We start from the raw sequence: 142150 nt of genomic DNA, 5'->3' as shown, positions 1-142150 counted from the left end.
TTCGCTGCCTCATGTTTAACTCTGACTGGGTGAATATGTACTTCAGACTTTTATGATCTGTGTAGATGTCGCACTTCTGCCCATACAGGTAATGTCTCCAGGTCTTTAAGGCATGAACCACTGCTGCCAACTCCAGGTCATGTGTGGGATAATTTTTCTCATGGATCTTCAGCTGTCGAGATGAGTATGCTACCACTCTTCCTTCTTGCATTAGCACACATCCCAATCCGGTGTAAGAAGCGTCGCAATACACTGAGAATGACTTGTGAACGTCAGGCAGGACTAACACAGGAGCTGTAGTCAATCTATTCTTCAGTTCTTCAAATGCTTCTTGACACTTTTGAGTCCATTTAAACTCAACTTTCTTCGCTAGTAACGCTGTCATTGGTCTAGCAATCTTTGAGAAGCCTTCAATGAAACACCTATAATATCCAGCCATTCCAATGAAGCTCTTGATCCCACGAACATCCTTCGGTGCTTTCCAGTTCAGGATATCTGCTACTTTCTTTGGATCCACTGCTAACCCATCTTGATTTATGATGTGACCCAGAAATAAGACTTCATGAATCCAGAACTCGCATTTGCCCAGCTTGGCATACAACTGATGCTCTCGAAGCCTTTGCAATACCATCTTCAAATGCTCTACATGATCTTCCTCACTTTGAGAGTATATGAGAATGTCATCGATGAACACTACCACAAACTTGTCTAGATAGTCCATGATCACGCTGTTCATCAGATACATAAAGAAGGCTGGCGCATTTGTCAAACCAAAGGACATAACTGTGAACTCATATAACCCATACTTGGTGATGAATGCCGTCTTCGGTATGTCCGAGGGTCAGATTCTGAGTTGATGGTAGCCTGACCTCAGATCTATCTTCGAGAATACGCTGGCACCTCTGAGCTGGTCGAACAAATCTTCTATCCTTGGCAGGGGGTACTTGTTCTTGACAGTGACTTCATTCAAGGCTCTATAATCTATGCACATCCTTTTGGTACCATCTTTCTTCTCTACAAACAATACTGGAGCGGCCCAAGGCGAGGTACTTGGTCTGATGTAACCCTTCTCTAACATCTCATCTATCTGCTTCTTGAGTTCCACCAATTCTGGTCCAGACACTCGATAGGCTCTTTTGGAAATGGGGGCGGTACCAGGGATAAGCTCTATGGCAAATTCGACTTTTCTCTCGGGTGGCATGCCCGTTAACTCTTCGGGAAACACATCCGAAAAGTCCGACACAACCTTGATAGCCTCGAGCGTGTTAGGCTCCTTACTATCAACTGAAATCTGGTGACAGACTCCCTCTTCTGACTTAGGCATCCTTAGCTCGGCCACTACCTCTTCTCCTGACGGGGACTTCAATGTTATGGTCCTCTTGTCACAACTAACATTTGCCTCATACTTCATTAACCAATTCATCCCTAGAATAACATCTATCCCAGGGGTGTCTATTACTATTAAGTCACTGGGGAATCCTATCCCCCTTATTTCCACCAAACCTCTCATGAACCTGTACTGCCTCTTAGCATCAGTGTTGACATCCTCAGGTGCATAACGAGACAGCTGCAGAAACTTGTCTCTGTACTCACTAACAGACAGGGGTCCCTGCTTCAGAGCCAGAAACTCCTCCTTCTTCACGATCATTAGTCCCTCGGGCACATGGTACCGACGGAAACTCTCGCTGAATTCCTCCCAGGTGATGGCTTCGGGGTCAGCATGTGTGGCGAGGTAGGATTCCCACCAGGACTGGGCTGCTCCCCTCAGCTGACGGGGACCATACATAACCTTCTCCCTGTCGTCACATTGGGCGGTGCGCAGTTCCCTCTCCACTGCGCGCAACCAGTCTTCTGCGTCCATGGGGTCAGCAGAATGGGCGAAGGTAGGAGGGTGCCCTCTCATGAACTCACCACGCTTATCTCGTGGCATCTGGGGCATCTGCACTTGCAACTGGGGTTGGGGTTGCTGTTGAGCCTGCTGCATGGCTGCCAGAGTCTGCCCAATGGCCTGCACTGCCTGGGTCTGCATCAAGAACATCTGCTCCACTGACATCGGGGGTGGTGGGGGAGGCTGCCTCTGTTGTTCCTCCTGCTGGTCATGCTGCTCTTGCTGAGCACGCCTGTTGCATCGGCGCCTGTTGTCAGACATCTGTGGAGGACATTCATACATCAGCATTGATCTTACAACCCTTCAGCATAAGAAAAGAGAATACAGAATTCTTCATGACACTGAGTGAACAAAGAGCTTCACTGATCCTCATTATGATTCAACACAGCTTCTCAGATAAGAAGGAAAGTAGAAGTAAATGGTTTCCCAACTAAGCAACTGACTTTATTAACATTACTAGCTAAGCCAAACTGCAGGGGAAACCCACATGTTGGCTACAGTCATTACAAAGATTCAAATCAAGCACAAGTTCATCATAACAAGCATGAAAGCAACTGATAAGCAAACTAAACTAAATGGAAGCAACTGATAAGCAAACTAAACTGACTACCTAAGACTGAGACATCTGACTTAAGAATTATTACAAACTCCGACGCTAACGATCTAAGGATCCAGATCTATCCTGGTCTTATAGACAGGGGAACCATAGGTGTGATGACCACGTGGCGGTGAGCGGTAAGGGTGCTGAGTCCCGACAGGAGCGGGGGAACCACCCTCCTGGTGATGGCGCTCTGCCAACTCAGCACGCAACTCCGCAATCTCCGTTCGAGCCCTGCTTAGCTCGTCCAGAGAGTGATCCAGCTCAGTGTTAAGCACTGCGACTAGGTTGACTGTGCTGCTCAACCTGGGGTTAGCCTCACCAACAGGTGAGACAACCACACTCTCCGTGCTGCCAGTAGGTCGGCGGGGGTAGTACCGAAGGTTAAGACCATCGGCCACGCCACCGAACAAAGAACAGTACTGGGAGAGTGCACGCCGTGCTGCATCCTGCATAGCCGCCTCTGCAGTGTCCCTCTCGGAGATGGAATAGTGCTCCGAAACGGCCTCCGCACCCCGGAGGTCATCCTCCGGACGGCGAACTAGGCAGGTAGCCTCCCAGCGGTCCGGGTACCTCCCGTGACTGTGCTGGTAGACTACACAACGGTACTCGATCGACCAGGTGTGCCGGTCGAAAGCCTGGCGCAGCAAGGTGTCGAGTGCGTCGTGGAAGTGACAACCGCGAGCGGCGTCACGGGTGATAGGTCGGGCGACCCATCCTTCCGCCTCCTGCGGCTCAGAAGACTCCGTGCTGTGGTCTGAGTCGTCGTCGTCGGGGTCTCCTCCAGGACCTCCTCCAGTAGCTCCTCCAACAGCCGGGACGTCCCGCGGCGGGGCAGGGGGCGCCTCCAGCTGGGCCACAGAGGAACGGGGCCTCACAGATTCCACCTCTCGCTGGGGTGGGGAGGAAGAGCCCTGCTGCTCTCTGTGCTGGCGCCGGCGTTCCTGCTCCTCACGCAGGCGGTGGTGCAGCCTCTCCAGGTGACTCGACTGACCGGACACGGTGCGGTGCAGAGGACGCTCCGCAAGTCGAGACGGCAGGAAAGGAATCACCGACTTACGTGCAGTGTGTCTAAGACGAGCCATCTACAAAAGACACCGTAAGCACAAGAGTAAGAACAGAACTAATATGACAAGTGAATAAACCATAGACAGAATAAGATAAAATTTTTTTTGACAAGGTATAATATAGTATATATATGTAGTAAAACGTAGGGTTGGTCGAGGTGACCGACTTTTGAAGCAACATCAGAGGTCAAGGTGAGAGGGGAGGTCAATAGTCCTTAGTACGACCAGTGCTACTCTAGGTCAGCGGTCCTACAGTCAGCACGGCTTTGATACCACTTATGTCACACCCGGTTTTGGAAGGCAAACCGAATGCGAACTATGTACGTGCCAGGATCAGAACTCACGTACACAGCGATTACATAAATGAACATCGTTGCACAGTGCTCGAATAATAACATAAAAGAGTATTAACTTATTACATCATAGAGTCATAGACATCCACATAGTCATTAACTTAACAGGTGAATCAAAGTGCTAAGCGAAACGCAGTAAAGATAAGGCTTCCACAGGCAGCTGACTGGGGGTTGCCGCCAACCCACACCTAGAATTAGTCGTAGTCTTGGAACTCCTGGAAGTCTCCTTCCACGGCTTCGCCTTCTCCTGAGCAGTGGTTACAATGCGGACAACCTGGTGTTTTGTGGTAAAGCAAGGATGAGTACACATCAACGTACTCAGCAAATGTCCCGTTTGGCTGAAGTGGACTAGCTTTATGTGGGGTTAGGCTCAAGCAGTTGCTTTTAGTTGGCCAGGTATTTATCATTAGTAGAAGCCAAATTTTAGCATTAACCAACCCGTAAACCATTTCCTCATCGAGGAACAACATCATCATAGTCGAACCAAAACCATAACATAATCCTTGTATCTCGAACCATCTGTATTTCTAATCAAAGAGGATCCCAAGGCTGCTCTTAACCGTGAGCACGGCTGATATACCAGTTTCACTACCCTCTGCAGAGGTCGCACACTTTACCCATGAGCCGTGATTCCCGTTTCTACCCGGGGAGAGCTAATCCCCATTGACCACTACCTAGGTGGTCCGGCAGGGCATCACTACGTAGCTTTTACAAAGATTCCCTAGAGATCATAGCTGCCCGTTAGGTTTCTCCAGTTTGATAAACACAGTACCCCTCCCCGCAGGAGAGTGACTAACAAAGAGCAAAACGAAAGACCCTCGGCACTCAGCCTCGGCAGAGCAAGCACTGTGCCTGGACCCCATTGACGGCACGACGGCTAAGCAACTACACCTCTAGTTCATCTAATTAATCAGCTAAGGGCATCCCATTTCACCCTCATGGTTGTACTGTTATCCCGGGTGGTCTCTCAACGAACAAGTCCTTACGGAGAGGTACTCAGGAAACAGCCTGAGCCCCCTAGAGTATCACAAGATCATCAACATCATCAGGATAACAGTATCATAAATAGTCACATCATGTTCATTGATTAAGTTAAGACAACAGCAGAGTGCTAACCATAACAGCCCATAAGGTCATCAAGGATAAAGTAAAGTGTAAAGCTAGTCAATCCTTAGGTTTCAAGTAAGTAATGCGGGGTAGTAAGTTATAAATGAATAGGACATAATGGGACAGAGGACACTTGCCTTCACCAAACTGCTGATCAGGGACTTCCTCTGCAACTTCCTCGGAAAACACAGACTGCTCGTTGTCTACGTAAAGTAATCATTCACACTATGCACTTGGGAAAATAACAAACAAAAGCAACATACCAAACATATGCAGCAGAGAGATCACAAGTTCATAGTAGAAAAGGGATAGGCACTCTGGTGTTCCCTAGGTCTGGGGTAGAGGACTATACAAAGTGATTCATTATCCACTAATCAGGTTTAAGTCAGTGGTGGGGTTAAATCATTACATGGTTTTAAGTTCCTAAACTTAGGTGTTTAAGTCCATAAACTTAAGTACTCCAACTTTTATTAAAGTCTACCAATTTCTAATTATCTCAAATAGGGTTCCAATTACCTTAATCCTATCCTAATGATTAACCATTAATTGGTACATGGAAACAGCAGGGAAACATGGTTTAAATAGATAGACAAAAACATAATGAGCATTTTACAATTTGAAGCACCTAATTTGGAGTTCATATGACAAAGTTATGGATTTTACAAGTTTGGGGATTAAAAATATACCCTAAATACCTATTTTGAATTAAATAAAAGGTCCAGGGACCTAACTGCGAGAAACCAGGGACGGCGGGTTCAAATTCCAGAAAACCGGGGGTCTCTTTAAGAAAACGCGCGGGCGAAGGGGTATCGGGCTACTACGGCCGTCAGATCTAAAGCGAACGGCCAGGATTAGATCCTGCGGGCGGGCGCGCGAGCGCGCGGCGGCCTGGGCGGCTGATAGGCGGGACCGGGCGGGCAGCGCGGGGCGCGGGCAGGCTGACAGGCGGGGCCGGCGGGCAGCGCGAGCACGCGGGCGGGCTGACAGGCGGGGCCGGCGGGCAGAGCGAGCGCGCGGGCGGGCTGACAGGCGGGGCCCAAACGGCAGGGAGACGGGGTGAGGGGGAATCGGGCCTGGGCCGCTGGATCTCCAGCGGACGGCCAGGATTGGGCTTGGCCTAATTAAAACGGGGCCGCCCGATCTGGGACGGGCGGTGGGGATCGGGTGGCCGGCCTGGGCTTCTCCTACGGCTAGCTGGGGCGGCGGCGCTCGTCCCCGCGGCGGAGGACTCGCCGGAGACGAGGGGCGCGGGCGTTTGGCGGGCCTCTGGGGCGACCTGAGTGGCCGGGAAGGTTGGGGAGGGCACGGGGAGTCCTCTGGTGGGGTCTGGGTCGGGGCAGAGGCACCGGAGGGGGGCGGTTCACGGCGGAGCGGCTCGGCGGCGGCCTAAATCTACTTCGGCGAGGAATTAAACATGGCAGAAGGCAATACACGGGTCGATAGGGGTCGGGGGAGGTTCCTTACCTCAAGGCGGGCTCCGAGGACTACTCGGCGGCGGCAATGGCTCGACGGTGGCCCGGGGCGACGGTGGCGGACCTTCGCGGCTGCACGGGGAACGGCGGGTGAGCGCGGGCAGAGAGAAATAGGGAGGGGGAGAGGGAATTGGGGCGCGTCCCGGGTTGCGGACGCCGGGGCGAAGCTCACCGTGGCAACGGACACGGCGGAGCTCCAACGGCGGCCGGGAAACGAGCTCGGGACGGCGGGGATTTGTGGCGGCGGTGCTCTGGCGTGCGCGCAGCGAGGGAGAGGTGGAAGAGGGGTCCGCTAGAGCGCAAATGGGGGAGGGGGCGAGGGCGAGTGGGGTTCGGGGCTCAAGTGGCCAGGGGCGGGTCAGTTGCGAGCTCCACGCGCGACGTGGGCGCGGAGAAGGCGGGCGCACGTAGCTCGGGCGGCGGTTACGCGAGGACGAGGGAGCTGACAAGCCGGGCCCGCGAGCAGAGAGAGAGGGGAGAGCGGAGGCGGGCGCGCGAGAGGCGGCTGCGCTGACGGGCGGGCCCGCCAGGGCAGAGAGAGCGGGGGGGGGGGGGGGGAGAGGCGCGCGCGCGGAATGGGCCTAGTGGGCCGAAAGGCCGAGGGGGGGTGGGCGAGCGGGCTTCTTTCTTTTTTCTTTTTATTCTGGAAATGTTTTCCCTTTTCTTTTTTATTTTCTCCATTTGATTCAAATCCAAATAAGCCACAAATCCAAATTAGACTTTCCAAGAATTATGCACCAAGCAAAAGTGAAATCTAGGGTTCAACATGATGCAACAACTCATACTCCCTTAGGGTTTAACCTATCAAACTATAATTACAAATAAAATAAGCACTTTTCTCCTATAGAAATGAGAAAGAAAAGAATGAGGAAGGGTGAGAAAAGGGAAGTAACACCTGAATTTGTGAATATGAGCAAAGAAATTTTATACCCCCAAATTCAGGGTGTTACAATATTGCCGCAGGCCATTGTTGCGCGCAACTACTTTGGATGAGGCAAACCCTTAGGGACTATGGTTACAAATTAACCAAAGTTCCTCTTCTATATGATAATGAGAGTGCAATCCGCATGGCGGATAATCCCGTTGAGCATAGCCGCACTAAACACATAGCCATTCGGTATCTGTCGGGGACCATAATTAGGGGTACCCTCAAGACTCCTAATTCTCAGCTGGTAACCCCCATCAGCACAAAGCTGCAAAGGCCTGATGGGTGTGATTAAGTCAGGGATCGGTCCATTCGAGGGACTCGATCACGCCTCGCCCGAGCCTAGCCTCGGACAAGGGCAGCAGACCCCGGAGGATCTTCGTCTCGCCCGAGGCCCCCCTCCAGCGACGAACATATTTCCGGATCGCCCGAGGCCCTGTCTTCGCCAAGAAGCAACCCTGACCAAATCGTCGCGCCGACCGACCAAATCGCAGGAGCATTTAATGCAAAGGTGGCCTGACACCTTTATCCTGACGCGCGCCCTTCAGTCGACAGAGCCGAAGTGACTGCCGTCACTTCGCCGCTCCGCTGACCGGCCTAACAGAAAGACAGCGCCGCCTGCGCCGCTCCGACTGCAGTGCCACTCGACAGAGTGAGGCTAACAGGCTGTCAGGCCCGGCCGCAGGCACCATAGGAAGCTCCGCTTCGCCCGACCCAGGGCTCGGACTCGGGCTCAGCCCCTGAAGACGGCGAACTCCGCTCCGCCCGACCCAGGGCTCGGACTCGGGCTAAGCCCCGGAAGACGGCGAACATCGCTCTGCCCGACCCAGGGCTCGGACTCAGGCAAAGCCCCGGAAGACGGCGAACTCCGCTCCGCCCGACCCAGGGCTCAGACTCGGGCAAAGCCCCGGAAGACGGTGAACTCCGCTTCGCCCGACCCAGGGCTCGGACTCGGGCAAAGCCCCGGAAGACGGCGAACTCCGCTCCGCCCGACCCAGGGCTCGGACTCGGGCTAAGCCCCGGAAGACGACGAACTCCACTCCGCCCGACCCAGGGCTCGGACTTGGGCTCAGCCCCGGAAGACGACGAACACCGCTCCGCCCGACCCCAGGGCTCGGGCTCAGCCCTGGCCTCAGCTGACGGTCTCCGCCTCGCCCGACCCAGGGGCTCGGACTCGACCTCGGCCACGGAAGACAGACTCAACCTCGACCTCGGAGGAGCCTCCACATCGCCCAACCTAGGGCGCTGACCAGCCACGTCAACAGGAGGCGCCATCATCACCCTACCCCAAGCTGACTCAGGCCACAGGGAACAAGACCGGCGTCCCATCTGGCTCGCTCCGCCAGATAGGCAATGATGGCGCCCCACACACTCTGTGACGACGGTGGCTCTCAGCCCCCTTACGGAAGCACGAGGACGTCAGCAAGGACTCGACAGCTTCAACAGCTGTCCTTCCGCTAGGCTCCAGCGCTCCTCCGATGGCCACGACACCACACGAACCGGGTGCTAAAACCTCTCCGGCTGCCACGACGGCATGTACTTAGGGCGCTAGCTCTCCTCCGCTAGACACGTAGCACTTCGCTACACCCCCCATTGTACACCTGGATCCTCTCCTTACGCCTATAAAAGGAAGGACCAGGGCCCTCTTACAGAGGGTTGGCCACGCGGGGACGAGGACGAGACAGGCGCTCGCGTAAGGCCGCTCGCTCCCTCACCCGCGTGGACGCTTGTAACCCCCTACTGCAAGCGCACCTGACCTGGGCGCGGGACGAACACGAAGGCCGTGGGATTTCCACCTCTCTCACGCCCGTCTCCGGCCACCTTTCTCCCCCCTTCGCGCTCGGCCTCGCGCCGACCCATCTGGGCTGGGGCACGCAGCGACATTTCACTCGTCGGCCCAGGGACCCCCCGGTCTCGAAACGCCGACAGTTGGCGCGCCAGGTAGGGGCCTGCTGCGTGTTGACGAACAGCTTCCCGTCAAGCTCCAGATGGGCAGTCTCCAGCAACCTCTCCGGCCCGAGACGGTGCTCCGTTTCGGGAGTCTTGAGTTCATGTCCCTCAACGGCAGCTACGACATGATACTCCTTCCACCGCCGTGCAACAGCGACAATGGCGGCCGACAGCCCGCCCGCCGGCGGCGGAATCGACGACATCTTCCCCGTGTGGTGGAAGAACAACATTCGAGCTCACCCCGTCCTCTCCCCCGCCGACGGAGGAGGAGGCGGGGCAACCAAGGCCAAGCAGGAGGCAGCGCCTCGTCGGCTGTCGAGCAAGTCGATGGCGCCAGCGCCCCAACGGGGGCGCGTCGGGCATCGACCTCGCGTTTGAGACGAAGACGAGCGCCGTCTCCCCGCGACACGCCAGTTCCGAGCAAACGGACGATGCCAGCACGCTCGCGAAAGGCTTGCTGGACGTCACCCTTGTACCTGAGACGACGGTGCAGTCAGTCCCCGACGTGACTTCATCACCGCCCGTCGACCAAGAGGTACCGACCGATTCTCATCTCACGCCCCTTGGATTCGACCTCGACCCGCCAAGCGACTTCGCTTTGGCGGGCGCCCTCGTAGAGGCGAGTCCAAACCCTCTGGGGTTTCGTGTGCTGTCACCCTGGGACCGGCTGACGGACGTCTCGACCTACGGGCCCTCGGGGTCCGAGGAAGATGAAGAGCCCGACTTTTGTTGGGATTTCTCTGGACTTGGCGACCCCAGTGCCATGCGGGACTTCATGACCGCATGCGACTACTGCCTTTCCGACTGTTCCGACGGTAGCCGCAGCCTCGGCGACGAGGACTGCGGCCCAAGCCGCGAATATTTCCACGTCGATCTTGGGGGTCCCTCCGAAGACAACCATCTCGGCATGCCGGAGGACGTTGATCTCCCTAGGCCGGTGCCTCGCGTTGACATCCCACGGGAGCTAGCTGTGGTCCCCGTTCAGGCGGGGGGCCATGACCCACAGCTCGAGCAAATCCGCGGGGTGCAGGTCAGGCTCGACGAGGGAGCAGGAGCGCTTGAGCCAATCCGCCGGGACGTCGGGCAGGCATGGGCGGGCCAACCTCCGACCGGAGAAATACGTCATCTACCCCAGTGCTTCCAACACCGCATCGACGACGATGTCAGGGTCAGGCCGCCACCCGCATCCAGTGGGGTCGACCAGAACCTGGCTGCAGCAGCAATGCTTCTCCGTGCGATGCTAGAGCCATCAACCACCGAGGGGCGGCGAATCCAGGGAGAGCCCAAGAATCTCCTGGAAGGCGCCGCGGTCCGACGGGCCGAGAGCTCCGCCTCCCGAAGGCAGGGGTACCCCTCAGAACATCATGTCGCGACTTCCCGATTCATGCGGGAAGCCTCGGTCTACACCGGGCGCACGCGCAACACAGCGCCTGCGGCCCCGGGACGCCTCGGCAACGAGCACCATCACCGCGACCGTCGGGCCCACCTCGACGAGAGGGTGCGCCGAGGCTACCACCCCAGGCGTGGAGGACGCTACGACAGCGGGGAGGATCGGAGTCCCTCGCCCGAACCACCCGGTCTGCAGGCCTTCAGCCGGGCCATACGACGGGCACCGTTCCTGACCCGGTTCTGACCCCCGACTACTATCACAAAGTACTCGGGGGAGACGAGACCGGAGCTGTGGCTCGCGGACTACCGGCTGGCCTACCAACTGGGTGGAACGGACGATGACAACCTCATCATCCGCAACCTCCCCCTGTTCCTCTCCGACACCGCTCGCGCCTGGTAGGAGCACCTGCTTCCGGGGCAGATCTCCAACTGGGACGACCTGGTCCAAGCCTTCACCGGCAATTTCCAGGGCACGTGCGTGCGCCCTGAGAATTCCTGGGACCTCCGAAGCTACCGACAGCAGCCGGGAGAGTCTCTCTGGGACTACATCCGGCGATTCTCGAAGCAGCGCACCGAGCTGCCCAACATCACCGACTCGGATGTCATCGGCGCGTTCCTCGCCGGCACCACCTGCCGCGACCTGGTGAGCAAGCTGGGTCGCAAGACCCCCACCAGGGCGAGCGAGCTGATGGACATCGCCACCAAGTTCGCCTCTGGCCAGGAGGCGGTCGAGGCTATCTTCCGGAAGGACAAGCAGCCCCGGGGCCGCCCACCGGAAGATGCCCCCGAGGCGTCAACTCAGCGCGGTGCCAAGAAGAAGGGCAAGAAGAAGTCGCAAGCGAAACGCGACGCCGCCGACGCGGACCTTGTCGCCGCCGCCGAGTACAAGAGCCCTCGGAAACCCCCTGGAGGTGCCAACCTCTTCGACAAGATGCTCAAGGAGCCGTGCCCCTATCACCAGGGGCCCGTCAAGCACACCCTTGAGGAGTGCGCTATGCTTCGGCGCCACTTCCACAGGGCCGGGCCACCCGCGGAGGGTGGCAGGGCTCGCGACGATGACAAGAAGGAAGATCACCAGGCAGGAGAGTTCCCCGAGGTCCGCGACTGCTTCATGATATACGGTGGGCAAGCGGCGAACGCCTCAGCTCGGCATCGCAAGCAAGAGCGTCGGGAGGTCTGTTCGGTGAAGGTGGCGGCGCCAGTCTACCTAGACTGGTTCGACAAGCCCATCACCTTCGACCAAGCCGACCACCCCGACCACGTGCCGAGCCCGGGGAAATACCCGCTCATCGTCGACCCTGTCATCGGCGACGTCAGGCTCACCAAGGTCCTCATGGACGGAGGCAGTAGCCTCAACATCATCTATGCCAAGACCCTCGGGCTCCTGCGTGTCGATCTGTCCTCGGTCCGGGCAGGCGCTGCGCCTTTCCACAGGATCATCCCCGGGAAGCGCGTCCAGCCCCTCGGACAACTCGACCTTCCCGTCTGCTTTAGAACACCCTCCAACTTCCGAAGGGAGACCCTGACGTTCGAGGTGGTCGGGTTCCGAGGAACCTACCACGCGGTACTGGGAAGGCCATGCTACGCGAAGTTCATGGCCGTCCCCAACTACACCTACCTCAAGCTCAAGATGTCGGGCCCCAACGGGGTCATCACCGTCGGCCCCACGTACAAACACGCGTTCGAATGCGACGTGGAGTGCATGGAGTACGTCGAGGCCCTCGCCGAGTCCGAGGCCCTCATCGCCGACCTGGAGAGCCTCTCTGAGGAGGTGCCAGACGTGAAGCGTCATGCCGGCAACTTCGAGCCAGCGGAGACGGTTAAATCCGTCCCCCTCGACCCTAGCAGCGATGCCTCCAAGCAAGTCCGGATCGGCTCCGAGCTCGATCCCAAATAGGAAGCAGTGCTCGTCGACTTTCTCCGCGCGATTGCCGACGTCTTCGCGTGGAGTCCCTCGGACATGCCCGGCATACCGAGGGATGTCGCCGAGCACTCGCTGGACATCCGAACCGGAGCCCGACCCGTCAAGTAGCCTCTGCGCCGATTCGACGAAGAGAAGCGCAGAGCCATAGGCGAGGAGATCCACAAGCTAATGGCGGTGGACTCAAGCCTCGGATCTACAATGACCTCAACAAGTTCGGCAAGCGATGGATGAAGGAACTCCCCTCGGTGGTCTGGGGCCTGAGGACAACGTCGAGCCGAGCCATGGGCTTCACGCCGTTCTTTCTAGTCTATGGGGCCGAGGCCATCTTGCCCACAGACTTAGAATACGGTTCCCCGAGGACGAGGGCCTATGCTAACCAAAGCAACCAAGCTAATTGAGAAGACTCGCTGGACCAGCTGGAAGAGGCTCGGGACAAGGCCTTACTACACTCGGCACGGTACCAGCAGTCCCTGCGACGCTACCACGCCCGAGGGGTCCGGTCCCGAGACCTCCAGGTGGGCGACCTGGTGCTTCAGCTGCGACAAGACGCCCGAGGGCAGCACAAGCTCACGCCTCCCTAGGAAGGGCCGTTCGTCATCGCCAAAGTTCTGAAGCCCGGAACGTACAAGCTGGCCAACAGTCAAGGCGAGGTCTACAGCAACGCTTGGAACATCCAACAGCTATGTCGCTTCTACCCTTAAGATGTTTTCAAGTTGTTCATATACCTCGCTCTTATGCGAAGTTTAGTCATCAAGGAAGGGTCAGCCTTGCCTCGGCAAAGCCCGACCCTCCCTCGGGGGCTAAAAGGGGGGAATCCCCTCTGCGCTGAATTTTTTCCTCGAAAAAAGATCCTTTATGCCAGAATGTCTTTCGTGCTTTTCGACTACTTCGAAAGTGGATCCTGAAAACGACGGAGTACACGTAAGCAGCCAAGGCTGACCGAGCCGAGGGACTCCTACGCCTCCGGGATACGGATACCTCACTCATCACCTTCTGCGATAAGTAACTCACGCTCGGATAAGTGATTCCGCGGACCGAACAAGTCTTCACGTTCGAAAGCTCCTCTGTCGAAGCGGTTCTTCGGGCCTTCTCGACTGCGTCGGTGACAGAACCCCATGGACAGGCAAGAGCGCGCGTAAGCGGCAAGGCCGACCGAGCCGAGGGATTCCTACGCCTCTGGGATACAGACACCTCACTCATCACCTTCCGTGAAAAGCAACTCTCGCTCGCACAGACAATTCTGTTACCGACGAAAAAGTCCAGATACTCGAAACAAGAGGAAAAGAAGCGCAGCTTTACAACACGGTGAGGGTGTGTTTGGGCCTCGGCGGCCGCAGAAAACACACGCTACAAGATAATCCGATCTTGCAGGCTCGGATCTGGACAGTTGAAGGGAGCCGCAGCACCCTCGGCGTCAACAACACCTTCGGCGAGGTCCGACCTAGCCTCGGACGGCGACGCGGTCCGAGGATCTCCACTCTGAAGGACGACTTCATCATCACGCCCGGGCCATCGCCGCCCGGGTCTCCTCCAAGAATCCAGCTCGAGCAGGCGGCTCGGCTGGTCACCCCGAGGCCTCGGCCAGCTGTCCTCCGAGGACATCAGCCCGGCCCGAGTCCTCGGCAGATCAATTCCGGCGTCGGTCCCGCTAACGGACGACCCGGCCAGGCTCCGGCCGACCAAGTCTTCTTTTCGAGCCAACTCCGCCTCTGTCCATGCTGACACTGCTACCCCTGGCCTCGGCTCATCGAAGAGCGGCCGAGGGGTTTCCTTTAACTAAGCAAGAGAAGCCTCGGGCAGCAAGGCCGACCGAGCCGAGGGACTCCTACGCCTCCGAGATACGGATACCTCACTCGTCACCTTTGCACGGGGCAACTCACGCTTGGTGAAGCGGTTCAGACAACCAACAGGCGAGTCTTAGTGCTCGAAAATGAGGAAAAAATACATACATGTTCAGGCCCCGACAGCCACAATGAACAAAAACACTGGCATTCAAAGTGCCATTACAAACAGAACTCCGGTTCCACCTCCGCAGGTACGAACAACCCCACTCGATGGGGGGCAGCCTGCGGAGCAACAGAAGACCGACGGGCAGCTCGTCGTCGCCCGCTCCGGCAGCAACAACGACGACCCCCGCTCCGGGTGGCCGAACTGCAGCATCGATGGCCTCAGGGCGGACGCTGCTGCAACCTTGCCCCCGCCTGCGCCGACGCTCGAGGGGCGAGGACAAGTACAAAGAGCCGGAGGCCCGAAGCACGGATGGTGGCGGTGATCTCGTCGGTAACGGGGACTTCTCGAGCCGCCTTCACCTCGGCACCGACGACAGGGGCCGTCAGCCCTCCGGCAGATCCCCACTCAGATCCTCCCGGACGAGTGGGGCACCGACCTCCGCGTGGAGGCACCGTACCGGTGCAAAGGCAGGACCGCCCCAGAACACGAACGCCGCCCTGGCAGCGCGCGACATCTTGGGCGGTCCTCCCGTGCGCACGGCGTGACAACCGCCTTCGCGGCAGAAGGGGGCACCGGGAGCCAAGCCGGCGAGTCCAACGCGCTGAGGCTGACGACGCCCGCCGTCGACCAGCCCCGCGTTGTCGAAGTCCGCCCCTCTCGCAGGGCCAGTGAGCGCCCTCTCCCTCGAACGATGAAGGAGAGGCTGACCCACGAAACCGTGCGGGAGATAGAGCTCCGGCTCAGCCCGGCCTCCACCCCAGCGAGGATGATGAACATCCTTGAAGCTGAGGGTGGGACCAAGATCGCAGCCTGGCTCGCTTCTCCCCACCCAGGGGCTGGTGGTCACCGTCTCGGGTGACCACCGGCGAGGGGATGCAGCCGGGCTGACTGATGAAAATCCTTGAAGCCGAACGATGGCTGAAAGGCACCAACTCCTATGGAGTTGCGTTCCTCCAACGGCAAGGAGGAAGGACCGCGGACATCCCCCATCCGGGGGCTCAGAAGGTGGAAAGACACGATGCATAAGGGAGCACGAGGACATGGTCGCCTTTCAAGGGGGTCGCCCTCCTTTTAAAGGCGACTCTCCCTACTCGCGTCCCCAACCGTCGTGGGCTGAGTCTTCTCCAACATGCTCCAAGGTCCTCCCCCTACGGCGCGGGGGCTGGGTCCCACACGTCATGCAAGCCGGCCCAGAGCAGAAGAAGCCAAACCACCGCGCGCGGTGCATGCAACCGCCCAGCGGTTACAAGCGGCCCTCCACTTTTGCCAAGACCAGCGGGCGAGAGGGCGGGCAGCCATGCAGGCGGCATGCAACCGCGCCAAGTGGGCGCACCTCTCCGACTTCCAGCGTGCCCAGCATGGAGGCCCAGGCCCACGCGTCATGCAACCGGCGTGCCGGATGCTACGTGCGAGCAACTGCACCGCCACTCGCGCCACTGCCACGCCTCCTCGACTACGGAACCAGTACCGCGACTCGAGGCAACCCTACGCACGACCCAGCAGCGCCAGCCTGGCGCGACGGTCAATGCGGCCAAAAATGGGTCGGCAGTAATGGCGGTGGCAGGCGGGCAGGAGCAGCGGTCACGTCGTCAGCCAAGCTTACGTCCCATCCGGGGGCAGCGAGAGAACCCTCTTTCACGGCGTGAAGACGACGCGCCCGTGTTCCGTTCCTCAAACAGCTCGCGCACGCGCAACGGCCGCCCCGCGAACCGCACGCCCCATCGCATTAACTCCATGGCGGGAAAGGCGGCGCCTCCGGCAGGGGAAGCGAGCGACGTTTCGTCTTCGCCATAATGACCGCGTCAAAAAAGGTACGTCGTGTCGTTCAATTTCGTATCCTTTTCCTTTTCCTCTTTCTCTCTCTTACAACAGGGACCGAGAAATGGGGATACCCCGAAAAGGATCCTTCTCTGTGAAGGAACCAGGCTCCGAGCCTCCCTACTGATCAGAGGTTCGAAGGCTGGCCCCTCGAAGGGTTCAACAGCCGCCTCAGAGCGCGTGGGCTCCACACCCACTACTGGTCAGAGGTTCGAAGGTCGGCCCCTCGGAAGGGTTCAACGACAGCCTCAGGCTACTCGGGCTCCGCGCCCACTACTGATCAGGGGTTCGAAGGCTGGCCCTCGAAGGGTTCACAGTCGCCTCAGACACAGAGCGAGGGATGACCATGGGTACGTTCGATACATAACCAAGGCTCGGGCTGCGCTCCCGAGGTACCCTAGGACATTTCCGAGACCAGCGGGAACGATCTTGTAACGGAATCCCATCAGAGGGAGGCATCGAGCCCTCGGACCCCGTCGACAGGGGACCGGGTCCGGCAGATCACCCGCAGGTACTTTTGGGCGCGCCTCTGGGCCTCTAGCCGACCCCTAGCGAATGGGGCACGGACGTCCGCTCGGATTACCCGCCAGCAGCTCACCGGAGACACCATGTTCGGCGCCCACCGAGGGCAACATGGCGCTTCCCCCCCCTCCTCCTTGCGGAAAGGCGACGCAGGGGCGTATGTAAAAAGTCGAGTCTGTCCCTGACCGTCCTCTCGCCCTGTGCAGAGGCTCAGGGGCTGCTCTCGCAAACCCGGCTCCGGCCAAACCGTTGACAGCGTCAACATACCAGCCCGAGAACTTGGGACCCGACCGTGCACCCGGGCTACGGCCAGTTCGCATGAGGGAACGACCAGACCAGCCAAAGCATTGCGCGAGGCATTAAGACCTCGGAGGAGTCAAACCACTCCTCCGAGGCCTCGGGGGCTACACCCGGCGGGTGCGCTCGCGCGCACCCACCGGAACAAAACGCAACCGAGAAAGGCTGGTCCCCTTGCAAAAAAGTGCGACAAAAGCCTCCAAGCGAGTGTTAACACTCCCTTCGAGGCTCGGGGGCTACTGTCGGGGACCATAATTAGGGGTACCCTCAAGACTCCTAATTCTCAGCTGGTAACCCCCATCAGCACAAAGCTGCAAAGGCCTGATGGGTGCGATTAAGTCAGAGATCGGTCCATTCGAGGGACTCGATCACGCCTCGCCCGAGCCTAGCCTCGGACAAGGGCAGCCGACCCCGGAGGATCTCCGTCTCGCTCGAGGCCCTCCTCCAGCGACGAACATATTTCCGGCTCGCCCGAGGCCCTGTCTTCGCCAAGAAGCAACCCTGACCAAATCGCCGCGCCGACCGACCAAATCGCAGGAGCATTTAATGCAAAGGTGGCCTGACACCTTTATCCTGACGCGCGCCCTTCAGTCGACAGAGCCAGAGTGACTGCCGTCACTTCGCCGCTCCGCTGACCGGCCTGACAGAAAGACAGCGCCGCCTGCGCCGCTCCGACTGCAGTGCCACTCGATAGAGTGAGGCTGACAGGCTGTGAGGCCCGGCCGCAGGCACCATAGGAAGCTCCGCTTCGCCCGACCCAAGGCTCAGACTCGGGCTCAGCCCCTGAAGACGGCGAACTCCGCTCCGCCCGACCCAGGGCTCGGACTCGGGCTAAGCCCCGGAAGACGGCGAACACCGCTCCGCCCGACCCAGGGCTCGGACTCGGGCAAAGCCCCGGAAGACGGCGAACTCCGCTCCGCCCGACCCAGGGCTCGGACTCGGGCAAAGCCCCGGAAGACGGCGAACTCCGCTCCGCCCAACCCAGGGCTCGGACTCGGGCAAAGCCCCGGAAGACGACGAACTCCGCTCCGCCCGACCCAGGGCTCGGACTCGGGCTAAGCCCCGAAAGACGGCGAACTCCACTCCGCCCGACCCAGGGCTCGGACTTGGGCTCAGCCCCGGAACACGACGAACACCGCTCCGCCCGACCCCAGGGCACGGGCTCAGCCCTGGCCTCAGCTGACGGTCTCCGCCTCGCCCGACCCAGGGGCTCGGACTCGACCTCGACCACGGAAGACAGACTCAACCTCGACCTCGGAGGAGCCTCCACATCGCCCAACCTAGGGCGCTGACCAGCCACGTCAACAGGAGGCGCCATCATCACCCTACCCCAAGCTGACTCAGGCCACGGGGAACAAGACCGGCGTCCCATCTGGCTCGCTCCGCCAGATAGGCAATGATGGCGCCCCGCACACTCTGTGACGACGGCGGCTCTCAGCCCCCTTACGGAAGCACGAGGACGTCAGCAAGGACTCGACAGCTTCAACAGCTGTCCTTCCGCCAGGCTCCAGCGCTCCTCCGATGGCCACGACACCACACGAACCGGGTGCTAAAACCTCTCCGGCTGCCACGACGGCATGTACTTAGGGCGCTAGCTCTCCTCCGCTAGACACGTAGCACTTCGCTACACCCCCCATTGTACACCTGGATCCTCTCCTTACGCCTATAAAAGGAAGGACCAGGGCCCTCTTACAGAGGGTTGGTCGCGCGGGGATGAGGACGAGACAGGCGCTCGCGTAAGGCCGCTCGCTCCCTCACCCGCGTGGACTAGGGCTGGGCATTCGGTCTATTAGGGTAATTCGGTTCGGTCTATTCGGGTTTGTGAAATTTCGGGTTCTGAAAAATGAGAACCGAAATTTCCAAAAATATTTTAGGAACCGAACCCGAATAGACTCACAATTTCGGTTCGGTCTATTCGGTCCACCGAATAGACCCGAATTGTAGAGAGACTAGTATATTTTGTTAAAATATAGACAATGAATAATTAATTGAAAGTACTATTACTACAACAAGTGACTATAAAAATTAGCATACAAAGATATATATACTATCGTTTAGATGATATCATTATTTCTAGCTAATAAGTTCATAAATCATATAATAATACCATCACATATTAAGAGCTTTTTTATATTTCGGGTTATTAGGTCTATTCGGGTTTTATAGGTTAGGAACCGAACCCGAACCCATAACCCGAAATATAGCACATATAGGAACCGAACCCGAACCCGAAAACCCGAATAGACCAATAATTCGGTCTATTCGGGTTCGGTTCGGGTTCGGGTTCGGTTTTCGGTTTTAAAATGCCCACCCCTAGCGTGGACGCTTGTAACCCCCTACTTCAAGCGCACCCGACCTGGGTGCGGGACGAACACGAAGGTTGTGGGATTTCCACCTCTCTCACGCCCGTCTCCGGCCACCTTTCTCCCCCCTTCGCGCTCGGCCTCGCGCCGACCCATCTGGGCTGGGGCACGCAGCGACATTTCACTCGTCGGCCCAGGGACCCCCCCGGTCTTGAAACGCCGACAGTATCATTTTCTAAGGGATCACCAACAAAAGGGAGATATCGAGATTACATATATTAACACTAAGGATCAATTAGCCGATATCTTTACCAAGCCACTAGATGAACAAACTTTTAACAAACTTAGGCATGAGCTAAATATTCTTGATTCTAGGAATTTCTTTTGATATCTTGCATACATAGCTCATAAATATACCTTTGATCATGTCTCTTTCATGTGCTATGACTAATGTGTTTTCAAGTGAATTTCAAACCAAGTCATAGGTGTATTGAAAGGGAATTGGAGTCTTCGGTGAAGACAAAGGCTTCCACTCCACTCCATCAACTCATCCTTCGCCGTCGCTCCGAGCAACTCTTCGTCTTTGGTATAATCTTCACTCATGTTTTTATTTGCCAAAGGGGAGAAAGTAGTTTTACCAAAGGGCTTATATTTCACTCAAGTATCCGTTTTTGGCGATTCATGCCAAAGGGGGAGAAAGTATTAACCCAAAGCAAAAGGACCGCACCACCACCCTTATTTTAAAAGAGTTTTTCAAATTGGTATCTTATTGTGTTCAAAAGGGGAAGAAAGCACCACCACCCTTATTTAAAAAGAGTTTTTCAAATTGGTATCTTATTGTGTTCAAAAGGGGAAGAAAGTAGCACACCCTTATTTTAAAAGAGTTTTTCAAATTGGTATCTTATTGTGTTCAAAAGGGGAAGAAAGTAGCACCTTCAAAAATTTAGTATATTAAAACCCTCTTGAACACTAAGAGGAGGAATTTATTGAGGGGGAGTTTTGTTTAGTCAAAGGAAAATCATTTGAAACAGGGGGAGAAAATTTCAAATCTTGAAAATGCTTCTCACACATCTTATTCATTTACCTTTGACTATTTGCAAAAGAACTTTGAAATGAATTTACAAAAGAATTTGCAAAAACAAAACATGTGGTGCAAGCGTGGTCCAAAATATTAAAAATATAAAGAAACAATCCATGCATATCCTATGAGAATTTCTATTGGCTCAATTCTAAGCAACCTTTGCACTTACAATTATGCAAACTAGTTCAATTATTCACTTCTATATTTGCTTTGGTTTGTGTTGGCATCAATCACCAAAAAGGGGGAGATTGAAAGGGAATTAGGCTTACACCTATTTCCTAATTTTTTTGGTGGTTGAATTGCCCAACACAAATAATTGGACTAACTAGTTTGTTGTAGTCTATAAGTTCTACAGGTGCCAAAGGTTCACAATAAGCCAATATAAAGACCAAGAAAAGTGTTCAAACAAGAGAGCAAAAGACAACCCGAAAGGCTCCCTGGTCGGGCGCACCGGACTGTCCGGTGTGCCACCGGACAGTGTCCGGTGCACTAGGGGACTCCAAGCTGAACTCAACTCGCCAGCTTTGGGAATATGCTCCGCTAAAATTCACCGGACTGTCCGGTGAGTCACCGGACAGTGTCCGGTGCACACCAGACTGTCCGGTGTGCCAGCAGAGCAACGGCTACTTCGCGCGCAACGGTCGACTGCAATGCATTAAATGTGCGCCTGCGCGCACAGAGGACAGAGCACGCGTGGGTGGCACACCGGACAGCCTACAGGGCCTGTCTGGTGCACCACCGGACATCCAGGCGGGCCCACAAGTCAGAGCTCCAACGGTCGGAACCCATCGGCCAGGTGACGTGGCTGGCGCACCGGACAGTGTCCGGTGCGCCCGTCGACAGTAGCCTCCACCAACGGTCAAGTTTGGTGGTTGGGGCTATAAATACCCCAACCACCCCCACATTCAAGTAATCCAAGTTTTCCACCTTCCAACTACTTACAAGAGCTCTAGCATTCAATTCTAGACACAACCAAATAGATCAAATCCTCTCCCAACTCCACACAAAGCTCTAGTGATTAGAGAGAGAGATTTATTGTGTTCTTTTGAGCTCTTGCACTTGGATTGCTTCTTTTTCTCATTCTTTCTTGCGATCATCTCAATTGTAATCAAGACAAGAGACACCAATTGTGTGGTGGTCCTTGCGGGAAGTTTGGTTCCCATTTGATTGAGAAAAGAAGCTCACTCGGTCTGAGGGACCGTTTGAGAGAGGGAAAGGGTTGAAAGAGACCCGGTCTTTGTGACCACCTCAACGGGGAGTAGGTTTGCAACCGAACCTCGGTAAAACAAATTCTTGTGTCTCACTCTTTATTTGCTTGCGATTTGTTTTACGCCCTCTCTCGGACTCGTTCTTATTTCTAACGCTAACCCGGCTTGTAGTTGTGATTAAGTTTATAAATTTCAGATTCGCCCTATTCACCCCCCCCCTCTAGGCGACTTTCAACCTTCATAATGAATTATAGTGAATCTATTCGTGATGCGCATGATATTTGGACTAGAATTAAAACTAAATTTGATGAGTCCAAACATGATATTTCATTTTGTGCTTCTACTTCCTTTGGTCCTTGTGATACTAACCCTTGCAAGAAAGAAGAAGAAAATGAACGATGGAGACCAAACGATGAATCCACCTCTCCAAAAGGTTTGTCTTCCCATTTCGATTCCCACATATGTTGTGTGGCTAATGAAAATGATAGCGGAAGCACAAACGAGGATGAGGAGGAAGAAAGAAGCTTCATGCAACTCTACGCTCACCTAAGCCAAGAAGATAAGGCGGTCATGCTCAAACTTCTAGAAAGAGCGAGAGAGCAAAGCGAAGCTCGTCAAAGGCTAGAAAATGTTCTCTCCATGAAAATGCTACACTTTGACGAGTTGACTAAAGAACATGAGGAGCTAAAGTGCTCTCATGTTGATTTGGTCCAAAGGTATGAAACTATTTCAATTGAGCAAGATAACGCTTTACATTGTATCTCTCAATTAGTAAATAGGAATGCCTTGCTTAAGGACCAAGTAGAAAAGCTAAAAGTTGAAAATCTAGCTTTTCAAGAAAAATATGGTATGCTTCTCTATTCTCATGAAAATCTTATGGATGATCATATCATATTAAATATTGCTCATGAGGTTTTGATAGAAAACTTAAAATCCCAACAACCTCACTCATGCACATGTATTCAAATTGAAACTACATTGCCATGTGCTAATGCTTGTTGTCCATCGACAAGCAAATCTTCCTTTGAGCTAGAATTTGCAGGAACAAACAATGGTACATATCAAAAGCTCAAAGAAGAAAATGAGAGGCTAATAAGGAGCTTGACACAACTTAAAGGGAAATGCATTGCTCAAACTTCTCAAGATAACTGTGATCACATGGTGAAAAAGCTTGAGACGGGAACAACCGTGCATGCACTAAATCCCTTGAAGAAAATGTCAAGGACTTGAGGATTGCCAAGAGGAGGGAGCAAAAGAAGAAAATCAATACCTCCTCCGAAAGCCTCAACCATGCCTCCATAAAAGGTAACATCCAACGTAATAATCAAGTCACACCTCATACAAATAGAAATAAGAAGTGTAGTGAATGCTTTGAAAAGGGGCACTTGATTAGATCATGTCCCTATATTATAAATGGCTTGATTATTAACAAGGATGATAAACCTTGTTTTAAATGTTCAAAGAAGGGACACTTTATTAAATCTTGTCCCCATTTGAAACAAGAAGGCATAATGTTAGAAAAGAAAATATTCACTAACCATGTAGCAAGAAAGAAACAAATAAAGAAGAAATCTTCAAGACTTGAAGATCGCCTTTGCTACATATGCCGAAAGAAGGGACACCAATGCAAGGATTGTCCCATTGGTAACAATCTCACCTCTAGCTTGTCAAATATTTCTCATGTAACTAGGCAACCCAAAATTGCAACTTGTATTAGAAAGGTAATGAGTTTACCAAATGCTAACACAAAGGACTCTTGGGTTCCTAGATCTTTGTTGACTAACCTTGATGGACCCATCAAAAGATGGGTACCAAAATATGCTTGACAAGCTTTGCAGGAGAAGGAGATGGTATGAAGCTTTGGGATGCTTGAGAGAGACAATTCAATTAACTCAAGCTATCAATCTCAAATGATCTATATCCAAGATTGACCCAAGGTTATTTTGAATTACTATATCTTAAACTCATATCATCTCGGGAGAAGATATTGATGTTGTAGGAAATAAAGATTTATCCTATGCCGAAAAATCAAGACCTACAACATAGAGGAAAACCAAAGGATGGTAACATTTATGCTTTTAAGTGCAAGTATCTTAACATATCATTTCTTATGTGTCTTATGTAGTCACATAGAAAAGAAAAGCACTTCAAATGTTTTTAAATTAGGTAACCATACTTTGAAGAAATTCCTCTCATATGGTAGATTGTATATTCATCATTTCTATACTATGGCAATCTACATGTTTTAAATTATTGAGCAACTCATGGCATGTTTTTTCACTTATTATCTTGTTATTGCCATGATTCTAGATATAGATAGATATTCCAAGTTCCTAAAAGAATAGGATGTCATATAAGGAATTCAAATCCCTACGACATCTACAAAAGAAAGATTTTCTATATAACTAGAATAGTGAGACCAATGCTTTTTATCCAAATAACCCATGTAGTCTCACTAGTAGAGAATATGTTTCTCTTTGGAGATGCTTAATCTAACATAAAAAGAAAAGTCAATCCAATGATTTATGTTGTTTTGCTTCTTGCTTAAGTTGGATATGATTCTTCTACATTTATCGCTCTCCATGTTATGAATTAGATTTATTCCCATTATCCTAAAGACTAACTATGCTTGTTTTATAAGTTAAAACTGAGCATACTTCAAGGAATAATCTAGTTCATATTATAAAGTTTCCATGCTTTAGTAATCCACTTGTCATTCCTTATCAAAATGATTACAAAAAGAGAAACTAGTGCTTGTGTTGCTATTAACATTTCACTTGAGCTTACGTATGAAAATCTACAAGAGAGTAAGTGCAAGTTTAAAAGCCACAAGCCTCAAAGGGTCACTCTTCACCCAAAGAAAGAAAGGTAAAAGCAAAGGTATGGGAACTCATCCTTTTAATCAAATATAGTTCCCATCAATGGTTATTTACTCTAAGTTCAACCTATGTGAGGAATAGATTCTTTATTGGACTTAAGTCGACTAGATGTGCATTCATATCATTCTCATAAATACCTTGTCCATTAGAATCTAATTCATGCCTTTGCTATATCTGTTCTCATATTGATATGCTATTAAGTCATGATAATAAATTCAATATGAAGAAGTAAAATTCCTATGTTTGATCAAAACATTTAAAAGATGCCTATTCCTCTTTTCTAATAATATGCACTAATGTTAAGGATTCTACTTCTTGTCTGTGTGACTTATGAATGATGAATTATTTATATTCCTTATCTAAAAGAAATCATTCTTCATATACTCCCTTGTGCTATTAACATCTCTCTTAAGTATTTTCAATAAGTTTGGAAGGAAAAAGAGTCAACTATAAAGGGAGGTCACTCAAATGAAAAGGGAAGCAATCAAGAGCAACAACACCTACTTGGATAATGAGACCTTCAAAACAATCAATGGTGTGGTTGTAAGCATTCTAAATCTTTTTCATTGTGAGAATTCTAGGCTCAAAATGTTTATTGCAAATCTTGTAAGCCTTGATCAAATAAATGGTGTGTCTCCCTATTCGTCTCTAAAGTTGAATGCATCTATTTCTTTCATTTCAATTCTTTGATGCATATCTCTAGGGGGAGCCTATTTCTATATCCTGATCATATCGAGACTATCACTTTATCCTAGTAATCTCTTATAGTCTCTTGTATAAGAATAAGTTTCTCATGAAAGTATGCTACTACATGTCAATTAAACTTGTTAAAATAATGTCGCTCTTATCAAGGATTGTTACTTTCATTGATAAAATAGCATTTTTACTGGATTCTCCTATTTCAAAGCTTATCTATTGCATATGTTGTTCTTTTGATCACATCTGTTATTTGTTTGATCACTGAATGAACACTTATGTTTCTTAGTGTCGCATATTCTATCAATCAATATCTCTTGATATGCACTAAGTTAAAAGGAGAATCCATGTTACATCTATGCAATTTGTGATCCATTTGATATATACTGACAATGACTTAGAAAAGGATCACTAGTTGTAGAACTCTCTCTTGTGCAAAATATTTCCATATATTATCTTAAGTATAGGTCTTAAGCGACTAAGACTAAGGACAAAGCACAATGAAGAGAGCATCTCTATATGAAGGTACAAAAGGGTAAAGCAACTTCCTTTCATTTTAAACTTGTACCTAAATCTTTCTTTTTCTATACATTCTTTACATATCTTGTATAAAAGGAAGAGAAAGCATGTTCATGCATTTGCCCTACTTCATACCTAGTTTAGCTTCTCAAACATTCATTCTTGCATCTTTGATAAAACTGGGTGAAGTAGTTTTATTGTCAAAGAGCTTAAAGCTTAACCTTGTAACGAGGATAAGCTGCCTTTGTTCCAAAGGTGGATGGTCCTTAAGCCTCTTTGAAATCCTTAAGGGTAAATGCTTGAGATCTTTATAACATGCTTTCATAAGTGCATAAACTGTCATGAGCATCACACTTATACTATGACACAATGCACTTCACATTCTCTATGATATAGACATGATCTCATTAACCTAAGTATGTGCACTTGACATTTAAGACCAAGAATTTGTATTCCTCTCAGAGCACATATTTAGGGGGAGCAATCTATATTATATAGAATTGTTTAAGCTTAATTTACATATCCTTTTAATCATATCTCTTTCCTTTGGTACAATTGTGTGTTTCCTATCTCTATTGTGCCAAGGCTAAGACTAATATGTTTTCATGAGCATCTCATGTATTAAGTCTTAGATTGAAAGGGAAATGGAGTATTCGGCAAAGACATCGCTTCCACTCTACATCTTCGGTATTATCCTTCCTTGCCGGTATTCCGCCAACCCTCCAATTTGGTATAATCTTCACTCATATATTGTTTGCCAAAGGGGGAGAGAAAGTAAAAAGGGCTTATATTTCACTCAAGTATCCGTTTTTGGCGATTCATGCCAAAGGGGGAGAAAGTATTAGCCCAAAGCAAAAGGACAAAAGGACCGCACCACCACCAATTTTCAAAGTTAAGAAAAGGTCTTGAAATGATGAATTTTTTTTCAATTGGTATCCTATTTTTGATAGAATTTCAAATTAGAACACCCTCTTCAAAAACTCATATCTAAAACCCTCTTGAACACTAAGAGGAGGATTTTATTGAGGGGGAGTTTTGTTTAGTCAAAGGAAAAGCATTTGAAACAGGGGGAGAAATTTTCAAATCTTGAGAATGCATCTCAAAATCTTATTTATTTACCTTTGACTATTTGCAAAAGGACTTTGAAAAGAATTTACAAAAGGATTTGCAAAAACAAAACATGTGGTGCAAGCGTGGTCCAAAATGTTAAAAATATAAAGAAACAATCCACGCATATCTTATGAAAATTTATTGGTTCAATTCTTAGTAACCTTTGCACTTACATTATGCAAACTAGTTCAATTATGCACTACTATATTTGCTTTGGTCTGTGTTGGCATCAATCACCAAAAAGGGGGAGATTGAAAGGGAAATAGGGTCAAACATTTTCCTAATTGATTTTGGTGGTTGAATTGCCCAACACAAATAATTGGACTAACTAGTTTGTTCAAGATTATACATTCTACAGGTGCCAAAGGTTCAACACAAACCAATCAAAAGAACAAGTTAGGTCTCAAAAGAAAGGAGCAAAAAGGAAACCGAAGGCTGCCCTGGTCTGGCGCACCGGACCGTCCGGTGTGCCACCGGACAGTGTCCGGTGCACCAGGGTGAATCAGCTCGAACCCCTCACCTTCGGGTTTCCCAGGCGCAGCTCCGCTATAATTCACCGGACTGTCCGGTGTAGCACCGGACAGTGTCCGGTGGCGCACCGGACTGTCCGGTGCACCAGCGGAGCAACGGCTATCTGCGCGCAACGGTCGACTCTGCAAAGTGAACAGTGGAATTCAGATGTCAGAGCAGCGAGTCAGAGGGGCACCGGACTGTCCGGTGCGACACCGGACTGTCCGGTGCCACATGAGGACAAAGCCTCCAACGGTCGACCAGCTCCAACCCTAACGGATAGGATGACGTGGCGGCGCACCGGACATTGTCCAGTGGCGCACCGGACTGTCCGGTGCGCCCTTCGCCAGCAGACTTCACCAACGGCTAGTTTTTGGTTAGTGGCTATAAATACCACCCCAACCGGCCACTTCAAGGTGTGGGAGCCCAAGCAACATTCCAAGTCATATAGTTGACATACTCAAGCCCTCCCAACCACATATATTCATTGATCCATCCTATACACAAGATTTAGACCACTACAAACAACACAAGTGCCACAAAAGAGAGAGCAAGAGAGAGCTGCTCATTTGAGTTTAGCACTAGTGCCTTGTGAGATTCCTTGAAAGATATTGTGTGCTACATCTTTGTGTTCATTTGCACGTGGAGTTTTGACTCCCATTCAACTTCCTCCAAAGTTTTGGAGGCTTGTAAAAGCTAGCAAGAGACACCAAAGAGTGTGGTGGTCCTTGCGGGGTCTTAAGTGATCCTTGAGAAGAAGAAGAGCTCGCCGATCCTGAGTGATTGGTGGAGAGAGGGAAAGGGTTGAAAAAGACCCGTCCTTAGTGGACTCCTCAACGGGGACTAGGCCTTCGAGGGCCGAACCTCGGTAGAACAAATCACCCATGTCACATGTGCTTATTGCTTGTGATTTGTTTGTTTTCCCTTACTCTAAGTTTTCTTGCGCTATTCTTTGCTAGTATCCTTTGGTGTTGCTTCAAGTTAAATTCTCATTTAGTGAAGCAACACTTCGCAAGAAAGAACTTGAGTTATTGCTCTTCTCATCTAAGCCATCTTGCTTTATTCTCATAGACTTATTAGTAGTATTGATTTATCAATTCCGCATCATTTGAAAGAAATATTCTTTACAAACAAGGACTTAGTTTTTATACTCCGATAATTGCATATCTTGTTCTAATCACTAATCAAGGGATCTAGTTGGGGGATAAAGTTTTGATTATCAGGTTTCGCCTATCCACCCCCCCCCCCTCTAGGCGACTTTCAATTCTACCCCTATTTACACAGAGCCTATCCCCTCCACTGAGGGTGAAATGGACCAACTCCTAGAGTTTTCATCTGACGACCACACTCTTCATATGAAGTTGCTTTGCCTTGATGCACCCACTGTGATCATGTCATCCTCCAGTTCCCGTCGGAACTGCCACCATCGGGTTTTGAGGCCAAACCCAGTCGAAAACCCATCGCCCGTAGCGTTGGGTGGTTTTGAGGCTCAACTACCAAACCATGGTGAGTATCGCACCGCATGCGCGTCAACCACGTCTTGGACACGTGTCCCGCCAATCCTCGATCGCGTTGGCAAAACGGCCCGCTCTACCACGTCCTCATGCGAGTGCGTGTCCCAGGTGTCATCTACCACGACTAATCACCCCGATGACTCTAGTCCCTCGCTCAAGTCCTAGTGCTCGTCCTTCACCGCTCCTGATCCATCAGCACGATCTCGCATGACCTTCACCTTCGTCGTTGACCACCGTACCCGTGCTCCACACCTGCACACCACAAGCCGACCGACATGGTTGCACAACACATAATCTCACGCCTCATTCAGTCCACGACACGACACGCTACCCATTGACAATCACTCATCATCAATCTGAACCACAAGAGACAATTCAACCTTATGTTCACAGAAAGAGACATGTCCTAAATGGACTCCTCAATGGTGACGTAAGTTTTTTTTGGAGCTGGACCTTGGGAAACAAATCGCTCGTGTCTTTGTGTTGAGTTTGATTTGTGATATGTTTCTTCCTCTTCCTCTCTCTAAGTTCTCTTGCTTGTGCTTGATTCTAAATCAATTGTGTTGCTCCCAAAGTAATTCCACAATCATAAGAGCAACACTAGCAAAAAGAACTACCCTCCCTCACTTCAATTGAATTGCTTCTTGTTCTAACGTCTAACCTGGGTTTGAATTTTGTATGTAGTGACAAATTTCAGTTTCACATATTCACCCCTCTATGTACTTTTAGAGGTGTCATTTCATGTTTTGATGAGGAGTACAATCGTCGTCCTACTATATATTGATGATCTTAGGCATCTTTTAGCTAAGGAGGATAGGAGATTTTTTGGTATGATAGGGAGCATAGATTGTGTGCATTGAAGGTGGATGAACTGTCACATTGAATGAAAAGGGAAGTTTACTAGGGGCGATATTAGATCCTCAACTATCATGATCCAGGCAGTTGTGTCCTTGACTTGTGGATTTAACATGTTTTTTATAGCAGGGTCAAACAATGACGTCATATTCTCAATCAATTGTCATTGTTCACTAACATGCTCAAAAGACAAGCGTCAAATATGAACTTCAGAATCAATAGACATAAGTACAACCAAGGTACCTAGTTGATGACAATTGACAACTACCTGTTTGTGAAGACCATTCACTTACCCTAGACTTTAAAGCAGCGGATGTTTGCTGCATGCCAGGAGGAGGATGCACGAAAGGATGCAGAGAGATCATTTGGGGTTCTCAAGTCACAGTTCCATATTCTCGCCACCAATTATTCGGTGTGATCATACATGCGTATATCATTTTGTATAATATAATCATTGAGGATGAGCATGAAGAAACATACAATGTGAACGATTATGAGGTAGTTAGGTCATCCATCGTTGCACCAACCATCACTTCCAAAGCACCCACGAGCTTTGCAGTCATCCTTCAAGATGAGACCATAATCTATGCTATGCTAGCTAGTATAGTATATGATCAACTCCAAAATGATTTAATGGATCATATGTAGAATCTGCACCATAGCAATTAGATTTTATTTATAAACCACTTTTTTATTTTTTTAACTTATGTAACTTTTATAAACTCTGTAAATTTTATTTGCTTAATAATGTAACCAGATGTTTTTAATTTCAAAAAATATTGTGTTTTGTGTTAACTAAAAGTCAAAAGTTGATATGATGCTGATGTGACTATATGCTGATGGTAAAGACTATGCACTAGAGCGTTGTGGCAGATAAAGTCTAGAATTGATAGATAATACAAACCTGATAGGTTGATATGGCACGACATAGCGATTGAAGCGCTGGCTCTCGATCAAAACGCGTGCTGTTCTTGTTTTACACGTACAATCTATCGGACAGAGGCGGGATTCCAGTCATGTGCGCTGCAATTAAGAAACTATCCCCAAGGACCTTCCGTGCATTCAGCAGGGGGCGTAATTTTGACTCCTCGTCGTGCTAAAGAAATGCCGGCCTCTCTTGTTAGATTAGATCCAGTCAAATGCACAGTTTTATTTCCTCCATGCATGCATCGAATTGCCTCGTCTCTCTGCTTCTCTACTTGTGTTGCTAGTTGCAATAGTTTTATTTCCTCCATGCCATCGATCGAATTGTCATTTCCCACTGGAGAGTTAATTAGCTGAGACGTCAATGTCGTCAGAACTCACATCTTCTCAACTCAAAACAATACAGCACGGGTTTTTCAGTCCGCTACGAACAGCCATATGTGAAATGGAGGAAGCAGCAACAGAAGCATAGCGCGTGTTTGGCCAAGTCGCGTTCAGAGACGACGACGAGCTCATCACATCACGTTGCTTGGCCAAGTCGCTCAGGGATGGCGAATTCGTCACCAGAAATCTACCGATTCAACTCAAATGTGTGTATATATATATAGTATAGAGGCATAGATAGATGTGCGCACATGCACGGAACACAGAAACGTGTACGCCGATCGAGCAAATCTCTGCCAAAAGTCAAGATGCTGCTCTTCTTCCTCAGCCTTGCTCTTCCGCTGCAGCCTATGGTCGTCCGAGCTGCTCCGTCCTCGTCCTCGTCCTCGCCCCGCCATGACTGCCCGAGCAAGTGTGGCGACGTGAGCATCGAGTACCCGTTCGGGATCGGCCCTGGCTGCGCGATGGAGAAGGGGTTTGAGCTTCACTGCAACGAGTCTCAGTCTCAGGACGGCCGCCGAAGCAGCACCGCGTACTTCTCTGACGGCGACCTGCCGGTACTGGCCGACATACTGCTGCTCCATGGCCAGGTCCGGGTGATGAGCTCCGTCGCCTCCATGTGCCCCAACAACCGCTCGACCACGTACCTCCTGAACCTCTCCGGCACGCCGTTCACGTTGGCGGAGAAGGAGAACATGTTCACCGTCATCGGAGTCGACGCGATCGGCCTCATGGCTGGTTCAAGGCAATCTGCCATCGTAAAGTCCTCTACTCCTCTCCCAGATTATTTATTTTTTAATATGATAATGGTGTCGGTGACTCAAGTGTATTCTTCTCTCCTGCCCATACAATGCAGTACGTGATCGGGTGTCTGACGCAGAGCGCTGCTCCTGAAACCCTCACGCCGGCAGCGCAGGACGGGTGCACCGGCGTTGGCTGCTGCCAGGTTGCGCTCAGCAGCAAGCTGTCCTACCACGACATCTCCGTGAAGGAGGGCGACACGTCGGACGACAAGAACAGTACGACAAGCGCCACTATTGACGATGACGACGACACACGACAGCGCTGCAGATACGCCATGGTGGTGGAGGCTGGCAGGTTCAAGTTCCACGCGGCGTACCTGAACTCGACGACCTTCTGGGACGAGCGCGACGGCCATGTCCCGACTATCCTGAACTGGGCCGTGGGCAACACAACCTGCGACGTCGCCAGGCAGGATGCGGCCTCCTACGCCTGCCGTAGCAGCGACAGCGTGTGCGTTGGTTCGGCCACTGGTCTTGGGTACCTTTGCAACTGCTCTCAAGGCTACAGGGGCAATCCTTACCTTGTTGATGGATGCCAAGGTCCGTCAAACGTACACCCAGAGAAGCTGTCATTCTGTGTTTTTGGACTGCCGGTTTCTGAGATCGTGTTCTTACCGTGTGGTCATTTTGCAGACATCGATGAGTGTGGCCGTACTCCATCTCCATGCCCAGCTGGGCCTTGCATCAACACGCGAGGTGGTTTCTACTGCAGGCGTCGCGGCTTGTCACAGTCTGCCACGGCGATGCTATCTATTGGTAAATAATCACAATTACATACAGTGGCCTCTTTTTGTTTTACCTTCTCGTGTAGACTGTTAAACTGTACCAGTAAAGTTAACATGTGGAGAGAAAAAAAATATATATATTCAGGCATAAGCGTCGGTGTGGTCATAGTGGCCATAGCCGTCACCTGCTCGTATTTGATCCGCGAGAGGAAGAAGCTGGCCGACATCAAGCAGAGATACTTCCGTCAGCACGGGGGCCTGCTGCTTCTGGAGCAGATAGGCAGCAGCGCGGGCGCGGGGCAAGCGTTCACAATCTTCACGGAGGCGGAGCTCATGGAGGCGACGGGCCGATTCGGCGACGAGAACGTTCTCGGGCGTGGCGGCCATGGGACCGTGTACCGAGGCGCGCTCAAGGACGGCACTGTGGTGGCGATCAAGCGGTGCGTATCGACGACGACGGACGAGCGGCGCAGGCCGGAAGGAGTTCGGCAGGGAGATGCTCATCCTGTCCCAGGTCAACCACAAGAACATCGTCAAGCTCCTGGGGTGCTGCCTCGAGGTGGAGGTGCCCATGCTGGTCTACGAGTTCGTTCCCAACGGCACGCTGTTCCATTTCATCCACGGTGGCCGCTGCGACGCCCCGCTCTCCACTCGGCTGAAGATCGCCCACCAGTCCGCGCTGGCGTTGGACTACCTGCACTCGTGCGCGTCGCCGCCGATCCTCCACGGCGACGTCAAGTCCTCCAACATACTCCTCGACGACCGGTACGCCGCGAAGGTGTCGGACTTCGGGGCCTCGGTGGTGGCGCCGGCCGACGAAGCCCAGTTCGTGACTCTGGTGCAGGGGACCTGCGGCTACCTGGACCCCGAGTACATGCAGACGTGCCAGCTCACGGACAAGAGCGACGTGTACAGCTTCGGCGTCGTGCTCCTGGAGCTGGTCACCGGCAGGACGGCGCTCAACCTCGACGGGCCCGAGAGCGAGAGGAGCCTCTCCGTGAGCTTCCTGTGCGCGCTCAAGGAGGGGAGGCTCATGGACGTGGTAGACGACCGCGTCAAGGGCGAGGACAACGTCGTTGGGGTGCTGGAGGAAGTCGCGGACCTCGCGAGGCAGTGCCTGGAGATGGCTGGAGAGAACCGGCCGGCGATGAGGGACGCCGCTGAGAGGCTCGGCAGGCTGAGTAAATTAGTGAGCCGGCACCCGTGGGTGCAGCGGGACCCCGACGAGATGGAGATGGAGAGCTTGTTGCTCGCTGCCAGAGAGCCGTCGGTGGCCGGCGTGGAGACGGTGAGCACTGCGTTTTTGACCATGGAGAGGAGCGTTGGCCGCGGCCTGCTGGAGTTTGGTCGTTAGAGAGACGCCAAGTGGCTTTGCTGATCGTACGTCTAGCATATCACACCATTCGTAAGGAACCTCTTTTTTTTAAAAAAAAAAGGAGAGAGAATCCCAAAGATAGAACAGAAAACAAAAGCAATCAGCATTGAAGTTGTGCTCTCATCAGATGGATTGGCTATATCATAAAGAATTAACATTTAGCCGTTGCAGGCGTCAATTATGAGCTTGCGTCAGTATTTTTACTAGTCGTTAGGTCGACCTGAAAAAGATGATGAAACTCAGCAGGTACCACAAAATCCAGAAGCTGGATACATCCGGTATATCTCACGGTTTTTCTTCAAACGTTGATAAGCAATACAACAAAGTTTTTACTGTTAACCACAAATTAAGAAATTACGAAAGCTGGTGACCCACGGGGGTTGCATTCTCCTGCCGAGCAGTTAGAGCAGTACCAATACCCAACATCTTGACAGGACTTCAGTTCTGAATTGGCTGCTGTGGCTGCTGCTGAGCTGGAGGGCCATCAGGCGGCTGCTGCTGCCCTCCACCTGCATGCGGTGGTTGCCGAGATGAACTAGCCTGTACCTGTGCTGGTTGAGCTAGCATCGGCTGGTAAGGCGGATATTGCGGTGGGTAGGGCATGCGCGGTGGAGGCATGTAGCCACCGTATGGTGGTGGGGGTGGATAGTATGGTGGATACTGACCATGGTAGTATGGCGGTGGTGCAGGATAGCCGCCCCCTTGTGCTGGGTTGCTTGATGCCTGAGCTTGCCCGGCTTGCTGCGGCCCTGGTTTGCCTTCACTGTCATGTGGTTTTACTATAGCACCCATCCTCTGTGGATCCATGGATGGATACACAGTCCGCTCCGTTGCTGGTGGTGCTGGAATGTTGAAGTAGTACGATGCTGGTGCAGCCTGTTGCTGTTGGCCCTCCATCCCGGGGGGCTGAGGCTGGTCACCGCTCTGCTGCTGAGATATGACAGCCCTAGGGAGCAGCCCTCCGTGGGAAACCTGCCCCAGCCTCCCAGACTCATCCTCCTCAGGCTTTGGGGCCTGAGGCTTGCCCCACATCAGCTTCAGGCGCACGCCCTTGATGACTAGCTTATTAGCAAGCTCTTCTGCAGCCTTCTCTGCGCCTTCTCTTGTAGTATACGTCACAAATGCGATTGCACGTTGAAGTACCATCCTTATGGACTCGATCTCACCATGGGCATAAAACTGATCCCTCAAATCCTGCTCGGTTATTCTGCTATCGAGTCCGCCAATGTAGAGGGTCCTTATAGTCTCATCATCTGGTGGTGTCAGGGATGGCATCTCACCTGCCTTGCTCAAAAGTTTCAGTGCAACTGGATCATTAACTCTGCACGGAGAAAGAGATAGTCAGAAACCAAGGCAGAGAAAAGAATAGCATGGAAAATTTAGTGAAATGAATAAATACATTCACCTAAAGGTTTTAATAATGAATAATTTAGTTCAACTCACTAACTTGACCTAAAAAGCTTCAATGCATTGTTATTGAAATGTCGCTTAAACGTCGTTTAAGCGTCGTTTAAACGACAAAACGTGATTTAGGGTTGAAACGTCTGGGTGTTTTGACAAAATGGTGTAGAACGTCCGTTAAACGTGTTTAAACGTCGCTTAAGCGTCCTCGGCGCGTTTTAAGGCGTTTTACATGTGCTTAGGACGTTCTACTCGTTCATGGGCCTTTCCTGGGCCAAAAAAATGGAAAACCCTATGTCATCCAGGCGGTCAACGCCAGCATCCAGCTCCTACGTGCAAGCGCCAGCCGCCCTCCTCTCCAGCGCGTGGATGCGCAGCTGGCCGCCGCCCTCATCTACACCAGCGTCGCCGCCCGACCCCCTCCAGCGGACCAGCATCGCCGTCGGTCGGCTTCCCGCGGACCAGCACCGCCACCCTGACTCCCTCTCCTCCAGCGTCGCCACCCACAACTCCCTCCACCATCCTCTAACAGCCAGTGCCCCACCACTCCTCTCCTCTGCCCCCCTCCCTCCACCATCCTCCAGCAGCCAGCGTCCATCCCAGGTTTAGGTTTCCAGCAGCCAGCGCCCAGCGCCCCAGCCCAGGTTCAGGTTTTCAGTGACAGTGAAGCACCCAAGTTCAAATTCAGACAGTGAGCTGCTCTATTTAGGCTCTATTTTGATTTTTCTCACATTCAATGATCATTGATACAAGTTGTAACTTGTGTGGTTGAAATTATGTTGTTGAACTTGATCTGTTTCCTTTTATGCTATTTGGTTTGTGAACTCAAGTACTCAACTTATGTATGAACTTATTATATATTGGAAGTTCTATGCCAAGTTTGAAAAGACGTTTCAACGTCCGTTTCAACGTTCGTTTCAACGTTTAAATGTTAAAAAAGTGGTTCATAACGTTTTAACGTTTTACCGCTTTAGTAACCATGCTTCAATGTTTGGCATATCTAGAGCGCAATTTTGGCTGGGTAAAGGTTTCCAAGATACAGCAATGAGTTCAACATTTCAACCAGGTTAGGATAGTTTCATGACCAAACAGCATCTGGAGGCATCTTTTCTCTGTACAGTTAAGCCTTTTTTATCTAAAAAGCATCCATACATGAAAGCAATATAATTTCTACCCAGGTGTGGGTCAACTGTACAGATGCTAATACCAATTGCCAGTAACTCGATACTTAATTTCGGTCTTACCACCTAAATTTTTTTCACCAACGGCATAGCCTTTTTAGTCCCAAACCAGTCCAAAAAAAACAATGACAAGAAACAAAATAGAAGATAATATGGATTTTCAAATACGTTGTCTAAAATCCAACCCATAAAGGAAAATCACTGCTCAATAGGTTTTTGCTATATGCTCCAGAAACAACTAGATGGACTACATGAACACAGGAACAGCAACATTGTGTTGTACTGATGGGAAGCAAAAGAGTTGAATGGAAAGTATAAAATCCTAAACACCACTATGTTGATAAGCAGAATCAAAAACAGAAAGCTATCTGATTCATTATTTCATATGATGAAATTACGGAAACCGGTTTGGTTTTAAATTGCACATGCTAATAAAAAATAGTGATTGCTCAAACGAAGCCTACACAATACATGCAGAGAACCACAAAAAAACACATAACTAAAAATTATAAGTGCATAAGCACAGGAACATACCCATAGTAGCGATCTTTAATGTTCTGCTGAGATAACTCCCCAGTTTCAGGCATCTCATGACGATAAGGGCACTCAGCTCCTCTTGTACATTCACCTCGCACAAAGAAACTGCAAACATGAGCTCTGTTCCTCTTGTAATATGGTGCTGTCCTTTGAAGCTTCAGAATGGTATCATTTGGGCGAGCCTTCCCATAGGATGAATCATAGTCTATGCCAGCTCTGGCCTACATTTATGAACATAAACTCTCATTAGGAACAACTATTCTTAGGTCAAATCAAATGGAACAAACAAAAATAAGTCCATATAAGCAGAGAATAAGTGCAATTCATTTTAACCATAGCAGATCAAGATAAATTATATCTAAAAAGAAGGCATCTTTTTGTTGCTGTCATACTTCAAATGTATCCAACACTATGATACAGTTTACAGTGACATCATAAAAACAGTATTATAATATACTGCCTCCATATTTATTATTTGATGTTTTGTAGTTCAGTTTTGTATTGTTTGGCGTCAAATATAAAAAGATGGAGGTAGTACGTGATATCTTCATTTCAGATTTCAAATGAACAAACAACCTGAAGAATACAATTTGTCTTAGATTTTGGGTAATAGGAAAGAAATTAACATCAGCATCAAGATTTAATATTGGAAGAGAAACATACCCTCCTATCATGCTCTTCTGCAAAATATTCGCGATTGACATCACTCCTTGGAATTGCATCATTGGAATTGATAGAGAGTGCTGTATCTCGGACCTGAACAGGCAGACCATATTCAAGATCCAGCAGGCAGACCTGGCAGACATTCTTTAGCTTGCAACATGTCTGGCAGATCTCAGTCTTCTTGTACCTTGCATCTCGCCCAGGACGCCACCGGAATACAGTAAAAGGACGTGCACAAATTTTGCATTCTTTGTCATATTCAGCTCTTAACTGCAAAGAAAAACAAGAGTCAGTGAATCATATTTACATGAAATACTGAAGCAAATGCAAAATAAGGAGCAACTAAATGGAAAGTTATTCCCATTCATGTATTACACAACACCTATCTGGTACTACATGATGTGTATTGCATATGGCAAAACCAATTGGTTAGCTAGTTTAATTTGTTAGCATTCTAGAAACTAATTTACCCTGGTTATAACTGGCTTAAATCTATCACTCATCTTGCTAATCACACTATGCGCATGGCGAAACCACCTTACTGCACTACTGCTCTTGCAGAATCATCAACAGTGGCTACTTGGGGTGAAATTAATGGAAACCAGGGCTGTTCAGTTCTGAGGCAGAGATTGCCTTTCCTAGCTAGCAAGGGTCTGCCCTACCTCGTGGTTGGAAACAGCCGAATCAGCTCTCCAATGGTAGCATGATATTTTCTTGGCAGCACAAGCCCCAAGAAAAACAAGCCTCCCAAATCAAACAGCTACCTCTTTCCATTTCCTGGCTAAGCAAGGTATGATGAGGAGAAGCAAGCGAACCAAACGGTTTCCAAACCACTACCAGTAATTTAGCATTTTGCAGAGCACAATCCCGAAGCAAGCATCACTGCATCAGACTTCCTCAAAGATCCAATCCCAAGTTTAATAACACATCTATAAGAGACAATTTCACAAAGAAGGCAATATGCCAAAAAAAAAAAACGTGCACAGAATTCGACGCAGCGAAACCTAGACCTAGTTCCCGTCGAGCATAAGAAATCACAGACGAAACCAAATCAAGCGGACCACCGGCCACAAATCGGATAACGACGCCAAAGAGAAGCACACAAATCATTCAGGTAGGGCTAGGGTTTGATGTGTTACCATCCGGACGTAGGGGTTGTCGCCGAGGCATGACTCGCAGATGATGGGGAAGTCCGACCGCTCCCACCCGTCCGCCTGCGCGTCCCGCAGCAGCCGGTGCGCCATCCCCCTCCTCTCCGCCGCCGCCGAGAAGCCGGATGGAACGAAGCCAAGGGGCTGCGGGCAGGCGAGACGAGACGAGACGAGACGTCGAGACCCGAGTGCCGACTCCCGAGTCCGGAGTCCCGACCGATCGTTGACCGAATACCTCGCCCTCGCCTCTAGCTCAAAGTGGTCTCTTATTGGGCCGCACTTTAAAGCACATCTACTACTGCGTGGGTCAGACTGTGCTCCAGGCTTTACGTAAGCGTTTACGTGGGCCTAGGTTTACGTATTTGTTTACGTGGGCCGAGCCCGCGTGGAAAAGACGTGGTTAGTTAATTTTGGCGGCTGTGGCGAGACCATTTCGGCGGTTGAGGCGACACGGCAGAAGTGAGCAAAGCGTTCAGGTGCGGAGCCGCGGAGGGATGGGCGGCAGGAGGGAGGCCATAGAGCGGGAGCTGAAGAAGCTTCGGGCAGAGCGGGAGGAGCTCGACGGCCGGATACGGCTGCTGGAATCGCAGCTCGAGGCAGGGCCTGCGGGATTCAACGGTGCGGCGGCGGGGAAAGGAGTAGGGGACGATGCGTGCGGCGGGAGTGGAGCGTGCCAGAGCCGCGTGGGTAACGAGTTTGCTCCGGACGGTAGCCTCCCGGCGGATATGATCTACCGGTACAGCCGCCACCTCCTTCTCCCGGACTTCGGGGTCGAAGGTCAGTTGTTTAGTTTCACTCGTCACGGCTTGCTGCCTCCAAAGTCTCATTGTTTACTCCTCACTCCGTCCCTCTTGTTCTAACATTTTTAGAGCTAACTAAATTTATATAATAAAATAATAATAATTAGGAAACTAAATAAATATATTTGATTTTTATTAATTATATTTTCATACTACCCCTATTTTATGACATAAATCTTTATGATTATTTATATAATTTTGGCCAAACCTATCATTAATTTTGGTCAAAGTTAAGGTCATTTGACTCTTCAACAAAGTTTTTTAGTGGAATGTATTATAATTTGGAACGGAGGAAGCACTGTCATATAGTTGCTTGTCTCTTCTGCTTCAGATGTGTCATCACAATCGCAGCATATTGCTGGGGAAAACGGTGCAGTTAGCACGCTCGTTTCGGCTGATCCTCTGACCTTTGTCATCTTTCTGGCAGGCCAGCGGAAGCTGTCACAGTCGTCGATTTTAGTTGTTGGGGCTGGAGGTTTGGGCTCTCCCCTGGCATTGTATCTAGCAGCTTGTGGTGTCGGTAATTTTCTTCTCCGCTGTTGATTTTTTTTTTGTGAATTATGAGTATTAAATAAAAAGTAAAGAGTTGAAACGAAGAAAATTAACCGAATTAAATTAAGTTTTCCAGCCATGTACCAATTAGAGGGAAGTGGCTCTGCTTCACCCTCATGGTGAACAGAGAAAATAGTCATTTTCTTGGAAGCGAAAACAGATGGTTGGATTCCTTGGAAAATTAGATCATCTCTTGCCTTCCAAATGCTCCAGTACATAATGATGATAATTTTCATAAAGAAGGGCGTGTTGAGTTGGTTGCTTGAACTGATGAAGACATTCAAAAGGGTTCATGTTTGAACTTGTCTGCATATTAACTAGGTTCCAACAGGCAGAAGCAAATGGACAGAGAATGAGCAAGTGCTGCAAAGATTCTTCAATCTGATTGGTGCAAAAGACACAGTTATAGCTAGGAAGATACATGTTTTCCTTCTCAACAGCTGCCTCATACTCTGCTGTGAAGTTGTGTTGAATGATAGTTTCTCAAGGAAGAAATTATATTCCTTTAATGATAATACAGATTTCTAGATGTGGTCCTTGCCAAAAAAAATATATGTCATATGTGTAAAGTGAATTTGTTGGTGGGCTCTAGTTCACTAATTTGTTGTATTTACTAATGTACCGTTGCTTACAGCTTGTTATCTTATTAGGTCGCTTGGGCATTGTGGATGGTGATGATGTTGAATTGAATAATCTTCATCGACAGGTGAAATAGCTTGGCATGTCTTCTGTCCCTATTATCTAGTGTTCTCAATATTTTCTTTGGATTGTATCTAAACACCGAATCATCAGCGTGATATATTCTTGTTCTTGGTAACTCAATTAGAAGGGGAACATAAATATGCACCCATAAGCTAGCAAATTTGTCATGAAGTGAGAGAGTTCCGCTTGATAAAGGAATTTTGAACATAGCCGATGATCAAAATTGGTTATTTTAATCTGTGGTGGTCATACATATCAATGCTAACCTTGTTTTTTGTTCTCAAATTGTCTCAGATAATTCATAAAGAAGCATATGTTGGACAATCTAAAGTGAAGTCAGCAGCTGATGCTTGCCGGGAGTAAGAAACTATCCTTTTGGCAGTTTTCTCTGATTGATTGCCAACCAAATATATTTGATTCACTATCCCACTATATCACATATGTTGTCTCAAGTCAGGATTAATTCCTCTATCAAAGTAGTAGAGTATCACCATACTCTGAAGCCATGCAATGCTTTGGAGGTTGCACGGAAGTATCCTTACAATATATGCTATGACAGACACAATATTGTTTCCTCAAAGCCAACACTCTTGTTTTCAGCATTAACTAAAATACCCTCAGATATGATATAGTTGTTGATGCAACTGACAACCTTCCTACTAGGTATATGATCAGCGATTGCTGTGTTTTGCTGAACAAGGTAACTTCATTTTTTGTTGTTGTAAACGATGCATGCTATATTTGATATGGAATTCTTGCTCTGCAATGTTAACCTGTTGCCAAGTAAATTTACCAATACGATAGTGTAATAACTTTTTATTGATTCATGTGATCATGCATTGATGAATCACTTACATTTGCCCTACTTCTTGCAGCCACTTGTATCTGGTGCGGCATTAGGCTTAGAAGGGCAGGTAGGCATCTTTCTTGCCAAAGATATTGCACCCTTTTGCTTCACCATATTCTTACATTCATTCATTGTCTTCTCTAACAGTTGACTGTTTATCATCATAATGGAAGCCCATGCTATCGGTGCCTCTTTCCAACTCCACCACCTGTGGCAGCCTGCCAGAGATGCTCAGACAGTGGTGTCCTTGGGGTTGGTAGGTGACACTGTAGAAGCTCGTCATTAGTACGGTGGACAAAAACTTATATTTTTGTCAACCTGTTTAAAATTCGTCAATCTTTGTTTATATGATGTGTACTTCAACCCAAATGGGATAGTTTAAGTCAACCAAATAGGATAGTTTAAGTCATGAGTTAGTGGCTCTGATGTTGTGTATTTTTAATCTTTTTTCATGTCCATATTAATCCTTAATTATTCAGTGGCTACAGGTTTTTGTTGGTTCACTCAATGATGCAATTACTAAAATGGCTTTTTCTTTAGGATGTTCTTTAATACTGTGGTATTTACTGTGCTTTTATCGTGTAGGCGCCTCAGTTAAGTTAGCTATTGTATAATTAATTTGTATAGTTTGCTGCTATATATGACTGATGCCCTGTTGATTACTTTATTAGACATAGTTCGCACTGGTGTACTAACTATTGTTTCGTTTACTAGTTCCGGGAGTGATTGGTTGCTTACAAGCTCTGGAGGCTATAAAGGTTGCAACTGGTGTTGGTGAGCCCCTATGCGGAAGAATGCTACTATTTGATGCACTCTCTGCTCGTATTAGAGTTGTATGTGACTTCACTCTGTAAATTTATTGTATCTTTGAATGCATGATCACAATTTATCCTAATGCCAGCACCATCGGGGATCGCAATGTTGCATCCTCCTATCTAGTTTTAACTTCCACGTTCTTTCTAGTATATTTATCACAGATTCGAGTCTAATATATGAATTGCAATAGTGGCATAGGATAATGTTGCCAATCTTGTTTTATTATAGAAGAATTGAAATTATCAAATTAGTTCTACCAAGAAAGGTTCTACCAAGAAGGTAGTCCTTTATAGGATCATTCTCAGCATAGTGAGAAAAATGTGTCTGTCTATTTGGCGTATGGTTATAGACATTTTTCTTTTTAATATAATGATATGCAACTCTCATGCATGTTCATGAAGAAAAAAAAGATTAATTTTGACTCTTTTTCTTATGGGAACAAACCTTGACTATTGGAGGAGACCTAAAATTGCATTGATTGAGTGTCAGGGTTACACATATATAGGCATCTTCTTATAGCTCTACCCTAACCCTAATAGGCCACATGGGTTACGCTCTAGGTACATACACAACCACACACTTAGTGATAGCAGACTAACACCCGCCGCAGTCGAAACTCTAGCTACATCAAATGTAGAGACTGCACCGAAACTCCGAGAGCACCAAGGATGGAGGTCCCTTGGTGAAGATGTCAGCGAACTACGAGATCTTCGGGATGTGGAGGACACAAACGTCCTTGATGGCTACATGCTTGGGCAAAGTGGAGATCAATCCCAACATGTTTCGCGCGCTAGTGATGTACCCGGTTGATGGTGAGGTAGACGATGCTTACATTGTTGTAGTAGAAGATTGCTCATGATGAGGGGGTGTGGAGCTCTTGGAGGATCTATCGAAGCTAGCACGCCTCAGCCATGCCATTGGCCACGGCGACTCATCCTCGCGCTGGAGTAGAAGACCATGGGTTAGCGCTTAGGGGACCATGAGATGAAGTTGTCCTCAAGGAACACAACATAGCCTGAAGTAGACCGACATATGTCCAGGCACCCGCCCAGTCAGCATCCGTGTAGATGATCAACTCGCGTGTAGAGGAGCGTTAGAATAGAAGCCCATAGTCGAGAGTATTTTTAAGGTATCGAGGGATCCGCTTGACAATAGTCAAGTGAGGCTCTTGTGGATCATGAATATGGAGACATATCTGCTAGACATATATAGCAGTCTAGCACCCTCCTGCAGTCACGACATCATTGAGGAGAACCTTGAGATAGGACCGAAACTCCATGAACACAGAAACTGGCAGCCCTTCGGTAAATATGTTTGTGAACTGAGACGTTGGAAGATGAAGTATGCGAACAGACCTTAAGGCCACCCGTACTCGAATGAAGTGGAGATCAATCTCAATGTGTTTAGTGTGCTGGTGATGAACATGATTGGAAGACATATAAAATATGCTAATCTTATCTCAATAGACCAAAGTGGCAGAGCGCAATGAAGTTTGCAGCTCAGTCAAGAGCTGGCGTAACTAGGAAGCCTCGACGACTGAACTAGAACGAGAGATAGTGTTCTAACGTTTGAAAGACTAAGAAATGAATTATCATCGAGGAACACATATAGCCCAAATTAAACTTACAGGTATCAGGACTACCAGCCCAATCAGTGTCTGAGTAGACCACAAGGTTAGACTGAATAGAAGAATGTATGTGAAGACCCAAGTCCAAAGTGCCACGAATATAACGCAGGATACACTTGATTGCAACAAGATGAGGCTCTCGCTGGTCATGCATATGGAGACACGCCTGTTGAGTAGCGTATGCAATATCCGGTCGAGTGAAAGTGAGGTATTGTAGAGCACCAGCGAGGATGGAAAAAATTGTAGGACCGAAGATAGGAGCACCATCAGCATACAACATCAGATAATGATCAACATGAGTGGAGCACGGCTTACAGCCAACCATTCGAGCACGATCTAGAATATCCAGCATATATTGTCGCTGAGACAGAAGCCGAACGGAAGAAGCAGTGTGTTGAACATGCATGCCTAGAAATAATGAAGGTTGTCCAGATCCTTCATATCAAACATTGAAGAGCTCTAATGATGCGATGAAGGAGAGGCGACACGATGTCATCCACATAGAGTAGGAGGTAAGATTTATCGTGACCAAACTGACCATGGCCTCTAGCGTAATGGTTAAGACTTCCGAGTAGCACCTCCAGGCTCCAGGTCCCAGGTTTGATCCCCCTCGGGGGCGAATTTCTGGCTTGGTTAAAAAAATGCCCACGTTGTGCCCCGCCCGCTCCCAGGTACGTCATGAGTGCCATCCTTCGGCTGGGTCGTTGTAGAGTGGGCGGTGATGGCCCGCTAGTGATGGGGGGCCAGGGTTCGGGGATTTTCTCGGTCGGGACCATGTTTTGGTCTCTTTTTAATATAATACCGGTCAGGCGGTCTTTCCCTCTTCGGCCAAGTTTTTTTACGATGAAACACAAGCACGGTGGCTTGTTTCAGGTCATAGAGCCAGTTCGGGCGACAGACAAAGTCTTGACAAGAGTAATCCTCGAAACCCAAAAATAGCTAGGTGTAGTAGATTGTCTCTAGAAGGGTGCCATGAAGAAAAGTGTTCTTCACATCAAGCTGATGGACTGGCCAACTGTGAGACACTGCTAGTAAGAGAACTGTCTAGATGGTAGCGAGATTGATGACATGACTGAAAGTCTCGCCATAATCAATGATGGGGTGTTGAGTGAAACTACGAAGGACCCAACATGCTTTATTAGCACTCAAGTGAACCATCGGCCATGAACTTGTGCTCAAACACCCACTTGGTACTCACCACATTGGAGCGAGGTGGTCGCTGAACTAGATCCCAAGAGTGGTTACCAAGAAGTGTAGAGAACTCTTGCATAGCTAGACGTTGGTTGGGTGAGCGAGAGCTACGCGGTAAAACAATAGGATGGGCGATAGAGGAGCCGAGTGCCAAGAGCCAGAAGCTGGAATTCGCACGTGTCGTCATGTCGTGCTGATTTACCACATGAACGACAAGAATGGCCCCAGCAGGGAGACGAGTGGGAGCTGAAGTCGGAACGAAGGCGAAGGCCAAGACAAGTCCTGAAGGTGCAGGGGGCATGTGGGCGACGTATGCGAAACCCCCTCCCCACACGTTGGGCCGCTGTAACACCCCGTCCACTTCTAGACCGGCGGTACTTACTCCCGGCAGCTCTCTAGGATCATATATTGTCCCCACAGACCAACACGAGCCTTTTGTGCGTATTTTATCCTCACTCATGCGCACCCAAGAAAACTTCCTGGTCGGTCACTCATCCCAAATTGCTCCAAGTCAAGCATGCTTAACTTGGAGGTTCTTACAAGATAGGCTTCCGAAAAAGAAGATGCACCTCGTTGATATGGATACTCTATTAATTCTATTAAGCCTTGGGCCAGGATATCACCATCCTAGGGGCCAGGATATCACAATCCACCCCCTTAGAAGACCGACATCCTCATCGGTCAACCCCAATCCAGGAACCTTCCCTCTTGGCCACGTCTGTATGTCTAGTGTCGTCATATGTCGTGCCATGTGACCATTCCGGGCCCACATGCACCATATACCTGAACCCCTAACCCACATACGTCCGTGAAACCGCGAGGGTCGGCTCTGATACCACTTGTAACACCCCGTCCACTCTCGGACCGACGGTACTTACTCCTGGCAGCTCTCTAGGATCATATATTGTCCCCACAGACCAACACGAGCCTTTTGTGCACACTTTGTCCTCACTCATGCGCACCCGAAAAAACTTCCCGGTCTGTCACCCATCCCATTGTTACAAGCCAAGCACGCTTAACTTGTAGGTTCTTACGAGGTAGGCTTCCGAAAAAGAAGATGCACCTCGTTGGTATGGATACTCTATTAATTTTATTAAGTTGGTCGGAAAAGATGCACCATCCTAGAGGCCAGGATATCACAGCCGCGACAACCCATGCTGGCGATAAAGTGGTTGGAGATGGACCACGGTCTGGCGAAGGCTGTCTTGGCTATGGAGTTGGACCACTTTCTGGCGAGATCAATATCTAGCTCATCAAGATTAATAGTAAGTTTGCACTTTATGCTGGTCCCAAGTGCATGGAAAACAACTATCCATGTGTCTGAATCTTTGCTTGTGGATTCTATTGGGTTTCTAACTATAGTCTACCCTACTTTGCTTGGGATAAAAGGCTTTGTTGATGATGATCATGATGGTCCCAAGTAGCACATTATAGAAGTCAAATAACACCCTCTCCTCATGTCTAGTGAACAATTGATCCCCATCTACCCGTTTTCCAACGAAATTCTTCCTCTTCCTATGACAGCCATCCAGACCTTCGCAAAGAGCTGCTAACTAACCTATTCCCTGCATCAGTAGTTAGTGTTACAAACCTTCTAACTTCAAAAATAATCTAATTGTGAAGCAGCCACCAAAGCTTTCGCATGATCTTGTTTGGTTTCTTCACCAAGAACTTACTGTGATCTGCAGTGGCCAATGGCATTTGAAACCATGTTCGAGGATTCATCCTATTTGCAGGTGGTCTGCCATCAAGTGGATTGTGGCCATCAATGTACCTGCAAAACTATTAACATCTTCTGATCCTTCGAAGTTGCTTGCATTTCTTGGACGCATAACTATAGGACTGTCTTGATACATCTCATTACCATGTCTACGTACAACTTGCAGGTTAAACTTCGTGGAAGCTCTCCAGATTGCACCCATTGTGGCGAAAACTCCGTTTTCACAGAAGAAGACTTTCAGAAGTTTGACTATGAGAGCTTCACACAGTCACCAATGTCTGATAAGGTATGTGAATGGATGACGCAATGCAGATCACATTAAAGAATGATATTGAAACCAGTGGCCTTATCTACTGTTACATCTACTGCAGGCAGCACCAAGCGTGAACGTACTCCCAGAGAGCGCGCGGATCACTTGCAGAGAGTACAAGAAACTGGCCGACGATGGTGAACCTCATCTACTGTTGGACGTACGGCCTGCGCATCACTTCCAGATAGCTTCGATCTCTCCGTCCCACAACATCCCGCTCTCCATGCTGGAAGAGAAGCTGCCCGCGCTCGAAGCCTCGCTGAAGGAAGCAGGAGAGGGGTCAGCCTTGGTTGTCCTGTGTAGGAGAGGTAATGACTCTCAGAGAGCCGTCCAGCTTCTCCGCGAGAAGGGATTCGCCTCCGCGAAGGATATCATCGGTGGGCTGCAGGCATGGGGACGAGACGTCGATCCTGATTTCCCTGTGTACTAGCGAGATGGAAATAGATGCACTACACCTTGTAACAGTTTGAATGCCGCCAGAGATTCTGGTGGTGTTGCAAGAACGAGAACTCTGGTACTATGATTTGGGTACTAATTTTGCCATACCGTGTACTTGCAAATATATATATATATATATATATATATATATATATATATATATATATACTGTTTTTATATATTACACCTGGGTGCATTTAATATAGAGAATGCACCCAGGCTGAACCTACGCGCCAGGTCTGAGCCAACCGTCCCACCTAGGTCGTCTTCGTCCGTCTTCGTCCCTCCCGCACGTCTTCGTCGCTCCCGCCCGCTCCCGACAGAACCTTTTCACTTTCCCGCCCACGCCTCTCTTTCTCCACGAACGACTCAACCTCTTCACATAAGTTGCAATCACATCAGACCAGCAGTTACAATTACACCAGACAGTAGTTGCAATCATTGTTTTGTTTAACAGATTTTTGGATATAGTTATATAGAAGTTGGAATCACACCAGACCAACAGTTGCAATTACACTAGAAAGCAGTTGCAATCACACCAGACAACAGTTGCAATCATTGTTTGTTTAACAGATTTTTGGACATAGTTATATAGAAGTTGCAATCACACCAGACCAGCAGTTGCAATTACACCAGACAACAGTTGTAATCATTGTTTGTTTAACAAATTTTTGAACATAGTTATAAAGAAGTTGCAATCACACCAGACCAACAGTTGCAATTACACCAGACAGCAGTTGCAATCATTGTTTGTTTAACAAATTTTTGGACATAGTTATATAGAAGTTGCAATCACACCAGACCAGCAGTTGCAATTACACCAGACCAGCAGTTGCAATCATATTTTTTTAACAAAATTTCCAGAGTTATTCAGTACTTGCAATGACATCAGAGCAACTCAGCAGTTGCATCCACACCACACCAGCAGTTGCAATTACAACACACCAGCAGTCGCAATCATTGTGTTTACATTTTTAACAGATATTTGGGTAGAATTATACAGCAGTTGCAATCACACCTAATGCGAGGGACATGGAGGCGCGCTGACAGAGAGGCGCGCGGCGGCGCGGGGACAGGGAGGCGCTCGGCGGCGGTGGGGAAGAGGGTGGCGCTCGGCGGCGGTGGGGGAGAGGGTGGCACTCGGCGGCGGTGGGGGAGAGGGTGGCGCGGGGACAGGGAGGCGCGCGGCGGCGGGGGGCAGGAAGGCGCGCATACAGGAGGCCGAGGCGTGCTCGAGGTGTTATTGCAGGTGGGTGCATTCAATATAGAGAATGCACCCAGGTGCATTTTAGTGCCGCCGTGTATATATATATATATATATATATATATATATATATATATATATATATATATATATATATATATATATATATATATATATATATATATATATATATATACACAACTGGTATGGACACGGTATTGTCATGGACAATGCCATGGACAAGATTAAATTTGAGATACAGAATTACTTTAAACGCAGCTGATTTCTTTTGATCTTATGATGGCAAGAACTTCATTATCAATCAAACGGCAGAAAATGGTCAGTACCGTGAGGTCATGCTCACATTTTTTATTAATAAAAAAATCAATCACTGTAATTTCTGCCGCGTATTAAATTCTTTAAAAAAAAGAAAATGAAATGACCACATTCTTCCAAAGAACACAAGTTGTGTATTCATGTTACAAGTTACAACTATGTTGGGACTTGAGGCTCAAGCGCACTTGATGGTGTGTGTGAGGTTGCCGCAGACTTCAACGGGGGCAGCACGGCCAGATATTCTGACCGTGCAATTGCGGATTGGCTGGCTCGCGTTCCAGAATTTCAATTCCCAGACAAACCACATGTATTAGGCAGCTTATCCATCTGCATTCATATATTCAAACTTCACTCTGTTTTGCACGATCATATGGGTAAAGGGTAAACTGCTGGGGGCGGTTTTAGTGTTCAAAAACAAAAGCGGTGTGCTATCTCTGTTACTGTGGCTTTTTCAGGTCCAGCACATCACTTCTCCTCTGGCTTTGGCTGATCGTCCATTCCTTCCTCGCATTCCTTGAGAAGCCTTTCTACAGAAGGATCATAAGCAATAGCCATCCGCAGATATTTGGCAGCCTCCGAATTCCGGCCTTCTCTATATAATATACTGCAACAGCAACCAATGTCAGCACGTTCAGCAAACTGTCCAGCAGTTTAGGAAAGCAGAGCCACCTAAATAAAAAATTAACAATGGGGCGTTGAAACACAATATGTGGCTACACCGCTACATGCTGGTCCAAACAACCCTCTACAATGTAGGTTATAGGTAGCCATAGCACATCGTATCGTATCGATGGACCATTTGTACCAGAATTATCTACAGAAGACTTTACCTTGCCAAAGCAAGCATCCCTTGGAAGTAGCGGCTTTTGTTGATGGGCTTTTCTGGTTCCTTGAGCTCTGCTAATCTCTCCAGGAGTTTTATTGCCGTCTCATTATCCCCCTACATTGGAATGGAAACCGAAAGCGATGCTTATGCTGTTCACTGTTATTCCAAATGTGTTTTTAAAACGAAGTCCAGATGTATCATTACTCTACCTGACGCTTGTTCGAAAGACCTGCCCCAAAATACGCAAGCACAAGAAGAGGGTCATCTTCTTGAATCTACACAATCGAGAGCACTGAGTCTTAATTATTGTCTCAGATGATGAAAGTCGCCCGAGGTAAACAACAGACCTTTGGTATAGCATGTTCAAAACAAACCGCGGCTTCGGGAAACAATCTATTTGAGAACAGGGTTTGTCCCATCCCAATCAACGCTGTGTACAGATCTGGGTTTCTCTCTACTGCTGTCCTGTGTGCGATATTGATCACCAACTCCCATTGTTTTGCAGATGGAAATGGTAGCCAACAATTGATCAGACAAAGCAGAACGCCAACTTACCTGATCAGTGGAATGGCTTGATCTCGGCAGCCTGTGCCCAGATACTGTAATGCTTGCTGATGATAAGCATATAGGTATGTGCATCAGAATTCATACCGGAACAGTATTCCAAGACAAAAAAAATGTGTAAGCATTCATACTTCAAGTAGCTCCTCAGGTGAGCTGGACGCAGATATATTTCCATCCATACTTCCCATTGCAAAATTAGGAGTTGTACTCTCACTGGCTGTTCCCTTGTCAGATGGCATCGATTTCGTTTGCAAGTTAGCATCTTCAAGCTGTGACCACTGAATTCATGATAACTTCAGTGTCATGATTCAGTTGCGTATGATGAAAATAACTACAGCACATAAAGTAGATGGGCATGCCTGCATCATCTCAGGTACCTCAAGAGGTGACTTTTGTGCTCTGTAACCAACCTGAGCTCTAGTATCTGGCAATCCCAACAGCTTGCGGACAGCATCATTTCTCAAGGATAATTGCTGCGATTTAATCATTTGAAAAAACAATAGAATGTAACATAAAGTACACAATGCTTACTTTGCCGCATCAAGCTTGTTCAAATTAAATGCATGGAATCTGATCTGCTCAAAGGATAGAAATAGGAAATTACAAACAAAAAGGGGAATTCATAAGCGTTTACACAGTAGCAATAGAGGTTAGGATGCATCTATCTGTTCTAAGCAACCTCTTCAGAGTTCTTGACAGACATTATGTAGGAAGAACCCATAACCCTAATCAGGGTTGGGTGTGGTATAAATAGACTTGAGTAATTGGGCCTGGCCCATTGCAACGAGGGTGAGATGGTAATTACATGGGGAAGGCCCCAAACCCTAGACGGGTAGTCTAACACCCCCCGCAGTCACAACTCTATCATGTACAGATGTTGAGACTGGATCGAAAGTCTAAAAATACACTCGACGGTAACCCCTTGGTGAAGATGTCGGCGAACTGCAGCGTGGTGGGGACGCTGAGAACCCGAACGTCACCGGTAGCGACACGCTCACGGACGAAGTGCAGGTCGATCTCCACGTGCTTCGTGCGCTGATGCTGCACGGGGTTGGTGGAGAGGTAGACCGCGCTGACGTTGTCGCAGTAGACGAGGGTGGCGTGCTGGAGGGGACTGTGGAGCTCGTGGAGGAGCTGGCACAGCCAGGAGGCCTCTGCCACGCCATTGGCCACGGCACGGTACTCGGCCTCAGCGCTGGAGCGAGAGACGACGGGCTGCCGCTTGGCGACCCAAGAGACGAGGTTGGCGCCCAGGAATACGGCGTAACCGGAGGTGGACCGACGCGTGTCGGGACAGCCAGCCCAGTCAGCGTCGGTGTAGACCACGAGCTCCGACGTCGGGGATGGTCGGAGTAGGAGACCGTAGTCGAGGGAGCCGCGGAGGTAGCGCAGAATCCGCTTGAGCGCGGTGAGATGGGGCTCCCGCGGAGTGTGCATATGCAGGCACACCTGCTGGACGGCGTATGCGATGTCGGGCCTGGAGAAAGTGAGATACTGAAGCGCGTCGGTCAGGCTCCGGTAGGACGTCGCGTCAGCGACCGGAGGCCCGTCGTCCTCAGAGAGCTTTGCCTGAGTGTCGACAGGCGTGGAGCAGGGCTTGCAGTCAGACATGCCAGCCCGCTCCAGGATGTCGATGGCGTACTGGCGCTGGTGGAGGAAGAGACCCTGAGGCCAGCGCTCGGCGGTGATGCCAAGGAAGTGGTGGAGGGGCCCCAGGTCCTTCATCGCGAACTCTCGCTGAAGGGCGACGATCGTGCGGTGTAGAAGGTCGGCGGTGGATGCCGTGAGCACGATGTCATCGACGTAGAGCAGGAGGTAGACGGTGTCGTCGCCGCGCCGGTAGATGAACAGGGACGTGTCCAACTTGGCCTCGACGAAGCCGATGGAGGCCAGGTAGGAGGCGAAGCGACTGTACCATGCCCGTGGCGCCTGCTTGAGGCCGTACAGGGACCGGTTCAGCCGGCAGACCAAATCCGGACGGTCAGCGTCGACGAAGCCGGTGGGCTGACTGCAGTACATAGTCTCCGTCAAAGTGCCATGGAGGAAGGCATTCTTGACATCGAACTGATGGATCGCCCAGTCGCGGGAGAGGGCGAGGGAGAGAACGGCGCGAACAGTGGCGAACTTGACACGGGGCTGAAGGTCTCGTCGTAGTCCACTCCGGGGCGTTGGGTGAAGCCCCGAAGGACCCAACGGGCCTTGTAGCGGTCGAGGGAGCCGTCCGAGGTCAGCTTGTGACGAAAAAGCCACTTGTCGGTGACCACGTTGGTGCCTGGAGGACGCGGCACCAGGTCCCAGGTGTGGTTGGCCAAGAGGGTCGCGTACTCCTCCATAGCACGACGCCAATGTGGGTCGGCGAGGGCAGTGCGAACGGAGGAGGGCACCGGGGAAGCATCGGGTGGAGTGCTGGACGTATCAGCTGCCAGGATCAGCTGGTCGACGAGGCGAAGAACGCCAGCGGCGCGCCGAGTCACCATCGGGTGGACGTGCTCGGGGTCGCGGTGGATGGCGACCGGGTGGTATACGGACGACTCGGAGTGAACCGCCGGAACGTCGAGAGCGGCGGGTATGGCCGGCTCGCGGAGGTGATAGACGACGGCGGGGTCGGCGAAGCGGGCCGCGCTCGTCGACGGGCCCGAGTCAGGGGGCGCCGAGGTAGTGGTGTGGCCGCGGCGGTGGTAGACAAGTGCGGGGTTGGTGAAGCGAGCCGGGGTCGACGGGGCCGCGCGTGGCGCAGGCGGGGTCGACGGGGCCGCGCGTGGCGCAGGCAGGATCGACGGGGTCGCCGTGGCGCAGGCATGATCGATGTGGCCGCGCGTGGTGTAGGTAACGACGCAAGGCGGGGGCGCCGGGGTGGGGGGGAACCGGATCGGACTCGAGGAGGGAGTCAAGAACGGTGGGTGGGGTGGAGCCAGCAAGGGGAAACACATCTTCGTCGAAGACGACATGACGAGAGATGATGATGCGGTGGGAGGTGAGGTCCAGACACCGGTACCCCTTGTGGTCAGGAGAGTAGTCAAGGAATAGGCAGAGGGTGGAACGAGGGGAAAGCTTATGAGGAGCGGTAGCGGAAGTGTTAGGGTAGCAGGCACAGCCGAACACACGAAGGTGGTCATAGGAAGGGGCTATGCGGTATAGGGCGAAGTGAGGGGTAGGATGGCTCACCGCCTTCGAGGGAAGACGGTTGAGGAGGTGGGTGGTTGTGTGCAGGGCCTCTGCCCAATAGCTGGCAGGGAGAGACGCCTGGAAGAGAAGGCAGCAGAGCATATTGGTGGTGGTGTGGATCATGCGTTCGGCCCGGCCGTTCTGAGCAGAGGTGTAGGGGCACGAGAGACACAACTGGACGCCATGGGTGAGGAAGAAAGAACGGGAGGCGTTGTTGTCGAACTCGCGGCCATTGTCACACTGTAGAGCACAGACCGGGCGACGAAACTGGGTGGATACCCAGACGAAGAAGTGTGTGAGGGTGGGGAATGTGTCAGACTTCAACCGAAGCGGGAAAGTCCAGAGAAAATGGGAAAAATCATCCAAAATCACCAAATAGTATTTATAACCAGAGAGACTGAGTACAGGGGAGGTCCAAAGATCACAGTGAACCAGGTCAAAAGCCTGCTCAGCCCGAGAAGAAGTAGTAAATGGGAGACGAGTATGTCGACCTAACTGACAAGCATGACAGAGACCCTCAAAATGTCCCCTACTACATGAAAGATCTAGACTACTGGTAATCTTGGTCATGACGTCGGGTCCAGGATGGCCGAGACGACGATGCCAAGTGGTGGAGGAGGTGGTGGAGACCAGGACGGGAGGTGGAGACACGCCGGCGGTAGAGGGCTAGAGCGTGTAGAGCGGTCCCGAGCTGTCACAGCGGGCGAGAGGGGTCCTGGTGGCCAGATCCTTCACAGTAAAACCAGAGGGGTCAAACTCAATGGAACAAGAGTTGTCAGTGGTGAATCGACGGACAGAAAGAAGATTGTGAGTGATCTGGGGAGCTACGAGAACATCGTTGAGGTAAAACAGCCGAGGGAGAACCGAGGCACCTACTGAGGTGACTGGCAGAGTGGAACCATTTCCAACGATGATCGAGGAGGGGGTGAGAGGAAAGGGGGGGATGAGAGCGAGAGAGCGTGCCTGCAGTGGGAGTGGGTGTGGTATGAGGCACCAGAGTCGATCACCCAGTCGGAGGAGGGAGGGGTCATCGCCATGGTGCTGAAAGCAGCAGCGAGGGAGGCGTTGTCCCACCCGCCAGCTGGTGGAGACCAAGTCGTCGAGGTGGGGGTCCCCGGGGGCAGGAGCGCGGGCGGAGCCTAGGGCACGACGGGCACACCGTAGGGAGGCGTCGGGGGCATGTCGTAGTGAGGTGTAGTTAGGAGGGCCGGTGCCGGGGGACGGGAGGCACTCGGTTCCTGGCCCGGCCACATGGCGATGGTCCCGATCCAGGGGTTGTAAAAGGACGGCCACGCGTGACCGCCACCCCGGCCGGAGGGACCGCCACGAGAGGGGCCGCCACCCCCACGGCCGCCCTTGCGGGGGCGACGACCTCCGTCGGTCGTGGAAGCCGGACGGGGAGCCGGCGGAACGGTGGGTGGAGGGCGGGTAGGAGCCCCGGTCGACGGAGGACGGGTGGCCGGGCCCCCCGAAGGCGGCTGACCGTTGGTAGGAGCGCTGTAGAGAGCCGAGGCTGGAGTGGGCGCCTCATTCGCCATGGTGAGCTCCTCGAGAAGCTCGTTCCGCACGACGTGGAAGGTGGGGAAGGGCACGCTCCTCTTGATGAGAGCCTTCAGGTGGCCGTAGCGGGGGCTGAGGCCACGCAGGAGGTTCAGCACCAAGGTACGATCGGCGACTGGATCGCCGAGGTCGCGGAGAGAGTCTGCAAGGCCCTTGATCTGGCGGCAGTACTCTCCCACGGAGAGGTCTCCCTGAGAGAACAGGTGGAACTGGGCGTTGAGGTGGAGCGCCCGCGCATCCCGATTCCCGAGGAACTGGTCCTCGAGAGCGAGCCACGCCTGGCGCGCAGTGTCCGCCTGATCGCGGATGATGTCCTGTAGCTCAACGGTGATGGTGCCATGGAGCCACGAGAGGACAACGCCTGTCCATGAGGCACCAGGAGCGAGGTGGCGGAGCGTCGTGGTCGACGAGGACGTGATCGTCGAGGACGAACCGCCGCAGCGTGAGGAGGACCTGTCCTCGCCGACGGGGGTAGTGGGAAGACGCCGGATCCAACACCACGGAAACAAGGGCCCGGATGTTGTGCAGTCCTGCGGCTTGAGCGTGGAGAGCAGCGATGAGGTCGGCGTCGAGGTCAGAGGCGAGGGGGTCCTCCGGGGGTTCCGCAGGGGCGGCCGGCGGGCGACCGAGGAGGCACTGCGTGGTGGCCATCTGGGTGGTCAGAGCGGCGCCCAGGGCACGCTCTCGCTCCAGGGCGAGGGAGGCGGCGCGCTCGCGCTCCCGCGAGGCCGTCACTGCGGCCTGGATCGTAGCGAGGGTGTCGACGAGCGGGGAGTTGGTGGTGGGGAGTGCGGAGGGCGCGACGGTGTGGCTCCAGGTGGGTGAGGCGAGGGCGGGAAAGCCCGGCGGGGAGCCTCGGCGCAGGGTCAGCGGGGGAGTGGCGTGGAGCGGCCCGAGGCTGGCGATGTAGGGGGCCCCTCCATGGGCGAGCTCGCTACTGATCGCAGTAGGGGCGACGGGGAGTTGCGTGCCAGGGCCGGTGGTGGCAGTGGTGGTGTCGTCCATGGTGGCCATCGGGGCGACGGCTGGAGGGAGTCGCAGCAGGGTCGGGGTGGGGCACGGCCGGGTTGGAGTCGGGGTGGGGCACAACCGGGTTGGAGTCGGGCGCGGGGACTGGCCGGGTGCGCGTCCTGGTGCGTCGGTGTCGCGCGGGGCGCGGACTGGGCGCGCTCGGCGGCTGGCGCGGAAGCTCCTGGGCGGGGTCGCGGCAGCGCGCGGTCTCTGGCGCCTGGCGACGGGGCGGGTCGCGTCCTGCGGAATCGGCGTCGGGAGGGGCGCTGCTAGCGTCGGGCAGAGAGGCAGGGAGATGGTCGGGTGGAGCCGGTGCAAGAGAGAGAAGGGGAGAGAAGCAAGGAGATGTGGCGGCGGCGGCCTGGGAGAGGCGCGCGCGACAGCGCCTAGGCAGGGGGCCGGCGGCTGGGAGGGAGGCCGGAGGCTGGAAAAAGAAAGACTAAACCTAGCTCTGTGATACCATGTAGGAAGAACCCATAACCCTAATCAGGGTTGGGTGTGGTATAAATAGACTTGAGTAATTGGGTCTGGCCCATTACAACGAGGGTGAGATGGTAATTACATGGGGAAGGCCCCAAACCCTAGACGAGTAGTCTAACACATTACACTATCATGCCATCTGCTGTGGGCTATTTAGTATCTCGTTCAAGGTGTCCTTAGGATCATATATTAGCCTTCACTTATTGATTTATTTGAGCGGAAACATAAAAAGGGTGCTACAAACCTACAACACATGCTTACCTTGTTGATATTCGAACTTGTATTTGATCAACGGCAAACTCAAATCGAACATGTATTTGATCAATGGCAAACCCAAAAAAAGGAACGAGATAACTCTACCAGGACATGCGACCCATCTTCCCTATTTTTTATGACATTTACTATTTCTTTATCGCAAAAATCATATTAAGATTTAGGCGTAGAGATACTAAGAAAATAATACAAGATTATCACAATATACCAAATCAAAAAGGAAATGACTTTATAATCCAAGTAAAAAAAATTGTGCTCTAACCTGAGCTACAGAAAATAAACCATTTGTAGTCCAGTAGACCAGGCATCCCTGCAAATCAAAGATTACAAAAAACAGAATTCAGTATCTGAATTGATATTTGGATGAAACAAAAGTTGCATACAAGTGCGACACTTCTGAAACCAGTTTGGCTATAACAAGCATGTTGGCGTAGCAAAATTGCAAAAAGACCATTGCCTAAACAATTTAGTGCAAATTAGTTCACATTACCAAACAATGTATGAGTATCGTACTTTTAGTTTCAAATCCTACAAAAAGAAATCAGGTTTTGCCACAGCCCACAGTTCTGCACAACCCGCTTTCCCCCTCCAGATGTAATGCCTTATTCATCCAACGCTGTCTATTTTGCTTATGAGAGCACACACAGGAATAAGGTGTTGTTTGGTTCACATTATCACATATTTGTAATGTAATGGTAACTGATAAGGGTAAATCATACTCCACCGTTCCAAAATATAGCTCTTTCTAGCCCTCTTTTTTTGCGTCCACATTCATCTGAATGATAATGAATATAGACATACATGCAAACTACATTTGTAGATTAATTAATGAATGTTTATTTAGTCTAAAACGAATTATATTTTGGGATAGAGGGAGTATTTGTTTAAGTCCAACGTAATCAGATACCACACTAGAAAGTGATATCGTCTTTTTCAAACTTATTACCGCTGTTATTCGAGTGGGAATCATTACCATTGCCATTTACGTTACATTTCGTGAACCAAACGGCACCTAAGTGGCATCTGCCTGTCATTATTGTGATATTAAAAGGATTGTAATGTAATAAGAATGGAACAATGTGCCAAATAGAACGTATTTCTGAAAACCATTGCAAATACTAAAGCATCTGCAGTGGTTATGAAATTCCACAGGCCAATTTATTTTAATTAATTTCTGCCCAGCAAACTTGAGAACATAATCTGGAAATGGTAATTGACCACATGGCATTTGTTCGTAACCACATAAAAACGTAATGCAAGCACCTGATCTGAGGAATCACATATGCAATAAAGCAAAGCAAAAACACAACTGACCTGAGGAACCACATGTGCGACAAGAAACAAAGGGATAGTCAGGACATTGAGGTATATTCTATAGTACTGCAAACAAGAAACAAGTATTTTCAGAAAAAAGACAGATTTTTACATAAAAGTAATGAAAATAGAACACATACAAAGTAAACAGTTTTTTTAACACGCAGGAGAACTGCGTATCATTTCATTAAGAAAGGAGAAAGTACACAAGGAAAGGAATCTGTATACACCAAGACAAACTAAAAATGTTCTAACGCACCGACCAGCCACCCTGAGAACAGGAGGTGACAACGCAACAACACTAGCCTCTGTTCGAGACCCTTACAACCAGCTGCTGGGGCCCCTTGGCCCCAGCCGAACACCAGAGCACTCCATCGCTAGCAATGTCCTGTAAAGCCACCACCAAATCTGGCATCATCCCATCGAAGACACATCTGTTACGGTGTTTCCAAAGTTCCCAAGCCACCAGAATGGTGAGAGAGTTCATCCCCTTCTTCAACTCCTTTGGAACCAACTTTTCACCAAATATTTTCATCCGCATACAGAGAATCCGGTGTTGAAGAACCCTTGGATTTTGTGATTCTAGCAGTGATGATCCTATGATTTGCGATCCTACTATTGGAGTTCCGATCCGATTCAAGATTACGATTTTAACAACCTTGGTTGTAATGCTAGCATTATTTACCACTTAAACCCCCACAAGTATTTCACTGAACTCCACTGATTGCCACCAAACAGTAAAAGGAGCAGTTCATCATCATTAGTCCGATAATTTACTCCACAGTCCACATGACAACCTGCTGCTGTCAGGGGCTCAGTGCCATGTACAAAACACTTCATTGCATCAATTGTAAGTACCCACATCATCCAAGTAAGCTAACAACATCATACGGGCCACAACTCCTAAGGCCAACTGCCCAAGTACACTATACACATCATATATACTCAGATTAAAAGACTGATTGGTGACCGTCATCCTTTTTCTTTACAAAATCTGAGTAATGGGTTACTTATACTGATAACTTAGAAAATTTATGACAGCTCGGCAACTAGCTATATGTATTCCTGTGTCTGGTTTTCTGAATCATACCTTAGCCAGCAAGCCAAAAATTCCTGGGTGATCCTTGATCTGGGACCCCTGAAAAGAAATCTGAGACAACAGATGAAGTCAGTCTCAGATCAGTTTAGAACAAATAAACTCCTAGTAATAGCTTCATACAATTACAAACTACTATTGTTGATCTACTTAGCAAAAAAAACGGGTTCTATTTAAACAAAAAGGTTTCATAAGAACATGACAAAACTTAATACATATCAGTATATCACTGCGCTGACCCCTGATCCAACCCCTCCCCCACAAGGTTCTACGTTTAGAAAGATCTTTTGAACGTCAACACACTTCCATCTATATAAGATCAAAAATGATTATCAGGAACCAAAATTACCAGTTCACACCAATCTATAAATCTATAATCTATCCAACACAAGTTAGCCTTACTGCACTAGTTTAATCTAAGATTTAATAGGCCCTCAATGTTGTCATCGCTTGTACACCAACTTGCTTGCATGATTCTTAACCAAACACTGTATGTGAAATTCAAATTAATGATCGCATAGTGAGAACCTACCAGAAGGAAAGTCGCCCAGCCATGAATTTTTAACTTGTTACACTTTGTGTTCGCCTGATACTAGAGACTAGACTTACAAAGCAAAAGGAAATGTATTGGAAAGGAAGAAAGGAGAATAGTGGACAAAGCCATTGAAAACAGAAATTGGCAAGAGAATACCTGAACATTTAGGTAATGCAGACCAGCAACTAAGATAGGAAAGATGGGAGCTAAAGTACCATGTGGAAACTCAGTCAAGTTATGGAACCACAGAATCCCACCCTGTTTGGTAGTACAGAAAAAAAAGTAGGAAGTTAAATATATTGAATGAAAATGAGTTAACCCTGCAGCATAGTAGGATGAATATAATCCTTGAAAAAAAAGTATATGTTCTTCACAAACAGGATACACTTGCCATTAGACAATGTATATCTGGGAAATAAACGGTAACTATAGTACTATACTACTATCAACATTAGCATATAGATTGATGTGCCTTTGGCTTTTTGGCACATCAAGTCTGAATGTTGTCCATATGTCCTTCCTTCTCTTGTATATATACCAGTTTTCAACTCAATACAACTTATTTGTTGAGTACCTAGCATGGCATCCAAGCTCTATAGTATCAAAACCCAGCCAGTCCATATTTATTACCCGGATGTTGGCAACTATGGCTGACTACCTTCAGCTGAATCCAGCCCGCAATCCCTTCAACCACCTAACGATGCCCCTGAATATACATTCTCTTTCACCTAACAACCGCAATTATCAACAGCACAAAATCTCCAAAAGAACCAATGCAACCTCCAGATGTGCAACTTAACAGTATGCTAAGCAAGATATCTCTAGTACCTCAATTGACACAGTAGTTCCTTAAAACACCTGGGACCACATGGTATCAGTAATCTAATTCAGTACTTCACACCGTGGCATCTTTTTCTTTCTTCTCATAGCTAGGTAAAGTACAAGTACATTAAACTCTGCAATTGGCCAATAGCGACAAAGTAATTCTAGGATTGAATATGGAGTATAAACATTTTGTTATAGTTTCAATTAGTTGCATTCTAACTGTGATAACAAACTAACCTTTTCATCTAAAACACCAAAACTTAATTGAAACAACACAACAAAGAAAATAGAACATGAATACATATAAAATAGAAATAGTATCAACAACAACTATGGCTGCTAACATTGTGGCCTTAACTCCTTAAGACATCATATCATACCCCCTTCACGAAATATGAAACTAGTACAAGGAATAGAGGAAAAGGTACAGAGATACCTTAAACATACATTATCAAATCCAGGGTGATTATTCAAGCACATGCTCCTTATACTCGTCATCCAAAGAATAAAGCAAGGGAACTACGACAAAATACAGGGGGCAGAAGAAATGGCAACATAATTAGGAACAATAAAATATACACTGCAAAATTAACTGACGGCGTCATAAGATCTGTAACTAATATTAAACTATGTGAAGGGCAGAAGCCAAAAAGATCTTGTCACAATATTTATATTATTACCTGTACCAAAAAATAGGCAAAATTCCAGATAAATGAGGGGCAACCAAGCTCCTTCTTTTTCTTCTGGAACAGAGTGTACTGTTCACGGAAATTGCTTCCAGGCTGAGGAGGGGGTAATGAAGTGGACACTTCAAAAACGATATATGAGAATGCAATCAGAAACATGAGGAAAATGCACAATCTATTAAAGCCAATACCACAGATGTATCTCTGAAATCAGGCTCCTGTTACGTAAGTATTTTGAGTTAAACAATACTAGGCAATAGGTGTTATCGTAGTATCGTACAATTACTTCAGGAGGGGATATTGACCTCTTTTTTGTTTGAATTGAGGCACAGGGGTATTGATCCTTAATTGTCAATGGAACGTATTAAATTGCATAAGGAAATCCGTTGGAATTTAGAATATACTTCTGCTCAATTTCTCTAAGATGGATAAAGAAAATGATTAGCCCACACGTTGCTGCATCACCAGACAATAGGAAGCTTGCAGATCAGGCAGCACAACTTACCTTTTCGGAACACTTCACCAATTTCAGCAGTCTTCTGTAACTGCACTATGAGGACGGGAAGTATCCACAATCTCATGGCCACAGTAGAAAAGGAGATTGTCATCCACCTGTCGTGAACATCAAAAATTAAACTTAAACTACATTCATTGGCTCAATTACAGGGGATATTCATAGCATAAGCAAAAGTACGAGCAAAAGCGTAGCCTCAAATTGGCACGAGACAGCATGTTGCCAAAAATAAACGGGAAATGGAATGTTTTTTTCAGCAGTGATGAGAGACCAACCACGGCAGTCCGGTGAGGCTATGGATCCCGTCCATGAGGTCCAAAACTGTGCTAACAGCCAATTCCGGCACTCCCCCGACGCCGTCGGCCGTGGCGCCGGCGGCATCTCCCACGGCATCCGCCGCAGCACCCGCCTCACTGACGACCCCTCCCCCGTCATCAACGATTGTCACGCCATCCAAGTGCACGCTTTCCTTCTCGATGTACACGTCCTCTCCGCGAGCGTCCGCGGCAGCGGTGCCGGGACTGCTATCAGACCCGGAGCCGGAGCGGGAGTACCAGGAGAAGCTTCGCCAGTGGAGAGCGAAAGGATGGAGCTCACGAGGGGGCAACGGGAGCGCGGGGGTCGGAAGTGGGTGGTGGTGGTGGCACGGGCTCTGGGAAGCGGCAGAGAGGTGAGCAACGGCGGCGGCGAGCGGCGGCGGGAGGAACCGGCGGCGGCCGATGAGACGAACCGCAAGCGCCATGGCGTTCGTCACGTGCATGCAAGTGACAAGTAAACCCTTGACATGTGCAAGATACTAGCTGTTGGATCGGTAATCAGACGGCTCAGATCGACTAAAACCAGCAATTTGTCGGAAGGACCTCTCATTTTTCTCCTAATTGCCGTTGAGGCATACCGCATACGTTTCTCCCCCATTCCTCTCCCCACTCCGAACCCTAGCCACCGTGCTCACTTCCCAGGTCGAACCCGCCGCGGCGCGAGTCCACGGCAGTGCAGGACCTGATCCTGCGGTCTAGGCCGCGGCGGTGAGATGGTGATGGTGTCAGGCGGCGGGGGGAACGCGTGGGCGAAGGAGATGACCCTCCGCCGCAGGATAGCCAGCATGTGCGCTGCACACCCTTAATCAATCTCTCTGTTATCTGTAAGAAAAGGGATTCTTTTCTATCAAGCTGCTAACGGCCATTATTTTGTATGGATTTGGGTTCAGATTCAACAAGACGCAGGAACACTTCCCTACTCTGAAAGACTACAACGATTATCTGGAAGAAGTTGAGGATATGAGTGAGTTGTTTCCCCTTTTCGTTAATCTATTATTCTTGAATTATACAGTTGGGAAAAACTTAGCAGGTTTGAATTTTCTTTTCAAGCTTTCAACCTGATCGAAGGGATAGATGTCGAGGAGATTGAAGCAAAAATTGCAAGATACCAACAGGAAAATGCGGAGCAGATATACTTGTCCAGAGCTAAAAGGGTGTGTATTGTCATGATCCGCGATGTAGTCTTATGGAGTACCAAAATTCCCGTTGAAATGTTTTACCCTAACCTTCGACATATTCATATATCCGATTGAGAAAGATTTATCTTTTATGTAATAATGTGTTCCTTTGTAGGCGGAAGATCTTGCGGCAGCACTTAAAGCAAGCAGGATGAACCCTGTAAAGGCCGAAGCAAATGATACGGTCAGTAGATATCTTCGAGATATATGTTTCCTTCGTAAATTAACTGTGAAGGTTATAAAATATGGGTTTTCTTTAGCTTAGAGATCTGATAATCTGATAGCTGGTTGTGTAAGTACACGAGCAATCCCATCATGCTGGTGTTACTGGTAAGTTACTTGCATCGGAAATATTTGGCACTAGTATTTAGCATGTCAACCAGGCAAACTTCTAGTAAATATCATGAGAATATGGTAGTGATGAAATGCTGAATCATGAAGTGACAGCTTTCAGATTTATCACCTTGACATCTTATCAACATGTTCTATTGGAAATTGTGATCGTAATCACAGTATTGGATGTATGCTTTGCACTAGAAAATAAAATTAATTATGCAGGAGTGGTGATTTAGTGATCAAAGGGGCAATTGAGTTTTAGGGTACGCAAGAATTTGCTATATATCTAGAATTCTAGATGCATAACAGAATGGATGTAGCGAAAAAGTCAAAGCGGCTTAGAATTTGGAACGAGAGGGAGTACTATTTTTTTTCTTGAGATGTTGATGCATTGATGCTGTGTTGGTGTAAATGCCAACACTTGGTGCTCTTGCAATCTGTAACAGGCTGCTGGGAGTTCTCAGGGTATTAGTGGCGGGGCAGGAGTTCAGGGCCAGTATGCACCTGCCGCTGTTCTTGGGGGAGTGGCTCAGCCTCGCCCCACAGGTATGGCGCCCCAACTAATCGGCAGTGGGTCGGATCCTCTGCAAGGAGACGACGAGGAGACCAGGAGACTACGCGCAGAGCGAGCAGCACGGGCTGGCGGATGGACTGCTGAATTGAGCAAGAGAAGAGCGCTGGAGGAGGCGTTTAGCGCCATATTCATCTAGGATTAGATCAAAAAGCAACACATGGCCTGGAGGAAAGCCAGCATACTTAAAATGGCTGTCAAACTACAAAGCGTTGGATGATCTGTGTCGTGATTATCTTTGGGACATGGAATTCTCACAAATTGTGGTGAAGCACCCTTTGTGTGCCTTTGGTTGCAAAAGCATGCTTTCTGTCCAAGCTAGAAAATGCACGTCGTTGTGTACTTGTTCATCTCAGGTCATCGTGACAGTCGTTCTTTTGTATAAGGACATGCGTACGCTTTACGAGCCTCACCTCAAACGTAAAAAGAAATTGCCCCTACGATATTTAATTTTATCAGAATTTCCTCTTCTAACTTGTGCCGATTCAGACAATTAAATGCATCCTTCCCTCTCAAAGTTATAGATAGCATGTCAAGTAGAGCTTGACTGTTACTTCAGTGCAACACGACAACAATGCCATTGCTTATGCGTTACAGATTTGCCCTTCTATCTAATCAACCAAATACATTTTGCATCGTAATAATCAGAATAAATTTAGCAAGCGAACTATCTCCGCTTGGTGACCGGGCTTACTTTGCAAACTTCCACGTCAAATCCAAAATCCATGAGAACAAGAATCCATGCACGCTGTTGCTCTGACAGCTGGTCCCTGGGTCCTTTGACCTCCACAAGTTTAGCCTCACCTCCACCTCTTTCATCAAGGAAACGCCATAGCAGCAGATCGGGCATTCCACTCGACCAGCTCCTGTAATCAACGGCTAGATGGCGGAGGAGCGATGCCAAACGGTGGCCACCAACGCATGCAACAACAGCCCGTAGATCAGTTAACGAATAACGGGCCCAGTTAACACCCTGGCAGGATGTCCCCTGATGTAGCTCCCATGAGCTGATTAGCATCTCTTCGGCCATTCCGTCCCGTATCCTCTTCAACTGAGATTCTGCAATGTTCTCTCTAGATTTGTAAAAATCGTCTGTTCCCAGATCAAGGGGGGCTGTCTGCAAGAGAACAAAGAAGTCGTACTGTAGGGTACCAAGAGTTGAGAAGAACAGTAGGGAACGAAGAAAAAAGATCTTGACAAGGTCCAACAAACAATCTATATATCATACAAAATCAACAGAGATCTAGTAAGGAATTACGCTACAGGGTGGGTTTCTGATGACTTTGCAGGGAATATGGTTATGCGCCTCAGAACAAAATAAAAACATGGTTCATAGGTCACATACCTGGAATTTAGACTGGAAAACATCTTGTATGTCTGAAAACATCACATCCCACATTAGAAGGCCAAAGATAGTCATCCAAATGCTACCTTCCGAATGGGTACCTTGCCAACCACCACCTTCATCAGCATAATATTGTAAAGCCAACTGTTCTACCCCACAAAGTTCCCCATCGTAACCGTAAAATACATTCTTTGCTCCTGTCTCGCAATTCAATGGCCTTCCTTCAATGCTTACCTATTAATAATAGAAGAATAACAAGCATAGATTATTTAGCATGGAAATGCACCAGACCAAAAAAGTGAAGTTTAGCCATCAATGAGGACAGTGAGGGTGATATATACCTCTCTTATATTTCTCTTAACATAATCAGCGTAACTGGGAACTTTCCAGCGTCGTGGAGGTTTGCTTAAACGCAGAACTCTCCTTTGCAGAGCGAACTTTGAACCAGCACGGACCCATGGATCAGTTGCCCCTCCTTCAGCTGTGGATAGGCTCTCATTTGGACGACCCATATGCTCCAAATCAATGGATAGCCTCAATGCCCAATATCCTCGCCGTCTATCACAAGCAACTGTGCTAAGTAGTGTCTTTAGAATCCTGACTGCATCTTCATACCTATATAAATTTGGTTGGCATGAAATTTGGATCCCCAGAAACTAACAAGATTTATAAGATTGTTTCTGAGCAAAGAATTTATGAGCCCTTTAACAGAAGGGCCTGTAAAAGTGCAACAAATTACCATTGCATCACATGTTCAAGTATCTATCACATATCACACTTAAAACGTCCCAATATGTACTATAAACCAGAAGGCATGTGAAAGTGAAACACATCAGAAAAGAATGCTTGTGTGGCTAAGGTTTCCACTTTCAACCAAAATTCTATGAAACACGAAAACCATGCATCTAATGAGAGTGTTTGATCTGATCCGTAATTATAGCAGTTATTGCAACTTACCTGCGGTCTCTTTCATAAACAGAGACACCTAATGTGAGTATTTTCGAATAGACCCAGGACGCTGAAAAGCGAGAAAAGAATGATCGGAGACGTTCAGGTGTAATTGTGTTTTCTCGTTTTGGCATAATGCATAATCGATTCTCAGATAAATCGATGCATCTTGTCACCAAGTCCATTTTATTATTATCAAGGGATTCATCCATCACCTGAGCAACTCGAATAGCCTGTTTGCAATGTAAGATATTAAACATGATCAATGAGTGGCTCACTGTTCTTTTTGAAAAGGGGTCAAAATCTTACGTCTTCGTACTCAAGTAGATCATTTCTTTCTTGAAAAATGCGATGGGAGATGCTGCAAACATAGTCTGGAAACTTCACTATACCAAATTCCACTAATAGAAATGAAGAAAGATCTTGATCACCATTTAGAAAAAAGAGCCTCTGCATGATTGTACTTGGTTATTGTAGATGGCAAATGTAGCTGTTGGATGAAATAATGTTGTTGCCAGAATAGACAATCCAAGCAATATTTAAGCTTTATATGGTTAAAAGCAGTATGCATTCACCTGGATACGCCACAGAAGTTCATCTGCCATCTTCGAAATTCTTATACAGGTTCCAGTCCATTTTAGGATCCGTTTTGGTAGTGATGCACTGTATATTCCAGAGATGAATTTTCATGAAACTGAGGCCATAAATCCCAAGAATGCAACAGGCACAGAGACTTTACCAGGTACCATTACGGTATGAAGACAGAAGGGTGCTAACAAGCTCATGTCGACGTGTGCAGATTGTGTTATCCTAAAAGGAAAAGGAGAAATATTCAGTGAGAAAACAAGGTAGAGAATGAAAATCAGCCCTTCTTTAACGAATAAGAACCAAGATAACACAAATTTATTTATGTACATGTCTACATGACATTCCATGATCCATCGAATAGTGTACTCATTGTTGCATATACATTGAATGGACAAACTACAATTCTGCTTCCACACTATTTTCATCAAGTGCAAGTAGGCAAAAACTATGAACGGATAGACAATGTTTTATTGCCTCAGCCTATTCCTTAGTATTAAAATCATTTCACAAATTATGCATTATTTACATTGTGCATGGCTGTTTGGTGTTACACAGGCACTCCCATGTGTTCTCAGATATTCTTCATGATGCAACATAGATCAATAGTATCATCATTAAATTAAGAGAGAAGACTATTTTTTGCCATTGAACTAATACCCAAGTTGGTTTTTGGCCATGAAACTCTTTAAGACCACAAACCTTTGACCATCAAACTGTCGACAAATTTGGCCATCTAGTTGGTTTCAAAGGAGGGTTTTGAAAAAATGATAAAAACTAGTTGTTTTAAAAAATTCATAACTAATTCACTTTAAATCTTAAAATATGAAACTAGTACCAAAACTTCTCTAAAAATATATAATGCCTCTATGAGTGCTAGATTTGGAGCTATCTGGGTCTTATTTGCAGTTGTTCCTAGTGCTTTATTGTTCATAGTCACGCGTGTTATTTGTTTAACTTGCCATTTTGTGATATAAGAACCTAGAGGTCAACCAAGATAATCCATACTCAAAATAGTCTACCAAATATATTGGAATTAAATTGTCCAGATTATTTTTGGAATGCTAACAATGTCATAGTTGTTGTGAGTTATGACTGCTCAAAATGATCTACACGTGGAGGAGCATGGCACCGGCAGGATTGGTGTTATCTTATAAATTTTTTGTTTACTTTTGGTCTGCTATGAATTCTGCTATGATAAATAAGTAAAGAACGTGATTACAAGCAATAAAACACTAGGGATAGGAATAAATATAATACCAGTAACTCCATATATAGCACCAGAAGATAGTACGTTCTTAGGGGAAAATATTGATATTAGTTCCATATTTTTCTGATTTAAAAATGAAATAGTTATGATTTTTTAGAAAAAAAAATTATATACAAGTTTTTATTATTCTCAAAAAATACAAAACACCTTTGAAACTAGATGTTAGGGAGAAGGCCAAATGGGACCCGATCATCGGGTCGACATCGTCTAATCAATTACCGAACTTCGCTCCCATTAATGCAAGGTTAGTCGAAGATCACGAAGGCTACAATAAAGACTTAGCCCTACAGGAAACATACCCGTCAATACGGCCGCCTGGTCCTACGAGGACTCTAAAGACCATGGCGAGGGCTTCGCCCAAACAACGAGGTGAAGGGAAGGTCTTAACGGTCAGACTCCGCTATCCATGTCGAGCACATGGGTCCCGGTCGAAGACCGCGGCCATGCTACCGAGGACCTCAAAGATCCAAAAACGGTCCAGAAGACGTTGAGAACTTCGAACCCCATCAGTTGCCACCTACGTTTGATGCCTCTACTTCTTCTTCGCCATGTCTTGCTCTGGCACATCCCTCTTTGTCTTCAAGGAGGGGGAGCCACAACCTACCTCCTACTATACATCGATGGCATCGTCCTCACCATCTCCTCGACAGCTCTTCTTCAGCACATCATGGGCCTTTTGCACTTGGAGTTCATAGTGACTGACCTTGGCACCTTGCACCACTTCCTTGGCATCTCCATCTTGCACTCCTCTGACGGCCTAATCCTGTCTTAGAGATAGTATGAGTAGGATTTAGCATGCAGGCATGGCCCGGTGTGACTCCACCACATCTATGGACACTATGGACAAGCTCTCTACTTTGGATGGTGCTCCGTCGTTGATGCCTCTGACAACTACAGGAGTCTTTGCTAGTACCCTTCAGTACCTAACACTGATCCACCATGACTTGGCGTACGTGGTTCAGTAGGTATGTCTTTCCATGCATGATCCTCATGACGTCACCTAGCGCTAATCAAACAGATTCTTACTACATGAAGAGCATTATCTCCTTTAGTCTCCACATCGGCACCGGCTCCATCGACTAGTTGACATCATACTCGGATGCTTACTAGGCAGGATGCCCAAACTCCAGGCGGTCTAGCTCCAAATACTACGTCTACCTCGGCGAGAACTTGGTCTCCTGGTCATCCAAGCGACAAACCATTGTCTCCCGCTCTAGCACCGAGGTAGGATACTATGTTGTCGCCCATGTTGTGGCCGAGTGTTGTTGGCTCCGACAGCTTCTTTAGGAGTTTCATGTCCCTCTTGTTAGTGTGACCATTGCCTATTATGACAAAGTCAGTATTGTCTACAGGCAACCAATTCGGATCATTATTGGCGCACCAAGCACATCGAGATTCACTTCGTCCGCGAGAAGGTGACTTTGGGACAGGTCTAGGTGCTTTGTGACCCGTCTTCGCACCAGTACGCGGACATCATGAACAAGGCTTGTCTACACAATTGTTCACTGAGCTTAGGTCTAGTTTTTTACGTCCGCAATCCTCCCGTCACGATGTGAGCAGGTGTTAGAGATATGTATAGGCGTGCATATCTTTGTACTCATTACTTGTACACCAAGCCATACAGCGTTATTTGTACGCCAAGCTATATGGCCCATATAACAAAAGGTCACCCCCCCCACCACCACACACACACACACACAATGGGCGTGTGGTGTTTCCCGAATTCTTTATAAGTGCTGCTACAAAATTCTAAATTAGTGTATAGCTTCCAAAGTACAAACTTATGAGCAAATAGTAATTCTTAATGTCAAGGGATTAATGCTTGAGCAATGGCTGGATCTTAGACAAATAATATATGGACTGATCAAATGAATAAGCTTATCAATGTGACAATGTCACTTCAGAAATCCTGGATATGACTATTTACTCAAAAGGCAGATGGCATATTTGTGAGAGATGAGAAAAGGTATGAAACTATGAACTATGAAGACAAGAATGAAAACCTTAGGAAGCTCCTTGAGAATTTCCTTCATTTCAGGAACACTTAACACATCAAGAATCTCCTTCATATCATATTCAAAAGGATCAATGGTGCAAGAAAGCATGTCAATATAACCTGCCACTGTATAAGAAAAGTTTCAATCCAAGTATCCAACCAGCAAAGAATGGAAGAACAGCAATTAGCAAAATTTAGATGCCAGGTTATTACACTCCAACTCCATGACTGCATGCTCCAGATCTGAAATCTCTTGATATGAGATGCTGCCCTTCCGGAACCATGGCCCTGTAAGACACTAAGTTAGACAAATAAAGTTATTTATTCAATAAGCCTTGTTTCAAAAATATTTCTTCAGTAAGAGGCTCCATTTTAGTAATTTTAATCAAGTTGTTGAAGCTACACATACCCCATGCTTGATTATAGATCTCTGCTGTCAAAAGCTTGTAAAAAAGCCATCTTGCAATGCCCAGCATATAAACTGTGGCATCTCGAATATGAAAGCTTTGAATCTTATGGATCGGTGGCAACCTTATCAATTGAATGAGCATAGAATGGGAGTGTTCTTAAAAATGTCCAGAAGCAAATCTGGGCAGTTTAAGTGGAGGAAGGTCTTCGGTAAATATGCAGGAGGGCTGAAGAAGGTCCGTAAGACAAAGTAGTGCTGTGAAGTGTATGTTGTACATCACCAAGACTTAACATTCTTAAGCATCTACTTTTAAAGGTACAAACATATGCAGGAGCATACATGAACCCCCAATGAAAGCTAACCTTTTCGAGTGTAGATCCTAATGAAAAGCCGTTGCCCATCATCTGATAACGACTTAAAAGAAGCTGTTGAATGAAATAATATATAGTAATCAACTAAGACATATATAATGGAAAAATTAAGATGAAAGTGGGAAAGGGAAAAGGCAGACAACCTAAAAATGATTTTTCTATATCACTAAAAACATGTGCATGGTTAACCATAACATCAGCTATCATCAAATTAAAATTTGTCTGATATCTTGCACTGTGAGGTCGCCGGAAATTTTCTCTTTTGACAATGCTAACGAAATTTTCCCATAAGGATTGGCAACAATTTGGATCATTGTTTCTTTGATTGTCAGATTTACATTTCTGGATAGTAATCTGGATGGGAACATTGCCAAACTGCTGTTCATGCAGACCAACCACAGATCCCTGATATAAGAAAATAAAGTGAGTTAGAAGCTGAATGATTATTTACATGATACTGTAGCAATAAGTATATCTGCAAAAAAGAAATGAATAGTCAAAGATCTACGGAAACTTGGAGCAGAAATATTCGGTGTTCTTAAGGTGTCGCCTAGGTGTCTAGGCGCCCGGGCAAAACTGGCCGCCTTGCTCGCCTTACCCGCCTAGGCGCTAAGGCGGTTGTCTGGTGCACTTGCTCACCTAGGCGCCTTAAGAACACTGGAAATATTACAGCCTTCCTATACCAAGCTGAGTGATTAATGTCATCAGCAAAGTTGATATAAAAATCTTTAGTTGGCCTATTAACTGGAACAGAGCACTGCGCCCTCTGGATTGAAACAACAATAATTCATTGGTATCCTGGGGTTCGGGCGTCCCCTTTAGCCGAAATATAGTTAACTCAACATGTCGCAATGTTTTAACAATCATTACAAAATCGTAAATGTAGTACACAAAGCTAAATATTTAAACCTGCAAAAAATATCACTCTCAAATTCATCTTTAATGTTGAGATTCCAAAATCCAAAGTGATACTGTCAGCACATGTCAACATGCCAGATTGATTGATTGTCCATTTTGTTTCTTAACATCTAGGAAGAACTTGAAACTGAATTCTTTCCAGCAACTTAACTTTATGTGTACTATTTACATGACCTTTTGACAAATATCTGAAACATTGTAACAAGATAGATTCACTAATAGCATGCCCGCATAAAAGAAACTCACTAAACTGCTCTACAAGGGACTTGTTATCAGACATACCACTTGGCCAAATAAGCATACGGAAATTATATTCATAAATCACCATCACCTCCCATAATTGTTAATATAATCAAGCTTCCATATATCTCTCTTGCTATCAGACATACCACTTGACCAAATAAGCATACAGAAATTATATTCATCAATCACCATCACCTTCCATAATCTTTAATATAATCAAGCTTACATATTTCTTTATCTTTTACAACTGTTGGGTCAGAGGAGATCTAACCAAAATTAGCAGGCATAAAGATATATAAGCTATAGAGTAATATTACCATAGTTTACAGGTTTTTTGTTTTTGAAAGATGATTAACTTTGTTTGGTAGCATCAATGAGCATCTACTTAGATCGCCTGGGGTGATATCTATTCAGAAACTACTAAGCAAATCAAGACTGGTTTATTGATTGCTAATAAAAGTTTACTTTTGAACTAAAAGAATTTTTCCTCAAACAAACTAAAAGAAATTTCAAAACAAGATAACCATAGATGTATTTATGTCACCATAGTGCAGTGCATTCTGCATAAAAGTTACATGTGCACATCTAATCAGCAATAGAAACTAGTGAGAGCAAGCCTATTCTACACCATTCTAGCAAAAAAAGAAGAGAATTTCACCTCGCATTCAACATGATGCTTGTCCACTAGAGGAGCCAAAACTTTAGCAAGATCTCGAGGCAAGTATCCAAGCATCTCCTCACATTCAGACCCTGCATGTAGCACCTATCACTGGTATTAAGGGAAAAAAACACTGCATGGAGGCTATTAACAAAATTATTTGGAAAAGATGGAAACCTTTATAGCATCAGGGTCCTTAGCATTCTGAGGATCTCTCATAAAGGTAATGTCTGCATCTTCTCTTAATTCAATGTTCTCATGGAACCTCCGGCCAACTATAACAGTGTCAACTACTACAACGGTGCTAGAATCCATGACTGCGCATTCATCAAAACTGCAAGAGGTTGCCACCGTTGGAAGTTCCCCTGCGCCATCATTTACAGCATCCTTTGCATCTGATAAGACAGTATTTGAAGGTGCATAGGAAGTAATAGTCTCAGAAGTGCCAAGTGAGTCATTCATACAGGTAGGCGATGAAATAGTAGTGCCAGCCTTTGAACTCCCAATCTCACTATCGAATGCGAAGAATGCTTGATCACTCGACAAACCTTCATCAATCTGTTTCATATTTTCTGTCTCGGACTCATTGTTCAAATTGTTTATTGTAGGCTCGGCAGAAACCTTTTTACTGAATTGGAAATTAAGAAGGGTGCTCTGTGTTAACTTCCTTTTGGTTCCCCTTGTAAGGCACATATCTGCAGAGAAAATACCAACAGAAAAGTCAATCTTTGGAATAAAATCGATGTGTGCTACATTCCCTAAACACCCAGAATACTAGCGATAGTACCACAACCACTTATACATGCACAGTGGTACATTTATGAATTTTACTCAAACTTTTTGCCTGGTGAACCAGCCAAGAGTTGGCTAGCTGGTTCTCACTGATTAGCTACAGCTGCACAAACAGCCAAACACTTATATGAAGTAATCAAGTAAACCTTCTTTATTTTTTAAAGCGGCCTTGACGAATTTCTTATTTGACGTTAGCTAATGAGATGAGAGGTATGCCACATATAGGCATTTGTTATTTGCAAGTAGGGCCGAGTGAGGGCACAGCCCGCTCATTTCTTTATTCAAACTACTAGAGTCTAGATTTTCACCATAAAGCCCTCTGCTCAGTCCAATTTAGATGCCCCTCTCTGATATTTTGCTGCTCGTTCTTACAAATATAAAATATGTAGTCATATTTTGTCCTGGATCTGCCCCCGGTTATTTGAGGCATAGCACACTTTTCAGTCAGAGCGGACCGGGTGCTACAAGCATTTCGGGACAAACACGGCCGGCACAAGTAGTACGCACTCTACAGCCTCCATACAGTAAATGCATTGGAGCATTCAGCATCGCAGGTTATTCAGGACAAGCGAGGCGCTCGTGGACGGACCGAGGTGAGTGTTGACGCAGTAGTCCGACCCTCGGATCGAATCGCCGCAGACGGGGCAGACCACCCACTCCGCGCCCATGCCAACGACGCGGCTTCCTCCCGACGTCGAACCAGCCTCACCCCCGGCCGCTTCTCCCGAGCCACCCCCATCGTCTGCCTGGACGAAAACGAAGAAATGTTAATCGGCGGCGCGTTCCGTGGGTCCGGGGCGGCGGGTTTGACTTCAACCTGGGCGAGGGAGGTGGAGGGGGAAGGGGAGGGTAAGGATAGGGCGGCGACGAGCGAAGCGGGGAGAGGGGAGCGGCGGCGCCGGCCGATGAGGCGGACCAGGCTCTCCCGCCCGGTCAGCATGGCCGCCGGGGAGCCGTAGAGGTGGCGGCGCGCGGCGGGGCGGGAAGGAATAGGCGCGTGTGTGGTCGGGAGATGGGCGGGCTTGGGCCTGGAGGGGGCTCGGAGCGAAGCGAACAGGCGCGGGCTCGCGGCCTGCGAGGTGAACAGGCGCGGGGTGGGCTTTTGGCGTTTTCGCGCCACAGGTAACGCAGTCGCAGTGGTTACAGGTTGGAGCAGTGGGTGCTGGGGTGCACGGATTACGGATAAGAGAAAGAGAATCTGTTGCTCACACTGTTTTTGACTTATTGCATTCTTGCAAGACTGGTCATGATTGGCATAGGTGAGATAGTGATATGAGTTTTGGTCCAAACTTTTAGATAGGAAAATAAAGGTGAAAGGAACGCTGAAATATGGCAAATTATAAGAGCAAAACGCGTCTTCTATTGTACTCGCTGAAAATCGTCACTAATAGTAATAGAACAGCAACCAAAGAAGATGAAAATAATTTGGTGAAGTATAGTATTATCTCCATTCTCGGATATTCGTCGATCGCTGGTTCATTTTCGAACTAAACCATGACAAATAAAAAAGTACGGAGTGAGTACCACTTATGATAATCAATTTAGGGTACCTTACATCTAATCTTGAGTTTTTTGATGGGCTGAAAAAGATTTCAACCAATAGCTTTCAATCCTGAAAGCATCTCTGATGATATTTAAAAACTAATTCAAAAAATAGTTTGAATATTTTTCAATAAATATTGAAAACGGAAAAACAATCGTGCCACCGACAATTTCAATATTTTGTTCATTGATAATAAAAAATGAGGTCCACCTTTTTATTAGCGCTCGTGCCACACCGCTGTTATTGTCATTATTGTCACCAACTATCTCAGCCCACTCGTAGAAGAGTGTCATTATATGCTATACTTCTAACAGCATGCTCGTGTCTGGAAACGGTGGCCACATATCTAACTTCAGTGACCTTGAGGCGGCAGCGGTCGACCGTTGTTTGTCATCCCGACATGTGAATCTCTACATGACGATCATGTAAGTGGCCACAGGCAATAGAGTGTTGAAAAAAATAACCCTCCATATAGGCATAGCTTTTGCATGTGGATGTCTCCACTTATCCAAATGTCTAACCCTCCACATAGGTGTACCTTTTGCATGTGGATGTCTCCACTTGTCCAAATGTTTTCACCTGTCCAATATGAGTAGATTGAAAGTTAGGATTAGGAATTGTTGGAGTTTTTTATCTTTCCCAAAATTAAGATTGAGGATAGTTATACAAATATATTAAGGGGGTGTTTGGTTTGCCCCTGCTAAAATTTAGCCCCTATCACATCGAATGTTTAAACCTCAGTTCGGGTTATTAAATGTAGTCGAATTATAAAACTAATTTCTCAGCCGAAGATTAAAAAGTGAGACGAATCTAGTACAGTTGGTAGGGTCTATATTTCATACTCCTATTTGAAAGTCAAACGCTTGATGTGACCCGGGCTAAACTTTAGTCCACAGAACCAAACACCCCCTAAAGATATTTTAGCTTCCGGTCTGTGCCTAGAAAACGGGAGACATCAATGCATTGAGATACGAAGAAGACTATTATTACCATCACAGGATTCTTTCTTAGGGCAATTCTCTATATATCGCTTCAATTTTGATTAGTATCATATCTACCATCGTAAATATTTTAATCCCTTATATACCACTTCGATACAATTTCTTACATGTATAATCCATCGTCAATGGCATAAAAGCGAATAGGACGTGCAATTTTATTACCCTTTTATGCCACTAATGATGGTATAAAAGGATACAAAATACATCCGAGTGGTATAGAAGATATTAAGACATTTATGACGGTAAATAATGTATTCGATACCATTATGGCGGCTGTTGGGGTATGCTTCGTCGTCGAAGGTCCTTTGAGAAGAAACACCTTCGAACGATCAGCACTTAGCGCGAAGGTACACGCTGAAGCTACCTTCCAGGAAGCTTCCAGGGAGCTTCGGCATAGCGACATGCCTTGATACGAAGGGTTGCACCGACTTAAAGAGGAAAAGACCAATCGACCCATGGTTATTTGTGTCATGATTGTAACTAGTTGTAGAGGACATAAATGTAATTTTAACCGGGCTGCGTGCCGTACCTATAAATAGGTGAACAGTACACATGTACTATTCACGCTGACTTGTACTCGCTCGTGCGTCACTCTTTGTAACACCCTAAAAATTCAATCTTGTAAAAATAAGGAAAATTTCCCAAATGTTTTAAATCAAAACACCTTTCCTTAAGAATATTCATAATTTCGAAGTTGCTGCTCCCAAAATGAATATATTTTAAAATAAAAAAATCCTTAGATAAACTAAATTGCCTTTGGATTAGGATATATAGAAGAATTAGGATTAAACTATTTCTTAACATATATAATCTACAATATAAATTTTATTTCCCTAGAATTAATAAGGTGTGGACTATTCTCTATTATATGATTGGAAGCTTGTCTAAAAGAACTAAAATAAAATAAATATATAAAATTTGTTTTTGCACATCATGCTGAAGTTCTATATGTGTATCTAAATTAAGGGTTTGAAATTCAAACTTATGTTGATTTGAAATTCAAATAGAAATAAATAGAATGAAAAGAAAAAGACAAAGAAAAGAATAAACCTGCGCTGGGCCGAATTTTCTCCCCTGCGGCCCACTCACTTTCACCTGCGCAGCCCACTCTGTCGCGGGCCTCAGCGCCGACACGAAGTCCACACAAAATCAGCCGCTCAGCTCCCACTCCTGCATCCTATGACATGTGGGACCGGCTTCCCTGGGTCACCTTCTACCTCGCGCTCGGACTCGCTGCTGGCAACGAAATCCGTGGAAACCGCGCGCGCCGGTGCGGACGGCGAACTTCACGCAACATCTGTGGCCCCCCTCTGCTTGGAATCTGTGGCGTAGACCCTATAAAACCTGGCCCTCGCGACCGTGCTCGCACTCACCGAAGCTACCACGCCCAGTGCTCGTCGTCGAAGATCTAGCGGAGAGGAGAGAGAGAAAGGAAGCGGGTGCCGCAACACGAAATTCACGCCTACACCGCCATCGGGGCTCCGGTTTGTGCTCGGGAGCTTCGCTGGCGCTCGGTGGAGGTTCTTGGGACAACCTAAGGGGGGTGCGACAACTCGGAGCCGGGGGAATTCATCGCTGTGGCTCAGGATCCATCGCCGTGCCGCCATTACTCGTGGCCAGAACTACTGTCGTGGTGAACCAAGGTGAAAAGTCCCTGTTAATACTCGTATAGTTCTCCTCTTCGTATTGCCGCGTTAGATTTGAGCTGTGGGGTCTGATGCCGGGGGGATTGCACGGTGGCAATGGCGCGCTGCCGCGGGCTGCTCTGCTCCGTGGCGGGTGCTTGCCACGGTTTCTTAGCTGGAATTGATGCCACGATTGGGTTCAGCCTGGGTTCCCTTTTGTGTGGCACCTACCCATCTGGGTGTTGGCGCGCGGGATGGCCCTGCTCGCCGGAGCGCCGCGCCGCCGTACGGGTGAACAGGGGTGCTGCCGCGCCAGCGTTTGGATTGGGGGAGAGGGAAGAAGGGCCGCTGGCCGTTAGATTGGAGATTGACGGCTAGGTTCGGATCTGGGGAAAATAGCTATGGGTCGTTGATCCTGGCGCCTACGGTGGAGATTAGATCAAGACCGTGATGAGTCTGAGCCATCGGATTTTAATCGTGTGGCTCGCGGTAGATTGGATCGTGGGCATTCGTGGACCGTGGATCTCTGATCGTACGGTTGACGTTGCGTACCGGTTTATAAAGCGCCCAGATCTAATCTGCACCATAGGATCTAATCTGGGCGGTCCGCGTTCACCCGTACCCCCTTCGGTTGGGGATTATGCATATGAGACCCTGGACATTTTAATAATAAACCTGCAGTCCTGGCGCCAGCCGATCTGTGTCTAGGCAATTTTACCCCGAGCCCCCTGCATCTCTGTTTAATTTGCGTGCAGTCCAGAGGTCATGGGAAATTGAATAAATAATATCAGGAAATGGTTTTTAATGAGAAAATAATTACTAGAACTTCAATAATTCATAGAAAATGCATATGAACTCCAAATTACTTCATTCCAGTTGCTAAAATTTTGTAATATTATTCCCTACCACTTAGAGTCTCTGTTTTATCATGACAACGGTAAGAAAATTAATCCCACACTTAATCCTATTTTAAACACATAAAACCTTTGAAAATCCATAACTTAAAATCTATAAAAATATGATTCCTATTCTTATGATCTTATTTTAATATGTAGATTATTAATATGTATTTTATTCTTATGTTTGGTGTGATGTTAATTTTGCCTATACCATGTATGTCTGTATTGCTACGTTTAGCGGTGATGACACGTGTCATCTGAAGAGCAAGTTGGTACCTGGAATCTCAAGTCCCAGGCAAGTTGTGCCCTTGATCACTTCTTTTACCCACTCATGTTCTAATTAATCATAATGATCTGCATAGGTTAATTTTGATGGGACCTAATAGGTTACCCTAGTTTGTCTATCTTTATGCCTTGTTTACCACTGAACTTTTTGGGTAGTACTTGCTAGTGCTTTATGTGGTTTTGGGCATTGAGATACACATTATTCATGATTATACTTTTGTTATCCGTTGTTATTTACTGTTCATGTCAAGATCATTAATGTTAATTGGAACATAGAGCTTAACTTGAGAAACACGTGCCACCACAAGGGTTTATGGACGCCCTTGGCTGATTAATTAGGAAAGCTAGTGGAGGACTACCTTACCCGAAAGGGGCAAGGGCAGTAGGGGAGTGGTCAGTGTAGGGAGGTCCTTGGTTGATTTTGCTGCGATGGCGGTCAGGCAAGAACCCTGCATTGGAGCTTCCCATAAACTGTAGCGGGTTTTCTGAAGCTAGTGGAACTTTGTAAAGGCCTCGTAGTGTTACCCTGCCTCACCTCCTTGGTAGAGGTGTATGGGAAGTCGCGATCCCTTGGCAGATGGGTAATATGACTTGTGGGTAAAGGGTACCACCTCTGCAGAGTGTAAAACTGGTATACTAGCCGAGCTCACGGTCATGAGCAGCTCAGGACTCTCTGATGATTAAATTATGGAATTTAAACTCAATTTGTCATATGCATTGCATCGCAGGTGATGTTGTTACTTTTGTTCTACTATTTAATTGGGTTGGTATTTACTTATACTTAGTAATTGCTAATAAAATTTTGACCAACTTTAAAAGCAATGCTCAGCTCTAACCATCCTCTTTGGTAAGCCTTACACTTCACATGAGCTCCCACCTTTGGCGAGTTCATGCACATTATTCCCCACAACTTGTTGAGCGATTAACATATGTGAGCTCACTCTTGCTGTCTCACACCCCCCACAGGTCAAGAACAGGTACCACAGGATGAGGCGCATGGAGGATGCTGCGATGTGTTCGTGAGAGGTCTAGGCCGTCGTCTCCCAGTCAACTTTGGGTTGCTGGACCGTTGTCTCCTTATAATGTAATTATTTATTTATTTTGTATAGAACTCCTGTTATGTAGTAAAGATGTGACATTCGATCCTGTGCCATGAATCATCATATGTGTGAGACTTGGTCCCAGCACACCTGGTGATTATGTTCGCGCCCGGGTCTTGGTGCCTTGAAATCCGGGTGTGACACTCTTGTACCTTTTGCCTTCTGTCAAGCCGAAGGTACAAATATAATTCAATATTGTTATTATTCATTCATGATTATATAATAAGGACATATAAATGATGTTATATGATTATTCATGTTATTTCTCTTGTTTTATACGCTTCTTCTTTCATCAACATAAACTGTTATGATGAAGGTATGACCTTCATGACCTTCGTCCGAAGATCGTTATATTCTAAGGGAAATAATGCTTCAAAGGATGAAGGTCATTAACCATTAACTTCTTCCTGTGTTGCCTTATTCTTAATTCGTAGCATTTGAGAACAAGTCTCCAACATTGACACCCACCTCCAGTGAACTCACTTCCACTCTTGAGCTGATGACTTCGTTCAACAACCAAGTCGTAGTACCTTCGGCTACGAAACTGTTGCTCCTGATAACAGGCGGCTCAAGTTCAGAGCCTGCTAACAAGAAGCAGAAGAAGGAAGCACAGAGAATGGTGCAGCATGTTGGGGTGCAGGGACCCTTCATCAAGTCAAAATGGTCCCACATCTCAATCACCTTCTCCCAGGAGGACCTTCAGCTCAAAGATTACCCTCACAATGATGCTATGGTCATATCTTGTGTCATTAAGGGATTTCTGGTCCATAATGTTTTGGTTGATACAGGCAGTGCAGCAGATATAATATTTGCTAAGGCCTTCAGACAGATGCAAGAACCAGAAGACAAGATTCATGATGCTACACACCCTCTTTGTGGCTTCGGAGGAAGGCAGATTGTAGCACTCGGCAAAATTACAATGCCAGTGACCTTCGGCTTCGTCCACAACACAAGGACTGAACAAGTTGTCTTTGACATTTTTGACATGGAGTACCCTTATAATGCAATCATTGGTCGAGGGACACTTAATGCTTTCGAAGCAATACTTCATCCAGCATATTTATGCATGAAGATACCTTCGAAACAGGGGCCCGTTGTTGTTCATGGAAGTTAAGAAGCTGCTAGAAGGGCCGAAGGAAACTGGACAGATTCAAAGGCAATTCATAATATAGATGGAGTCGAAGCCTGTCAGGAGTATAAATACAAAAGAGAGAAGGTTGCTTCGGCAGATCAGCCGAAGCCTATGCTCTTATGTGAAGACATAGCAGAACAAAAGGGTGCTGCTGGGGTCTCAGCTATCCGAAGAGCAAGAGAAGACTTTGCTAAGATTTTTATTCAACAACAAAGATGTCTTTGCTTGGTCAGCTAATGATCTCTGTGGTGTCAACAGAGATGTCATTGAACATTCACTCAATGTGGATCCATCCTTCAGGCCAAAAAACAAAGGCTTCGGAAAATGTCTGAAGATAAAGCTGAAGGTGCTCGGAACGAAGTGAAGAGACTTCTTAGTGATGGTGTTATCAGACAGGTGAAATACCCAGAATGGCTAGCCAACATTGTCATGGTGAAGAAGGCCAACGGTAAATGGAGAATGTGCATTGATTTTACAGATCTCAACAAAGCTTGTCCAAAGGACGAGTTCCCATTGCCAAGAATATACTCTCTAGTAGATGCAGTAGCTTCTTCATAGCTCATGAGTCTACTGGACCGTTACTCAGGCTACCACCAAATTTGGATGAACAAGGAAGATGAGCCGAAGACTAGCTTTATAACCCCCAGTGGCACATATTGCTATCTTCGGATGCATGAGGGGCTTAAAAATGCTGGAGGAAGCTTCAGCAGAATGACAGCCAAGGTCCTTCATTCTCAAATAGGCAGGAATGTACTGACCTATGTTGATGATATCATAGTAAAAAACACGAAGCAAGAAAATCACATTGCTGATTTGCAATAGACATTTGCCAATTTCAGGCAAGCTGGCCTGAAGTTAAATCCAGAAAAGTGTGTTTTTAGGGTGAAGAAGGGCAAGTTTCATGGCTGTCTAGTATCAACAAAGGGAATTGAAGCCAACCCAAGCAAGATTGAAGCTATTCTTTGGATGGAACCGCCAAGCACAAAGAAAGGGCTCAACGGCTGGCAGGTAGACTAGCGTCATTAAACATATTTATATCTAGATAAACAGAAAGAAATTTGCCATTTTTTGAAATACTGAAGTCAGCCGAAGTTTTTCAATGGGGTCTGCTGATAGTCGCCTAGAGGGGGTTGAATAGGGCAAATCTGAAATTTACAAACTTAAGCACACACTACAAGCTGGGTTAGCGTTAGAATTAAATTCGAGTCCGAAAGAGAGGGCGAAAAACAAATCACAAGCAAATAAGGCAGATGACACGGTGATTTGTTTTACTGAGGTTCGGTTCTTGCAAACCTATTCCTCGTTGAGGTGGTCACAAAGACCGGGTCTCTTTCAACCCTTTCCCTCTCTCAAACGGTCACCTAGACCGAGTGAGCCTTTCTCTTCAATCAAATGGGACACTAAGTCCACTACAAGGACCACCACAACTTGGTGTCTCTTGTTTTGATTACAAGTGAGTTGAACACAAGAAAGAATGAAGAAGAAAAGCAATCCAAGAGCAAGAGCTCAAATGAACACAAGTATCTCTCTCTCACTAGTCACTATTTGATTGGAATTGTCTTTGGACTTGGGAGAGGATTTGATCTCTTGTTTGTGTCTTGTATTGAATGTTATAGCTCTTGTATGAGGTGTGAAGGCTGAAAACTTGGATGCAATGGATGGTGGGTGGTTGGGGGTATTTATAGCCCCAACCACCAAATGAGCCGTTGGTGAAAGGCTGCAGTCGCATGGCGCACCAGACAGTCCGGTGCGCCACCGGACACTGTTCGGTGCGCCAGCCACATCACCCGACCGTTAGGTTCTGACCGTTGGAGCTTCTGACATCTGGGCCACCGGACAGTCCGGTGCGTCTTCTGGCGCCTGTCCTGACTTCTACGCGCGCAGGCGCGCACTGTAGCGCATTTATTGTTCCTGCAGACGACCGTTGGCGCTGTGTAGTCATTACTCCGCTGGCGCACCGGATAGTCCGGTGCTACACCGGACAGTCCGGTGAATTATAGCGGAGCGGCTCCCAGAATTCCCGAAGGTGGCAAGATCAGACTGGAATTCCCTGGTGCACCGGACAGTCCGGTGCACCGACCAGGGCACACTTCGGTTGTCTTTTGCTCTCTTTGTTTGAACCCTTTCTTGGTCTTTTTATTGATTTGTTGTGAACCTTTGGCACCTATAAAACTTATAATCTAGAGCAAACTAGTTAGTCCAATTATTTGTGTTGGGTAATTCAACCACCAAAATCAATTAGGAAAAGGTGTAAGCCTATTTCCCTTTCAATCTCCCCTTTTTGGTGATTGATGCCAACACAAACCAAAGCAGATATAAAAGTGCAGAATTGAACTAGTTTGCATAAGGTAAGTGCAAAGGTTGCTTGAAATGAAACCAATAATTATTTCTACTAGATATGCATGAATGGTTTTCTTCTTATTAAAATTTTGGACCACGCTTGCACCACTTGTTTTGTTTTGCAAAGTTTTGGAAATTCTTTTCAAAGTCTTTTTGCAAATTTTCTCCCCCTGTTTTCAAATGCTTTTCCTTTGACTAAACAAAACTCCCCCTTAATGAAATCCTCCTCTTAGTGTTCAAGAGGGTTTTAGATATTAATTTTGAAGAGGGTATACTAATTTGAAATTATATCAAATAATAAGATACCAATTGAAAAATGACATTTGAAAAATCTTTGTGTTACCATTTGAAAAATCTTTTCTTAACACAAATTGGAAAGACTACATTTTTGAAATTGTTGGTGGTGCGGTCCTTTTGCTTTGGGCTAATACTTTCTCCCCCTTTGGCATGAATCGCCAAAAACGGATACTTTTGAGTGAAATATAAGTCATTTTTACTACTTTCTCCCCTTATGGTAAATAATATGTGAGTGAAAATTATACCAAATTGGAGAGTGTGTGCGGAGCGACGTCGAATGATGAATAATTGATGGAGTGGAGTGAAAGCCTTGTCTTCGCTGAATACTCCATTTCCCTTTCATTCTATGACTTAGCATGAAATACACTTGAAAACACATTAGTCATAGCATATGATAGGGATATGATCAAAGGTATATAAATGAGCTATGCGTGAAAAACATCAATCAAAATTCCTAGAATCAAGAATATTTAGCTCATGCCTAAGTTTGGTAAATGTTTGCTCATCTAATGGCTTGGTAAAGATATCGGCTAATTGTTCTTTAGTGTTAACATATGCAATCTCGATATCCCCCTTTTGTTGGTGATCCCTCAAAAATTGATACCGAATGACTATGTGTTTAGTGCGGCTATGCTCAACGGGATTATCCGCCATGTGGATTGCACTCTCATTATCACATAGAAGAGGAACTTTGGTTAATTTGTAACTATAGTCCCTGAGGGTTTGCCTCATCCAAAGCAATTGCGCGCAACAATGGCCTGCGGCAATATACTCGGCTTCGGTGGTAGAAAGAGCCACAGAATTTTGCTTCTTTGAAGCCCAAGACACCAGAGATCTTCCCAAGAACTGGCAAGTCCCTGATGTGCTCTTTCTATTAATTTTACACCCTGCCCAATCAGCATCGGAATAACCAATTAAATCAAATGTGGATCCCCTGGGGTACCAAAGGCCAAACTTAGGAGTATAAACTAAATATCTCAAGATTCGTTTTACGGCCCTAAGGTGAACTTCCTTAGGATCGGCTTGGAATCTTGCACACATGCATACAGAGAGCATAATATCCGGTCGTGAAGCACATAAATAGAGTAAAGAACCTATCATCGACCGGTATACCTTTTGATCTATGGATTTACCTCCCGTGTCGAGGTCGAGATGCCCATTGGTTCCTGTCGGGTACCATAATTAGGGGTACCCCCAACACTCCTAAACTCGGTTGGTAACTACCATCAACACAAGCTGCAGAGACTGATGGGCGCAATTCAGGTCAAGGCTCCGTCCACTCAAGGGACACGACCTCGCCTCGCTCGAGCCCAGCCTCGGGCAGGAACAGTAGACCAGGGCGGATTCACGCCTCGCCCGAGGGCCTCCTCAAGCAACGGGCGCACCCTCGACTCGCCCGAGGCCCAGCTCGGGCAGGCTTCGCAGTGAAGCAACCTTGGCCAGATTGCCTCGCCAACCGACCGTATCGCAGGAGCATTCAATGCGAGGAGCCTGACACCCTATCCTTACGCACGGTCCTTAGTCGGCCGGGCCGAAGTGACCGCAGTCACTTCGCCCCTCCACTGACTGACCTGACAGGAAAACAGCGCCGCCTGCCCCGCTCCGACTGCTGTGCCACCCGCCAGGGCAAGGCTGACAACAGCTAAGTCCAGCCTCAGGCGCAACAGGAAGCTCCGCCTCGCCCGACCTCAGGGCTCGGCCCCCGCCTCGGCCTCGGAAGGTGGTCTCTGCCTCGCCCGACCCCAAGGCTCGGCCTCAACCTCGACCTCGGAGGATGGTCTCTGCCTCACCCGACCCCAGGGCTCGGCCTCAACCTCAACCTCGGAGGATGGTCTCCGCCACGCCCGACCCCAGGGCTCGGCCTCAACCTCGACCTCGGAGGTGTCTCCGCCTCGCCCGACCTTGGGCTCGGACCGACCATGCCATAGGGGGGATCATCATTACCCTACCCCTAGCTAGCTCAGGCTACGGGGAACAAGACCGGCGTTCCATCTGGCTCGCCCCGGCAAACAAGTAATGATGGCACCTTGCGTGCGCCCATGACGATGGCGGTTCTCAGCCCCCTACGAAAGCAAGAAGACATCAGCAAGGTCCCAGCAGCCCCGACAGTTGTGCTTCTACAGGGCTCAAGCGCTCCTCCGACGGCCACGACATCGCATGCACAGGGCTCTAGCACCTCTTCGACAGCCACGTTGGCATGTACATAGGGCTCTGGCTCCTCTCTGTCGGACACGTTAGCATATTGCTACACCCCCATTGTACTCCTGGACCCTCTCCTTACATCTATAAAAGGAAGGTCCAAGGCCCTCATACGGGAGGGTGGTCGCGCGGGAGGACGGGCTGACGAACAGGCTCTTCTCTTTCTCTCCCTCGCGAACGCTTGTAACCCCCTACTACAAGCGCATCCGCCCTGGGCGCAGGATAACACGAGCCGCGGTTCTCTCCTCCCTTGTGTTCCATCTCGTGCTGACCCATCTGGGCTAGGACACGCAGCGATAATTTACTCGTCGGTCCAGGGACCCCCCGGGGTCGAAACGCCGACAGTAGGCGCGTCAGGTAGGGGCCTACTGCGTGTTGACGAACAACTTCCCGTCGAGCTCCAGATGGGTAGTCTCCAGCAACCTCTTCAGCCCGGGACGCTGCTCCGTTTCGGGAGTCTCGAGTTCATGTCCCTCGACGGCAGCTACGACATGGTACTCCTTCCTCCACCGCGTGACGACAACGACGGCCGTCAGCCCGCCCGGCGGCGGCGGGCTTGACGACGTCTTCCTCCCGTGGCGGAAGAGCAGCATCCGGGTCTGTCCCGCCACCTTCCTCGCCGCAGGAGGAGGAGGCGGCGCAACCGTGGCCAAGCAGGAGGCGGCACCTTACCGGTCGTCGAGCGAGTCGACGGCGCCGGCACCCCAGTGGGGGACATGTCAGGCGTTGACCTCGCGCCCGGGACGACAGCGAGTGTTGTTTCCCCACAATGTGCCAACCCCAAGCGGACAGATGACGCCAGCACTCTCGTGGAGGACTTGCTGGGCGTTAGCCTCGTACCTGAGATAACGGTGCAGTCTGTCCCCTACGCGACTTCGTCACCGTCCATCAATCAAGAGTGCCATGCGAGATTTCATGATCGCATGTGACTACTGCCTCTCCGATTACTCCGATGATGGCCACGACCTTGACGACGAGGGTTGTGGCCCAAGTCGCGAATGTTTCCACGTCGATCTAGGGAGTCTCGACGAAGGCAACCACCTTGGTATACCGGAGGACGACGACCCCCTAGGCCTACGCCTCGCGTTGACATCCTACGGGAGCTAGCTGTGGTCCCAGTCCCTACGGGGGGGTCAGGACACACAACTCGAGCAAATTCATGAGATGCAGGCCAAACTCGACGAGGAAGCAGGACAACTTATGCAGCTCCAACAAAACATCGGGCAGGAGTGGGCAGGCCGAGCACTAGCCGGAGAAGCGCGTCATCAGGCCCAGGACGTCCAGCACCGCATCGCTGACGATGCCAGGGCAAGGCTGCCCCTGGCTTCCAGTGGGGTCGGCCAGAACCTGGCTGCAGCGGCAATTCTACTCCGAGCGATGCCGGAGCCATCCACCACCGAGGGGTGGCGTATCCAGGGAGAACTCAAGAATCTCTTGGAGGATGTCGCGGTCCGACGGGCCGAGAGCTCTACCTCCCAAAGGCAAGGGTACCCCCCCGGAGCATTGCGCCGCGACTTCCCAATTCATGCGGGAAGCCTCGGTCCACACCGGGCGCACGCGGGACGCAACGCCTGCAGCCCCGGGTCGCCTCGGCAACGAGCACCACCGCCGCGACTGTAACACCCCTGGTGTTACTGCTACTAAAACTTGAGCATGGCATCATAAACATTGGCATTGCATATGATTGACACACCTAGAGTGCATTCACTAGGTAAAAATTTCAAACAAGTTGTATTGTTTTAGTGTTTTGCAAATAGAACCCTGAATAGGGAACTTAACCCTAAATAGGGATTAAAGGGGTAAGACATAACCCAAATTGAGAAAACCCAAAAGCTTTAGGGAAATAGTCATGAAATATTCCCAAGAATAAAGTTGAATCACCTTTATACCCCTGGGATACCAAAAACCCTAATTGGAACCCTGGAAAACCCTAAAACCAAACCCTAGGGACCTATGTGCAAAATTAGTCCACTTTTGGACTAAAGTGCAAAAACCAAGTTAAATAAGTATCTTAAGTCATTTGGGTCACTCATATGTGAATTTACAAGCCAAACCCTAAGTTTTGGACTCATTTGCAAAAAGGACCCTATTTGAGATTTTATGTTAAGTCTGAATTTCAGAGTTTTGGCTCAACTTTGGAGCCTTGCAACTTTTAAATTCTAGGGTTTTTGCCCTAGGTCACCACATCAAAGTTGTAGACCAAACTAAGGAGAACAACTTTGCTTAGGAGTGTGAGCTCAGTTGTTAAGAAAAATCCAGAGATAATTATGCTCAAAGCTTGGCTGTCAGGCTGGTTTATTCTGAAATTCAGATATTTAGTGTAACAGAGTCAGCTTTGAGTGTGAATTCAGCCATGATCTAGTGATCAAATGAGCTCAGTCACTATAGTTGAAATATAGGTGGTATATAGCTCTCCAACTTTGCTGCAGAGTTTGGGTTGTGTTGCCACAGAAATTTGGAAGAAAACTAGCCCTAAACTATGGTTGTCAGGCTGTCTGAATGAGTAGTCGCCATGGTACAGTAGCCTGATAGAGATCAGACTGCCAGCGCTGCTCGCTCGTCGCCGGTGGCCCGTCGCCGTTGATTACTGCTCGCCGTGATTCGTGCGCTGTGGCCATCAGATAAGCATAGCCCAGTAAAAATCCTTGCCGCCGGTGAGCTGGACTCCACCCCGGCCAGCCGCGACACCCCTCCCCTTGCTCACCGCCCGTGGATAAAGCTGCTCACCATCGTCAATCCTTCGCCGTGTCCGCCGCGTGTCTCTGTCCATCTATCGCATCACCGTGACTCCCTACCACCGTCCCATCGTCGCCGGTGAGCTCGCCACGACTGAGGACACGCACTCACGCGCGCCAGTTCTTCTTCACCTCCGTCCGCCGCGCGTCAGCGCCCAAATTCACGATCACCGCTCGCGGACTCTATAAATTGACCGCGCCCCCAGCTCTGCCATGAACCCAAGCAGCTGCTGCACCCACCTGCATCCCAAATCCCTCACTAGCGAGCACAAATTTCGGATTCTCCCCAATTCGGTTCTAGAACACCCTGAACTCAATCTCGTCGTGGCCAGCACTATTCAGGTCCGCTCATACCATCTTCTTCCCCGTTTAAGTACACTCATAGGTCTACGATGCTCTCCGACCCACGTAATTGCGCTAGGAGCTCTCTGGTCGTCGGGAACACGGTTGTCTCGCCGTGATGTTCACGGCCAACGTGGCCAGAGCAAGCCATTGGGCCATAGATGGAATTAGGTTAGGGGAAATGCTTGGGATAGGTCAGATTTGATGTCCACCGCTCGAGAACCCTAGCCGTTGCCCCATTCGGCCGGTGCAGGTGCTCGCCGGAGCTCGGCTGTGCGTGAGCGCCGTCGGGGACTTCAAACCGAGAATAGATAGAAGTTTGAGGACTTCTTTGCAATTGTCAGTGACTCCAGAAAATAGTAATCGACGCCCTTTCTGATTAGCCGAAACCCTGAGGGCCTTTCTGCAAAGCCGCCAGCGCGCGCGCGGGCGCGGGCGCGCTTCTGCATGGATCTGGGCCGTGTGGGCCGAAATCAGTCCACTACTGTTGCTGCCTTTTTCCTTTTCTTTTTACTTCAGAACCAAATAACTTGTAGAAAATTGTAGAAAAATCCTAAAATTGTGAAACCAGTTTTCCTAGGCTTCTTATTTTCCCTAGAATTTAATAAAAATAGTTTTATGATTTTAGATGAAATAAGGAATTTTAAGGCATTTTAAGTAGTTTAAAGTATTAGTTCTGGATTTTTAGAGAACATATGGTAATTCCAAAAATGTCCAAACTTTTTACATGGGTTCTATACATTATTTAGAGGCCTTGGGTAGAATTTGGGTTGATTTGGAACTTGTTTGATACTTAGAACCTAAACCCCCCTGCCCTTTGAACTCCTTTACTGACTCCGGAAACCCTAAGTTCTCGGAGTTCCATGAAGGAAAGTTGTATTCAAGACTTAGATAATAAATCTTTATTATCTTTGCACTCTCATGAGCATTACATGGCATTCATTCTTATATATATACCTATATGGTTATGTTTAGAAAACAAAGAAGAGATTGAAGTGACCGAAGAGAAGACACCACCACCTTTGGGTTCTCAGGCCGGGAATTGTTTCTACTTCGATATCTGCGGGTCCGAGCCTGACTCACCTACTAACGAAGGCAAGCCCCGGTGCATTTGCCACCTTCCTTGATGTTTTAAAATCTTTCTCACTTGCTTGATGCATTAGGTGATAGGAGTTGATTGATAAAACAATTCCCGCATTACCTTCCTTGAATTCGATTACCTTCCTTGATCACCTGTTTTACAAAAGAATTTTTATGCTTAGCCTTGCTTTAGAAAAACAAAATGTTTTGTTTTTACAAAAGATGATGTGGCAAAAGTGGGTGGGTTGTATTCAAAAATAAAATTTGATGGTGGATCCATCATGGCCATGATGGGTTCAACATCGGAAAAGATGTACCTCTGCCAGGTACCAAGATTTGGGTTTAATGATTAAGTTGAGACCGGGCGGGTGACTTGCACGAGAAGAGAGTCTCGGTGTAGTGTCTCCGTCTGAGTCGATTAAGGACCGTCTCGATGTAGGCTTGATGACCGAGGACCCTTTAACTGGTCACATGCCTCGTCATGGGTAAGCCTTGCCTCGGGTAGACTAAGGCCAGAATAAGATAACACGAAATGGGCGTGGAGCGGTGGCGGGAGTAGCGTGTACCCTCCGTGGCAAGAGGCTGGACGATGGTGTATCTGTGCTCTCGGTTTGCGTGAACCTGATCTGGTCTTAAGAACCCCGGTGGCTGGTTGACATATGCAAGGGTTAAGTGCTACATATGTCGTGTGATTGGAGATCCTCAGCTGAGTATAATCGATTCGGATCGCCGTACCTTCGCGGTTATGAAGACTTGGTCACTGACCTATACGTAGCAATCCACTAAAGATGATGGTTTTGATAATAAATTGGCTAGTGTAGGTCAAGTGATTGAACTAGGGTAGAAAGAACTCTAGTTGCAGGTAAATTTTACTTAACTTGATAAATAAAACTGGATTTTTAAGGATCCACTTTAGTAAGCATTTCTGCAAAACAGAGTCTTTGATTATTGAAAAGCCTTACCTTGACTCCCTTAACCAGCATACCCTTGAGAGTCTTTTCTTTAGTCGAGTAAGACTTGCTGAGTAATTCCATACTCAGGGTTTATCCCTCCGTTGTTTTTAAGTGAGGAAGCGACAAATTTTTGTTGCTTCTGCTCCAAGGTGGTTCCCAAGGAAGAAAAACAAGAGTGAAGCTGCGGGAGGACTTGGTCCTCCATATAGAACTTTTATGAAAGAACTATCGTGAGGAGTTTTTACCCCCTGGTATTGTAATAATATTACTCTGCACTCCTAGGATAACTCTGGTCTGTAATAAGTAACTTGATCTTACTTTTTAAATAAATGTAAGTTATGTAATTGCTTCCGCATTCCTATATCTCTGATGTTCTGTAATGTCTGCAAGACGGGTGAAACGTTCCTGGAAAGGTGAGAAAGAAGATACCGAACTTGTCAAGTGATTTAGGAACATCTACAGGGTGTCTGATGTTTGTTGGACAAGGACAACTGTAGGTGGGCCTAATTACTTGGGAGGTTCTGTCACAGCGACCGTCGAGCCCACCTCGACGAGAAGGTGCACCGAGGCTACCACCCCAGGTGTGGGGGACGCTACGACAGCGGGGAGGATTAGAGCCCCTCGCCCGAACCACCCGGTCCGCAAGCTTTCAGCCGGGCCATACGACGGGCGCCGTTCCCGACCCGGTTCCGAGCCCCGACTACCATCACTAAGTACTCGGGGGAAACAAGGTCGGAACTGTGGCTTGCTGACTACCGGCTGGCCTGCCAGCTGGATGGAACGAACGATGACAACCTCATCATCCGCAACCTCCCCTCTGTTCCTCTCCGACGCCGCCCGAGCCTGGCTGGAGCATCTGCCTCCTGCGCAGATCTCCAACTGGGACGACCTGGTCAAAGCCTTCGCTGGAAACTTCCAGGGCACATACGTGCGTCCTGGGAACTCTTGGGATCTCCGAAGCTGCCGCCAGCAGCCAGGGGAATCCCTGCGAGACTACATCCGGCGATTTTCGAAGCAGCGCACCGAGCTGCCCAACATCACCGACTCAGATGTCATCGGCACATTCCTCGCCGGCACCACTTGCCGCGACCTAGTGAGCAAGCTGGGTCGCAAGACTCCCACCAAGGCGAGCGAGTTGATGGATATCGCCACCAAATTCGCCTCTGGTCAGGAGGCGGTCGAAGCCATCTTCCGTAAGGACAAGCAGCCTCAGGGACACCAACAGGAAGACGTCCCCGAGGCGTCTGCCCAGCGCGGCACGAAAAAGAAGGCCAAGAAGAAGTCGCAAGCGAAACGTGACGCTGCCGACGCAGATCTTGTCGCCACCGCTGAGCACAGGAACCCTCGGAAGCCTCCCGGAGGGGCCAACCTGTTCGACAAGATGCTCAAGGAGTCGTGTCCCTATCACCAGGGTCCCGTCAAGCACACCCTTGAGGAATGTGTCATGCTTTGGCGCTACTTCCATAAGGCCGGGCCCCCGGCGGAAGGTGGAAAAGGCCAGGACAACGACAAGAAGAAGGGCGACAAGGCAGAAGAGTTCCCCGAGGTCCACGACTGTTTCATGATCTACGGTGGGCAAGTGGCGAACGCCTCGGCTCGGCACCACAAGCAGGAGCGCCGGGAGGTCTGCTCGGTGAAGGTGGCGGCGCCAGTCTACCTAGACTGGTCCGACAAGCCCATCACCTTCGACCAAGGCGACCACCCCGACCGCGTGCCGAGCCCAGGAAAGTACCCGCTCGTTGTCGACCCCATCATCGGCAACGTTAGGCTCACCAAGGTCCTCATGGACGGAGGCAGCAGCCTCAACATCATCTACGCTGATACCCTCGGGCTCTTGCATATCGGTCTGTCCACGATCCGGGCCGGTGCGGCGCCTTTTCACGGGATCATCCCCGGAAAGCGTGTCCAACCCCTTGGACAACTCGATCTGCCCGTCTGCTTTGGGACTCCCTCCAACTTCCGAAAGGAAACCCTCACGTTCGAGGTGGTCGGGTTCCGAGGAACCTACCACGCAGTACTGGGGAGACCATGCTACGCCAAGTTCATGGTTGTCCCCAACTACACCTACCTCAAGCTCAAGATGTCGGGCCCCAACGGGGTCATCACCATCGGATCCACATACCGACACACGCACGAATGCGACGTGGAGTGTGTGGAGTACGCTGAGGCCCTCGCCGAGTCCGAGGCCCTCATCGCCGACCTGGAGAGCCTCTCCAAGGAGGTGCCAGATGCGAAGCGCCACGCCGGCAACTTCGAGCCAGCAGAGGCGGTTAAGTCCGTCCCCCTCGACCCCAGCAACGACGCCTGCAAGCAAGTCCGGATCGGCTCCGAGCTCGACCCCAAATAGGAAGCAGTGCTCGTCGACTTTCTCCACGCGAACGCCGAGGTGTTTGCATGGAGTCCCTCGGACATGCCCGGCATACCGAGGGATGTCGCCGAGCACTCGCTAGATATCCGAGCTGGAGCCCGACCCGTGAAGCAGCCCTTGCGCCGAATCGACGAAGAAAAGCACAGAGCCATAGGCGAGGAGATCCACAAGCTGATGGCTGCAGGGTTCATCAAAGAGGTATTCCATCCCGAATGGCTAGCCAACCCTGTGCTTGTGAAAAAGAAAGGTGGGAAATGGAGGATGTGTGTAGACTACACTGGTCTAAACAAAGCATGTCCGAAGGTTCCCTACCCTCTGCCTCGCATCGATCAAATCATGGATTCCACTGCTGGGTGCGAAACCCTGTCATTCCTTGATGCCTACTCAAGTTATCACCAAATCAAGATGAAAGAGTCCGACCAGCTCGCGACTTCTTTCATCACACCTTTTGGCATGTACTGCTATATTACTATGCCATTTGGTTTGAGGAATGCAGGTGCGACATACCAAAGGTGCATGAACCACGTGTTCGTAGAGCACATCGGCCGAACGGTCGAGGCTTACGTCGATGACATCGTAGTCAAGACGAGGAAAGCCCCCGACCTCCTCTCTGACCTTGAAGCGACATTCAAGTGTCTAAAGGCGAAAGGCGTAAAACTCAATCCCGAGAAGTGTGTCTTCGGGGTCCCCCGAGGCATGCTCCTGGGTTCATCGTGTGGCGGAACTGCCCGAATTATTCCAACTTAAGTGCCTAAGCCCCGCCTTAGAGGCTAGACCACACTTAAATGGGAATAACCCGTCAATCCCTCGGATCTAGTCCGACACGGCCACTGACAGGATCAAGTACCACAATCTCACTCGAAGGTGAGTCACAGAGCAAATACAATAAAGCATAAAACCATACATGTCAGAGTATGAAATTATTACATCACCATCATCATCATCGGAGTTTTTTTTGCAAAAGTAACCATCATTGTTCGAAGTGCAGCGGAAATAAACTAACGGTAAATAAATGGAGAGATGGGGAAGCCTGTCCCATCACTCCTCATGCTCCTCCTCAGCCGAGGCAGGGTCCCACTCGACGGTCCAGCCCGGTGGCAAGGTGGACGGCCAAGTTATTCCAGCAACCATCTCCTCCAGAGAACCTGTAAAAATTTTGCCACAAGCAAGGCTGAGTATACTAATACTCAGCTAGACTTACCCGGTGTGAGGAGTCTACTCCTCTACCTCTAGACATGCAGCTGTTTGACTGTGGGGTTTGGTTGCCAAAAGCACTAGCTGAGTTTCTAAATCAAGATTTTAACTTGGTCGAAATTAAGTGTGACTCTCTTAAGGCTAAAAGTGAACTATCTATTCATACATGGTAGCAAGCATTATTAGCAATCACATCTTATATCAACTCATCATATTTCCACTTGTTACTCAATGCAGTACAATGGATCAAGCAGTCTCATTAGCTGCGAGAAGCAGACGATTCGAATCGAGTTTTTATCCTTGCAAGGTAAACCTAAACACACGACATGCGGGGCACTCCATCCCCACACACATCAACCGTCCCCATCGATTCCCTGTCAGCAGAGAGGGGCTCACCGCCTTGGCGTACAATGCCTCACTGACCCTGAATGGCCGTCGTGCAGTGACCGCACTTGTACCCACCATAACCGGAATGGGAGACCTCGTCTCAGGTCGCGTGAGGAGGGCAATCTACTGCCAGGTTCAATCAGGTACTAGGCTTACCGATTTACCATATTTCTCGGCATGTGCTTAGTACGTTCAAACGCTTGACACAGGTATCCGCACGTTAATCCTTATTCCATTTTCCCATCTCGTAAACAACCAATCCCCATGGATTGTTGTCCATCAACTAGTATCATGAAAGTGTGAAAGTGGGTACAATCAATTTCCTGATCTCGCGCGAGTGCTAGAAAAATCACTCGTCTTCTACCGAGATCCTAATTAAATAAAGCAACTACTCGACCTGTCATACTAGTATTCATCTCAAAAGGATTCCTGAGATCATGCAACTAGGGTTTCAAACAATTCCTACACCTAAGTGCACAATCAATCCTACAATCATTAAGTGAAGTAAAATAGCATAAATAACAGGTTATGCATAAAATCGGGGCTTGCCTTCCAAAGCAGTGGCAGGCAGGTCCTCTGGTGCAGGCTCGGGTGCTGGATCTGGGGCTACCTCCTGAGCAGCTCCTTGCTCCGGCACGAGGATGTACTCTCCGTCAGCAAGGTTACAGTCTATCGAAATGCAATGAACATGTATGTCATGATTATGCAAGATTTAATAACATTTAGCTAAAAGAAACTAAGTCAAGCATTAACTTAGGGTTTCCTGGTTATGTGGGGCTTCTAGTGGTATACATATACATAGATTTATTACCTTTTAAGCTTAGGTTTTCTTTTAGGATAACATAGTGGATTTGTATTGTCTTTATAGATTTCAGTGGACAATTTATAAAGGTTTTAGGATGACATTAATTTTCATTATTCATTTTCCTTTCTTTAATTTCCATTTAGGGTTTCTAGTGTAGGTTTGAACTACGACAGTGTTTTAATAATTTCCAAAAATTCTGTAAAAATTACAGTGGGTTTTCATTTGCTATTCTAGCCTGTTTTCTTAAGTTATGATTTAGTTATGATTTTCTTAAGTTTAATGTCAAAAAGGAACTTTCTACTACATTATTATTTGAAAAATGTCAAACAGCAGATTTCATATTTTTCCTAAATTCTCCTTAATAAAACATTAGTTATCCCAAGGGTGGGGGTGTTTTTACCTTGGGGTTATTTTTGTAGAGTTTTTCTAAGTTTCACTTGTTTTATTAAAACAAAAGGGATCCTACTTATTTTATACTAAACCAGGGTATGATATATTTTTCCAGTGAACTACCTTAAATAAGTATCCTAACAAAAATAGAGATGCTCTCTGGTTCTTTGTTTAAATTACATTTTCTATTTTTCTTACCCTTAAGCATATTATGAAATAAGGGGTAAAAGCTAACTTAATGGAGTGGACAGAGAGGTTTAGCATTTTTAATTGGGTCAGTAGGTAGATATAAACTTCTCCAAATTTTGCTAACCCTGGTCAAACAATATTCCTATTTTTCCTTCTAATATTAAGTTTTGAGCAGTTTTCTTATTTAATTTAAAACTTCAGAAAGAGATACAGAAACCATGGGTTTTATTATTTTTATCTGATAGTTCATAATTCCCAGAGTCTAGCAAAATTGGTTTGAACATTTTTGGATGATTATTCTTCAAGTTATGCATTTACTTAGTTATCTGCCATATCAAAAGAAAAATAAATTTGAAAATGGAAAAGAAAACAGGTTTATGCTGAGGCCCCTGGGGTTTATCTCTTTCTTTTCTCACAAAACAGTCCTCGGTCCACTATTGGCATGGGTCACTGACATTGCACAAAACCCCCTGGACCTAACCGAAATCTAACCCGCGCTCCCTGACTGACTTAAACAGTACCCGCGGCATAGATTACGGCGGTGGGGCTTACCGGCGGCAGTAGAGCTCCGGCGGGGTGGTCAGTGACGTCCGGGAGGTCGCGACGGTCACGTCGGTGTGCGGGTCGGCGTCGGAGGTGGTCGGAGCTACCCTGGCCACGAGCACAGGCGGCGGGGGTCGTCGGCGGCTCCTGCTCCGGCCAAACCACGGCGGTATAGTTCAATTAAAGTGCACGAGGAGCTCCACGGGGTGATGTAGAGGCCATGCGCGCAACGAATTGGAAATCGGTGCAGAGGCTTACCCGGTCCACGTGCGCCGGCGGGTTCTTGAACTCCGGTGAGCACGATTGAGCTATTTCGGTGACGCGGGTCCCTGGGTCAAGCTTGAGCAAGTCTCACGGCTTCACCAGGAAGCTATCTGAGGGCTTGGATCAAACGGAGGAGGACGGGAAAGGGGCTGGCCACGGTGGTTGCTCTCGGGCGGCACTGGCGGGTCGCAGGGAGGTCGCTGGAGCTAATGGCTGGCTCGGGTAAGTCAGGCGAGGTACGGAGGAGGCAACGGGGAAGGCAGCCGAGCACTGGGGCGGGCTTTATAGCCGTGGCGCGGGCGTGGTCACGGGCGGCCGCGGGCGCGCGGGGGTTCGCGCACGGGCGTGCTCTGAGCGTGCCCCCGGATGTCAGCTCGCGTCGAACACGTGGAAGCTTGCTTCTGCCATGGTTCAACGGCGGATTAGAGCACCATAGCGTGCGTATCTTGGCAAAGTCACTGTGTACGGTCGCTTCTCTGCTCCATATCCTACCTTTTTGCTGTGAGTTCCAAGTCGAGATATGGTCGGGGTAGGGAGATAGAGAGGGAAGAAGTTTGCTGTGTCAGCTAGGTCCGAACCGAGACAAAAGTGGTGTCAAGTCGTGTCTAGCGCCCTAGGGTAGGTGTCATCTCTTTCCAGGGTGTTCTAGGGTTAATTTGGTGCCACTTTGTCAATTGGGTCGAAGGGTTTTGAAAATTGGATTAAGGTGAACATGTGGAATCTTTGTGCAAGGGTTAGTTTTTGTACTTAGGCAAAAACTGAATTCTCCCTTGTGCTGAACCTTAGGTGAACTTTTTAGGACTTTTCTGAAAACTTTTTGGGGGTACTTCCTTACTATTAATTGTAGGTTGTTAAGTATATTACAACTTTTATATTTGGCCCAAACCATGATCATAAGGTTTACATGATCTTTTGATCATAGCTTCAATTAGGGTTCCTATTGCCCATGAGGGGGGTTTGCTTTTAGGGTTTTGGGAAAACCCCACTCAGATGTGCATGACAAGCTAGGGCATGATATCCAAGATAGTTTGCACTTGATTAGGACCTTAAATTCAAGTTTGAGGTACTTTGCCCATACAAATCTTCATGTAATAATGGGTTAAAAGGGGTAACCCTGGGGTGGACACCCTGAGTAACACCTGGGGTGTTACAGCCCTCCCCCCTTAAAGGAATCTCGTCCCGAGATTTCAGGTAGAGTCCCTTGGAGGGGTGCTTGAAGGTGTGCTGGTGTTGTTTTCCCTTTATACTTAAGTTTCTCTTATTAACTGCTCTTCAAATGTCATCCTCTTTGCAACTTGAAAGGGAAATGTGCCTTTGGGCCATTTCTAAAGTATTTTGGTGATTGAGTGCCAACACAAGTGCTTAAATGTGAATCTATGCCCATGGATGAACAAAGTGCAAATCAAGAGCAAAGGTATGTTTCTAAGCCTTAGTACATTAGTTTTGTGTACTAATATACTTGTCTAAGTGCTAGAAACAGAAAGAAAAAGAAAAGAAGAAAGGTGCAAAGACATGGCTGTGTACAGCCAAGACTCAGCTCGGTCTGGCACACCGGACTGTCCGGTGGTGCACCGGACAGTGTCCGGTGCGCCAGGCTGACACGGCACGAAGTGGCCGCTCTCGGGAATTCGCCGACGGCGTACGACTATAATTCACCGGACTGTCCGGTGTGCACCGGACTGTCCGGTGAGCCAACGGTCGGCCGAGCCAACGGTCGGTCGCGGAATCTGCGCGCGACACGTGGCCTGGCCAACGGTCGGAAGGGGGCACCGGACTGTCCGGTGTGCACCGGACATGTCCGGTGCGCCAACGGCTCCCAGATCTACAACGGTCGGCTGCGCTGTTTAAGGAAGGAAATCGGGCACCGGACAGTGTCCGGTGTGCACCGGACTGTCGGGTGCACCCGACGACAGAAGGCAAGGATGGCCTTCCTGATTTGTTCTCAACGGCTCCTAGCTGCCTTGGGGCTATAAAAGGGACCCCTAGGCGCATGGAGGAGAATACCAAGCAACCTTAGAGCATTCTTGATCATCCACACTGAGTCTCTGCACATTCGTTTGTCATTCTCAGTGATTCGAGCTCCGTTCTAGTGAGAACTTTGAGATAGTCTTTTGAGCTCGATTCTTGGCCGTGTGTGTGCGCATTTTGCTGTGGATTTGTGTGTGTTGCTTCCCTTCCTTACTCCGTGATTCTTTGTGAACATCAAAAGTGTAAGGGCGAGAGGCTCCAAGTTGTGGAGATTCCTCGCGAACGGGATAAGAAAAGAAAAGCATAACACTGTGGTATTCAAGTTGATCATTGGATCACTTGAGAGGAGTTGAGTGCAACTCTCGTCCGTTGGGACGCCACAACGTGGAGTAGGCAAGTTTTGTACTTGGCCGAACCACGGGATAAATCATTGTGTCTTCTCTGTGTTGAATTCTTTGTGATTATCGTATTGTGCAAGACCTTCTCTCTAGCCACTTGGCGATTATTGTGCTAACACTTAACAAGTTTTTTTTGGCTATAAGTTTAAGTTTCACAGGATCACCTATTCACCCCCCCTCTAGGTGCTCTCAATTGGTATCAGAGCCGTTCTCTTCAAGAAAGGGACTAACCGCCCGAAGAAATGGATCCTAAGGGGAAGGGAATCGTGATCAACGATAAAGAGAAGGAGTCCTTCGTCAACGAGCCCAAAGATGACAAGCCTACAAACTCCGGCTCGGGCCATAGACGGAAGGAAGGGAAAAAGAAGAAGACAAGGCGCATCAAGGAGATCGTCTACTACGATGACAGCGACGAATCTTCCTCTTCCCAAAAGGACAACAACGACAACGACTATGACAAACAAAAGACGGTTAACTCAAACTTTTCTTTTGATTATTCGCGCATTCCGCATAGCTCAAATGCTCATTTGCTCCCCATTCCACTTGGCAAGCCTCCTCACTTTGATGGAGAGGACTACGGATTTTGGAGTCACAAAATGCGTACTCACCTATTTTCTCTCCATCCAAGCATTTGGGAGATTGTAGAAAGTGGAATGAAATTTGATTGCTCGGATAGCCCTTCGTTTATTAATGAACAGATCCATAAAAATGCACAAGCTACTCTTGTGTTGCTAGCCTCTTTGTGCAGGGATGAGTATCACATGGTGAGCGGCTTGGACAATGCCAAGCAGATTTGGGACACCCTCAAGATCTCTCATGAGGGGAATGATGTCACCTTACTCACCAAGATGGAGTTGGTGGAGGGCGAGCTCGGACGATTCGCGATGATAAGGGGCGAGGAGCCGACACAAACATACAACCGGCTCAAGATCCTTATCAACAAAATAAGGAGCTACGGAAGCACGCGATGGACGGATCACGACGTCGTCCGCCTAATGCTAAGGTCATTTACCGTTCTTGATCCTCACTTGGTGAACAATATTCATGAAAATCCTAGGTACATCAAGATGTCACCCGAAGAAATTCTTGGAAAATTTGTAAGCGGGCGAATGATGATCAAGGAGGCGAGATACGTGGACGACGCGTTGAATGGCCCAATCCATGAGCCTCAACCCATTGCTCTCAAGGCAACAAGGAGCAAGGAGGCGCTACCCAGCAAGGTGGCGCAAATTGAGGCGGCCGGTCTTAATGATGAAGAGATGGCCCTCATCATCAAAAGATTCAAGACGGCACTAAAGGGTCGCAAGGGACAGCCAAGCAAGACTAAGACCAAGGGAAAGCGATCATGCTTCAAATGCGGTAAGATTGGTCATTTTATTGCTAACTGTCCCGATAATGAAAGTGACCAGGAACACGGGAGCAAGAGGGAAAAGAAGAAGCATTACAAGAAGGCCAAGGGCGAGGCACATATCGGAAAGGAGTGGGATTCGGATTGCTCCTCCTCCGACTCCGACAATGAAGGACTCGCTGCCACTGCCTTCAACAAGTCATCCCTCTTCCCCAACGAGCGTCACACATGCCTTATGGCAAGGGAGAAGAAGGTATGTAATCAAAACAATGTCACTTATGATTCTTCCAGTGATGATGAGTCTAGTGATGATGAAATTGATTACTCTAGTTTGTTCAAGGGATTGGATAGAACTAAAGTAGATAAAATTAATGAATTGATTGATGCCTTGAATGAAAAAGATAGACTCTTAGAAAAACAAGAGGACCTCTTGTATGAAGAGCATGACAAATTTGTAGAGGCACAAAAGTCTTATGCTTTAGAAGTTAAAAGAAATGAAGTGCTTTCTAGTGAACTATCTTCTTGTCATGAAACCATTGCTACTTTAAAGAGTGTTAATGATGACTTAAATGCTAAACTAGAAGTAGCTAGTAAATCTAATTCTTGTGTAGAACATGTTGAGATCTGCACTAGGTGTAAAGATTTTGATGTTGATGCTTGTAGTGATCATTTAGTTTCAATTTCTAAATTAACTGAGGAATTGGCTAGTCTTAATGCCCAACTTAAGACTAGCAAGAATGAATTTGATAAACTAAAATTTGCAAGGGATGCCTACACGATCGGTAGACACCCCTCAATTAAGGATGGACTTGGCTTCAAGAGGGAAGCCAAGAACTTAACAAGCCATAAGGCTCCCATTCCCGCTAAGGAGAAAGGGAAGGCCCCTATGGCTACTAGTGCTAAAAAGAACCATGCCTTTTTGTATCATGATAGGAGACAAACTAGAAATGCTTATAGGAGTTATAATACTTACGATGATTTTTCTCATGCTATGTTTGCTTCTAGTTCTTCATATGTGCATGATAGAAATGTTGGTAGAAGGGATGTTGTTCATAATATGCCTAGGAGAAATGTTGTTAATATTCCAAGGAAAGTTAATGAGCCTTCTACAATATATCATGCTTTGAATGCTTCCTTTGCAATTTGTCGAAAGGATAGAAAGGTAATTGCTAGGAAGTTAGGGGCAAGATGCAAGGGAGACAAAACTTGCATTTGGGTCCCTAAGAATATTTGTGCTAACCTTGTAGGACCCAACATGAGTTGGGTACCTAAAACCCAAGCCTAAATTTGCCTTGCAGGTTTATGCATCCGGGGGATCAAGCTGGATTATTGACAGCGGATGCACAAACCATATGACGGGGGAGAAGAAGATGTTCACCTCCTACGTCAAAAATAAGGATTCCCAAGATTCAATCATATTCGGTGATGGGAATCAAGGCAAGGTAAAAGGGTTAGGTAAAATTGCAATTTCTAATGAGCACTCTATCTCTAATGTGTTTCTAGTAGAGTCTCTTGGATATAATTTGCTATCGGTCAGTCAATTATGCAATATGGGATATAACTGTCTATTTACAAATGTAGATGTGTCTGTCTTTAGAAGAAGTGATGGTTCACTAGCTTTTAAGGGTGTATTAGACGACAAACTTTATTTAGTTGATTTTGCAAAAGAAGAGGCCGGTCTAGATGCATGCTTAATAGCTAAGACTAGCATGGGCTGGCTGTGGCATCGCCGCTTAGCACATGTGGGGATGAAGAACCTTCACAAGCTTCTAAAGGGAGAACATGTGATAGGTCTAACAAACGTAACCTTCGAAAAAGATAGACCTTGTGCAGCTTGTCAGGCAGGTAAACAGGTGGGAGGAACGCATCACAGCAAGAACGTGATGACCACATCAAGACCCCTCGAGCTGCTGCATATGGACCTCTTCGGACCTGTCGCCTATCTGAGCATAGGAGGAAGTAAGTATGGTTTAGTTATTGTTGATGACTTTTCCCGCTTCACTTGGGTGTTCTTTTTGCAGGATAAGTCTGAAACCCAAGGGACCCTCAAGCGCTTCCTCAGGAGAGCTCAAAATGAGTTTGAGCTCAAGGTGAAGAAGATAAGGAGCGACAACGGGTCCGAGTTCAAGAACCTTCAAGTGGAGGAGTTCCTTGAGGAGGAAGGGATCAAGCACGAGTTCTCCGCTCCCTACACACCACAGCAAAATGGTGTGGTAGAGAGGAAGAACAGGACGCTAATCGATATGGCAAGGACGATGCCTGGAGAATTCAAGACCCCCGAGAGTTTTTGGTTGGAAGCCGTGAACACGGCTTGCCACGCCATCAACAGGGTCTACCTTCATCGCCTCCTCAAGAAGACTTCGTATGAGCTACTAACCGGTAACAAACCCAATGTATCTTACTTTCGTGTATTTGGGAGCAAGTGCTACATTCTAGTGAAGAAGGGTAGAAATTCTAAGTTTGCTCCCAAAGCTGTAGAAGGGTTTTTGTTAGGTTATGACTCAAATACAAAGGCGTATAGAGTCTTCAACAAATCATCGGGTTTGGTTGAAGTCTCTAGCGACGTTGTATTTGATGAGACTAATGGCTCTCCAAGAGAGCAAGTTGTTGATCTTGATGATGTAGATGAAGAAGATGTTCCGACGGCCGCTATACGAACCATGGCGATTGGAGAAGTTCGGCCACAGGAACAAGATGAACAAGATCAACCTTCTTCCTCAATTATGGTGCATCCCCCAACTCAAGACGATGAACAGGTTCATCAACAGGAGGCGTGTAATCATGGGGGAGCACAAGATGATCATGTGATGGAGGAAGAAGCGCAACCGACACCTCCAACCCAAGTTCGAGCGATGATTCAAAGGGATCATCCTGTCGACCAAATTCTGGGTGACATTAGCAAGGGAGTAACTACTCGGTCTCGATTAGTTAATTTTTGTGAACACTACTCCTTTGTCTCTTCTATTGAGCCTTTCAGGGTAGAAGAGGCCTTGCTAGATCCAGACTGGGTGTTGGCCATGCAAGAGGAGCTCAACAACTTCAAGAGGAATGAAGTTTGGACGCTGGTGCCTCGTCCCAAGCAGAATGTTGTGGGAACCAAGTGGGTGTTCCGCAACAAACAAGACGAGCACGGAGTGGTGACAAGGAACAAGGCTCGACTTGTGGCAAAAGGTTATGCCCAAGTCGCAGGTTTGGACTTTGAGGAGACTTTTGCTCCTGTGGCTAGGCTAGAGTCCATTCGTATCTTGCTAGCATATGCCGCTCACCATTCCTTCAGGTTGTTCCAAATGGATGTGAAGAGCGCTTTCCTCAACGGGCCAATCAAGGAGGAGGTGTACGTAGAGCAACCCCCTGGCTTCGAGGATGAACGGTACCCTGACCACGTGTGTAAGCTCTCTAAGGCGCTCTATGGACTTAAGCAAGCCCCAAGAGCATGGTATGAATGCCTTAGAGATTTCTTAATTGCAAATGCTTTTAAGGTTGGGAAAGCCGATCCAACTCTTTTCACTAAGACATGTGATGGTGATTTATTTGTGTGCCAAATTTATGTCGATGACATAATATTTGGTTCAACTAATAAAAAGTCTTGTGAAGAGTTTAGCAGGGTGATGACACAGAAATTCGAGATGTCGATGATGGGCGAGTTGAACTACTTCCTTGGGTTCCAAGTGAAGCAACTCAAGGACGGCACCTTCATCTCTCAAACAAAGTACACGCAAGATCTGCTGAAGCGGTTTGGGATGAAGGACGCCAAGCCCGCAAAGACTCCGATGGGGACAGACGGACACACCGACCTCAACAAAGGAGGTAAGTCCGTTGATCAAAAAGCATACCGGTCAATGATAGGGTCTTTACTTTATTTATGTGCTAGTAGACCAGACATTATGCTTAGCGTATGCATGTGTGCTAGATTTCAATCCGATCCTAAGGAGTGTCACTTAGTGGCAGTGAAGCGAATCCTTAGATATTTAGTTGCTACGCCTTGCTTCGGGCTCTGGTATCCAAAGGGGTCTACCTTTGACTTGATTGGATATTCAGATTCCGACTATGCTGGATGTAAGGTCGATAGGAAGAGTACATCGGGGACGTGCCAATTCTTAGGAAGGTCCCTGGTGTCATGGAATTCTAAGAAACAAACCTCCGTTGCCCTATCCACCGCTGAGGCCGAGTATGTTGCCGCAGGAAAGTGTTGCGCACAACTACTTTGGATGAGGCAAACCCTCAGGGATTTTGGCTACAATCTGAGCAAAGTCCCACTCCTATGTGATAATGAGAGTGCTATCCGCATGGCGGAAAATCCTGTTGAGCACAGCCGCACAAAGAACATAGACATCCGGCATCACTTTTTGAGAGACCACCAGCAAAAGGGAGATATCGAAGTGTTTCATGTTAGCACCGAGAACCAGCTAGCCGATATCTTTACCAAGCCTCTAGATGAGAAAACCTTTTGCAGGCTGCGTAGTGAGCTAAATGTCTTAGATTCGCGGAACTTGGATTGAATTGTAGCATACATGTGTTTATGCCTTTGATCATGTTCATTCTGCATTTTTGTTGCTTATTGTGGTACTCAAGTTGTACAAACACTCCCTGGACCTCACAAGTCCGTTGCAAAGTGATGCACATGTTTAGGGGGAGATGTATTACAACTTGACCCTTTGAGACTAACCATATGCTTGAGTTTGCTTGATTTAGTCCCGAAGGAGACTTAAAAGGGAAAAGGTGGACTTGGACCATGAAAGACTTCCACTGCATTTCGATGAGAGGGTAACTTATTTCAAGTCCATCTCATGAACTCTTATTGCCATTTGCTCTTAATTAAAGATTTTGGTGAGGCAATGGGGTTAAAGGGCCAAGATTAATCCCGTTTTGGTGCTTGATGCCAAAGGGGGAGAAAATAAAGGCCAAAGCAATAAATGGATCAGCTACCACTTGAGAGATTTGAAAATAGTAGAGTAGAGCTTTTGGTTTGTCAAAACACTCTTTTATTGTCACTCTTGTCAAAAGTTGGCTTCTTGTGGGGAGAAGTAGTGATTATGGGAAAAAGGGGGAGTTTTTGAAATCTTTGATCAATCTCTTTTGGAATGACTCTCTTTATGCGTGTTTGACTTAGAGATAGAGATTTGAGTTTGATTTGCAAAAACAAACCAAGTGGTGGCAAAGGATGATCCATATATGCCAAAATAGAATCAAAATAAATTTGAGTTTTATTTGAAGTGATATTGCACTTGTTCTAGTTGCTTTATGTTGTGTTGGCATAAATCACCAAAAAGGGGGAGATTGAAAGGGAAATGTGCCTTTGGGCCATTTCTAAAGTATTTTGGTGATTGAGTGCCAACACAAGTGCTTAAATGTGAATCTATGCCCATGGATGAACAAAGTGCAAATCAAGAGCAAAGGTATGTTTCTAAGCCTTAGTACATTAGTTTTGTGTACTAATATACTTGTCTAAGTGCTAGAAACAGAAAGAAAAAGAAAAGAAGAAAGGTGCAAAGACTTGGCTGTGTACAGCCAAGACTCAGCTCGGTCTGGCATGGTGCATCGGACAGTGTCCGGTGCACCAGGCTGACACGGCGCGAAGTGGCCGCTCTCGGGAATTCGCCGACGGCGTACGGCTATAATTCACCGGACTGTCCGGTGAGCCAACGGTCGGCCGCGGAATCTGCGCGTGACACGTGGCCTGGCCAACGGTCGGAAGGGGGCACCGGACTGTCCGGTGTGCACCGGACATGTCCGGTGCGCCAACGGCTCCCAGATCTACAACGGTCGGCTGCGCTGTTTAAGGAAGGAAATCGGGCACCGGACAGTGTCCGGTGTGCACCGGACTGTCCGGTGCACCCGACGACAGAAGGCAAGGATGGCCTTCCTGATTTGTTCTCAACGACTCCTAGCTGCCTTGGGGCTATAAAAGGGACCCCTAGGCGCATGGAGGAGAATACCAAGCAACCTTAGAGCATTCTTGATCATCCACACTGAGTCTCTGCACATTCGTTTGTCATTCTCAGTGATTCGAGCTCCGTTCTAGTGAGAACTTTGAGATAGTCTTTTGAGCTCGATTCTTGGCCGTGTGTGTGCGCATTTTGCTGTGGATTTGTGTGTGTTGCTTCCCTTCCTTACTCCGTGATTCTTTGTGAACATCAAAAGTGTAAGGGCGAGAGGCTCCAAGTTGTGGAGATTCCTCGCGAACGGGATAAGAAAAGAAAAGCATAACACTGTGGTATTCAAGTTGATCATTGGATCACTTGAGAGGAGTTGAGTGCAACTCTCGTCCGTTGGGACGCCACAACGTGGAGTAGGCAAGTTTTGTACTTGGCCGAACCACGGGATAAATCATTGTGTCTTCTCTGTGTTGAATTCTTTGTGATTATCGTATTGTGCAAGACCTTCTCTCTAGCCACTTGGCGATTATTGTGCTAACACTTAACAAGTTTTTTTTGGCTATAAGTTTAAGTTTCACAGGATCACCTATTCACCCCCCCTCTAGGTGCTCTCACAACTTCAGAAGGAAGCCCTTCTTAAGTTAAATCCAAAACTTAGACTATCCTTGTTATCTAAGTTTTTCTTATAATTGAATTCAAAGGGCAGGTGGGGGTGGGGTTTTGGGGTTACATACCGACTCCTTTGGGCAGAAAGTCGGGGAAGCGAGAGCGCAGGAAATCCTCAGTCTCCCATGTAGCTTCTTCTGCTGAATGGTGACTCCACTGAACCTTGTACATTCTGACCGTCCTTGCCCGAGTTGATCTCTCCTTTTGATCTAATACCTTGACGGGGTACTCTTGGTAGGACAAGTCTGGTTCTATCTCAATGTCTGGTTCCGGTAGCACTTTAGTGGGTAGACGAACACATTTCCGCAGCTGAGAGACATGGAACACATTATGAACTGCTGACATGTGAGGTGGTAATTCCAATTGGTAGGCTACGGGTCCACAGCTTGTCTTGATCTTATAGGGTCCAATGTAGCGAGGAGCTAACTTGCCCTTGATCCCGAATCTCTGGACACCCTTGGTGGGTGATACCTTAAGATAGACATGATCTCCCACCTCAAACTGTAGAGGCTTCCTTATCATGATAGCTCCTTTGCCTGGCCTGAGCAGCTTCCAAGTTCTTGGTAATAACCCTGACCTTTGCCTCTGCCTCGAGTACCAAGTCTGGCCCAAAAATTTCCCTTTCTCCTGCTTGAGACCAGTTTAGTGGGGTCCTACACCTTCTCCCATATAGGGCTTCAAACGGTGCCATCTTCAGACTGGACTGATAGATGTTATTGTAAGAAAACTCTGCCAAAGACAGACACTTGTCCCAATCCTTCCCATAATGTAGTGCACATGCCCGCAACATGTCTTCCAAAATCTGATTTACCCTTTCTGTCTGGCCATCTGTTTGTGGGTGATATGCTGAGCTTCGAATTACTTGGGTCCCAAGTGATTCTTGCAGCTTCTCCCAAAAGCGTGCCACAAACAGTGCTCCTCTATCAGATATAATGGTCTTGGGAATACCATGCAATCTTACTATCTGATCAACATAAATTTCAGCGTACTTCTCTGTCTTGTGGGTGGTGTGCACTGGCAAGAAATGAGCAGTCTTGGTCAATCTGTCCACGATAACCCAGATAGAATCATGGTGTCTGGAGGTATTGGGTAATCCCACTATGAAGTCCATACAAATGTCCTCCCATTTCCAAGATGGTATGGGAAGGGGTTGCAAAGGGCCTGCTGCCTTCAAGTGACTAGCCTTAATCCTCTGGCAAGTGTCACACTCGGATATGTACTTGGCAATTTCCCTTTTCATTCTAGTCCACCAATAAAGAGATCTGAGATCATGGTACATCTTGTTGCTGCCAGGTTGCATAGAGAATTTGGAGAGGTGAGCTTCATCCAATATCTTCTTTCTGAGCTCAGGGTCCTTGGGAACAACCAATCGATCTCCAAACCATAGAATTCCCTTGCTGTCCTGTCGGAAACACTTGTATTTTTCTGCCTTTTGCTTGATCATAACCTTGATAACCTGAACACCCTTATCCTCAACCTGTGCCCTGACTATCTGTTCTTGCAACGTGGGCTCCACCGAGATATAGCTTAGGTCACCCGAAGAAACAACTTCCAGGTTCAATCTGCACAACTCATCACACAGGGTGGTAACTCCCACATCCATGCTCATACAATTGCACTGGGCCTTTCTGCTCAAGGCATCTGCCACAACATTGGCCTTCCCTGGGTGGTAATGTACCTCCAAATCATAGTCCTTGATTAACTCCAACCATCTCCTTTGCCTCATGTTCAGATCTGCTTGAGTAAAGATGTATTTGAGACTCTTGTGATCGGTGTAGATGTTACAGTGAGCTCCCATCAAGTAGTGTCTCCATAACTTAAGAGCATGAACCACAGCTGCCAATTCTAGATCATGGGTAGGGTAGTTCTGCTCATGGGGCCTGAGTGCTCGGGAAGCATAAGCAATCGCTCTGTTCTCTTGCATCAAGACACATCCCAATCCGGTACCAGAAGCATCACAATAAACTTCAAATGGCTTGGTGTTGTCAGGTTGGGCCAGCACTGGGGCTGTTGTCAAATGCTGCCTCAAGGTATGAAAAGCATCTTCACACTTTTGGCTCCACTCAAATTTGACTCCCTTCTTTAACAGTTCAGTCATTGGTTTGGCAATTCTGGAGAAATCCGGAATAAATCGTCGATAATACCCTGCCAATCCCAGAAAACTCCGAATCTGCCTCACTGTAGTCGGGGTTTCCAATCCATTACCTCTTGTACCTTCTTAGGATCAACTGATATCCCATCCTGAGAAATTGTGTGACCCAAGAATTTAATCTCCTTCAGCCAGAACTCACATTTAGACAACTTAGCATAAAGATGATGATCGCGCAGTCGTTGAAGCACGATGTGCAGGTGCTCAATATGCTCATCTTCATTCTTGGAATAGACCAGAATATCGTCGATGAAAACGACCACGAACTTATCCAATTCTGGCATAAACACTGAGTTCATTAGGTACATAAAATAAGCCGGGGCATTGGTTAGCCCGAAAGACATCACCAAAAACTCATACAGCCCATATCTGGTAGAGAAAGCCGTCTTGGGAATGTCACTGGCACGGATCTTGATCTGATGGTAACCTGAGCGAAGGTCTATCTTGGAGAATACCTTGGCTCCTACCAACTGATCGAACAGAACATCAATGCGGGGCAGTGGGTATTTGTTCTTGATAGTCACCGCATTGAGAGGGCGGTAGTCAACACACATCCTCAAACTCTCATCCTTTTTCTTCACAAATAATGCTGGGCATCCCCATGGTGAAGTGCTTGGACGAATAAACCCCTTGTCCAACAATTCTTGCAATTGCTTCTTCAATTCTGCCAATTCCGCGGGAGGCATCCTATACGGTCTCTTGGAGATAGGAGCAGTCCCGGGTTGCAACTCAATTGCGAACTCAATGTCTCAGTCAGGTGGCATCCCTGGTAATTCTTCCGGAAACACATCCGGGTAGTCACAGACCACTGGGATCTTTTTCACTGGGGACTCTAATATAACAAAGGCACACGATCGGGTACAACCCTGGTTGGGTAAATACAAAACAGTCTCGCCATAAGCAGGGGAATGGATTTCAATGGCTCTGGCTGCAACGTCCAATACTGCCTGATGCCTGGTCAACCAGTCAGCTCCCAAAATAATATCCACGCTATCCAATCCTAAGATGAGAAGGGTGGTTCTAATCACCAGACTACCAAATTTTATAGGCACTTGCCTGTTGATTTGATAAGTGGCAACTCTGCCTCCTGGTGTTGAAATTGTAATGCCCCCATCGGTATGGTGAAAGGGCAACTGGCATTTGGCACTAAACTTGGCACTGATAAAACTATGTGAAGCACCGGAATCAAAAAGAACAATAGCGGGAAAATTTAAAACTGTAAGGATACCAATCATGACGGGTGCTCCCTCTAGAATATCAGCCATGGTGGTGAAATTCAGCCTGCCCTGCCTCACTTGCACCTTATGTCTCTTGCCTTGGTTCTGATTGACATTCTGCCCCTGCCTCTGCTGGTTCCTGGGGCAATTCTTGGCATAGTGCCCGGTGTTGCCACATGTAAAGCACCTATTGTCATTTGCCTGGCGGTACTGCTGCTGCTGATTGTTCCTCTGAGCTGGAAACTGGGCGCGGTTGGGCGCCTGCTGCTGCTGCTGCTGAGGTCGGATCACCCATCGCCCTTGCTGCTGCTGGGGTCCCCTGTTCTGAGTGTCGGACACAATCCTGAAGCGCTGTGGCTGAGCTGAGGGTCCTGCCACAGGGGTCTTCCTCTTCTTCTCTGCCTGTCTAGCCGTAATGCAGTCCTCTTGGGAGATAGCCATGTTGACCAACTCATTGTAACTGTTGGCCCTGACGGTGTTGAGACGGTCACGGAGCTTAGTGCTGAGCCCCCTCCTGAACCTATCCCTCTTCTTCTCATCTGTATCTGCATGATACCCCGCATACTGGCACAAGTCATTAAAAGCCTGGGCATACTGCAACACTGTCCTGTTGCCCTGAGTGAGTGCCAAAAACTCATTGAGCTTCCTGTCCATGTTCCCGGCTGGTATATGGTGTCCCGTGAAAGCTGCCTTGAACTCCCTCCACTCCACCTCTCGGTCCTCTGGCTGCATAGCAAGAAAATGATCCCACCAAGTCCTTGCAGGTCCGCGAAGCTGCTGGGTGGTGAACCTGACTTTGGTGACCTCTGAGCAAGCTCCATGGAGCAGTGGGAATTTGGATTCCACCACTCGCAACCATACATCTGCATCAAGTGGGTCCTCCGCCCTTGTGAACAATGGAGGCTGGGTGCTAAGGAATTCCTGGTATGTAGCCGCCGCGGGGTGACGCTGATGGTCTCCACCACCATAATGCTGAGGTGGTGGCTGACATTGAGCCAGCTGCCTCAGGATCTCATTCTGCTGAGCCATGAGCTCCTGCAGAGTGGGAGGTGGTGGCGGCGGTGGAGGAACGCGCTCGTTCTGGCCACGACGCTGCCTCCCGGCCATCTGAAAAACCACATACATACTTAACACCACAGTTCCAAGTTCAAGATTTTATCACGGAGGAAAAAGTTAAAACAACATGATAGACTCCAACTTCAACAAAAGGATTTTTAAAAGACAGTAATTCTTTCTTCCAAATTTAGACTGATGACAGCATCCATCGACAAGCTTCCAAGAGAATTTAGCACGATTACATCAAATTGTTCCAAAATGACTCAACTCTATCTAGCCTAGTACCCCAAGGGTGCAAAAGCTAAGCTAGCTGCGAGGAGTCCGACTATCCAACTTCTAAGCCTATCCTGAACACCTAGTGAGCGAACGAAGCAACACTCGACTCGGGGGAAGGTGGTCTTCCCGAGCCAGCAGTGTCCACACTGGAGGCAGGCTCATCTCCTCCCTCAATATCGACGTCCTCGTTGGCCTCTTGGTCCTGGATCTCCTGGTGATGCATGTCCAGGTGCTCGTTAGCCTCAGCAAGCTGCTGCTGAGTGTTAATGAGCTGATCCTCTAGAACCTCGATGGTGTTCTCCCTGGTGCCCACTAGCTCCTCCAATTCTTGGATATCCGTGGATAGCTGCTCCACCTGCAAGTCCTTCTCCACCATTTCTTGGGACAAATCAACCACGAGCTCCTCTCTGTTATCCAACATAATCTTGGTTGCCTCCAGCAGTGCCATCAGATGGGACATCGCCTCACCGCGCATCACCTGTAGACGGTACAGGGCATTCATGCACCGTACAGTCAAGTGCGCGGTCTGTCCTGGGTAGATGGCCCAGATATCCTTGGCATGCTCCACCCGATCCTTCCACATTGGGTCGTCCTCCCTCTCAGCGGGGAACAAGCCAATGGGGTGGGTAGCCAGCTCCAAAGGATGGAACCCGCAGAAAGTAGTCAATCCATGCAGAGCGATCGCCTCGATCGTGTCCTCTGCTCGGTATCCGAAAGACTCGGAGTCCAAAGAGCGCCAGCCTGGCTGCAGGGGATGAGGCTCCAAAGTCACCCTCACTCTACAGCGAGGCACTCGGTGCTTCTCGAACTGCTGCACCGCGTACTGAGGGGATGTCGTGTATCCGGCCCCCTGAAGTACCTCCCACAAAATGCGGGGAAAGCCCTCTCGTGCAAGTCCGTCAGTGTGGGTCAGTGCATTTCCGTCATTGGAGGATCCGTGGGAAGTCATCTGTGTACGGTTAAGCGTAAGTAAAAGAAAAAGAATTATAAAAAGAACAAGGAAAAGTAAAACTCAGCCTTTCTCTAGTTAAGTAAAAAGGCACTGGGGACCTAGTTGGTTGTTATCTGGTTTTTAAGTCCTTTACTCAGTTATCCATTTGCTTAATTATGAATGCATGCATGCTCGTCCTGAACGACCTCACAAGATAAAAGGAATCGGGAAGGACTCCCATCCTGTAAAAGCGGCCTGTAGGGCCTAGTTACTTAGCCACCTAGCTACCCTTTTATTACCCTACGGCTTCACGTCCTAGGTCTATCCTGCTCGTCCTACTATCTATCCAATATTGTTTCTATCAAGTTTTATTTGGAAAATTGATGGCATTTACATTTTATTGATTCCTCTGTGGTGGTACAAGCTCCGATACCAGCTGTGGCGGAACTGCCCGAATTATTCCAACTTAAGTGCCTAAGCCCCGCCTTAGAGGCTAGACCACACTTAAATGGGAATAACCCGTCAATCCCTCGGATCTAGTCCGACACGACCACTGACAGGATCAAGTACCACAATCTCACTCGAAGGTGAGTCACAAAGCAAATACAATAAAGCATAAAACCATACATGTCAGAGTATGAAATTATTACATCACCATCATCATCATCGGAGTTTTTTTTTGCAAAAGTAACCATCATTGTTCGAAGTGCAGCAGAAATAAACTAACGGTAAATAAATGGAGAGATGGGGAAGCCTGTCCCATCACTCCTCATGCTCCTCCTCAGCCGAGACAGGGTCCCACTCGACGGTCCAGCCCGGTGGCAAGGTGGACGGCCAAGTTATTCCAGCAACCATCTCCTCCAGAGAACCTGTAAAAATTTTGCCACAAGCAAGGCTGAGTATACTAATACTCAGCTAGACTTACCCGGTGTGAGGAGTCTACTCCTCTACCTCTAGACATGCAGCTGTTTGGCTGTGGGGTTTGGTTGCCAAAAGCACTAGCTGAGTTTCTAAATCAAGATTTTAACTTGGTCGAAATTAAGTGTGACTCTCTTAAGGCTAAAAGTGAACTATCTATTCATACATGGTAGCAAGCATTATTAGCAATCACATCTTATATCAACTCATCATATTTCCACTTGTTACTCAATGCAGTACAATGGATCAAGCAGTCTCATTAGCTGCGAGAAGCAGACGATTCGAATCGAGTTTTTATCCTTGCAAGGTAAACCTAAACACACGACATGCAGGGGCACTCCGTCCCCACACACATCAACCGTCCCCATCGATTCCCTGTCAGCAGAGAGGGGCTCACCGCCTTGGCATACAATGCCTCACTGACCCCGACTGGCCGTCGTGCAGTGACCGCACTTGTACCCACCATAACCGGAATGGGAGACCTCGTCTCAGGTCGTGTGAGGAGGGCAATCTACTGCCAGGTTCAATCAGGTACTAGGCTTACCGATTTACCATATTTCTCGGCATGTGCTTAGTACGTTCAAACGCTTGACACAGGTATCCGCACATTAATCCTTATTCCATTTTCCCATCTCGTAAACAACCAATCCCCATGGATTGTTGTCCATCAACTAGTATCATGAAAGTGTGAAAGTGGGTACAATCAATTTCCTGATCTCGCGCGAGTGCTAGAAAAAACACTCGTCTTCTACCGAGATCCTAATTAAATAAAGCAACTACTCGACCTATCATACTAGTATTCATCTCAAAAGGATTCCTGAGATCATGCAACTAGGGTTTCAAACAATTCCTACACCTAAGTGCACAATCAATCCTACAATCATTAAGTGAAGTAAAATAGCATAAATAACAGGTTATGCATAAAACCGGAGCTTGCCTTCCAAAGCAGTGGCAGGCAGGTCCTCTGGTGCAGGCTCGGGTGCTGGATCTGGGGCTACCTCCTGAGCAGCTCCTTGCTCCGGCACGAGGATGTACTCTCCGTCAGCAAGGTTACAGTCTATCGAAATGCAATGAACATGTATGTCATGATTATGCAAGATTTAATAACATTTAGCTAAAAGAAACTAAGTCAAGCATTAACTTAGGGTTTCCTGGTTATGTGGGGCTTCTGTTGGAGACTTGTTCTCAAGTGCTATGAGTTAAGAACAAGGCAACATAGAAAACGTTAATCGTTAAAGTCCTTCGTCCTCCGAAGAATTATTTCCCTTAGGATATAATTGCTTACGGACGAAGGTTATGAAGGACGTACCTTCATAAATTCATCAGACAATGATGAAGGATAAAATATAAGGAATATTAAAGAACACATGAACAATTATATATTATTATTATGTATAAACAGAAATATCATCGAATTACAAGTGTACCTTCAATCAGAAGGAGATGATGGTACAAGCGTGACGCAGAAAGCGAATGTCAAGTCAGCCTCCGCGTCACGGGAGTACTGTTCACCTATTTATAGGCACGGGACGCAGCCCGTGCAAAATTACATTAATGCCCTTTACACTCGATAATAATTCTATAGTAATCTGTCGAGGTCTAAATAGCCTTTTCATCTTTAAGTCGGTTTCTCCTGCTGCTGTCACGCCGAAGCTTTCCTGCTTACACCTTCGGCGCTTCATCAACCTTCGTATTATTCTGGTCTACTGTGATGCCTGACTTGAGTCCGAAGGTACCTGTTCACACGTTATCCTCCAGAAACACTATTAAATCCTGTTTTTGAGGACCTTCGGAGGCCGAAGGTCCCCAACAGTAGCCCCTCGCAATATTAATTTGTTCAAAATAATAAATTTAGATTGCGATCTGGACGAAGGCTTTACGCCGAAGGTCCGAAAAAACACCTTCCCTTTGCTAGAATAGCAACATTCACTGACAAGCGGGGTCTTTCAACTTCAACGCACTTGGCGTATAAATACGGTCATACCGCAAACGCATTCGACACGCTCTCTGGCCAACTGCTCCCGCTCACTCAATTTTTAGCTCTTGTGTACTACAATTTGCTAAGCTTTTAGTTTTGAAGCTTCGGCTTTGAAAATAGTTTTTTAGTGTCTCCGAAGATGTCCGAGGATAAGAAGACTGCTGCTGAGACGAAGCTGAGCCTCGACGAAGAGAAAAATTTGGGGTTTCTTATAGCGATGTCAAAGACCAACACAGAAAAAATCACCAAGGAGATTCTGGAAGGTTTGTCTGAGGATACTGGTGACAGTGACAGCTACGATGTGGACAGTGGTGGTGAAGACTCCGAAGATCGTCCATGGCGACCAAGCCATTCAGTTTATGGTAAATCAACTATCAAAGAAAGTCATCTTGTCAATATGAGAGGAAGGTATTTCCGGGATTTGTCCATTGTGAGGGCCGACGAAGGGGAAAAAACTTGCCCACACCCTGAAGAGAATGAAGTCGTAGTGTACCGAAGCTTTTTGAAAGCTGGACTGCGATTTCCTTTGAGCAGCTTCGTTGTGGAGGTGCTGAAAATGTTCGAAATCTATCTCCATCAACTTACTCCGGAGGCAATTATAAAGCTGAATATCTTCGTGTGGGCCGTGAGAAGCCAAGGTTTGAAGCCTGACGCAAAAAGCTTCTGCAATATACATGAACTATCATATGAAACAAAACCTTGGGGTAAGGAACAATATCACAACAATTTTGGCTGCTACAGTTTCGTTTCTCGGTCCGGGTCAAGCTGCCCCGTGCCAACCTTTCGGAAGAGATGGCCCGGAGACTGGATGACAGAATGGTTCTATGTGAAGAATGATCTGACAATACGAGAAGATATTAAAGGTATAATCATGCGCCCTATTTGGCAAAGCTTCGGCCTTCGGAGGCCGAAGGTTGAAATGAATGAAGCTGCCGAAGAATGCCAGAGGGCCTTCGGCGCAGTCTGCTCTTTCATTGGAACAAGAGACTTAGTTCAAGAGCATATTGCCTTCAGGGTATGGCCACTTGCGGAAAAATGGGAAATGCCACAAGAAACCGTAAAAGAAGCCGACGAAGGTGGACTTATCAGGTTGAAGTACACTTTTAAATTTGGAGATAAATTCGTCGAGCCAGATGATGACTGGTTAAAAAGTATTGAAAATTTAAGTGATGAACTGCTTGGGGCTTATTCGAAGGCCGAAGACACTGCAATGTCAGCAGCCTTCGGAGGCCGAAAGAAGAAGAGGCTGAATCGGGTATTCGATGCAATCGGGTTTGTCTACCCTGACTATTGCTATCCCATTCGAAGGCAGAAGAGAAAAAACACAACCTCTGCAAAAGAAGAAGCTACAATTGCTCCTAGCGAGCCAGAACCGAAGAGAAAGAAGATAAAGGTCCTCACACATCGGCCGTGCTATATTGAACCAGCTTCGGTGCCTGAGTTTACCGGAGAAACTCCTTCGGCCACCGAAGCTGAAAAACCAACCGAGCCAACTTTGCTGCCAGAAGTCGCAGAAACGGCCGAAGTGCCAACAAAGATAGAATTGGAGCATTCAAAGATTTTGTTATCAGAAACGAAAGAAAAGGCCGAAGCGCCGTCCACAGAAAAAATGGAAGATGTAAAGGGAGCAACTGAGGGCTCCAAAACATCAGAAGTTTTGAGTCCTGCAGCAAACATTGAGACTGCAAAAAATCAAAAAGTGCCAGCCGTAACTCCGAAAAGAAAGAGAATGGTTAATGTGCTAGATGTACTAGAAACGATCAAATCTTCAAGCACACCTCCGAAGAAGGCTGCTGTCATTCCTGAAACAACAACTGAAATTTCTGGTTCTAAAGCTCCAGGGCAAGAGACTGAAGCCGAAGCTGGGCCCTCAGAGCCAACTTTTGTTGAAGAAACCGGTGTTATTGCCCCCGAAGCATCCCCCAAAATTCGTGATTATATTATTCGTCATGCTTCGGGGAAAAAACTATCAGAAAAAGAAGAGCAAGAGGCCCAGCACTACGCCCAAAAACTGAAATATCCAAGGGGGGCGTTAATATTCAATGGCAGTGGAGAAGAAGACTTCTTGTATTGTCTTCCCGACAGCAAGGAAATTTCTGTCTGTCGGGAGATGAGCAAGAGCTTCGGATTTCCAACTTTAGAAGTCGGGCTCTCGGTGCTGTCGAAGAACGACCTGGCCGACAGCCTGACTTACAATAGCTTAAAGGTGCGACAAATGAAATCCTTGTATTTTTTGTTGAGTCCAAAATTTTTCGTTTGTTTAAACCTTTTGACGCACACATATTTCTCTTTGCAGGGCCTGGTACTTAGCAATGCCCTCCGGGCACAGAAAGATGCTGAAGACGAAGGGTGTTCTATAGCCCTGAGCAACCTTCGTTCCGAAGTTATTGAACTGAGGAACGAAGGTCTTGAAAAAGATAAAATATTACACTCATTGATAAATAAAATAAAAGAAGACGAAGTTGTTTTTAAAGGTCAAGCTGAAGCTCAGAAGCGCGAAATTGAAGATCTTCGGAAACAACTGGCTAGAGCCAAGGAAGAACGCATACTTGAAGAAACAAAGCGAGAACTCAGCGACCAATGGGCCGATCACCTAGAAATAACTGTTGAAGAGCTTCGGTCATCCAGAAAAAGATGCTATAACAAATCTATAGAGTGTGTTAAGAAGTTAAAAGCTAGCTTCGCCAGGGTCGGCGCCTTCTCGAGCGAAGAAAATTTTACGAGAGGCAATCCCGAAGGTCCCATCGAATGGATCGACCACGAAGCTGAAGCCTTCGAAGAAATTTTAAATAGCCGAGGAGATATATGTGCCTTCTCTGGTGCCAGAGGGATTGCCACCATCTTAGAGAAGAAGGGCTGCGAACATGTAAAAATCTTAGCACAATCCAAAGCTGCTTTATCCTTTGAAGATGCAAGAGATCCCTCGGCCGAAGCTAGTATAATTGGTGGAAAATTTTTTACCGATATCTGGGATAATGGTGGCCGAGAAATGGCCGGAGAAATGATTCGAAGAAGTGAAAAGGGCATTCACGATGCTAGAGAAGTAGCTGAGGCTGCTGAAAAGAGCGCAGAGGCCGAAGGTCAATTAGGTATTAACTAATAGTTTTTATTGTTTTGCAATCTTAGGTTTTAAGATTTGTTTGCGATTTGTAATAGCAATGTAGCCGTATCCTGTCTTGCTTCAGATGCTGCTAAAGCGTCTTCGGGCCCTCAGCCGAAAGGAGACGATGAAATTAAAAAGATGGCTGAAGATATTATGGACGAAGTCGTTAATCGGCTCCTGAACGAGGCTGCAGAAGTCGTTTTGAGAGAAGACTAAATATTCTTGTGAAAACTTATGAAATGTAATATACTGCAACATTTTGTAACTCAAATGTAATATACCTATTTTTGTTAGTCAATTCTTTACGATGCATGAAACTTTACACGTACCGCTTTTGAGTCTTTGAAGAAAAAACACCTTCCCTTCTTTTCATGCTTCGTGAAGAAGGATTCTTCTTTGTCACAACAATATCCAATGTTCTGATGAATAATATCCAGGCTGCGTGAAAATATTTTCCGAAGCTACACTTCCGAAGATCAATGATGTATCTTTTTGTGACTATGATTTCTCCCCTTTTTTCAAAGCGTTCTTCTGTAGATTGATAATGTGTCCATCTCTTGTGCCATGTGCAAAATGATGTATGATGCTTGTGCTATGCGAAATGATGCGATGATGTTATGTTATGTGTGAGATGATGTTTATTCCGAAGATACATACGCATCCCTGCAATAAAACACAATCTTTTATAAGCCTCCCTTAGGAGCTTCTTCGCCTTTTACTTCAGCGGGATCAGCGTTTATTTTTCGCTGTAAGCCTCCCTTAGGAGCTTCTTCGCCTTTTACTTTCAGCGGTATTCACGTTGACTTTTCGCGCTTCGCCTTTTACTTAGGCAGTATCAGCGTTGACTTTTCGCTGTATGCTCTGCATTCCCTTCGGAACGACTTTGGAGCAGAAAACTTACACTGCGCTCCCTTTGGAACGACTTTTTTGTGACTTCGGAAAACTTACTCTGCGTTCCTTAGAACGACTTGTTGTTGCTTCGAAGAATTTTCGATAGTTCGAAGGTCGTCCTTGTTATCACAAGTCTTTGAACTTTAATCAATATGAGCCTGTGAAGAAAATATATTTTCCTTGTAGGAATCAGCAAAACTAATTACATGAAACCTAAACAATGTCCTTTATTATAGAAAATAAAACTGAATGAAAAAGATTGCTACTAAGGTAGGATATTTGTCAATAGATGTGCTTTGACTCTGGCACAGTGCTATTGACTGTACGAGCTTCGGACTGCTCTCTGAAATCCCTCTGATGTGAAGCATACTGGCTCCCTTCTGGCTGCTGGCCTTGTTGCAACGGAGGTGGGGGCGGAGGCTGTTGCCAGGAAGCTTGAGGCTGACTCGCCGAAGCAACAGAAACTGCAGGATGATTGCCCACATATTCTGGGATGTAGGGCGAATGATACGAAGCTGTATGCATGACCTACTTCGGCTGAGCTTGTTGTGCTGCTGCTTCAGCTATTTCCTTTTGCTTCTGAATAGTAACATGGCACATTCTGGTAGTATGGCCTTTGTTCTCACCGCAGAATAAGCAAAAGATCCTTCTCGGTTGATCGCCAAATCTTCCTCCAAAGCCCCTGGCGCCTCTGCCTCTTGGAGCTGGTGGTCGGAAGGAGCTTTGCTGTTGCCCCGAAGCCTGTGAGGAACATTGTGGCCTTTGCTGTTGGCTTCCTCTATCATCATTTTGTGTAGAGTTATGAATCGATCTTACGTGCCTCGGGTAGAACCTCCCTCCGAAGCCCCTGGTCATTTCAGAAAACCTGAAAGCCTCCTCCCTTCTTTGGCGAAAATCATTATCGGCCCGAATGTACTCGTCCATCTTCTGGAGCAGCTTCTCCAAAGTTTGAGGAGGCTTCCTAGCGAAATACTGAGCTGACGGTCCTGGCCGAAGCCCCTTGATCATGGCCTCAATGACAATTTCATTGGGCACCGTTGGTGACTGTGCCCTCAAACGCAAGAACCTTCGGACATACGCCTGAAGGTATTCTTCGTGATCCTGGGTGCACTGGAACAGAGCCTGAGCAGTGACCGGCTTCGTCTGAAATCCTTGGAAGCTAGTTAACAATAAGTCCTTCAGCTTCTGCCATGAAGTGATCGTTCCTGGTCGAAGGGAGGAGTACCAGGTTTGAGCAACACTTCTGACAGCCATAACGAAAGATTTGGCCATGACTGAAGCATTGCCACCATACGAAGATACTGTTGCTTCGTAGCTCATCAGAAACTGCTTCGGGTCTGAGTGGCCATCGAATACGGGAAGCTGAGGCGGCTTGTAGGATGGAGGCCAAGGTGTAGCCTGCAGCTCAGCGGACAGAGGAGAAGCATCATCAAAAACAAAATTCCCATGATGGAAATTATCATACCAGTCATCCTCGTTGGGAAAACCCTCCTGATGAAGGTCTTGGTGCTGAGGCCTTCGGTGTTGCTCATCTTGAGCAAGATGACGAACTTCTTCAGAGGCTTCATCTATCTGCCTCTGCAGTTCAGCTAGCCTGGCCATCTTTTCTTTCTTCCTCTGTACTTGTTGATGAAGCATCTCCATATCTCTGATTTCTTGATCTATTTCGTCCTCTGGTGGTGTCGGACTGACAGCCTTCCTTTTCTGGCTTCGGGCCTCCCGCAGGGAGACTGTCTCCTGATTGTGGTCCAGTGGTTGCAGAGCTGCAGCCCCAGTCGCTGAAGCTTTCTTCGGCGCCATAACGAAGATCTATGACCGCCGAAGGTGTTCAAAAAACTTCAAAGAGTGGAAGTGAGTTCACCGGAGGTGGGCGCCAATGTTGGAGACTTGTTCTCAAGTGCTATGAGTTAAGAACAAGGCAACATAGAAAACGTTAATCGTTAAAGTCCTTCGTCCTCCGAAGAATTATTTCCCTTAGGATATAATTGCTTACGGACGAAGGTTATGAAGGACGTACCTTCATAAATTCATCAGACAATGATGAAAGATAAAATATAAGGAATATTAAAGAACACATGAACAATTATATATTATTATTATGTATAAACAGAAATATCATCGAATTACAAGTGTACCTTCAATCAGAAGGAGATGATGGTACAAGCGTGACGCAGAAAGCGAATGTCAAGTCAGCCTCCGCGTCACGGGAGTACTGTTCACCTATTTATAGGCACGGGACGCAGCCCGTGCAAAATTACATTAATGCCCTTTACACTCGATAATAATTCTATAGTAATCTGTCGAGGTCTAAATAGCCTTTTCATCTTTAAGTCGGTTTCTCCTGCTGCTGTCACGCCGAAGCTTTCCTGCTTACACCTTCGGCGCTTCATCAACCTTCGTATTATTCTGGTCTACTGTGTTGCCTGACTTGAGTCCGAAGGTACCTGTTCACACGTTATCCTCCAGAAACACTATTAAATCCTGTTTTTGAGGACCTTCGGAGGCCGAAGGTCCCCAACAGCTTCTAGTGGTATATATATATACATAGATTTATTACCTTTTAAGCTTAGGTTTTCTTTTAGGATAACATAGTGGATTTGTATTGTCTTTATAGATTTCAGTGGACAATTTATAAAGGTTTTAGGATGACATTAATTTCCATTATTCATTTTCCTTTCTTTAATTTCCATTTAGGGTTTCTAGTGTAGGTTTGAACTACGACAGTGTTTTAATAATTTCCAAAAATTCTGTAAAAATTACAGTGGGTTTTCATTTGCTATTCTAGCCTGTTTTAAGAATTTGAGGCTTAAAGTACAAAGGATAGGCTTGAAACAAAAATAACAATAGTTATGCAAAATGGGCCACTTTACACTACATCTCTTAGTTAGGGGTAGGTTCTGTCCTAGAGGTTATTTTTGCTGGCATCCCATAGCAATAATAGGCTTCTGTGCTAAAAATCACAGAAAACTAAGGGGTGGTTATTTAGTTATGATTTTGAACTTTCTACTACATTATTATTTGAAAAATGTCAAACAGCAGATTTCATATTTTTCCTAAATTCTCCTTAATAAAACATTAGTTATCCCAAGGGTGGGGGTGTTTTTACCTTGGGGTTATTTTTGTAGAGTTTTTCTAAGTTTCACTTGTTTTATTAAAACAAAAGGGATCCTACTTATTTTATACTAAACCAGGGTATGATATATTTTTCCAGTGAACTACCTTAAATAAGTATCCTAACAAAAATAGAGATGCTCTCTGGTTCTTTGTTTAAATTACATTTTCTATTTTTCTTACCCTTAAGCATATTATGAAATAAGGGGTAAAAGCTAACTTAATGGAGTGGACAGAGAGGTTTAGCATTTTTAATTGGGTCAGTAGGTAGATATAAACTTCTCCAAATTTTGCTAACCCTGGTCAAACAATATTCCTATTTTTCCTTCTAATATTAAGTTTTGAGCAGTTTTCTTATTTAATTTAAAACTTCAGAAAGAGATACAGAAACCATGAGTTTTATTATTTTTATCTGATAGTTCATAATTCCCAGAGTCTAGCAAAATTGGTTTGAACATTTTTGGATGATTATTCTTCAAGTTATGCATTTACTTAGTTATCTGCCATATCAAAAGAAAAATAAATTTGAAAATGGAAAAGAAAACAGGTTTACGCTGAGGCCCCTGGGGTTTATCTCTTTCTTTTCTCACAAAACAGTCCTTGGTCCACTATTGGCATGGGTCACTGACATTGCACAAAACCCCCTGGACCTAACCGAAATCTAACCCGCGCTCCTTGACTGACTTAAACAGTACCCGCGGCATAGATTACGGCGGTGGGGCTTACCGGCGGCAGTAGAGCTCCGGCGGGGTGGTCAGTGACGTCCGGGAGGTCACGACGGTCACGTCGGTGTGCGGGTCGGCGTCGGAGGTGGTCGGAGCTACCCTGGCCACGAGCACAGGCGGCGGGGGTCGTCGGCGGCTCCTGCTCCGGCCAAACCACGACGGTATAGTTCAATTAAAGTGCACGAGGAGCTCCACGGGGTGATGTAGAGGCCATGCGCGCAACGAATTGGAAATCGGTGCAGAGGCTTACCCGGTCCACGTGCGCCGGCGGGTTCTTGAACTCTGGTGAGCACGATTGAGCTATTCCGGTGACGCGGGTCCCCGGGTCAAGCTTGAGCAAGTCTCACGGCTTCACCAGGAAGCTATCTGAGGGCTTGGATCAAACGGAGGAGGACGGGAAAGGGGCTAGCCACGGTGGTTGCTCTCGGGCGGCACTGGCGGGTCGCGGGGAGGTCGCCGGAGCTAATGGCTGGCTCGGGTAAGTCAGGCGAGGTACGGAGGAGGCAACGGGGAAGGCAGCCGAGCACTGGGGCGGGCTTTGTAGCCGTGGCGCGGGCGTGGTCACGGGCGGCCGCGGGCGCGCGGGGGTTCGCGCACGGGCGTGCTCTGAGCGCGCCCCCGGATGTCAGCTCGCGTCGAACACGTGGAAGCTTGCTTCTGCCATGGTTCAACGGCGGATTAGAGCACCATAGCGTGCGTATCTTGGCAAAGTCACTGTGTACGGTCGCTTCTCTACTCCATATCCTACCTTTTTGCTGTGAGTTCCAAGTCGAGATATGGTCGGGGTAGGGAGATAGAGAGGGAAGAAGTTTGCTGTGTCAGCTAGGTCCGAACCGAGACAAAAGTGGTGTCAAGTCGTGTCTAGCGCCCTAGGGTAGGTGTCATCTCTTTCCAGGGTGTTCTAGGGTTAATTTGGCGCCACTTTGTCAATTGGGTCGAAGGGTTTTGAAAATTGGATTAAGGTGAACATGTGGAATCTTTGTGCAAGGGTTAGTTTTTGTACTTAGGCAAAAACTGAATTCTCCCTTGTGCTGAACCTTAGGTGAACTTTTTAGGACTTTTCTGAAAACTTTTTGGGGGTACTTCCTTACTATTAATTGTAGGTTGTTAAGTATATTACAACTTTTATATTTGGCCCAAACCATGATCATAAGGTTTACATGATCTTTTGATCATAGCTTCAATTAGGGTTCCTATTGCCCATGAGGGGGGGTTTGCTTTTAGGGTTTTGGGAAAACCCCACTCAGATGTGCATGGCAAGCTAGGGCATGATATCCAAGATAGTTTGCACTTGATTAGGACCTTAAATTCAAGTTTGAGGTACTTTGCCCATACAAATCTTCATGTAATAATGGGTTAAAAGGGGTAACCCTGGGGTGGACACCCTGAGTAACACCTAGGGTGTTACACATCGTCTCCGAGCGGGGCATCGAGGCCAACCCGGAGAAAATCGCGGCCATCACCAACATGGGGCCTATCAAAGACTTGAAAGGAGTACAGAGGGTCATGGGATGCCTTGTGGCTCTAAGCCGCTTCATCTCGCGCCTCAGCGAAAGAGGCCTACCCTTGTACCGCCTCTTAAGGAAGACCGAGCGCTTCGCTTGGACCCCCGAGGCCGAGGAAGCCCTCAGAAACTTAAAGGCGCTCCTTACAAGCGCGCCCATCTTGGTGCCCCCCCACTGTGGGAGAAGCCCTCTTGATCTACGTAGCCGCAACCACTCAGGTGGTTAGCGCCGCGATCGTGGTCGAGAGACGAGAAGAAGGGCATGCATTGCTCGTCCAGAGGCCGGTCTACTTCATCAGTGAAGTGCTATTCGAGACCAAGATCCGCTACCCGCAAATTCAGAAGCTACTGTACGCGGTAATTCTGACACGGCGAAAGTTGCGACACTACTTCGAGTCTCATCCGGTGACTATGGTGTCATCCTTCCCCCTAGGGGAGATCATCCAGTGCCGAGAGGCCTCGGGTAGGATTGCAAAGTGGGCGGTGGAGATCATGGGCGAGACAATCTCGTTCGCTCCTTGGAAGGCCATCAAGTCCCAAGTCTTGGCGGACTTTGTGGCTGAATGGGTCGACACCCAGCTTCCAATAGCTCCGATCCGACCGGAAGTCTGGACCATGTATTTCGATGGGTCACTGATGAAAACAGGAGGAGGTGCGGGCCTGCTCTTCATCTCACCCCTCGGGAAGCACCTCCGCTATGTGATGCGCCTCCATTTCCCGGCGTCAAGCAACGTGGCCGAGTACGAGGCTTTGGTTAACGGGTTGCGCATCGCCATCGAGCTAGGGGTTCGGCGCCTCGATGCTCGTGGCTAGGGTTGGGCAAAAAACCCGTAACCCGAAACCCGAACCCGGAATACCCGAACCCGAACCCAAAATACCCGAAACCCGAATTTTGTTCGGGAATTTCGGGTAGCAACTTGGAAAACCCGAATTTAGTTCGGGTAATTCGGGTATCACAATCGGGTACCCGAAATACCCGAATTACCTGAACTTTCATGTGTCATGTACTCATGTCATGCTTAATTGTTAATTTGTACATTTGTAATTATGTGTATGTGTGCATAACTTGTGATTGTAGATTGCTTGTGTTTTATATGTCCATGTATATAATTATTCAAACTATATTTTTATACTAATTTAATAGGGTGTATGTGTTTTTATGAAGCCGACACAATAGTTCGGGTAGTTCGGGAATACCCGAACCCGAAATTTCGGGTACCCGAATTTTCGGGTATTGCAAAACCCGTTGTAATTTCGGGTATCGATTCTCAAAACCCGAAATTTTAAAAACCCGAATTACCCGACCCGAAATTTTCGGGTAACCCGAACGCCCACCCCTACTCGTGGCGACTCGCAGCTTGTCATCGACCAAGTCATGAAGAACTCCCACTGCCACGACCCGAAGATGGAGGCCTACTGCGACGAGGTTCGGCGCCTAGAAGACAAGTTCTACGGGCTTGAGCTCAACCACGTCGCTCGACGGTACAATGAGACTGCGGATGAGCTGGCTAAAATAGCCTCAGGGCGGACAACGGTTCCCCCGGACGTCTTCTCCAGAGACATACATCAACCCTCCATCAAGACCGACGACACGTCCGAGCCCGAGGAGGCCTCGGCCCAGCCCAAGGCACCCTCGGCCGCCGAGGGTGAGGCACTGCGCGTCGAGGAAGAGCGGAATGGGGTCACGCCTAATCGAAACTGGCAGACCCTGTACCTGCAATATCTCCACCGAGGAGAGCTACCCCTCGACAAAGCTGAAGCTCGACGACTGGCGCGGCGCGCCAAGTCGTTCGTCTTACTGGGTGACGAAAAGGAGCTCTACCACCGCAGCCCCTCAGGCATCCTCCAACGATGCATATCCATCGCCGAAGGTCAGGAGCTATTGCAAGAGATACACTCGGGGGCTTGCGGTCACCACGCAGCACCTCGAGCCCTCGTTGGAAACGCCTTCCGACAAGGTTTCTACTGGCCTACAAACAATACCCATCACCTGGTCGTTTGCTGTATGGGGTCTGGATCTCGTCGATCCCTTGCAGAAGGCACCCTGGGGCTTTACGCACCTGCTGGTCGCCATCGACAAATTCTCCAAGTGGATCAAGGTCCGACCCCTAACCAGCATCAGTTCCGAGCAGGCGGTGGCATTCTTCACTAACATCATCCATTGTTTTGGGGTCTCGAACTCCATCATCACCGACAACGGCACCCAGTTCACTGGCAAGAAGTTCTTGGACTTCTACGAGGACCACCACATCCGTGTGGACTGGGCCGCCGTAGCTCACCCCATGACGAATGGGCAGGTAGAGCGTGCCAACGGTATGCTCCTGCAAGGACTAAAGCCGAGGATCTACAACGACCTCAACAAGTTTGGCAAGCGATGGATGAAGGAACTACCCTTGGTGGTCTGGAGTCTGAGGACGACGCCAAGTCGAGCCACGGGCTTTTCGCCGTTCTTTCTAGTCTATGGGGCCGAGGCTATCTTGCCCACAGACTTAGAATACGGTTTCCCGAGGACGAGGGCGTACAACGACCGAAGCAACCAGACCAGCCGAGAAGACTCACTGGACCAGCTGGAAGAGGCTCGGGACATGGCCTTACTACACTCGGCACGGTATCAGCAGTCTCTGCGACGCTACCACGCCCGAGGGGTTCGGTCCCGAGACCTCCAGGTGGGGGACTTGGTACTTCGGCTGCGACAAGATGCCCGAGGGCTCCACAAGCTCACTCCTCCCTAGGAAGGGCCATTCATCATCGCCAAGATTTTGAAGCCCGGAACATACAAGCTGGCCAACAGTCAAGGCGAGGTCTACAGCAACGCTTGGAACATCCGACAGCTACGTCGCTTTTACCCTTAAGATGTTTTCAAGTCGTTCATATACCTCGTTCTCTTTACATACACAAATAGAGTCTAACCATTAAGGAAGGGTCAGCCTTGCCTCGGCAAAGCCCGACCCTCCCTCGGGGGCTAGAAGGGGGGAGCCCCCTCTGCGTCAAAATTTTCCTCGAAAAAAGTCTTTCTGCCAGAACGTCTTTCGCGCTTTTCGATTACTTCGATAGCGGGGTCCTGAAAACGACGGAGTACACGTAAGCGGCAAGGCCGACCGAGCCGAGGGACTCCTACGCCTCCGGGATACGGATACCTCACTCATCACCTTCCGCGATAAGTAACTCTCGCTCGGATAAGCGATTCTGCTGCCGAAGAAGTCTTAACGCTCAAAACCTTTTCTGGCAGAATGATTTTTTGTGCCTTCTCGACTACATCGATAACAGAATCCTGCGGACGAGTAAGAGTACATGTAAGTGGCAAGACCGACCGAGCCGAGGGACTCCTACGCCTCCGGGATACATATACACTCATCACCTTTCGCGATAAGTAACTCTCGCTCGGATAAGTGATTTTGCTACCGACGAACAAGTCCTGATACTCGAAACAAGAGGAAAGGAAACACAGCTTTATAACACGACAATAATATGTTTGGGCCTCGGCGGCCGCAAAAAACATACGCATACTGTTGGAACTTGTTCTCCGGTGCAAGTTGATCCAACGGGGGAGTGTAGCAACGCAAACAGGGTTTTTGCACGAGATGGCAATAGCTCTGTTAATCTAGCCTCTCAAGGGCACTGTGCGGGGGTATTTATAGGTATCTGAGTGCCCAGCGTCTAGTGTTAAGGACACATGTGCCCTCAGGCGCCTAGGTTATCCCCGGAATATTCCCATAAAGCAGGGTTACAGACCGTAATTACAGGGAGGCTTTTACAAAATAGGCCCGTAATGCGCAGCGGCCACGCAGGGCCTGTTACAATGGGCCGGATCACACGTGGGTCTCCATGCAGGACGAGGGCGCGAGATGGGATGACCTCGTCATAGGCCTTCGTCCGGCGCCGTGTCGGGCGAAGGGTAAGTCTGCCCATCGTCTTGTCTCCGTCGATCCAGCGAGGTCGGCGAAGGCATCGAGCGAAGGGTGGCGTCTTCGCCTTCGCCCCAACATTTGCCCTCCGAGGGACCAGTTCGACCGAGTCATCTGGTGCCGAAGACGTCGCTAGATGGTGGAGACGCTGCCCTCGTTCGAAGTGGTCCCGCGGGGGTTTTTGACATGACCGTTGATTGACGCGGTACTGTTGGATTGCGGGTCTCCCGAAGCGCCGCGCCCTGTGTATAAAAGGGGGCGAGGGGCGGCGCGTTTTGAACTTTATCTTTCGATGCTCCATGAAAACCCTAACCGCCTTCTTAAATCGCTCGCTGCTCGTCTGCCCTCCTTGCTCTTGCTCGTCGAAGATCTGGCCCGTGTGAAGCAGACCGCCCGCCGCCGCCGACGGTACGTAGCGATGTCGTCCTCTTCCTCTTCTGCTGCCGCTACACCGCCGGCCGGCGCGTCGTCCGAGGAGACGCTGAGCACTGTGGCGGCGGAGGAGTTGCGCGCCGGTGACACAATTGAGTTTGGCGTGTCGCGGATGTCCTCGGTCCGCGTGCAAGACATGCAACAGCTTGGTTATTTCGGTGGCGGAGTGGCACGTGTCCCGGGGACGGAGGAGGTCCCTGAGCCGGAAGGCGAATTGGTTGTGTTCGAGGCTTTTTCGCTGTCGGACTTCATCTGCCCGCACATCGGTTTGTGGGAGAAGTTCTGCGAAGGTTCAACGTCCAGGTCCACCAGTTGACGCCCAATGTCGTGGTGGCTCTGGCGAAATACGTCTGGGCAACGACTTCGTATGGCGGGCAGCCCTCGGTCGAAGTCTTCGCAAAGTATTATTGTCTGCACTGGCAGAAAAGGAAAATTGGAAATAAGATTGCTCAATTTGGATCTTGCACGTTTACGCCGAAGACGGGCAAGACTTCGATGGAGGTCGTTGAGTTGGTTCCTTGTGCCCGCAATAAATGGGGCAACTGGTGGGACTTTTGGTTTTATGTTGCCGAGGGCACAGTCGAAGACCATCCAGGGCTTCCCGTGGCCGAGATGTGTTCACATTGTTACTCTGCGTACCCGCAGTTTGAAGTAGCGGAGGAGGATGCAGACGAAGGGGCCCTGCGGTGCGCGGCCGGCCTAAGTAGCGGGCGCGATCTGGTTGAGGAGTTCGTCGCATATGGGGTGTGGCCCTTGGCGCGTGGCTGGGCACTGGGCGAAGTATGCCCTCGCCAGATGCCTTCCCGTGGTGGGATGCTGGTGCGAAGTCCCACCTTCGCACTGGATTTGCATAGCCGCGATCCCGCCACATTCGTGCGTGAGGCGGAGGATGGGGCAGTGCAGATTGTTGGTCGGTACGTGCCAAGGACGGAGGGCCAGCGTAGTTGGGATATTCGCGGGTCCAATGATCGCTTGAACAGGGTCTTCGAGTTGAACCGTCTGCCGTATGGCGGTTATCCTGGGCAGGACGATGTCGACCGTCGCGGGAAGAAACCAGCGGCAGAGACCGGAGACGACCCCGCGCCGGCGGCCGCCCCATCCTCTAAGAAGAGGAAGCTAGGTACTGCTATGGGAGGACTGGGGGTCTCCGATAGCTTTGCTATGGAGTTGATGGGGACATGCGCGGCCCCCGGGGGAAGGATGTCTTCGCCCGAGCTCCGGGAGTCTTCGGCGCGGATGCTGAAGGTTACCGGGGGTTGGTGGCCTAAGAACGTTCCGATCCCCCGCGCGGCCGGCGAAGACTTTTTTACATCTCGCATGGTCCGTGACTTCAGAGTGTTTCCTTATGGACGGAATATTGCAGTTGTTGTGTCAGCAGTGATGGATAAGGATCATTAGGAAGCTGCGCAAAAGCGCCGGGCGGTCGTCAGGCTGCCTGAGGCTAGGCCGAAGAGGGCGCGAGGGACCGCGAAGGCTGCCGCCCCCGGCGGTAGCCAGCCGACGCTGGCGGCGAAGTCGGCCGACCCTGGGTCCAGCAAGGTGCCGGATGTCGTGAAGGCAGCTGGCGCCGGCGGAGCCAAGTCTACCTCGGCCGAAGCCGCGAAGGCTCGAGAATTGCCTCCGCCGGGAAAGCGCATTGCCGATTTCGGCACTAATATTAGTGTAGATGATTATCTCACTGGTAAGTCGTTGCCCCCCTTTTTTTGACTGTTGATGCGTCGCAGGATCGGGCGAGGGGCAACTGGTTGTTGTTCCGCCTACGGTGGCGACAACGGTGTCTGCCACAGTGCCTGTGGCGAAGGGTGGCGCTCTCAGCGCTGGCGGTGAGGTTTCGGCGCTCGCTGCCGTCAAGGACGAGGCGGGCGCTATGTCCCACCGGCTGAAGGAGGCGTCGCAGCGGCTAAGTCAGGTAAGTTGAGGTAGACTTCGGTTTTTACCGGTTTCGTTGGGATTGTTGTCTTATGTGTGTCTTTTAGGCGGCTGACTTCGCTGACCGTGTGGCGTCGGGGGCCCTCACGGCAGTTGTGTCTGCCGAAGTCGAGAGACTTTGGGCGCAACATGCTGAGGCCGTCCGGGAAAAGTCGGCCGCCGATAGCAAGTGCCGCAAACTGGCGGAGAAGGTGGTCGTGCTGGAGGGCGAGAGGACTGAGCTCCGGCGCCAGCTGGCGGAGGAGAGGAGGGAAGCTAATCAGGCCCTCGCTAAGGCGCAGTCTGCGCAGGCGGAGGCCAATGTGGCGCGGGTGGAGGGTAGCCTCGCCAGGCAACGCACCGAGGAATGGGAGGATTGGTTCAACGCTCTGCAGGCCCGCGTGGAGAGGGCCGAGGCTTCGACGCGCTCGGAGGCTGAGCGGACGCGCAAGCAGCTTATGGACTCATACCACGAGCTGGGCACGCAGACCGCTGACTTCGAAGTGCCTGACCGAGAGTCAGGCCTTCATTGCCTCGAGTGGCTGCAAGAGGAGTTGTTGGCGCTCCCGACCATTATGGAGGGATTTATGTCCTATGCCTCCCTGGTCACCTGCGAAGGGGCGATGAACGCGCTGTCCCGCGAAGGGTGCCGTCACTATGAGGTCTTCGACCGATCTGATGAGGATTTCGAACGCGAGATTTACAAGGTTGAGGACCCTGTGGTGAAGGAATCTGCGGGAGCCCTCTTTGACCGGATGTGGGGCCCCCACGGTCGGGAGGTGGTCAGGGAGCGGTCCGACACGACGAGGGGTCAGGTAATGTTTGATTTTTGTCTGGTGTTGTTGAATGTGGGTTATATGTGGGCTTGCTGAATCTGTGTGCTGTGTTTCAGGCGGCGCGTGACGAGAAAGTGGATGACTTTGGGGCTTTGAACAGCGCGCGGCCTGAGGCGGAGTCGAACCCGGTGGCGGCTGGGCCCGAGGTCGCTCCAGCGTCGCCCCCAGAAACCGTCGAAGGCTCCCTTGATGCCCCCGCAGCCACTGCGGCCGGCGGTGTCTCGTCGCCAACTGCTGCGCCGATGGCTGAGGATCCCCCGAAGACGGCGGCGGAGCCGGCAGCGGAGGATCCCGCGGCGGCTGGGTCTTCGCAGGTGGCTTAGTGGGTGTGGGTAGTTAGGCAATTTTGTATATGTTGCTGAACCTTGGTTGCTGCGCAGGTTCAAGATTTTGGGCCTGCGCACGCAACCGCTACTGCTATTTTTTTGGCGGCTTCGACCGTGGATGATGGTAATGAATCGGATGAGTCTACGTCTAAGTTTTCTGATTTTGGTGACTCTGGGAGTTCGGTTGAGTGGACGGAAGAGTCGTCGGATGAGGACTTGGATTACTTTGCGGCCTTGGATGTGGCGGCGGCAGAGGCTTCGCCGCGTGCTGCGGATGCTGAAGTTGTGCCTGGTCCAAGTGCTGGGCGTAGGCGACGAAGGGCAGTTGCGAAGCGTAGAGTGAGTGAGGTGGACGACGGTCGGCTTCGTGTGGGCAGGGCTGGCAGGCAGGAACTGTTGTCCTTGCCGGCCGTTGCGAGTGTAGGTGAGGGGGAGCTGCGAGGTCTTTTTGAGGGTGAGGAGCTGAGGATAATGCTTTTTAACTATAGGGAGATGGGAATCATTCCGAAGGTTGAACCGATGTAAAGTGTGATGCCCTCGCTGTACATATGTAATGGCTTGTATGATGAGGTTGTGTGCCTTCGCACATTCGGCTATGCTCACGAAGGCGTTGCACACTTGGTCTGGTGTATTTGTTATGTCGGTCTGGCGCGCATGTAGTTGGTCTTTGCGCGGACAGTTTGGTGGTCTTTTTCGCACTTGTTGTGCTTGGTCCGGCTGCACCCTTAGGCGACTTTTGCACGGATACTCTTTGCGTAAGATGTCACACCCGGGTTTCGGAGCACCAAGACCCGGGCGCGAACATAAACACCAGGTGTGCTGGGACCAAGTCTCACACATATGATGCATAGTGGCACAGGATCGAATGTCACATCTTTACTATATATAACAAGAGTTTTGTACAAAAATAAATAAATAATTACATCATATGAGGAAACGATCCAGCAACCCAAAGTTGACTGGGAGACGACGACCTAGACCTCTCACGAACACATCGCAGCATCCTCCATGCACCTCATCCTGTGGTACCTGATCTTGACCTGTGGGGGGGTGTGAGACAGCAAGAGTGAGCTCACATACGTTCATCGCTCAACAAGTTATGGGGAATAATGTGCATGAACTCGCCAAAGGTGGGAGCTCATGTGAAGTGTAAGGCTTACCAAAGAGGATGGTTAGAGCTAAGCATTGCTTTTAAAGTTGGTCAAAATTTTATTAGCAATTACTAAGTATAAGTAAATACCAACCCAATTAAGTAGTAGAACAAAAGTAACAACCACACCTGCGATGCAATGCATATGACAAATTGAGTTTAAGTTCCATAATTTAATCATGTGAGTGTCCGAGCTGCTCATGACCGTGAGCACGGCTAGTATACCAGTTTTACACTCTGCAGAGGTTGCGCAACTTTACCCACAAGTCATGTTACCCATCTGCCAAGAGACGGCCAATCCCATACACCTCTACCGAGGAGGCGAGGCAGGGTAACACTACGAGGCCTTTACAAAGTTCCACTAGCTTCAGAAAACCCGCTACAGTTTATAGGAAGCTCCAATGCAGGAATCCCTCGCATGACCACCATCGCAACAAAATCATCCCAAGGGCCTCACTACACTGACCACTCCCCTACTGCCCTTGCCCCTTTTGGGTAAGGTAGTCATCCACTAGCTTTCCTAATTAATCAGCCAAGGGCGTCCATAAACCCTTGTGGTAGCACTGTTTTCCCGGGTGGTTCTCCATGTTCCAATTAACATAATGATCTTAACATGAACAATAAATAACAACTGATAACAAAAGTATAATCATGAATAATGTAATCTTCATACCCAAAACCACATAAAGCAATAGCAGGTACTACCCAAAAAGTTTAGTGGAGTCAAGGTATAAAGATAATCAAACTAGGGTAACCTGTTGGGTCCCATCAAAATTAACCTATGCAGATCATTATGATTAATCAGAACATGACTGGGTAAAAAGAAGTGATCAAGGGCACAACTTGCCTGTGACTCGAGATTCCAGGTACCAACTTGCTCTTTGGATGACACGTGTCCTCACTGCTAAACGTAGCAATACAGACAAACATGGTGTCGACGTTTCGAGACCGGGGGGGGCCCTGGCCGACGAGTGAAATGTCGCTGCGTGCCCCAGCCCAGATGGGTCGGCGCGAGGCCGAGCGCGAAGGGGGGAAGTGAGGTGGCCGGAGACAGGCGTGAGAGAGGTGGAAATCCCGCGGCCTTCGTGTTCGTCCCGCGCCCAGGTCGGGTGCGCTTGCAGTAGGGGATTACAAGCGTCCACGCGGGAGAGGGAGCGAGCGGCTTCAAGCGAGCGCCTGTCTCGTCCTCGTCCCCGCGCGGCCAACCCTCTGTAAGAGGGCCCTGGTCCTTCCTTTTATAGGCGTAAGGAGAGGATCCAGGTGTACAATGGGGGTGTAGCAGAGTGCTACGTGTCTAGCGGAGGAGAGCTAGCGCCCTAAGTACATGCCGTCGTGGCAGCCGGAGAGGTTTTGGCACCCGGTTCGTGTGGTGTCGTGGTCGTCGGAGGAGCGCTGGAGCCTAGCGGAAGGGCAACTGTCGGGGCTGTCGAGTCCTTGCTGACGTCCTCTTGCTTTCGTAAGGGGGCGGAGAGCCGCCGTCATCACGGAGCGTGCGGGGCGCCATCATTGCCTATCTGGCGGAGTGAGCCAGATGGGACGCCGGCTTGTTCCCCGTAGCCTGAGTCAGCTTGGGGTAGGGTAATGATGGCGCTTCCTGTCGATGTGGTCGGTCCGCGCCCTAGGTTAGGCGATGTGGAGGCTCCTCCGAGGTCGAGGTCAAGTCTGTCTTCCGTGGCCGTGGTTGAGTCCGAGCCCCTGGGTCGGGCGAGGCGGAGACCGTCGGCTGAGGCCAGGGCTGAGTCCGAGCCCTGGGGTCGGGCGAAGCGGAGTTCGTCGTCTTCTAGGGCTGAGCCCAAGTCCGAGCCCTGGGTCGGGCGGAGCGGAGTTCGCCGTCTTCCGGGGCTTAGCCCGAGTCCGAGCCCTGGGTCGGGCGGAGCGGAGTTAGCCGTCTTCCGGGGCTTAGCCCGAGTCCGAGCCCTGGGTCGGGCGGAGTGGAGTTCGCCGTCTTCCGGGGCTTAGCCCGAGTCCGAGCCCTGGGTCGGGCGGAGCAGAGTTTCCAATGGGGCCTGAGGCCGGGCCTGACTGCTTGTTAGCCTCACTCTGTCAAGTGGCACCGCAGTCGGTGCGGCGCAGGCAGCGCTGTCCTTCTGTCAGGTCGGTCAGTGGAGCGGCGAAGTGACTGCGGTCATTTCGGCTCTGTCGACTGAAGGGCGCGCGTCAGGATAAAGGTGTCAGGCCACCTTTACATTAAATGCTCCTGCGATTTGGTCGGTCGGCGCGGCGATTCGGTCAGGGTTGCTTCTTGGCGAAGACAGGGCCTCGGGCGAGCCGGAAATGTATTCGTTGCTGGAGCGGGGCCTCGGGCGAGACGGAGATCCTCCGGGGTCGGCTGCCCTTGCCCGAGGCTAGGCTCGGGCGAGGCATGATCGAGTCCCTCGAATGGACCAATCTCTGACTTAATCGCACCCATCAGGCCTTTGCAGCTTTGTGCTGATGGGGGTTACCAGCTGAGAATTAGGAGCCTTGAGGGTACCCCTAATTATGGTCCCCGACACATGGTATATGCAAAATTAACATTACATCAAACATAAAAATAAACTGCGTAATAATAGTTTAAGCGATGCTACGAGATTGAGGGCTCGAGAATCACTACAATTGTCATGGTTGGGAAGGTATGGTTTTCAGAAGACTTATGCAATTTAAGCAATTAAGACTAGACTTTATGTTGATTTAGTAGATCATGTGAGAAAATAATCTAAATAAATAATTAATTCAACTTTAAGTAAAATTATAATATAATTAGGGATCATATTTGAACCAAACTATAATTATAAACATATTAACTTGATTTAGAGAAGTTAATATACTAAACATAGGTTAAATAAATATCTAACTATAAAAGTATGTTCTATGGTACAATTAATGTTGCCATTGCATAGACAATATATTTATGAATCTAACGCAATTTGAATGGATCAAATCGGAGTTAAAATGGGTTTAATACGAATTAAACAAGTTTCTTGATTTATTTTTAAACTAAAAATCATTTTCTGAATTATTTTATCCCTTTTATTCAACACTTGGGCTGTGGACACAATTTACCAGAAGCAAAGGGGGTTCTGCGCATATACTAGGACCACACTGTAATGGTTTTAACACTGACTTGGACGGCGGGTTAGTTTAGGAAAAGACGAGGGTCTCTTTAGAAAGTATTCCAAGCGAAGGGGTATCGGCACACAAGAGCCATTGGATCCGAGATCGAGGGCACGAATTAGATCACGAATCGTTATGCAGCGCTAACCACACGATCCGCAATACATGGTTCAGATCATAAAACATCAGGGTCATCCCGTGGCCACCCATCATTCGATCGACGGCCAGAACCCCATCATCTCAACTTCTAATCGGAACCGTCCCCTGTCCGATTAACGGCAAGTGTCCATTCTTCTTTTCACTACCCAGCTCGACGGCGGAGGCGTCCTGCCCACGACAGCAAGGCTCGCCGGAGCGCACCCAAGCCGCGCCTGGTGCACAAATCCTCACCAAAGTGGTTCAACGCAAAGATTAAAGGATGGTGAATCTCATGGATGATTTCTTACCTGCAGTTTAGCCGCGTCAGACCCCATCCGCGGCGAAGAGCGGAACCATGGCGGCTAGCCTTCTCTTCCTGGCGACAGAGCTTCTCTTCCTGGCGGCAGAGCTTCTCTTCTCCCTGCCACGATCCCCCATCCGAGGTAGCCAGGGTCGCATTCGGCGCGCGCACGCGAACCCACACAGCCATCCCCCGCGGAAGACGGCTCCTGGACACAGTTCACGCCACGCTCGAACTCACTCTCCTTTGCACGATCGTGGGTGGCTCACTGTGAAGGGAGGGACAGACGGCAACCCCGGCGTCCTGCCTTATAGCCCCGAGGCAGGCCAGATCCAGGAGTCCGAGTCCGCGGTGGAGCACGTGCTTTGGAGCAGCGACAGGGAGCGCCCGCCATGGATCTCGGTGTCCGGCCCGTGCTAAACATTGCTCGTCAATGGCGGCCTCAATGCTCTGCAGAGGTGACGAGGGCCCCGCATTTTATTGATACTGAGTCCGAGGCGGGTGGGCGAATCAACAGGATCACGCGATTTCCTTGGATGTTGTTGGGATTTTGATATATGGCGTCCGCTGAGGTGGGGAACGTATCAGAGGATAGAGATGACCCAAATGGACGGGCCCCACACGGCAGTGACACAAAAAAAAAGATAGACACGCTGTGTAAATGTTGGCTGACAGAGAATTGGCCCATGCGGCCGCAGGGGGTAAGAAAATGAGTGGGCCGCGGTCTGAGATTCGGCCCAGGTGACCGCTGGTGTGGCATTTTTATTTTCTTTTTATTTTCTGATTTCTATTTAAAACCAAATCAAATTCAAGTTTGAATTCCAAACTTTTTTTAACCTTTAGATGCACCAAGAAAACACCAGTACGAATGCAAAACTATATATATATATATTATATATTTGTTTTATTTTAGTTCTTTTATACCTAGTTCCACACATGAAATAGAGAATAGTTCACATCTCATGAATTTTTAGGAAAATATAATTTATATTGTAGATTATATGTTAAGAAGTAGTTTAATCATAGTTCTTCTATATAATTTCAATCCAAGGATAATTTAGTTTATCTAGGTATCTCTTTATTTTAGTAAAAATATATTAATTTTGGGAGTAGCTACTTCGAATTATGAACATTCTTAAGGAAAGGTGTTTTGATTTAAAATCTTTGGGGAAATTTTACTTACTTTCACAATATTGAACTTTAGGGTGTTACAGAAGACTTCGATTTTTCGCACTTGTTGTGCTAGTCCGGCTGCACCCTTAGGCGACTTTTGCATGGATAGTCTTTTTGAGGAAGACTTCGATTTTTCGCACTTGTTGTGCTAGTCCGGCTGCACCCTTAGGCGACTTTTGCACGGATAGTCTTTTTGAGGAAGACTTCGATTTTTCGCACTTGTTGTGCTAGTCCGGCTGCACCCTTAGGCGACTTTTGCACGGATAGTCTTTTTGAGGAAGACTTCGATTTTTCGTACTTGTTGTGCTAGTCCGGCTGCACCCTTAGGCGACTTTTGCACGGATTGTCTTTTTGAGGAAGACTTTGATTTTTCGCACTTGTTGTGCTAGTTCGGCTGCACCCTTAGGTGACTTTTGCACGGATAGTCTTTTTGAGGAAGACTTCGATTTTTCGCACTTGTTGTGCTAGTCCAGCTGCACCCTTAGGCGACTTTTGCGCGGAGTGTCGCACGCGAGGGTAGCTAGCGCTGGGCCTCGCGGTGACTTTGTATTGGTCGAATGTCGAAGACCGTCGGCGCGGTCTTTTTTCGATGTAGATTTTTGCGGGGGATTTTTCACTTGTATATTACATGACTCCGCCTCGTTAAAAACCTCACCCCCCGGGAGGAAAAGAGTGCGAGCCAGAATAAAATTGTTTTTGCGAATTACAAGGGCGAGCTGGCCCTGATGAGTCAAACAAAAAATTTGCGGAGATTATCAATGTTCTAGGAATGCTCCAAGTCTTCGCCGTTTGGCGTTGCGAGCCTGTATGCGCTGGGGGATGCCTTCGTCTTGACAATGAAAGGGCCCTCCCACTTGGGCTCCAGCTTGCCCCTGGACTCTGTCCGAGCTGTTCGGACGAGTACGAGGTCCCCTTCGCTGAATTCCCTCGGGATGACTGCGTGGTCGCGCCATGCTTTTGTCTGGGCTTGGTATTTATTTAGAGCCTATAGAGCGAAGACACGATCTCCATCGATAAGATCCTTCGAAGTGGGTTCGTCCACGTCGGGGATAGCTGACGAAACTGTCCGCGGGGACCCATGTTTTATTTCTTGCGGGGTCATGGCCTCCGATCCATATAGAAGGCAGAAAGGGGTGAACCCAGTCGCCCTGCACTCAGTCGTGTTTAGCGCCCAGACCGCTTCAGGTAACAAATCGGCCCACCTGCCCTTTTTTCGTCGAGGAGCATCTTCTTGACAGCTGTGAAATTTTTCCATTGGCGCGTTCCACAACTCCGTTGGACTGCGGGTGGTATACTGAGGCGAAGGCAAGCTTGGTGCCAATGGAGAAGCAGAAATCCTTGAAGTCTTGGCTGTCAAACTGCTTGCCATTGTCAACTGTGAGTTCGGACGGCACTCCGAAGCGGCAAACAATGTTTTGCCAGAAGAATTTCTGTGCAGTCTTTGATGTTATTGTGGAAACAGCCCTCGCCTCGATCCATTTGGTAAAATACTCGACAACGACGAAGGTGAACTTGAGGTTCCCCTGAGCCGTGGGCAGGGGCCCGACAATGTCCAAGCCCCAGCGCTGGAGAGGCCATGTGTAGGCGATCAGTTTTGTGAATTGCGAAGGGCTGCCTGATCGAGGAGAAAACTTCTGGCAGGCTTCGCAGGACCTTGTGACCCGATTTGCGGTGCAGATCATTGCGGGCCAGTAGAAACCTTGACGGATCACCTTTGCGGCTAGGGCCCTTGGCCCTGCGTGAGAGCCGCAAGTGCCGCTGTGGACTTCGCGCAGGATTTGGACGCCTTCGGTCTCGGTGACACATTTAAGCATTGGCTGACTGACCCCCTTCTTGTAAAGCTGGCCCTCAATCAGTGCGAAGTCCTGGCTTCGATGTTTGAGGCGCTTGGCCTCGTTGATGTCGGTTGGGTGGTAGTACCCCTGTAGGAACAGGGTTATTGGTGCCCATCAGTCTTCGGTCATAATAAGGTTGACTATGCGGTGGCCCTCGCTGTCATTGGTTATTTGGAGCCCTTCGGGGCTCCGGACGGCTGGCGTGCCGATAACATGGTAGAACACGTCGGAGGGCAGGGACTCGCCTCTGGCGACAGCCTTGGCCAATGCGTCGGCTTCTTCATTCTTGGCCTGGTCCACATGCTGCAAGGTGAATCCCTTGAATTGTCTCTCGAGACTTCGGATGGCCGTGAGGTATTGCATAAGTGCGGGGTCCTTTGCTGCATAGTCTTTCTCGACTTGGCCGGCGACTACCTTGGAGTCTGTTCTGACAATGCAGGTGGTGACACCAAGGGCCCTTAGCTTGCAGAGGCCGAGGATGATAGCTTCGTATTCTGCTATGTTGTTTGTGCATCTGTCAGATTCCAGAGTGAAGCTTAAGCGTGCCGCATATCTGTGCTTGACCCCGGCGGGTGAGGTGATGACTGCAGCAGCGCCTGCCCCCGCATGGCACCATGCGCCGTCGCAGTGGATTGTCCAAACTTTCTCTACGGACGGGTCCGGCTGTGTTATTGGCCCGGTCCAGTCGACGACGAAGTCTGCTAGAACTTGTGACTTGATGGCTGTCCTAGGCTCGAAAGTGATGTGGTAGCCGGAGAGTTCGGCCGCCCATTTGGCGATCCGTACCGATGCCTCCGGGTTTCTGAACAATTCGCCGAGTCCCCTGTCTGAGGTGACTCGGACCTTGAATGCTTCAAAA

At 48.4% G+C, this 142150-nt stretch overlaps 5 protein-coding genes and 1 pseudogene across 15 annotated transcripts; 3 read left to right on the top strand and 3 right to left on the bottom strand.

Moving 5' to 3' along the window:
* Nucleotides 1–31447: 31447 nt before the first annotated feature.
* Nucleotides 31448–34307, top strand: LOC103639752 (wall-associated receptor kinase 5-like; annotated as a pseudogene).
* Nucleotides 34308–34324: 17 nt separating this feature from the next.
* Nucleotides 34325–39331, bottom strand: LOC100285059 (uncharacterized). Of its 2 annotated transcripts, XM_035962286.1 has the most exons (5): nt 39068–39331; nt 37929–38198; nt 37263–37486; nt 34812–35467; nt 34325–34655 (listed from the first exon to the last, which is right to left on the bottom strand). In XM_035962286.1, the coding sequence occupies exons 1-5, from the start codon at nt 39170–39172 to the stop codon at nt 34585–34587; spliced, it is 1326 nt and encodes a 441-aa protein (XP_035818179.1). In that variant the 5' UTR covers nt 39173–39331; the 3' UTR covers nt 34325–34584. The 2 variants fall into 2 exon arrangements, with proteins under 2 accessions (XP_035818179.1, NP_001359093.1); NM_001372164.1 differs by having other exon boundaries at nt 34394–35467; nt 39068–39289.
* Nucleotides 39332–39477: 146 nt separating this feature from the next.
* On the top strand, nt 39478–48187 carry LOC103638013 (adenylyltransferase and sulfurtransferase MOCS3-1). Of its 3 annotated transcripts, none has more exons than XR_002264779.2 (11): nt 39478–39856; nt 40307–40399; nt 41082–41137; nt 41428–41492; nt 41591–41665; nt 41755–41833; nt 42009–42047; nt 42128–42236; nt 42695–42754; nt 47501–47620; nt 47706–48187. XR_002264779.2 is itself a non-coding variant. In XM_008661021.3 (11 exons), exons 1-11 carry the CDS (start codon nt 39574–39576, stop codon nt 48072–48074), a joined length of 1407 nt encoding a protein of 468 aa, XP_008659243.1. In that variant the 5' UTR covers nt 39478–39573; the 3' UTR covers nt 48075–48187. The 3 variants fall into 3 exon arrangements, 2 of the variants coding, with proteins under 2 accessions (XP_008659243.1, NP_001288555.1); XM_008661021.3 differs by having other exon boundaries at nt 42695–42813; NM_001301626.1 differs by lacking the exon at nt 41591–41665 and having other exon boundaries at nt 39508–39856; nt 41797–41833; nt 42695–42813; nt 47706–48177.
* A 1436-nt stretch (nt 48188–49623) lies between these two features.
* On the bottom strand, nt 49624–63592 carry LOC103638011 (ALBINO3-like protein 2, chloroplastic). 5 transcript variants are annotated; one of them, XR_004852564.1, is made up of 16 exons: nt 62747–63556; nt 62463–62569; nt 61952–62079; nt 61719–61790; nt 60603–60704; nt 59906–59965; nt 58816–58881; nt 57764–57811; nt 51544–51587; nt 51372–51471; nt 51144–51290; nt 51004–51059; nt 50796–50908; nt 50658–50723; nt 50453–50562; nt 49624–50226 (listed from the first exon to the last, which is right to left on the bottom strand). XR_004852564.1 is itself a non-coding variant. In XM_008661013.3 (16 exons), the coding sequence occupies exons 1-16, from the start codon at nt 63229–63231 to the stop codon at nt 50088–50090; spliced, it is 1848 nt and encodes a 615-aa protein (XP_008659235.2). In that variant the 5' UTR covers nt 63232–63556; the 3' UTR covers nt 49624–50087. The 5 variants fall into 5 exon arrangements, 4 of the variants coding, with proteins under 4 accessions (XP_008659235.2, XP_008659237.2, XP_008659238.2 ...); XM_008661013.3 differs by having other exon boundaries at nt 50796–50913; XM_008661015.3 differs by having other exon boundaries at nt 50796–50913; nt 51390–51471.
* On the top strand, nt 62758–65223 carry LOC103638012 (RNA polymerase II transcription factor B subunit 3). The gene is made up of 5 exons (XM_008661020.3): nt 62758–63575; nt 63679–63752; nt 63839–63942; nt 64082–64150; nt 64749–65223. Exons 1-5 carry the CDS (start codon nt 63502–63504, stop codon nt 65010–65012), a joined length of 585 nt encoding a protein of 194 aa, XP_008659242.1. The 5' UTR covers nt 62758–63501; the 3' UTR covers nt 65013–65223.
* Nucleotides 65224–65357: 134 nt separating this feature from the next.
* On the bottom strand, nt 65358–75476 carry LOC100381803 (uncharacterized). 4 transcript variants are annotated; one of them, XM_035962311.1, is made up of 16 exons: nt 75226–75476; nt 74998–75154; nt 74081–74311; nt 73794–73981; nt 73617–73721; nt 71941–72202; nt 71789–71851; nt 71231–71305; nt 71025–71143; nt 67906–67976; nt 67742–67829; nt 67476–67616; nt 67176–67399; nt 66560–66833; nt 66219–66452; nt 65358–65990 (listed from the first exon to the last, which is right to left on the bottom strand). In XM_035962311.1, the coding sequence occupies exons 1-16, from the start codon at nt 75346–75348 to the stop codon at nt 65541–65543; spliced, it is 2805 nt and encodes a 934-aa protein (XP_035818204.1). In that variant the 5' UTR covers nt 75349–75476; the 3' UTR covers nt 65358–65540. The 4 variants fall into 4 exon arrangements, 3 of the variants coding, with proteins under 3 accessions (XP_035818204.1, XP_035818203.1, NP_001352569.1); XM_035962310.1 differs by having other exon boundaries at nt 73794–74011; nt 75226–75420; NM_001365640.1 differs by having other exon boundaries at nt 65381–65990; nt 73794–74311.
* Nucleotides 75477–142150: the final 66674 nt, after the last annotated feature.

This window comes from Zea mays, chromosome 9, assembly GCF_902167145.1.
Source record: "Zea mays cultivar B73 chromosome 9, Zm-B73-REFERENCE-NAM-5.0, whole genome shotgun sequence".
Lineage (NCBI taxonomy): Eukaryota > Viridiplantae > Streptophyta > Magnoliopsida > Poales > Poaceae > Zea > Zea mays.
The sequence above is the reverse complement of the archived record's forward strand: the minus strand, read 5'-3'. Positions and strand labels throughout refer to the sequence as shown.

What these genes read in the sequence shown, in the direction of transcription:
- LOC100285059 (NM_001372164.1), bottom strand. Translation starts at nt 39,172, where the DNA reads ATGGCGCACCGGCTGCTGCGGGACGCGCAGGCGGACGGGTGGGAGCGG. An exon ending in ACAACCCCTACGTCCGGATG is followed by an intron (nt 38,199 to 39,067) that starts GTAACACATCAA and finishes TTTTCTTTGCAG; the next exon opens with TTAAGAGCTGAATATGACAA. An exon ending in ATTAAAGATCGCTACTATGG is followed by an intron (nt 35,468 to 37,262) that starts GTATGTTCCTGT and finishes TTCTCCGTGCAG; the next exon opens with AGTTAATGATCCAGTTGCAC.
- LOC103638013 (XM_008661021.3), top strand. Translation starts at nt 39,574, where the DNA reads ATGGGCGGCAGGAGGGAGGCCATAGAGCGGGAGCTGAAGAAGCTTCGG. An exon ending in TCTAGCAGCTTGTGGTGTCG is followed by an intron (nt 40,400 to 41,081) that starts GTAATTTTCTTC and finishes TTATCTTATTAG; the next exon opens with GTCGCTTGGGCATTGTGGAT. An exon ending in GCTGTGTTTTGCTGAACAAG is followed by an intron (nt 41,834 to 42,008) that starts GTAACTTCATTT and finishes TACTTCTTGCAG; the next exon opens with CCACTTGTATCTGGTGCGGC.
- LOC103638011 (XM_008661013.3), bottom strand. Translation starts at nt 63,231, where the DNA reads ATGCACGTGACGAACGCCATGGCGCTTGCGGTTCGTCTCATCGGCCGC. An exon ending in CACCTGAGGAGCTACTTGAA is followed by an intron (nt 51,060 to 51,143) that starts GTATGAATGCTT and finishes GCTTATCATCAG; the next exon opens with CAAGCATTACAGTATCTGGG. An exon ending in GGGATGCTTGCTTTGGCAAG is followed by an intron (nt 50,227 to 50,452) that starts GTAAAGTCTTCT and finishes TTGCTGTTGCAG; the next exon opens with TATATTATATAGAGAAGGCC.
- LOC103638012 (XM_008661020.3), top strand. Translation starts at nt 63,502, where the DNA reads ATGGTGATGGTGTCAGGCGGCGGGGGGAACGCGTGGGCGAAGGAGATG. An exon ending in CGCCGCAGGATAGCCAGCAT is followed by an intron (nt 63,576 to 63,678) that starts GTGCGCTGCACA and finishes ATTTGGGTTCAG; the next exon opens with ATTCAACAAGACGCAGGAAC. An exon ending in GGAAGAAGTTGAGGATATGA is followed by an intron (nt 63,753 to 63,838) that starts GTGAGTTGTTTC and finishes TTTCTTTTCAAG; the next exon opens with CTTTCAACCTGATCGAAGGG.
- LOC100381803 (NM_001365640.1), bottom strand. Translation starts at nt 75,348, where the DNA reads ATGCTGACCGGGCGGGAGAGCCTGGTCCGCCTCATCGGCCGGCGCCGC. An exon ending in TTCTCAAGGAGCTTCCTAAG is followed by an intron (nt 67,977 to 71,024) that starts GTTTTCATTCTT and finishes TTTTCCTTTTAG; the next exon opens with GATAACACAATCTGCACACG. An exon ending in GTTTATGAAAGAGACCGCAG is followed by an intron (nt 66,834 to 67,175) that starts GTAAGTTGCAAT and finishes AAATTTATATAG; the next exon opens with GTATGAAGATGCAGTCAGGA.